This window comes from Medicago truncatula, chromosome 8 (genome assembly GCF_003473485.1).
Source record: "Medicago truncatula cultivar Jemalong A17 chromosome 8, MtrunA17r5.0-ANR, whole genome shotgun sequence".
Classification (NCBI taxonomy): Eukaryota; Viridiplantae; Streptophyta; class Magnoliopsida; order Fabales; family Fabaceae; genus Medicago; species Medicago truncatula.
The window spans coordinates 24,186,183-24,313,327 of NC_053049.1; the positions used below are offsets into that span (position 1 = coordinate 24,186,183).

The following is a 127,145-nucleotide window of genomic DNA, read 5'->3' on the forward strand; positions in this document are numbered from 1 at the left end:
TGGATTTGTGCAAATTTTTTGGCCATGTAGTTTGATACTGTTGAATGAGAGGAAAAGAGAAAGGCATGTGGTGAAACCTTGTATTTCAACTGCACATTGGGCTCTCTTTATATAGGGTCAGAAGTAAAGAGTAATCATAAAATATTCTTCTATTCCTTCTTATGTGATATGGTATTATACGGTATGAGGTCTAAGAGAATCTGTGGTTTGAGAAGTGTCAGTGGAGCAATCCAAGCCTTACTTATTGGATGAGAGGTCAGCCATGAAATTTTAAGGAGTAATCTGTAGTATGCCCTAGAGTGCTCACATTTGGGACGAGGAATAGAGGTGGATGATTCTCGCCGAGAATGGTTCAGATTTGAGACGCAAGGAACACATTGTCACCAAGAGTAAGGGAAACAAAGGTCTCGGTAGGGGGTTTAGCTGGAAGCCGAAGTAGAATAACAGAGGTTGTAGATACATTGAGAACAGTAGCAGACCCCAATATCTGATCACAAGAGGTAGAGTACCCCTAAGGTAAACTATAAAGGGTAAGGAGCATGAAGAAGGAGTTGCATTGTTCAAGCTCTTTTTTCTTTTTAAATATGGCACATACTGTTGTAGTTGGTAGTAGCTCATTAAAATTAGGGGTGGACAACGGTCGGTTTCGGTCGGCGACGAGCTGAAAAATAGGAACCGTAGACCAAGCATGGGTGAGAAAATCCCACCCATTCCCGTCCGTCAGTGTCAATGATTAGAGCGGGTTTCGGTTACGGCGGATCGTAGGTTGTGCGGGTGGTTTGGAACGGTTTGGGGACATGAGTTTCAAACGAAAATCAAGAACAAAAGCCTAAAAAAATTCAATCTTTTTCATATATTTCACTCAGAACAGAAGAACAACATCTTCATAGTTACAAAGAAGAAACCCAGCAAAAATATTTGATACAAAAACAATTAACTATAAACAAACCAGATATAAGTATGAGAGAAAAGAGGAAGAAAGTCATATCTAAGAATGAGAGAAGAAAGGAAGATGACGATGAGAAGAAGAGAATGAGAGTAATAATGATACAAATATACAATTAGATTGGTTGTTTCTTGAACTTGTGCTGTTTAAGTTGAGACCCTCATCCTTTTCTTACAATTCACAAACCACAACTTCAACTTTAGGGTCTCCTTCCATAAACCACATAATAATGATTGGCAATCTGCCAATTTCAACTTGAAAGGATGTAGTACCCATTGACACGTAGAAGGTGGTGTTGTTCCATTGTTCCTCCTAGGACAGCCAAATAAGACCATGTTTTAGGTTGTTCTACAGAAAAACATCTTAAATAAGCTTCTAAGTTCTAAGCATCAGTTAACCACTTATGTTTGGCCATTTGCTCCATATGGTAAGAAAACATTTTTATAATAGTACCTTGCAATTTAAAAATTCATGCCGAAAGTTACTCACGAACAAGGGTTCCGATCTGATAAAATAGTTTGCAGAATACCATCCTTATATGCATTATAAGGATGCTTTTAAAGAACGAAATGACCATATATGGAGTTGATCGACTGCCACTAAGTGTTACTTTAGCATTTTAGATCCTCAAGAGTGTATGATCGAACATTATGGCATAGTAGCCGACCCCAATTAGTGGGGTAAGGCTTTGTCGTTGTTGTTGTTGAGGAATGCATGATTGATTGGTAACTAAGACAAGTTATGTTATATGTGCCGGTTTATTTTTTCTGTATTTTATTGCCTTACTTGCAACATCCATAAAAAATTGACTATTTAGGTTATTTTGGGTTTTCAGAGTTTTGAGGACTTTGTTAAGGGGCACTTCTGCAGCCGAGGTCAGGATATTTTGGTAGCTTGTAAAGCATACATGGATGGTGCTCAGGTTGGTTGTTTGGTCAAAGGTGGGGTTCAGGATGTTGATCAGGGTGACAAGAGCTGCTCAAAGGAGTTTAAGCAGTCTTTACCTGCATATGTGGATATGCTTGTTAAAGAGTTTACACAAGTTGGAGCAAGGGACTGTGAGAAATTCTTGTCTTCATCAACAATAAGCAACAAGCCGTTGGAATAGTTGCATTTTGCTGCTACAATATCTTGAATCTTAATAAACCCAATTTTGAAACTGCATAAAGGTTATATAGTTACTTTAAATGAATAGCAGGTTTATGTTTTTTTTTCTTTTTCTTTTTCTTTTACATTTTTGAACCCTTGTTATATAGACTTTATTGTTTTGATGAACAATGGCCTGCACATAGTTCTCGATACTGTATATACTATATAGTTGCGGATTGAATTCTTAATGCATTGTTAGGATGGAAAAATATCCATTTTCTATTTATCCTGGTTTATCTTTTTCTTTGCTTCATGTTTTGCTTACATCCAATCGGGAAACCTCTTTATTGTGAATCTGTTTTTGGAATGGGCAAGTTGGTAATTACTTGTTCTAAAAATCAGATTTAGATGTATTTGTTAGAAACAATTTGATACATGACTCGTTAATTAATTGTTATTGTTGAGTACAGTGCACTGACTGCCATCATCTTAGCATGAAAACAGAAGTTCGGGCAGTTAAAACATCTTTCCTTGCTTTGACATTTTCTTGGATGGTCAATATCTCTCTCTTGAAAATATAGGTGATATTAATTTGATTTTTGATTTTATGAAAAAACGTGATGTCAATCAAAGAAAAATAGTATTTTGGTTTTAATTATAATAAAAATTTAAAATCAAAATTTTTAAAAAAGTTAATATTTAGTCCTTTATTCTTCAAAAGTAAGTGATATAATAAATTTAACAGTTGAGTTGGATGTTTGTTTTACTCTGAAGCATGGAGACAGGTAAGGTACTCGTACCAGATATGCGTACGGTACTTGTGGTACTTCGGATTCTATACTTTCTTGCAGGGTGACGTTTAGCATACACAAGTGATAGTTTTTGTGTACACAAAAGTTGCTTATTGCCATTGATTTAATATTAAAAAATCCAATGGCTTGGATGCTATATGTATATGGTATAATACCCTTCTGCATTCAAACTTTTTTTCTTTCTTTTCACTTACCCTCTACCTGTCACCTCCTTCCTTTCCCACTTCACATATCACGTTGTTTAGTAAGAACATATGAACATTTTAATTTTTACAAAACCTTCAATCCCCACTCATAATTTAATTCCACTCTTCAAAATTGCTATCTCTCTCTGGCACTATCTCCCTCTTTCCACCTCTCGCTGGACGTTTAACAGCCGGCGCACAGAATTTTAACTTCAGTCGCGAAGAAATTCAGAAACTGAGAGCAAAAGCTAATAACAACATAAAATTGACGTAAAAACACATGAATAATCACCTTAGGGAAGGGAAAACATTGAGTGCAGGAAGGCGACGGCGTCGAACATGGAGGTATTCAAGAGAACGATGTCGTCAGTGTCAATGAGGAAGAAGAAAGGTGCACGGTATAAATATAAGATCTAAGTCATTGATTGTTTTAATATTAAATCAATGGTAATATGCAACTTTGTGTATGATACACAAAAACTATCACTTGTGTGTATGCTAAACGTCACCTTCTTCCAGTGGTAACAAGTAGCATAATTTCTTACCCATATCTACGAGTTATATAATGAGCTATGCAATGATCGTGGCTTTTTCCCTAAAAAAAAAAAATGATCATGGCTTTTTGTATCCTCAACTTTTGCAGCTACTCTTTAGAGTTTGTTGGTAGCATTATTCATAAGTTAGATTGTGTGTCAAAACGTTCTTGTGCATAGTCGGATGAACTAAAAATATCTAAAGGAATATCTGTACTACTAGAAAATCAAAAATTAGTGAGGGAAATTTACGAGGAATACGTGAAATCCCTCTCTAATTCCATCACTAAATTTTGCGACCAAAAAATTTATGAGTAATTTCATTTTTTCCGTCACTAATTTCTCTCGCTGATTTTTCTTTTTCTAGTAGTGCTGGTAGAGTTGATGCAATAATCGATTAACTAATGGAGAAGTTCGTTGACACTTTGAACAGTCCTTCTAGTTGATAAGTATACTATGCATGTACCTGATTTCTTGGCCACTACACTATCATATATTCCTTGCTATCACATTTTGTCCACCGTTTCTTGCGCACCTTTTTTTTTTTTTTTTTTTCCTTCCTCAAAATATCATTTGCATGAATTATATAATTCAAATTCTTTAATATGGATTCATATTATATAATCCAAAAACATGCTTTGCCTTGATTATAAATCAGATAACATATATTATTAAGATGATGTAATTGAAAATGACAAAAATAAAATAAATGTAAAGAGACAAACATGATACATTCTAGTTTTATTAATTGATCAATACTTTTGCAATACATTTACATTAACATAATGTTTGCTACAAGAAATTATTAGACACCTAAAGCTAAATCATTAGTGCAAGAGGATGGAGGGGAAGGAGGCTAGGGTAAGATTTGTTTCCTCTCACATTCTAGGTAGGGAGAAGAGGAGGGGTAAAGATAAATTTGGTGGAAGAAGGCGACTTTAATGAGCAACCTTACCGCTGATTTGCAAAGTGCGACATTGTTGTTTGACCATTCATCATACTATCTTTATAAAATAAAATAAACCTTTATATGAAAGGCTAACGGAGGAACAATGTAGAAGAAATTTATAAAAGAGAAAGAAAGAATGTAAGATGGAATGAGAATTTGCGAAGGATTGTTGAGTATGTATATAGGAATTTGTGAAGAATGTATCCATAGAGTTAATGATGGTAAAAAACGTGGCCAGGTCTTGCTGATCAGTCAATCCATGTTAAGCAAGCCACCGTCCACACTTTGAAATGGATCGGATTATATAATATGAAATCATCCCATAATTATTCGAATTATACAATATGAACTGGTCCAAAACTGTGTTAAAACTTAAAACTCGTATTTAGTAGGGTGAGGGATTTTTCAGATTTTATAATTTAAACATGTGAAGTACATGATTTTTCTGTGGTCCACGTTGCACCCATAATTTTTGCGGTCCACGACGAACATAAACTTCTATATATTGGTGTGTTTGGTTCATTCGCTATAAAAAAAAAAAAAAAAACATGAACATTTATCCAGTAGATCTAAATACCAAGTTAGCCGCAATTTACTACAACGAGGAGGGGGGACCCAACCTACTCATGGTCCAAGTTGACATCACACTTTCTAGGTTGAAGGGTTACCTTGATCCAATCAATTGTCGACCTAACCATAGAGACATAAGGACAATGTTTAATGTTGAGTATCGTCGTCCATGAACCGACTCAGTTGGAAGGGTTCAGCTCACCCAAATGAAGATTAGGAACTATGATGTCTTGGGAACCATGTTCTTGATATTTGGTCAGTATAGTTCTAAATAATCGATCGAGTTGGACGCTTCATTGGTCATATCTTTCAAAGATATTCGAAAAAGTTTGATCCAGCTCAGGAACTATGATGAAATCCGGGCTCTCATGGTTAGACCAGATGAAAATTTAAATTTGACTGATCCATGAACTTTTGCGTGTTTGACTACGTTGTTTTACACTGTCTTATTATGTTGTTGAAATTGTTATTTTCAATATATGTTGTTGAGATTAAATTTCTTGTGTTCTGAAACCCGTCAAACCCTCCAAACCTCAAGTTTTAACATAGTCTAGGTATTGTACAAATTTATATAATTCAAACCATTCCATAATATGGACGGTTTGTGGTGTGTTTGGTACATTTTTGGTCGGTTTAGACATTATAAACGTTTCCTTTGAATGTAGTTACAATCTAGGAACATTTTTATTTTCTTCACTTTTTATTAATTCTAAAATTTTCTTTCTTAGTTTTCAGCTGTGAGTGGTTCATGATATCATGGTCACTGCTGACCATTAATGCAATCCTTAAAATTGATTTGCAGTTTTTGTCGGGATCGTACGGTGGTCTGCAAGAGACCTTCGTATAAATTACAATAGGATGTCTAGGTTTTAGTAGGTTTCAGATTCTATAATCCAAAAATCCATATAAAATAATTCAAACAACGAGTACTTTGAGAAGGAAAAAAAATAGGGTGCACAAAAAATGCATCAAGTGGAAAAAATAATTGGCATTACAGCCCTAAAAAAACAACCTCAACTGCTCGAGGATGCATGACATTGACTATGATGTTATCATTTAGGGTTTATTTGATAAGGCTAAGAAGTTAGCTTATAGGATGAAAGCTCATCTGACAAAAAATTCATGTCAAATGCTAATAATGGTCCATTTCTTATAAACCACCCGAGGCCATCACAACAATCAATATTTCTCCTGTACTACGTGATGAATACTCCATCTGATTTTTTTTGAAGAATTTCCATCTTCTTTTGTTCTGTTGTTATTATTATGTTGATATTTGATAAATTCGGCGACCCTCCTTCATTTCATTCTTTTGTTCATTTGTTTTGTGTTTTAGGAGCACTAAAACAAAAAGAATATTAATATAATATTGTTAATTTTATATATTATAATTGATTTAAAGAGATAATTCGATTGTATTTTCAGATGAATTAATGATAAAAGTGACAAACAAAATGAAGAGTTGATTCCCTCAAAAAAAAATGAAGAGTTGATGATTTAATTATATTTTCATTTGAGTGAGAGAGCAATCAATTAGTACACTTTTTTTTTTTTTTTTTGGGTAATTGTCACTTTCTTTCTGGACGTGTAATGAGTAGTTACAATAATTTCATGTATCAAAATTTTAAAATAATTATAATTGTACATTTTAGTCAAAATAGTCATTATCCCTAAAATAATCTCTCAATACTCACAATATTTTTTTCATATAGGACTAAAATGACAATAAACAAGTACTTATAAGAATGGATGTGACAACAAATACTCCATTTGTCTCACAATTATTGTCTCTTTAGCATTTTTTCTTTTTCTGAAAATAATTGTCACTTTACAATACCAATGCAACATTTATTTATTTTTTTCTACTATTATACCATTTTATTGAATTTCATCCAACTTAACTACTCCACTAACTACAATTAATAAGGATGTTTTAGTAAATGCAACTAATTTTACCATTGAAATCAACACAATTAATCATTTCCTTAATAATCATGCACAAACCTTAAACGACTGACATTGTGAGACGGAGAGAGTAAGTATATTAAAGGACTGATATGACAACATTAATTAAGCATTTTAATATCAGAGACTTGACTAACGAAGTGCACAATCAATGACTATTTTGAAATTTCAATACATTGAAGGACTATTGTGGCTACTCATTCCATATTCAATGACCAAAATGACTATTATTTTCTTATGGAAAAAAAACAACCAGATACATTTTTAGAAAGCAAAATGGTGGTTCCCCGCACCTCCACCAGCTCTTGTCTTTTTTCTTTACCAAAATCACCGGACTAGAGAATTCACTCATATTGGGTCTAATTACTCCTGCTTGCAGTAATTCTGCCACTTGTCTCTCAATCTCTTCTTTTTGATGATGCAGATACCTATAAGGTCTGACATTGACAGCTCCATGGTTGGGAAGAAGTTTGATGTGGTGCACCTGAGATCTTTCTGGAGGTAGTTGAATATGATCCTTAAAAACTGCAGGGTACTGTTCCAAGGTTGCAAGAAGCTCTTTTGGCACTGTAACTTCATTACCCTCAAGCTGATGATGTTGAGACCACCACCAATCCATTCCCACCCTACCTTGTTTGTCCCCCAGAAATGTGTTGAGATAACTGTGTTCCTCCTGCTTGCTACCTTGCCCCAACACCTTCACCATTTTTCCTTCATACATGAATTGCATAGAGAGAGCCTTCCAATCCATTAATACCTCACCCAAGGTATTTAGCCACGACATGCCTAGCACCACGTCCAAACCACTTAATTCAAAGACTATTGCGTCAATACAGATCTTCACAGATCCCATACTCATAACAATTCCTTTACACACACCTAGAGATGGCACCCTGTATCCATCTCCTAATTTGATTCTTCGTGACGGTTCTGGCGTGATTTCTAACCCCAACGCGTTCGTCACCTGTGGAGATATGAAACAATGGCTCGCACCACTATCGAGCAGCATCAATACATCAACATTCCCAATTTTTCCTTCAATCTTCATGGTACGGTGCTCTCCCAAACTTCCTAGTACCCCCATAGAATTACATTCCACCTCGTCCTCATCTTCTCCCTCGGATTGCACTTCCTCCATGGCTATGATTTTACCTTCGTCGTTTAAACTCTCCCCTTCTCCCAGAATCAGAACTCGAAGGGATCTCTCTGGACATTTATGGAGGGTTGGGTGATACTTACCCCCACACTTGAAGCATAAGCCCTTGGCCCTTCTTTCCGCCATCTCGTCGTAGTGGATGTTGCGGATCCCTTTCCACTTCTCAGATCTTGCCTCGTTCTCTCCTTTTTTTTCCAGTAGAAGCTAGTGATGACATAGAGGCTGTGTTAGACCCAGTAGATCCAATTTTTGGACTCGGGTTGGATTTGTTTGTTTCTTTCGGGTTAAACCCGCTCCGGCTCCGAAGCAACGACCAAGCCCAATCATTTCGTCCAAATCGTTCCTGCACCCCCTTTTTGCTACTGTACCGCCCAGATTCATCATCATCTTCTTTCAACTCTTCTTCCACATCCTTCGCAATACGCATCATCTGCATCCGATTCTAGGATTCAAAGTACGAACCCTCCTACGAATCTGTGGCTTCAATCCACTCATAAAGTACCCTAAGTACTGGTCTTCAGGAAGACATCCTACCTGCGAGGACAAAAGTTCAAAGGCCTCCACAAATTCTTCAACATTTCCACTCTGTTTCAATGTTGCCAGTTCTTCGAAAGGATTTTCCAGTCGCCTCCCTCCATAGCGCGCAATCAACCCTTTCTTGAGCTTTTCCCAGGGCAGATCGTCCTCTGTTTCCATCAGGAGATTAAACCAGTGTATGGTTGAACCTTCCATGTGTTGAGGCAAAATCCCTAATTAATTTTAAAGATAATAAACAAATATGATTAAAGAATTAATGGACTTTGATTAATTCCTTGGTATTTAACTTGTGCTCTTGAGTGTTTTCACTAAGACAGGAACAAGGTTTGAATCATACCAAGATGCATAAAATCAAAGGACATTGAATCCATGAACTAATTCTAAAGTTCAGAAAGTTAGTTCAGAATGTTGATCAGAAAGTTGATCAGAACGTTCTGATGAGAGCTCAGAAGCAACCCTGTTCAGAAGCAACCTTGCTCAGAAGCAACCCTGTTCAGAAGCAACCTTGTTCAGAAGCAACCCTGTTCAGAAGCAACCCAGTTCAGAAGGTTGTTCAGAACCCAGTTCAGAAGGTTGTTCAGAAGCAACCAGTTCAGAAGCAACCTAGTTCAGAAGGTTGTTCAGAAGCAACCTAGTTCAGAAGGTTGTTCAGAAGCAACCAGTTCAGAAGCAACCAGTTCAGAAGCAACCTAGTTCAGAAGGTTGTTCAGAAGCAACCTAGTTCAGAAGGTTGTTCTTATACAAGCCAAGAATCTCAAGAACTGTGATCAAGGTCATGCAAGGCACATGTGACATGAATATATGTCCAGGAAAGTACATTTGCATGGATCAATCAAGCAATAAAGGCATATACAAGAGTTATGTCAAAGAAGGCATTCAATGTTCATTTAAGACTATGAACATTGATGTACTAGGAATATTTCACAAAGGAATATCATCCTAGATGTTATCATCACTGCTCTTCATTATTGTTTCACTATTAGGATTTGATTACATCAAATGATAGTCTTACAAATCATCCTAAGTGAAACAGATGGAACATTCTGATGATCAGAATGTTCAAGCTCAGCTCATGCTTACTTTATGAACAGTATAGTAGGTGAAAAGCAAAAAGCAAAAGCAAAGCAAATCTGTCATCTCCAACAAGAGATAGACACGTCTGAGAGTTGGTACTGATCAAGGACAACACAATCTCTCAAAGCATGGGCATGAAGATGCAGAATCCCACTAAATCCTCCTGCACCGGTTCCAAGACAAAATCTGGGAAAGGAACATTCTGATGTATGAAGAAAAGTCCATACATTGGTTATTGTCCAGAAATTCATATGAAAAGCATATGCATAGCCCAGAACTTCATGTGTTCATTCATACATGATGAACCCAGATGAAGATCATCATGAACACAACAACATTCTGATGTTAATCAGAGATCAGAATGTTTGCCCAGAATTTCAAGTTAAAGCTTGTGGGACCCAGGACACATGGCATAACACCATTGGACACCCTACAACGGCTATATGAGCCCAAGGACTCTATAAATAGAGGGCTTGGCCTTAGCAAAACTTGCACCATTGCAAAGCATACAAGAAAACAACTTTGATTTTGTTTGAAGCTTTTGCAAACTGAAATTGATCAATCTCTAAGTCTTTCATCAACTTAGTGCAAATCAATACTCTTGTTATCTGTAGGATAACCTCTTCTTCTTCTTTCATTGTTTGTTTTACAAACACCCAACTTCCATACAAATTGTAACAAAGTCTCATCTAGCTTTTAGAGGTCCTAAAGTGTTAGGTTGAGCAAAGGTTGTAAAAGTCTAAGTGGTTAACTTAGCAAGAAGGTGCAAGCCTGCTGAGGCTTAGAGAATACAGGAGTGTAATTGTTCAGGTGAACAAGATTGTAAGGTGCAGGACTTGAGAGGTTATCTCAAGCATCTTAGTGGAAACTCTCACAGGATTGTGGGGAGTGGACTAGCCCACATTGGGTGAACCACTATAACTCTTTGTGTGTTCTTTCTTTCTTCTCTATACCTTTTTATTTACAGTATACACAACACACACTTACACTTATACTTTATTAAGCAATTTTGTTTATGAACTTCAGAACATTCTGAAGTCAGAAAGTTAACATAATTCCAAGTAAACAACTTGAGAATCACTTTTAAGTTTCAGGATAATTTTTAAAGGGTCACAATTCAAACCCCCCCTTCCTTGTGACTATTTTATCTACTTCAATTGGTATCAGAGCCTGGTTCTAAGGGTTTGAACACTTAAACAAGTGTTAGAGAAAAGATTCAGGAAGTATGTCTAAAGTCAAGTACATAGCTGAAGGAGGATCTTCAAATAGACCACCACTCTTTGATGGATCAAACTACTATTTCTGGAAAGGCAAGATGGAACTCTTTCTCAGATCTCAAGACAATGATATGTGGGCAGTCATCACAAATGGAGACTTTGTTCCAACAAACAAAGAAGGAGCTGTCAAAGCAAAAAGTGCATGGTCAACAGATGAAAAAGCTCAGGTATTACTAAACTCTAAAGCTAGACTCTTTCTATCATGTGCACTAACCATGGAAGAAAGTGAAAGAGTTGATGAATGTACAAATGCTAAAGGAGTATGGGATACTCTGAAAATACATCATGAGGGTACTTCTCATGTCAAAGAAACTAGAATTGACATTGGAGTCAGAAAATTTGAAGTCTTTGAAATGAGTGAAAATGAAACCATTGATGAGATGTATGCAAGATTTACTACAATAGTAAATGAAATGAGATCTCTTGGAAAGGCATATTCCACTCATGATAGAATTAGAAAAATTCTGAGATGTCTTCCAAGTATGTGGAGACCTATGGTCACTGCAATCACTCAGGCCAAAGATTTAAAATCTATGAACCTGGAAGATCTCATTGGTTCACTAAGAGCTCATGAAGTTGTACTTCAAGGAGACAAACCAGTGAAGAAGGTAAGAACACTTGCCTTGAAAGCATCTCAGCAAACCTCATCAGTTGATGATGAAGATGTGCAAGAACCACAAGAATTAGAAGAAGTTCATGAAGAAGAAGCTGAAGATGAACTTGCACTAATCTCTAAAAGAATTCAAAGGATGATGTTGAGAAGAAATCAGATCAGAAAGAAGTTTCCAAAGACCAACATCAGCATCAAAACTGAAGCTGACAAAAGTCAAGTCACTTGCTATGGATGCAACAAAACTGGACATTTCAAAAATGAATGTCCTGACATCAAAAAGGTTCAGAGAAAACCTCCCTTCAAGAAGAAAGCAATGATCACATGGGATGACATGGAAGAATCAGATTCTCAAGAAGATGCAGATACAGACATGGGACTGATGGCTCAGTCAGATGATGAGGAAGAGGTAATTATCTATAAAACTGATTCTTTATATAAAGATCTTGAAAACAAAATTGATAGTCTCTTATATGATTCAAACTTCTTAACTAATAGATGTCACTCTTTAATCAAAGAACTTTCTGAGATAAAAGAAGAAAAAGAAATACTTCAGAACAAGTATGATGAGTCCAGAAAGACCATAAAAATTCTGCAAGATTCTCATTTTGACATGTCAGAAAAACAAAGAGAGATAAACAGAAAACAAAAAGGCATTATGTCTGTACCTTCTGAAGTACAAAAGGAAAACATACTTTTGAAAAAGGAAGTTGAAACATTGAAAAAGGATCTGACAGGGTTTATAAAATCTACAGAAACTTTTCAAAACATAGTAGGATCTCAAAATAAAAGTACTAAGAAATCTGGCTTAGGCTTTAAGGATCCAAGCAAAATTATTGGAAGTTTTGTACCTAAAGCTAAAATAAGAGTTAAATGTTGTTTTTGTGATAAGTATGGACATAATGAATCAGTATGTCATGTTAAGAAAAAATTTATCAAACAAAATAATTTAAATCTTAGTTCAGAACGTTCTCATCTCAATAGATCAGAAAGTTCACAAAAGGCTGAAAAGGCTAAGAAGACATGTTTCTACTGTAACAAATCTGATCATAAAAGACAGAATGTTACTTTCAGAAAAGATCTCTTAGAAGAACTAACCTTCAAGGACCCAACATTACATGGGTACCTAAAATTTTTATCTTGTCAAATGTAGGTCTTGCCTCAGGGTGCAAGAACAAAACCATGGTACCTGGATAGTGGTTGTTCTAGGCACATGACAGGTGACAGGGATTGTTTTCTAACTTTTGAAAAGAAGGATGGAGGACTAGTGACATTTGGAAACAATGACAAAGGTAAAATCAGAGGTAAAGGTACTATAGGTAATCTTAACTCTGCTAGAATAGAAAATGTTCAGTATGTGGAAGGTTTAAAACATAATCTACTTAGCATAAGTCAATTGTGTGATAGTGGATTTGAAGTTATCTTTAAACCTAATATATGTGAAGTCAGACAAACCTCCTCTAACAAATTGTTTTTCTCTGGTTCAAGAAGAAAGAACTTATATGTTTTAGAACTAAATGATATGCCTGCTGAATCTTGTTTTATGTCTCTTGAAAAAGACAAATGGATCTGGCACAAAAGGGCTGGTCATATAAGCATGAAAACCATTGCTAAACTTTCTCAACTTGATCTAGTTAGAGGTTTGCCTAAGATTAGCTTTGAAAAGGACAGAATCTGTGAAGCATGTGTTAAAGGTAAACAAGTAAAAAGTAGTTTTAAAACTATTGAGTTTATCTCAACTCAGAAACCTTTAGAGCTTCTTCACATTGATCTGTTTGGTCCTGTTCAAACTGCAAGTCTAACTGGCAAAAGATATGGATTTGTTATTGTTGATGATTTCTCCAGATTTACATGGGTGCTATTTTTAAAACATAAAGATGAATCTTTTGAAGCATTTCAAAACTTTTGCAAAAGAGTTCAAAATGAAAAAGGTTATAATATCATCACAGTTAGGAGTGATCATGGAGGAGAATTTGAAAATGCATCCTTCAAAACATTCTTTGATGAAAATGGTATTAAACATAATTTTTCTTGTGCAAGAACTCCACAACAAAATGGAGTTGTTGAAAGAAAAAATAGAACCTTGCAAGAAATGGCAAGAACAATGTTAAATGAATCAAATGTTGAAAATTACTTTTGGGCAGAAGCCATTAACACATCTTGTTACATTTTGAATAGAGTTTCTATAAGAAAGGTTCTTAACAAAACCCCATATGAACTCTGGAAAAATATTAAACCTAGCATATCTTACTTTCACATTTTCGGCTGCTATTGTTACATACTGAACAATAAAGAAAAATTGGGTAAGTTTGATCCTAAATCAGATAAAGCTATCTTTTTAGGATACTCTACAACTTCTAAAGGTTATAGAGTGTACAATCTAAAAACCCAGACAGTTGAAATTAGTATGCATATCATATTTGATGAATATGATGAACATTCTAAACCTAAAGAGAATGAAGACACTGAAGTACCAACACTTCAGAATGTTCCAGTTCAAAATACTGAGAACACAGTAGAGAAAGAAGATGATCAGAATGCTCAGGATCAATCTTTTCAAAGTCCACCTAGAAGCTGGAGAATGGTAGGGGATCATCCTACTGATCAAATCATTGGAAGCACAACTGATGGTGTAAGAACCAGATTGTCCTTTCAAGATAACAACATGGCAATGATTTCTCAAATGGAACCCAAGTCAATCAATGAAGCCATTATTGATGACTCTTGGATTAAGGCCATGAAGGAAGAACTTTCTCAGTTTGAAAGAAACAAAGTTTGGAACTTGGTTCCAAATAATCAAGATAAAACCATCATTGGAACAAGATGGGTTTTTAGAAACAAGCTTGATGAAGAAGGTAAAGTTGTCAGAAACAAAGCAAGGTTAGTTGCTCAAGGTTACAACCAACAAGAAGGTATTGACTATGATGAGACCTTTGCACCAGTTGCAAGGTTAGAAGCCATCAGAATTCTTCTTGCTTATGCTGCACATAAAAGCATTAAACTTTTTCAAATGGATGTGAAAAGTGCATTTTTAAATGGTTTTCTAAATGAAGAAGTTTATGTAAGTCAACCACCTGGATTCATAAACAAAGAAAAACCAAATCATGTTTTCAAATTAACAAAAGCTCTTTATGGTCTTAAACAAGCTCCTAGAGCTTGGTATGACAGACTTAGTACATTTTTAATTGAAAATGGTTTTTCAAGAGGAAAAATTGATACCACACTTTTTAGAAAAACACATAATACTGACTTGCTTATTGTTCAAGTATATGTGGATGACATCATTTTTGGTGCTACTAAAATAAAAATGTGTGAAGAATTTTCCAACCTTATGCAAAGTGAATTTGAGATGAGCATGATGGGTGAACTTGGTTTTTTCCTTGGTTTACAAATCAAACAACATTCAAATGGAATTTTCATAAGTCAAGAAAAGTATGTCAAAGATATTCTTAAGAAATATAAAATGAATGAGGCAAAAATCATGAGCACCCCTATGCATCCATCTTCAAGTTTAGATAAGGATGAGAGTGGAAAATCTATTTCTGAAAAAGAATATAGAGGCATGATAGGTTCATTATTATATTTGACTGCTAGCAGACCTGATATAGTGTTTGCAGTAGGATTATGTGCTAGATTTCAAACATGTGCAAAAGAATCTCACTTAACTGCAGTTAAAAGAATCTTTAGATATCTAGTAGGTACTACTGATCTTGGCCTTTGGTATAGAAAAGGTTCTAGTTTTGATCTTGTAGCCTATTGTGATGCTGATTATGCTGGAGACAAAGTTGAGAGGAAGAGCACAAGTGGATCCTGTCAATTCTTAGGACAAGCATTGATTGGATGGTCTTGCAGAAAACAAAACACTATTGCACTCTCCACAACTGAAGCTGAGTATGTATCTGCAGCTAGTTGCTGCTCTCAAATTTTATGGGTAAGAAATCAGCTGGAAGATTACTCTCTAAGGTACACAAGTGTTCCTATTTATTGTGACAATACAAGTGCAATTAATCTTTCTAAGAATCCTATTCAGCATTCTAGGTCTAAACATATTGAAATAAAACATCATTTCATTAGAGACCATGTTCAGAAAAAGAATATTGCATTAAGCTTTGTTGATACTGAAAATCAATTGGCTGACATTTTCACAAAACCCCTTGTTGAGGATAGATTCAATTTTCTTAAAGAAAAATTGTTAATCATGAAAAATCCTAATAAAGATTGATTACTGATCACTAAGGGCCTTAAACTAAACCCCTTGATGTCATCTGATACAAATCAGATAGATCCATCTTTATCTCACTCTCATCAGAATGTTCCTGAGTTCAGAACGTTCATCAGGTCAGAATGTTCAAATGATCAGAATGTTCATTGCAATATTCATACGATCAGAACAATCAAGTATGTTCATCTGAGTTTATCCATTCATGACGTTCTTGAAACTTATTTTTTGTTCTGAACCCAAATTCTGGGTCAAACAATCTCAGGCGTGAGATCTTGTTTTGACTTGTTCAAAAAATCCATCCATAATCTTAAGCATTTAATGCTTGGTTATAAGAAGTCATGTTTAAGGTTTAACCACCATGTAATGGCTTAACCATCAAATCATCCAAAATCCATTCATCTTCCCAAACGGCTACTTTTTCCTTTCTCTCTCCTAGGCGTTGCTTTTTGACAGTTTTTCATCCTTCCCAATGCTAACTGTCATCATATCACTACTATTCTTTTTCTCTTGCACGTTTTGTCTATATAGTCAGTTACCAACTCTGATTATTTCACTTCCATCTCATTTCCCAAAAATTCAAACTGCTCTGTTCTTCATTTTCTGAAAAAATGGCTAGAACCAAAACTACCCCAAGACTTTCCGAAGAACATTTTCAACCACCACCATCCAACACCGCTGCTGATCAAACCTCTGATCAACAACTTTTGAGTGAAACCCCTGTACGCACCATTCTTCAGGACGTAATCATTCCTGCTTCTGAAAATCCCAAATCTTCCAAAACCAGATCCTCTAAGAAACCCATCATCAAACCCAGACCAATACCTACCAGACGATCAACAAGGATGAAGAAACCTTTGAAGAAACCAAAGGTATCTCACGTGAATCTAGATTCTGACGAAGAAAAAGAAGATGATGAAGACTCTGAGGATGAAACAGAGGAAGATCCAGAAGAAGAGGATGAAGACTCTGAACAAACTCTTTCTGACGCAATGAAATCAGTAAAAGCTTCCTCAAAAAGGGATAAGGAACTTACAAAGATAATACTTCAAAGGAGGAAGGAGATTGCTGCTGAAGCTATGCCCTTATCTGAGGAAAAGACCTCTGAAGATGAAGAAGCAAGTGAAGAGAAGAATCTGAAGAAAAGGCTGAAAAAGAAGAAGAGAAAGGCTCTTCTAAGAAGCATGGGAAAGGTAAAGATATTACCAAACTTGCTGCTACCTTAAAAGCTTCAAGGGCAGAAAAGATTGCTCTCAGACCAATGTGTAGAACCAAGTATTTCAACCTTGAAAGTCTGGAAACCAAGGCATGGAATATGAAAGAGTTCACTGAACCTCAAGGATGGACCAACTTCATAACTCTTCAAGAACACACCTATGAAGACTTGGTCAGAGAGTTCTACACCAACCTATCAGTTCAGGAAAAGAAGAATGGAAATGAGAAGTTTCTCATATCATCAGTCAAAGGTGTAAAGATCAAGATGACTCAGGAATTTGTCTCTGAAGCATTCAAAATTCCAAATGAAGGTAATCAGCTATACTCTAGCTTCTGGTTTGATGAGTCTAGAGTTAACCGTAACAAACTCATAGTTAAATACACCAAAGAAAATCACACCTTTAACTCCACAAACCTGGAAGATACTCCCAAAATTCTTCACAACATGATTAGGCATTGTCTTTTACCTAGATGTGGATCTTTTGAACTTGTCTCTGACATAGATCTTTGTTTCATCTACCATCTCATGAAAAAGATTAAGTTAAATCTGTGTTTTATCATTATTCAACACATGATTGATTCATGTCTAGCCATAAAACAAACATCTGCTGGACTACCCTATGGAATGCATCTCACTTCCATTTTTCAAAAGGCAAAAGTGCCCCTTGAAGGAGAGAAACGCAAGCTGGATTTTATGACCTTTTCTTCCAAGACCTTAGGTCAACTCCATATTACTTCATCCAACATGCCAGCCTCCAAAACTTCTGGACCCTCTGGATCTGGTAAAAGAAATTCTGATCAGAATGTTCAGAAAGCTGTGAAGAAAAGAAGGGTTGAAGAGATTACAGATACCAAAACTCCCTCTCCACCAGCAGAAAATTTGTTCTCTGAAGTCTCCAAGCTTGCAAAGGAGATTGTTGATGGAGAAACTCAGGAAGTGGCTGAGCTCTTAGCTTCAAATATGAACATTGAAGAAGAAGCTCAAGATGTGGAGTTCTCAACTGGTTTTGATCTCAATATTGAAGATATCAACATTGACTTCAATAGTGAGTTGTTTCAAGATGGACAAGAAACAACTCAGCAAGCTCCAGAAGGTCAGAATGTTGAAATTCCTGCTGTTCAGAATGTTCAGAAGGTTGAAACTTCTGCCGGTCAGAATGTTGCAGTAACTGAAGCCCAGAATGATGAAGGTATTCATGTCATGGCTGATCAAGACAATCAAGAGCTTGATGATCAGCATGCCTCAAATGAACTTCCTCCAGATGGCCAGCTGTCAGTTGATCCCATGCCTTTGGCATCAGGATCTCTGCCCTCTGAGGAGGTACAGCTCATGGCCCAAAATGGTCAAAATGTTAACCCATCATCCTCCTCCATGGATTCTGTTGCAGGTGCTACCAACTTCTTGGTCTCTGACCTTCCTACTCCACCTTTCATTCCTTCATCCACTCCACCACCACCACAAATGAAGACCACCACAAGAAGCAAACTTCCAAACATGGCTGCTTTATTTGACTCTCTCAACACCTTTGTGTCTGCAAACAGAGTGCAAGCTGTAGCCTCTGGTCCTGCTGAACCTGCTAAGCCTTCAAGAGCAGAGAAGATAGCCTCAAGGGCACTTAGAGTCTCCACCAAGACCCACAAAATTGCTTGTGTGCTGGCTGACTGGACTGTCAAAGTCCATGCTCCTGGTTTGGCCATTCCACCTCCAGTATTTGATGACCCCTCCATCTTTGAAGCAGAACCCTCTTCTGATTCTGGAGACTCCACTCCATGAATCTTTTCAAAAATCCTCCCTATCCTTTTTGCAGATGACAAAAGGGGGAGAAGCTTTAGGATTCAAAGTCTTTAAGTTTTTTTTAGTTATAGGCCCTAAGTAGGTCTAGGTGATCAATTGATATTGGAATTTATAAATTCCATCTTTTGCTTTTCTTGATCACATGCACTTTGATTTTCTTTTTTGTTTTTGAACCATCTTTTCATGTAATGTACTTCATGTTATATCAAATGAATGAATATTGAATTTGGTTCAGTCTTGCATATTTTTACTTTATGCAAAAGATTATGAAATTGAGGGGGAGCTTTTTAAAGTTCTTAAAAACTCTGCATAATGGATTATAAAAATGAGGGGGAGCATTAAAATAAATTTTTTAGCTCTGTTATATAATCAAAATCCTTAATCCTAAATCATAAGTTTATCATCTTCAAAAAGGGGGAGATTGTTGAGGCAAAATCCCTAATTAATTTTAAAGATAATAAACAAATATGATTAAAGAATTAATGGACTTTGATTAATTCCTTGGTATTTAACTTGTGCTCTTGAGTGTTTTCACTAAGACAGGAACAAGGTTTGAATCATACCAAGATGCATAAAATCAAAGGACATTGAATCCATGAACTAATTCTAAAGTTCAGAAAGTTAGTTCAGAATGTTGATCAGAAAGTTGATCAGAACGTTCTGATGAGAGCTCAGAAGCAACCCTGTTCAGAAGCAACCTTGCTCAGAAGCAACCCTGTTCAGAAGCAACCTTGTTCAGAAGCAACCCTGTTCAGAAGCAACCCAGTTCAGAAGGTTGTTCAGAACCCAGTTCAGAAGGTTGTTCAGAAGCAACCAGTTCAGAAGCAACCTAGTTCAGAAGGTTGTTCAGAAGCAACCTAGTTCAGAAGGTTGTTCAGAAGCAACCAGTTCAGAAGCAACCAGTTCAGAAGCAACCTAGTTCAGAAGGTTGTTCAGAAGCAACCTAGTTCAGAAGGTTGTTCTTATACAAGCCAAGAATCTCAAGAACTGTGATCAAGGTCATGCAAGGCACATGTGACATGAATATATGTCCAGGAAAGTACATTTGCATGGATCAATCAAGCAATAAAGGCATATACAAGAGTTATGTCAAAGAAGGCATTCAATGTTCATTTAAGACTATGAACATTGATGTACTAGGAATATTTCACAAAGGAATATCATCCTAGATGTTATCATCACTGCTCTTCATTATTGTTTCACTATTAGGATTTGATTACATCAAATGATAGTCTTACAAATCATCCTAAGTGAAACAGATGGAACATTCTGATGATCAGAATGTTCAAGCTCAGCTCATGCTTACTTTATGAACAGTATAGTAGGTGAAAAGCAAAAAGCAAAAGCAAAGCAAATCTGTCATCTCCAACAAGAGATAGACACGTCTGAGAGTTGGTACTGATCAAGGACAACACAATCTCTCAAAGCATGGGCATGAAGATGCAGAATCCCACTAAATCCTCCTGCACCGGTTCCAAGACAAAATCTGGGAAAGGAACATTCTGATGTATGAAGAAAAGTCCATACATTGGTTATTGTCCAGAAATTCATATGAAAAGCATATGCATAGCCCAGAACTTCATGTGTTCATTCATACATGATGAACCCAGATGAAGATCATCATGAACACAACAACATTCTGATGTTCATCAGAGATCAGAATGTTTGCCCAGAATTTCAAGTTAAAGCTTGTGGGACCCAGGACACATGGCATAACACCATTGGACACCCTACAACGGCTATATGAGCCCAAGGACTCTATAAATAGAGGGCTTGGCCTTAGCAAAACTTGCACCATTGCAAAGCATACAAGAAAACAACTTTGATTTTGTTTGAAGCTTTTGCAAACTGAAATTGATCAATCTCTAAGTCTTTCATCAACTTAGTGCAAATCAATACTCTTGTTATCTGTAGGATAACCTCTTCTTCTTCTTTCATTGTTTGTTTTACAAACACCCAACTTCCATACAAATTGTAACAAAGTCTCATCTAGCTTTTAGAGGTCCTAAAGTGTTAGGTTGAGCAAAGGTTGTAAAAGTCTAAGTGGTTAACTTAGCAAGAAGGTGCAAGCCTGCTGAGGCTTAGAGAATACAGGAGTGTAATTGTTCAGGTGAACAAGATTGTAAGGTGCAGGACTTGAGAGGTTATCTCAAGCATCTTAGTGGAAACTCTCACAGGATTGTGGGGAGTGGACTAGCCCACATTGGGTGAACCACTATAACTCTTTGTGTGTTCTTTCTTTCTTCTCTATACCTTTTTATTTACAGTATACACAACACACACTTACACTTATACTTTATTAAGCAATTTTGTTTATGAACTTCAGAACATTCTGAAGTCAGAAAGTTAACATAATTCCAAGTAAACAACTTGAGAATCACTTTTAAGTTTCAGGATAATTTTTAAAGGGTCACAATTCAAACCCCCCCTTCCTTGTGACTATTTTATCTACTTCACCATGCTCAGACGAGCCAGCTTCACCTTCATGTCATCGGTGGTGTTTTGCACATCGAAGTAGATCTCAGCTCGTGTGATCCATGCAACAGGGTCATCACCTTCGAACATAGCGGTAGCTTCACCTTCTTTCCTGACAAACGAGATTCACCTTGTGAGGATTCTCCCATGGACAAATTACTTTCCTGAGTTCCACCCTTCTGACCAATCTGTTTGCTTAGTTCACTGAGAACCAAAATTTGTTGTTGCATCTGTTGAGCTAGAGCTTCCAGTGTGGTTTTGACATCAACCATCTGTTCTTCTAACGCATCAACACGGTCTGCCATTTTAGGCTTTCTTGGTATCTACAAATTCTGGTACGGTGGTGATTTTGATCCGGTAGGTCGGACCAATTGATACGTGTGTGTGTGATTTGGTGAATGGAACACTGTAATGATAAGAAGAAGATATGAGAGAAACTCTGTAATTGTATTAATGGTGGAACAATTACAATACTGATAATGAAGATAAAACAAAATAACAAACTGATAGTGACAGCTATCAGCCCCAAGCACGCAGTGCTCCCCAAGAAATCACTTAGTAGTGACCCCACCAAAATAACTGAAAACTAAGATGATTATTCCTTCTGACACTGCTCCCTTTAAAAAGGCATACTCAAATCCCTTTGATAGCCACGTCATCATTCCTTTTGTCTTTTCCTTCCTTCTTTCTCATGTAGACCCTCCAAGTCTTGGGCCCACTGTCAATGTTCACTACTTGATTCACATCTCTATCATAAAGTGACATTCATTTTGAAACAATTTTTTTGGCTAAAACGACACTCATCTTAAATGGATGTGTTGCTTACAATAAAAAGATGAAGTTACAAAAATTATCAAAAATTAGTCCCTTAGTGACCGATTGGATCAAAAATAGACCACGTGTCTTCATTGAGTTTATCAGCTACCAGAAAGTTAGCAGGGAAATCACGAGATTGAGCCATTTGTGTTATGGCCTGCCACTGCATGAAATCATTTTCAAAATATTAGTCATTTACAAGTTGAATTGTAGTTATGTACTATGAATAGACCAACAAATACCATATTTTGAATAGTGTCTTGTCTAGGATGGATATCCGGCTTCTCAAAGTAAGGATCAATGTGGTACAACACTTTTTCTTCGATAGATGCAACCATAAGGTACCACAAGCCACAACAATCCTGAATTGGTACATATATCTGCATAATTAATTAGATAATTAAAAAATTTAAAGGTTTATTTTATGAATAAATGGTATGAAATAATTCACTGTTGACTGTACACTAATCATACATGCATTAGATTTTCAAAGGGTGGCATCCAAAAATCAGCAAACTCATTGACAACATAGAAAAAACATAGAAAAACACGCGAATAAAACATTTATTCAAGAAATAGACCCTACGTCATCATACAAAATTCAAATTCATCATGCATGCATAAAAATCTAAACATTCGCAGCGGATATAAAAACCATATACTTCGAAGCATACATTATATGATATCAAAAATACATCAACGTAAATGTTCACCAAGTCCCAACAAGGGTAAATCTCCAACATGAGTAAATAATCCAACAAATAATCTAGACCAACAAACGGACGCCTAGATCAGAGCCTATCCTAGACCCTACTAAACCGATACTGGAGGTAGCTCCCGATATCCAACCAACCATCAATTAACTCACCGGAGCAACTAATCTTGCACATCGTCTACCCATCCATACAGACAGGTAGGCGGTCAAAACCACTAGGATAAGTATTACATCATCATAATCCACATAACAGTTAGACATGGATAAAACAATTCAAGTTCCAAATAATTGACATGAATAATGAATCTCAATAATAATTCATAATGATAAATACAAATATCACAACCAATCACTCACAACCACAAGTATGTCAATTATTCCACATTTAGGACTCATGCAACAAAATGATATGTCCCTAAACATCACACATAAATGCATGTGGTACCGAATCACCTCAAGCTCGTCACCTTCGATGCAACAAAAACATCGTATGTAAGATTTCACACCCGTCTTACATAATCACTGAAGTAAAAGAGCTCAACCCTTTTACAACTACAAGACTCAACATGACTATGATGCATGGACATACAAGTAAGGACTCAACAATGCAATCACCTCAAACTTTCACAACAATATAAAGGACAACTTCCAAATATATTGATCATCTCCACAACATTTGCATTATCAAGAAATTACGTCCACACAACATTCCAGTCATAAAACAATTAAGAGTCGTCATCACATTATCACCATATTCATCAATAATCATCAACATCATTCAACATCACATGATAAATATCATATGCTTCATACAATAATTCATTCACATATCTTCATATAATTATATGAAACTAGTCACAAAAGGTCATAAGATATTTAACTTAAAATAATCATTTCCAATAAACCGTATCAAGTGGCAAACGGCCAACATTGATAACTCTCAAAGTAAGGTAACAATATAAGTTTGAAAACTCACCAAACAATCTTAATCAATCATGTAATCAAGAGTTTAAGCCACTTACAAACTATTAGGCCTTAGTTCAAAGAATAGCTTAAGTTCGTATGATAAAACCCAAGTTAACATTTTTCACATTCCCACCCTAAATTCACGTTTAACATGATTAAGATGTTTGACCAACATTACAAGCCTTGCCTAAGTCTATATGAGTTGTAGGTTTAACTTGTAAATTTCATAAAAGTTTAATTCAACAAAATCCGGAATTTCCCAAAATATGTAAGTTCCAACCCCAAAAGGAAAATCCCAAATTTGAATAAGCTAAACATGTTCCAGTAGGTTTAGGGATTCAAACAGTAGTTAAACAAGTTGAAAGAATCATTTTACAAAGCTCGGATTGGCTCCCAATGACCTGGAACGAAAAATCAAAGTTGTTGGAACAGGGCGTGTTCGCTTAAGCGACCACCTTGTTCGCTTAAGCGAACAAGTTCCAGAAACTACCTGTAATGTACGCTTACTGTCGCTTACTGATCGCTCACTGGTTCTCTTAAGCGACCACCTGGTTCACTTAAGCGGACGAGTTCGAGTAGCTACCAGTAATGTACGCTTATGGGTCGCTTAATCGACCGGGTTCCAGAACTCACTATGCATGTTCGCTTACGCGTTCGCTTAAGCGAACAGTCATAGTTCTGCAGAAATATATTGCGGGTTTCAACCCGTTTTCACCCAAAACCGCCAATTTTGATCTCCCAATGTCCAAATATGTTTTCAGAGGTTGTTTACAGGTCAATATAACTAAAATGATTCACAAAGACACAACAAACATGAAAACAAATGACATTTGCACCAATTTTACCAAACCACCAACAACAACTCATTTCTCATCCACAAATCATGAATTATGAACACCCAAGCCATGAATCATTAACAGCAACATCACTTAGCAACAACAACATCAATTGAACATGATTCTTACCACAATTCAACAACAACATAACATAATTCAACAATTTGAGCATAATTCAACATATATCACTTTCTCATACTTTGAACATGAAATTTCACCAACAACAATTCAATTATCTACAACTTCATGCATTCAAACATATCATCATAATTAGAGCACGAATTTCATCATCTATGAACAATTAATCAATTACTCAATTAAGCACTTAATCATACAATAATTGAAAAATTACACTAAAATGATTATAATGAATTCTAACCCCCTTATCTTAATTATCACCAATTCCTAGCCCAAGCTTCACTTTAGCTCCTAGGTTCTCTCCAACTCTTGAATCTTCAAGCTCCTCTTCTCTCTAACCCTTTTTCCTCTTTTCCTTCACTTTCTCTCTCTACCTCTCTCAAAATATCTTACGTAATGAAAATTGTGTGATATTTTCTCTTCAGACAATTCTTATATAGTCTACTCCCTTAATGGGCTTAACCCTAAACCTTAGTGGACTTAACCCACTCCAACTTAATTCCAAAATGTTTCCACACTTACAACGGTAAAATACTATTAACAGTCACTTAACGGTAAAATACTAGCAACGGTCACTTATCGGTAAAATACTAATTACTACACTAGTAACTTAGTAAGTAATGGTTCCAACTAAACACTAAAAATAATTCTCACCAAAATTACTAATTTTACCCCCTAGCACGAAAACCCATGAAATGCACCCAATGATGAATAATCAAGCACAAGCACAATTAAACACACAATAAAATAATTAAAAAAATAATTCTAACGAAAATCGGGCAGTTACAACTCTTCCCCCTTAAAAGAATTTTTGCCTTCAAATATTATCTGAAGGAAACAACTCCGGATACGAAACCTTCATCCTACTCTCCGATTCCCAAATAGCACTCTCACCAGTTGGTCCAACCCAAACCACTTTGACCAAAACAATCTCCTTGCCACGCAAACGCTTCACTTCATGGTCCTCAATCCTAACCGGCCAAGTCTCAACGATCAAATTATCTCTTACTTCCAATTCGTCCACTTGAATCACATGAGACGCATCGTACACATATTTCCTCAACTGAGACACATGAAACACATCATGAAGATTCGACAAAGACGATGGTAACGCAATCCGATACGCTACAACCCCAACCGTCTCAACAACATCAAACGGCCCAACAAAACGAGGAGTCAACTTCCTACACTTCAAAGTACGACCAACTCCAGTTACAGGATTCACTCTCAAAAACACATGATCACCTACCTGAAACTCAATATCCTTTCTCCTCTTATCATGATAACTCCTCTGCCAACTCTGAGACGCTTTCATTTTCTCTTGAATCATCTTAACTTTTTACATAGTCTCTTGCACAACTTCCGGTCCTAACAAAGCACTTTCTCCGGATTCAAACCAACACAACGGTGTCCTACACCTCCGACCATACAAAGCCTCAAACGGTGCCATTCCAATACTAGAATGAAAACTGTTGTTGTAAGTAAACTCAATCAACGGTAAACATTCGTCCCAACTGATACCTTGCTCCAAAACACAAGCTCTCAACAAATCCTCTAAACTCTAAATAGTCCTCTATGTCTGCCCATCGGTCTGGGGATGATAAGCAGAACTCAATCTCAACTTAGTTTCCAAAGCAGTTTGCAAGCTCTCCCAAAACGTAGAAGTAAACCTCGGATTCCGATCTGACACAATACTAGAAGGAATACCATGCAACCTCACAATCTGCTCAATGTAGATCTCAGCTAGCTTCGCCACAGACATATCAGTCTTGATAGGAACAAAATGTACCGACTTCGTCAACCGATCAACAATCACCCAAATCGAATCAAAACCCTTCCTAGTCTTAGGCAACGCTCCAACAAAATCCATAGAGATACTATCCCACCTCCACTATGGCACAAACAACGGTTGCATCAAACCCGACGGTTTCTGATGTTCAATTTTTGACTTCTGACAAACCAAACAAGCATAAACAAACTATGCAATTTCCTTTTTCATTCCAGGCCACCAAAACAACATCTTCAAATCCTGATACATCTTAGTCGCTCCTGGATGAATACTCAAACTACTTCTATGACCTTCGTCCAAAATCTGCCTCTTAAGCTCAAGAACATCTGGCACACAAACTTGATCACAAAACATCAAAACCTCATTCTCATCCAATCTGAAGTCTCCACCTTTACCTAGATTAACCAACATCACTCGATCCACGAGTTCCAAATCTTCCTTCTGGCCATTTTTAATCTCTTCCAAAATATTACTCGTCATCTTCAACATTCCTAACCTCACACCAGCCGGTGTCAACTCACTAACCAAACTCAAATCTCGAAACTGCTCAATCAATTCCAACTCTTTAACCATAAAAGCAAACATATGCAAAGTCTTTCTACTCAAAGCATCAGCAACAACATTCGCCTTCCCGGGATGATAACTCAACTGAAAATCAAAATCCTTAAGATATTCCACCCATCTTCTTTGCCTCATATTCAACTTTTTCTGATCAAATAAGTACTTCAAACTCTTATGGTCACTGAAAACTTCAAATTTAGAACCATACAGATAATGCCTCCAAATCTTCAATGCATACACAACGGCCGCCAATTCCAAATCATGAGTCGGATAATTCTTCTCATGCACTTTCAACTGCCTTGAAGCATAAGACCCATCTTAGAAGCATCACAATACACAACAAATGATTCCTTCGAATTCGGCAAAATCAACACTGGAGCTGAAGTCAACCTCTTCTTCAACTCTTGGAAACTCTTCTCACACTTAGCATCCCAAACATAAGTTTGTCCTTTCCGATTCAACTGTGTCAATGGCAACGCCAACTTAGAGAATCCTTCAATAAACCTCCGATAATAACCTGCCAATCCAAGACAGCTTCTAATCTCAAAAACAGACTTAGGAGATTCCCACTGCAACACTGCATCAACCTTCGACGGATCCACGAAAATACCACCCTGAGAAATCACATGACCAAGGAAACTTACTTCCTGCAACCAAAACTCACTCTTAGACAACTTAGCACATAACTGGTTCTCCTTCAATACTTGCAACACAATCCTCAAATGCTCAGCATGCTCCTCCTCAGATTTCGAATACACCAAAATAGCATCTATAAATACCACCACAAAACGGTCCAGATAAGGATGAAATATTCTATTCATATATTCCATGAAGTACCTGGCACATTATATACTCCAAATTGCATCACAAAATACTCATAGTGTCCATACCTTGTTCGGAACACGGTTTTGGATATATCTTCCGCCTTCACTCTATTATGATGATATCCTGATCTGAAATCAATCTTACTAAACACCTCTGCACCAACCAGCTGATCCATTAAATCATCAATCCTCAGAAGCGGATACCGATTCTTAATCGTCACCTTGTTCAACTGTCGGTAATCCACACACAACCTCACGCTTCCATCTTTCTTCTTAACCAACAACACTGGAGCACCCCACGGAGAAACACTCGGCCTGATAAACTGCTTCTCAAGCAATTCTTCTAACTGCTTCTTCAATTCACCCAACTCTGATGCAGACATCGGATACGGCGTAATCCAAATAGGACTCATTCCTGGTACCAAATCAATTGCAAACTCAACTTCCCTCTCCAGCGGTAATTCGGTAATGTCTTCTGGAAACTCTTGCACTATCGGCAAATCACCAACTCCTTTCTCACTATTTTCCTTCAACGATGCAAACATCATGAACACACAAGCTTCACCGTCCAAAGACTTCTTCACTTGCTCCGCGGTCAAGAACTTCCTATCTAATTTTTCTACCGGCTTTGAAAAAGTTACACTCTTAGTCAAACAATTAATGCTAACCCCAAAAAATAACAACCAATCCATACCAAAAATCACATCCATATGCTTCAACGGAAGACACACAAGATCCAACTCAAAATCAACATTACCAAAATTAACAGGACACTTAGCACACATAAAAGAAGTAGTCACCGAACCTCTAGCCGGGGTGTCGATAACCATCCCCCGCAACAAAGGAGTTACAACCAATTTCAAACGCTTAACACAACTAACCGAGATAAAAGAATGAGTAGCACCAATATCAATAATTCCAATCAAATGAGTGCTATTGATGAAACACATACCTCGGATAAGATTATCCGGCTGCTCCACCTCCTCCGCATTCAATGCAAACACCTTTCCCGCCGCCTTCTTCGGCTTGGTACACTTGGTACTGATATGGCCCTTCTCTCCACAATTGTAACAAGTAACATCCCTTGCAACATCCTTGCATTCAGCAGCCTTGTGACCCGCTTTCCCACACTTGTGACAACTAATGTCCTTCTTACAATCATTGGCATAATGACCCAAAGTTCCACACCTATAGCACTTGATATCCGCTAAACTCGGCTTAGAGCCCCCACCAACTTCTCTCTTCTTTCTTTTGTCCTTGTTGTACGGTTTCCCAACTCCATGACCCTTTCCTCTCTTCTCACTTTGAGCCTTGTAGTAGTTAGCCTTAACTCTTCCAGCATCATCAAACTTACGACACTTATGCACCAAAGTATCAAAATCTCGGATCTCCTGAACACACATATACTGATAGATATCCGGCCTAAGCCCACTTTCAAACTTCACACACTTCGAAACCATCGCATCTTCAGCAATGATGTACGGACAAAACCTCGAAAGCTTCTCGAACTTCGCCGCATACTCGGCTACAGAGATGCTCCCTTACTTCAAGTTCAGAAACGCTACCTCCTTCCTGGTCCTCAAATCTTCAGGGAAATACTTCCTCAAGAACTCAGCTTTGAACTTCGCCCAAGTCACGACTTCCCCAACAATCTCAAGTCTTCCCTTGGCATTGGTCCACCAATATTCGGCCTCCTCAGCAAGCATATGAGTCGTCAATCTGACCTTCTGGTCATCACTCGTCACCATAGCACAAAATATCCTCTCCATGCCCTGCACCCAAGTTTGAGCTCCCTCCGGGTCGAACCTCCCATTGTACGTCGGCGGATTGTTCCGCAAGAAACGATCGAGCCTCCGGTCCTCAACTTTTCCCTCGCTCCGATGTCCAATCGCCGCATGCTCGTTGGTCTGAGCCATCACCTTAGCCATCGCCGCTAAGGCCTGTGCAATTGAAGCATCATCTCTGCCATCTCAACACTACAAAAACCAACCAACCGATAAGAACAACAGCATAACAAAACAATGCTGAAGGTACCCTATTACCATTCGTGCACAACAGGAAAATTTAACGAGTATTAGTCCAGACAAGACTGACCACGGCTCTGATACCAACTTGTAACACCCTATTTCTATTAAAGCGGTAAAACACGCGAATAAAGTATTTATTCAAGAAATAGACTTTATGTCATCATACAAAATTCAAATTCATCATGCATGCATAAAAATCCCAACATTCGCAGCGGATATAAAAACCATATACTTCGAAGCATACATGACATGATATCAAAAATACATCAACGTAAATGTTCACCAAGTCCCAACAAGGGTAAATCTCCAACATCAGTAAATAATCCAACAAATAATCTAGACCAACAAACAGACGCCTAGATCAGAGCCTATCCTAGACCCTACTAAACTGATACCAGAGGTAGCTCCCGATATCCAACCAAGCATCAATCAACTCACCGGAGCAACTAATCATGCACAACGTCTACCCATCCATACAGACAGGTAGGCAGTCAAAACCACTAGGGGTAAGTATTACATTATCATAATCCACATAACAGTTAGACATGAATAAAACAATTCAAGTTCCAAATAATTGACACGAATAATGAATCTCAATAATAATTCATAATGATAAATACAAATATCGCAACCAATCACTCACAACCACAAGTATGTCAATTATTCCACATTTAGGACTCATGCAACAAAATGATATGTCCCTAAACATGACACATAAATGCATGTGGTACCGAATCACCTTAAGGTCGTCACCTTCGATGCAACAAAAACATCGTATGTAAGATTTCACACCCGTCTTACATAATCACCGAAGTAAAAGAGCTCAACCCTTTTACAACTACAAGACTCAACATGACTATGATGCATTGACATACAAGTAAGGACTCAACAATGCAATCACCTCAAACTTTCACAACAATATAAATGACAACTTCCAAATATATTGATCATCTCCACAACATTTGTATTATCAAGAAATTACGTCCACACAATATTCCAGTCATAAAACAATTAAGAGTCGTCATCATGTTATCACCATATTCATCAATAATCATCAACATCACATGATAAATATCATATCCTTCATACAATAATTCATTCACATATCTTAATGTAATTATATGAAACTAGTCACAAAAGGTCATAAGATATTTAACTTAAAAGAATCATTTCCGATAAACTGTATCAAGTGGCAAACGGCCAACATTGATAACTCTCAAAGTAAGGCAACAATATAAGTTTGAAAACTCACCAAAAAATCTTAACCAATCATGTAATCAAGAGCTTAAGCCACTTAAAAACTATTAGGCATTAGTTCAAAGAATAGCTTAAGTTCGTATGATAAAGCCCAAGTTAACATTTTTCATATTCCCACCCGAAATTCACGTTTAACATGATTAAGATGTTTGACCAACATTACAAGCCTTACATAAGTCTATATGAGGTGTAGGTTTAACTTGTAATCTCATTCATTTCATAAAAGTTTAATTCAACAAAATCCGGAATTTCCCAAAATATGTAAGTTCCAACCCCAAAAGGAAAATCCCAAATTTGAAGAAGCTAAACATGTTCCAGTAGGTTTAGGGGTTCAAACAGTAGTTAAACAAATTGAAAGAATCATTTTACAAAGATCAGATTGGGTTCTCTCCAACTCTTGAATCTTCAAGCTCCTCTTCTCTCTAACCCTTTTTCCTCTTTTCCTTCACTTTCTCTCTCTACCTCTCTCAAAATATCTTATGTAATGAAAACTGTGTGATATTTTCTCTTAAGACAATTCTTATATAGTTTATTCCCTTAATGGGCTTAACCCTAAACCTTAGTGGACTTAACCCACTCCAACTTAATTCCAAAATGTTTCTACACTTACAACGGTAAAATACTATTAACAGTCACTTGACGGTAAAATACTAGCAACGGTCACTTATCGTTAAAATACTAATTACTACACTAGTAACTTAGTAAGTAATGGTTCCCACAAAACACTAAAAATAATTCTCACCAAAATTACTAATTTTACCCCACTAGCACGAAAACCCATGAAATGCACCCAATGATGAATAATCACAGACAAGCACAATTAAACACACGATAAAATAATTAAAAAAATAATTCTAACGAAAATTGGGCTTTTACAGCACCTCCACATTAATTTTATGCCACGTCATAGGGAGGTAAATGACTTTTTTTTTGCTTTCTTCATCTTCTTCCTTCCACTTCTTCAACATCACTTTCATCATTGTTCATAAAAAATGTAGAATTTGTTTTAAGAAACAACAACATCATCATCATCTCATTACTTAAGCTCCAACCACCATCTAGGTCCATGATCCTAAACAATATCAAGGTTGACATATTCTTTAGATATTTTCTCTGCAAAGAAATAATATAAATTTACACAACATATGCAAAATAATTGACAACATGCAAAAAAAATATAGGGTTGTTTACATTACTCAATAATTAACAATATACAACATCACAATCACTTTTCCATTCATTGTAGCTCATAGGTTACCAACATTAAGATTTAAGACTCAAGGGAAATTTCAATTCAGCAATAGAATTCTACTCAATTTTATGATGTTTTTGTTTTTGAAGATATAGTTTAGGCTTTAGATATGTATGTACTAGTGCTTTTGTTGACAGAATTTATGGAGGTAGTGAAGTGGATTTTTTTTTATTAGCTTAGGTGGTGTTATTGTTGTTGATGGTGGTTGGAGGTGAAGTAATGAGATGATGATGTTGTTTCTTAAAACAAATTCTACATTTTTTATGAACATTGATGAAAGTGATGTTGAAGAAGTGGAAGGAATAAGATGAAGATAGCCAAAAAAAAAAGTCATTTACTTCCCTATGACGTGGCATAAAATTCAGCCAATGTGGAGGTGCCACATGCACATTTACTCACCACGTCATATGGTTTAACAGTCAATACAAAAGGAGGGGGTAATTGACTAACGTTTGATAATTTCATGGAGTTTTTTAAAGTTCCTTAAAATTCAAGGGGTCTTTTGACAAAAGTTATAATTTCAGAGGTTTTTTTTTCTTCCTATTTGCTCTTTTCAATTACATCCTCATCTTAAAATTGTCTTACCATCCTTACTCTTCGAATGACTCTAGCGAAACCTTATCCCTCCCTCCCACTAAAAAAATCTCATCTTCCTCACACCACAATCAAACACATCAAACTAACTTCAACCATAAACCTTCAATTCCTCTAAAAGCCATCATCATCAAAGAAACATGTTTACCTCATCTTCCATCCCATTCCACGCCCCAATCATTCACCATCGCCAACCCTCTACTACCATCACAACCCACTCCTTTTCTTTCCACACCCCCACTCTCCACTTTCGCACCCCATCCTTCCTCCGCCCTCCATCCCCCCTAAACCTCACTCCACCATCCATATTCACCGTCGCCGCCAAGTCCTCAACCCCCGACAAAGCCAGCGAGCAGAAATGGGTCCACGAAGGTCTCATCACAGAATCCCTCCCTAACGGCATGTTCCGTGTTCGTCTCGATAATGAAGACCTTATCCTTGGATATATCTCTGGAAGGATCCGAAAGAATTATGTTCGGATCCTTCCTGGAGATAGAGTTAGAGTTGAAGTTAGTCGATATGATTCCTCCAAAGGACGCATCGTTTATAGGCTTCGTAATACTCCTGGTGGTGGCTCTTCTTAGTTTTTAATGCATTTGTAGTGTTTGTGAAAATGGCTCAAAGGAATGTGTGCGAGTTTCGGATAGATAATTGGGTTTGTTTAATTTATGGGGTTAGTGGAAAGGGAAACTTTGTATTTTTTGTTTTTTAATTTCAACATTCCTTGGATATAAAGATTCAACTTCAAGTATATGGTTGTTGTAGAAAGAAGCAAAAACCAAATATGTGCTTTGTTCTCTGATTTTGCACTACTTATTTCGGTTTCATATTTTATATAGCATTCATTTTCATTATTGAAAATTAACATTTGAAATGAACACCAAAGCTTTTGTCTATTTTTTATCTTAATTGTTCTTCCTTGCAACAAAGATTCTTTTGCTGAAATGCTATAGTCAGCATTGAAGGGACTCTGCTGCTACCTTCAGCCTTGGGTAAGAAATTTTCTTTCTTACACTCATTATTGTAGTATTATAAGTAGTTATCTTCTTCTATGAAGCATTGATACATACACGGTCACTAAACATGACTCTGACACAGACCGACGTTAGTGAAAAGTTGTAAATGATTGAATGTAATCACAATGTTTGTGTCATGTCGATACTTGATATTGTCATGTGTTGGACATTTGACACGTCTTCAATCTAAAGTGTCTGTGCTACATAGGTTATTATTTTGTTGATTTCAATTCGTGTACAAGACTACCCTTACAACTTATTTCTTTTCTTACAAGTGAAAACAACCTAATTTTGTGGATGCATAGGCATAAGAATGGAAGGTCTTTTGTAGGAGTTCCTTTCATGGTCCTTAACATTTTAAACCCACACGATTTCCACGTTATTTATCATGTATGGTCTCTTAGAGTATTGCCACTTAGCACTTAGCTTGGAGCTGAGTAGCAACGTGCTTGAAATGGTGATTGCCATAGGAAGGAAACTTCTCCAAATTAATGTAAAATGAATCTCTTAGTTTCTCAAACAGAAGATGTATCTTGGATATATCTAGTAGAATTTGTATGATGTCGTGGGTTAGGTACATAGCAGATGACGATTTCTTCCACCCATGAAAATCATTAGACTGACTGTTCCACATACAACTAATGTATAATCTGCTGCTGTTTGTTCTCTACTAAATACTAGTGTATAGAATGAGTTTCATGTTGGAGACTGTTCTGTTAGAATAAGCATGAGGTTGCATGCTTCCTGGTCGATCAAACTCGCAGTCTGATCTTCCAGGAGTTAAATGCACGAGTGTATTGAATTACTGCGGTAAAATCAGTTCTAGAAAAGATATTTGACGGAAATAGATGGGGGGAGATATCCTATATGTATATGCATATACCCCTTTTTTGTGACAGGGTGTATATATATGATGCTAAGGGAGAATGAGTTTCATTTTCTCTATTTTTGAGCTGTGTGCATCATCTTCTACTGAGTTTTTTTTGCACCAATTGATGTTATTAGATAGCTCTTTTTATTTTAGTGTGATTGATAAATATGAAGAAGGTGGGGCAATCTATGTAAACATTAATCATTGAAGAAATGAAGTGAGTGGTTGGATGAAAAAGCTCTATTGCATGAAGGATCCACTTACCACCAAATTTTTCCCCCTTCTCCCTATGCATCTTCTGCACTAATTTTTCCTTACTTTTAAACTTGTGCAGTCGAACCAGGACACTATCCATATTTATTCTAATTGTGCTAGGGCCAAGAAAAACCAAGTCCAAGCTTCAAGGTACACTTGTTTTTTCTATAAAAAAAAATAAAAAGTTTATTTCAAATTTAAACTAAAGCAATTAACACTAATAAAAATGTCTATAATTTAAAATGGTTGTGTTAGATTTCACATTTCAAATGGTCTTATATCAATATATGTAAAACTTTATTGTAATTAGGTTTCATATATTTGATTTTTTTTAATCGTCAGCCACATACTTGAATACAATTAAAAAAAAAATCATCCCTAATAATTCCATTATCTTGGAAAATTGAAATTCAGAGAATGATAATGATGATAAACATAACACCATTATTTTGAGGGAAAATGCTGCATGGATAACCTTACCAAGGAAAATTCTATGAGATAAAACCGTGATCAAGGGAAAAAGTGTTTAGAGTTTAAAATAGCAAAATCCAACATAAAAAAAATCTATACAAAGGTAAACATAATCTATTATGATGAAAATCATCCTTAATAGAATTTGGCATGTTATCCCACCAAGTGAGACTAGAGACAGAAATATCATCCAAATAGTTCTGCCAACGATGATATAAATTCCAAGGAATAATCTTAGATTGCGTAAAAACCAAGTTGATAAGCTTGGAATCAGATTCAAGTTATCAAAAAAAAAAAAAACTCAATAGAAAGAATAACGGCCATAATTTCAGCATTCAGAGCGTACAAAATATCAATATTAGAAACAAAACAACCAAAATTAGCTTGGTAATCTCTAAAAATACCACCATAGGAAGCTGGACTAAGACTACCATTAACAACACAATCAGTGTTATACTTAATTCAGATGTGAACCGAAGGGAGCCACATCACCTTTTTTTTTTATCTCAGGATCATTATAAGGATCATAAAATCAGACATGTTAGGTAAAGCAACAATATTAGGGTAATTAACTCTCAAATAAACATTTAAATCATAGTATTGATGGAAGTCTTCCAAGAAATAAAGTAACTTATCATGAATAAGTCTCCAAAAACATTTGCTCAAAAAAAAAAAAGTCTCCAAAAACATTAAAGACTTGGTCGCATGGATGTCTTTGTGCCAGATGTTCTTAGCCCAAAGAGCAAGCTAGAACGTTACAACACTTGAACAACGAAGAAATTGATGAGGACAACACTTGAGAACTCTAAAGCGTGTTTTTTTACTCAAACATTCACAATTAAAGACTTGGCCGCATGGATGTCTTCTTTTCTTGATCTTTTTCCTTGTACATTATTAAGTGATCAAGCCTTAGAACCAGAGCTCTGATGCCAGTTGAAGTAAAATATTTTCACAAGACAACGGAGGTTTGAATTGTGAACGGTTAATATTTTGCCAATAAAAATTCTTCAAATATTATTCACAATTAGTTTGTTAGTTAATAAAATAATAACAATAATAATTATGAGGTATGTGAATATGAACAAATAAAATAAAGAGAGAGAAGAAGAAAACAAACGAAAATTTATCTTGGTTCACTTAAACTATACTTCTAGTCCCCACACAAGTGTGAGATTATCTACTAGGTGGTTGAGTTATAACTTAATCTCAACTCCTCTTTTGTCTTAATCTTTATTACAAACGAGTAATTTTACCCTTGAGTTTACACACTTGTTTTCAACAAGCTGGATTTTTCTTTTACAACCCAACAAAAAATAAATTTTTACTTGGCCAAAATAAAATATTTGTGCTTTACTAAAAGAGCTCAAAACAAAAAATAATTTTTAATATTTTAAATGAAGAACAAAAAGAGAGTTTTTTTGGAGTATTTAATATTGGGGAATTAGTCACTTTAGTCGCTGAATGAGAAATGAGTAGTCACTTTAGTCCCTGAATGCTGAAAAATTGAAAAACGTTCCCTAAATATAGACTCTGTTGGTCAATTTCATGGACTAAAGTGACTAACTGAGTGTACATTCAGGTACTAAATGTTGTATTTTTGAGTTGATATTATATTTCAAAAGTTATTAAAAGTTGTTCATTATTTATTGTTGATTTAACCATGTGATATTTACTTAGTCAAAACCTTATTTGTCATATTTATTTATGTAACGGTTGATGTTTATCAGTTTGGTCAAAGGCTTAAATCACATTCCCTATTGTTATGCCTCATTTCCCTTAATACAAGGAACAACTCACCACAACTTTAATGAATATATCCTTCTTTTATTTCTCCAAAGAAGACACGCTTAACTCACTGCAATACATAGCAATTGCCAGTACAAAAAAATAACGATAGATACATACTCTTTCACCTTCATGTTTTTCTGTACTCTCAATTATTTTCTGTTTTGTCACCTCCGGTTATGATTCATAACGGGGAAGAACTATTATATGCTGGGAGGATATGCGCTTATGAGGCGGATAAAATCCTCAAGGACAGTGACTATGTCACGCTTCAGGTTATTGAACGGTTTACCATGTTGCAGGTCATCTCCGTTCATGACTTCTTGTTTGTTTACTTCACCATTAATGGCTTCAAGTCACCACAATTTTAAAGATAGATAAGTCTAATGATCTCTCTATTTTGCTTATTGTTTATTAATGCTTATATGTTTATGCTGATTATTATTTAGAGAGAATTCATATGACTACTTTTACAACAATCTTGAGGATTTTATTATCTATTTAATTGCAAATATGTAAAAAATAATCACCAAGCATAAGCAATCAATATAATATGGTTTTATCTTCAAATTACTATATGACGAGACAGAAAAGAAAGAACTTCAGAAGCATCGATGTATTAATTTGGTGTGGCTAAATGAATTAGGTTTGTTGAATTCAATGATGAGATCGACTTCCTAAAAGGTACAAGTTTGATGCAATCAAAGGTGACATGGATTCAATCAGGACAGAAGTACTTGATTTCCATGGATTCATGATCTACCTGCATATTTAAGTTGTTGGACACTAATAAAGCTAATGAGTTTGTGCTCATGCTTAATGTTTTTACTTTATGTCACAATCTTTTATGAGCTATTTGATTGTTATATATACCCACTACGTCTGTTTCAATTCTGTACTAGTTTTCCTTTTATTTGGAGTGGCATGTTTAATTCCATCTACATGATATGCATTTGTCATCATATGGATTAGTCACAATCATTGATCTGTATGCTCATATTAATTTGCCAACAGTAGAGGACCGTGAATATAAAAATAAAAACCTTTTATGTGGACATTACTTGTATTTTTAAGGTAGTTGTTGTTGTTATTGTAAATTAATGCTTATATGTTTATGCTGATTATTATTTAGAGATAATTCATATGATTACTTTTACAACATTAAATTGATTAACGGAGTCTGTATTCAGGGACTAAATTGACTAATAAGTTTATATTCAGGGACTATTTTGCAATTTATCTGCATTCGGGGACTAGAGTGACGACTCATTTCCTATTCAGGGACTAAAGTGACTAATTTCCCATTTATTATTTGTATGCTTATTGCTTCTCAAAAAATTCGGTGCCTCTCTTATAGGGGTGGGCATGGTTCTGTTAACATCAAAACTGAACCAAATTGCTAAAATGGTTCGGAAAAACTGAACCGAACCGTTTAAAGTTTGGAAGTAACCAAACTGAACCAAAGTTATGGTTCGGTTAACCATTTGCTTACTTATATACCGAACCAAACCGAACCAAAACAAATATTTTTTAACCAATGAATAAAACCACTTTTATTAAAAAAAATAACAAATTAAAATTAAAATATAGAATAGTTTATTTCTTCAAAACAACTTATCTTATGCAAAACAACTTATTACTATCTCTTTTAAAAAAAAAACAGCTTATTTTATGCAAAACTTCTCTAAAAAAACAACTTATTTTAAGCAAAACAACTTATTTTTGCAAAACAACTTATTATAAAAAACATCTTATTCAAAAAAGATTATTTTATGAAAAACAGTTTATTACGATCTCTTTTTAAAATGCAGTTTATTCAAAACTTATTTAAAAATAAAAAATAAAAAATAAAAACTTATTTTGTGAAAACAGCTTATTTTAAAAACTACTTAGTTTGAAACAATATTTAGTTGAATTTAGCACAGTGGTGCAATTTAAACTCATAACAAAAATATTTTGACGTTTTTAACGAGTGATGTTTGCATAGGCTTCTTATCTTAAGAGTGGAAATTATAGATGCAGATCACGACAAAGCTAAGCTTATACTCAAAGTTTAGCTTGTGAAGCAGCAAAATAAATTCAACGGGGATGAGCAATGCTTTAATGCACGGAAATAATTTTATAATTCAATGATCATTACAAAAAATTTGTATTTGTAACTTTACTAAGAATAATTTTTTTTAGTTCAACGATATATTTTTACGGTTAAATGACCTATTTGCAACACTTATGATACATAATCTTTAAATTCTACAATTACTGCAACTGCACATTATAATGCTAATCAAATTGACACATTTCATAATAATCTTTAAGTTTTGAACATTATATAATAAGCTGTTTTTAATATAAGCTGTTTTTTTTTAAATAAGCTGTTTTTTATAATAAGTTGTTTTGCTTAAAATAAGCTGTTTTAAATAAGCTTTTTTTTTAAAATAATCTGTTTTTTAAAATAAGTTGTTTTGCATAAAATAAGTTGTTTTTGAATAAGTTGTTTTTAAAATAGATATGGCTAATGGTTCGGTTTAAAATAAGTTGTTTTGCATAAAATAAGTTGTTTTTGAATAAGTTGTTTTTAAAATAGATATGGCTAATGGTTCGGTTCGGATAATTATAGTTACTAACTGTTCAGTTCGGTTAGTGAATTATTATCAAAATAATAGTTCGGTTCGAGAATTGATTAAATGGTTCAGTTAATTTTGCCCACCCCTACTCTCTTATGTGAATTGGCTTTTGGTTATTTTTGCTCACCCCTACTCTCTTATGTGAATTGGCTTGCTATTTATAGGCAGAGAGCACCTCATCAACGAAAGAAGTATCCTTGCTGCTTTTTTAAGACTTGCTCTCACGTGTGGGGTTGAGGTAAAGAAGCTAGCAATGCACATCTTGTTCTCACGTGTGAGCATGAACAAAAAATAGTTAGTACTGTGTTTTTATTCTCACATGCAAACTTTGCCAAGTTTGGAATTATTGGGTCCCACGTACGAAGGTTTGTCAACTTTCCATAGCAATTGAAATAAGGGTTAAAGTAAACGTATATACCAATTTTTCGGTTTAGTCCCTATAACATTTTCAATTTTTACTTTTGGTTCCCCGTTTAAAGTAAACGTATATGTAGAATTCATATTTTTAAATAAAATTTTGCAGAAAAATGTATAATATTATAAGTATCGTGACCAACGTTCCAAACAACAACTATAATACCTATGCAACGCTCTTGGACTCAGGAAACTTGGTACTATTGAACGCCTCTAACAAACAGATTTTATGGCAGAGTTTTAATCACCCCACGGATACCCTTTTACCTGGAATGAACATCGGACACGATATTAACACAGGGTACACTTTGTCTTTGAGATCATGGACAACTGCAGAAGACCCTGCTCCTGGACCGTATACTCTCCAATATGATGTTGGCATGGCGAGTCTAACCATAAATAAAGGTTCTAATGTGTTATGGGTTGATGGTAATTCCAATTTATCTATTCAGGGTGTTTTAAATCGAGTGGATTTGCAACTCAAAAGAGACCATGACACACTTTCAATCGGTAGCAATTCTAGGTTGGTATTGGAAGTGTCTGGGGATCTTAAATACCAAGGCTGGTCAGAGGAATCTAAGCGTTGGGTTTCTCTACAATCATCCAAGTGCGGAACAAACAATTCTTGTGGAATTTTTTCCATTTGTAATTCGCAAGATCGCGACCCTTGTCACTGTCTCAATGGTTTTGAACCGTTTGATGCTGATTCTTGGAGAAAGGGGAATAGGTCAGCTGGATGTGTCAGGATAAACGAATTATCCTGCAACAGTAAAAATAGCATAGATGGATTCAAACGTTTCAGTTTAGTTGAATTACCTCCATATGAAGTGAACCTACAGTTCGATGCGCTCTCACAGTGTAACAACACTTGTTACACCAATTGTTCTTGTGTTGCTTATGCTTATGATTTTAACGGCAACTGCAAGTTGTGGAATGATCAAGTACAGACTCTGAAGAACATCTCAACTGAAATTCAAGACCGTAATAATAATAAACCAAATTTTTATCTCAGACTTGCTGGCTCGGACTTGCTTCCCCCAAGTAAGTTGAAGGAACCTACTTTACCTTTCCTTTTCTTTTTTATATCATTTGAAGGAATATAGGACTAGAAAACTTAAAATTAGCAGCCGAAATTAGTGACGAATAAAATAAAATCTCTCCAATTTATGTTTTCGCAGTAGCGTTATGGACACCAAACTAAATGCAGTCTTCGGAATAAATGGAAGTATTTTTCTAACTGACAAGTATCCTTTGCAGAACCTAATGAAACGACTGCAGTTGGAAGACATGAAAACAGGAAGAGGAATCTAATTCTAATTGCTACTTTGATCTCATTTCTAATATTGCTTATACTGATTGGTTTATTTGTTTACTGGACTAGAAAGCAAAGGAGGAAAGGTAAGAAGTAAAACTAGTTCAAGTTGCAACTAACTCGAGTCATAACGTAACTCATATGATCCGTTAAGCATTACCAATTTTCTGACTTATCACATCAACTATAACTCTCTTATATTTCTAGGGGATGATTTGCTAAATTTTGAAGTAGGCATGACCATGAAAGTTAAAGACTCGGAAATTACTAAAGCAGACAAGGGTGCAAAAGTTAGGAGGAAAGAAGTCAAGTTGCCATTATTTAGTCTTGTGAGCGTTTCAGCAGCAACTAATAACTTTTCCGATACAAAGAAACTTGGCGAAGGTGGCTTTGGACCTGTTTATAAGGCATGTTCTGAAGTTCTTTTTAGAAATATTGTTAAAACTTGCACTCTTTCAGAATGCTATTGATGTAGCTTTGTCGAATCAACAACCATTTATACATATTTTTATAGGACAAATTTTCCTTTCCAGGGTACATTATTGAATGGGGGTGAGGTCGCGATAAAAAGGCTATCTCGAATATCAGGTCAAGGATGGGAGGAGTTGCGAAATGAAGCATTGTTGATTGCGAAACTCCAACACAATAATCTTGTTAGACTTCTCGGCTGCTGCATTGAGCGGGATGAAAAAATGCTTATTTATGAATTCATGCCCAATAAAAGCTTGGATTTTTTTATTTTTGGTCTGTACTTTTCAGAGACAAAAATCTCCATTCTATTTAACTCAAACTGTAGTTGTGATATCTTTTTGTTCAAAACAGATGCAGTAAAAAGAAGGATGCTAGATTGGGAAACACGGGTTCGAATAATTGACGGGATTGCACAAGGACTCCTTTATCTGCATCAATATTCCAGATTCCGAATCATTCACCGAGATTTAAAAGCTAGCAACATATTGTTAGACGCCAACATGAATCCTAAAATATCAGACTTTGGAATGGCGAGAATATTTGGTGAGAATGTTCTTCAGGCAAATACAAATCGCATAGTTGGAACTTAGTAAGTAATATAAACTAATATTCTTGCCTTCATTTGCAATGAAAATTTGCTTCAAAATTTTATATCAACTAAGAACTCTTTAATGATGGTTTTTCAGTGGCTACATGTCCCCAGAATATGCTATGGAAGGCGTTTATTCGATTAAATCTGACGTGTTTAGCTTTGGAGTCCTTTTGTTAGAGATTATAAGCGGAAAGAAGAATACTGGTTTTTATCAAACAAATTCCTTCAATCTTCTTGGATATGTAAGTTCCTAAATTCAACTCAACTTATCTTAATTGTTCTAATTTCTTAGTTTTTGAGCTATTAAATATGCATTAATCAGACCCATTGTAAAAATATTCTCATTATTCAAGGCTTGGGATCTATGGACCAACAATTCTGGAATGGACTTGATTGATTCAAAACTGGATGATATCTCCAACAAGCATTTAGTACCAAAATACGTGAATATTGGACTTCTATGTGTTCAACAAAGTCCAGAAGATAGACCAACCATGTCTGATGTTGTAACAATGATTGGGAATGACACTACATCCCTTCTTAGTCCAAAGCCACCGGCATTTCAAAATGTGAGAGGTATTGAAAATTCAAGACTCTCTAGAAGCATAGAAGAAAACGTTTCTGTGAATGTTGTCACAAATTCACTAGTTGAAGCAAGATGAGTTTAGAGTGACTTCACTAGTTTTGAGAATTAAAATAACTTACTTGTTTGAGTAATTTGAAAAACTTGTTATGTCCATGCTACTATATTTTTCTTTCTTTTTTTATCTTCCAATGTTGTGTTTTAGTCATCGATTTTTTTGTGTGAATCGGATATGATCTCCACACAACTGCATAGACTAATCACTCAAGTCAGGTAGTGGATGACAAAGCTCTCCTTCAAGAGATTTAAGGCAACTGCTACATTTAAAGGGATGGATTAGAACCCATGACCTCTGGTTAAGTTAGAAGAAATATCTTATCATCCCATCCAAGTGCTCTTGAGTGTTTTAGTCGTCAAATTGAGTTAAGAAAGAATGAGTTTATTCCAATCGCTAATTGAAAGGATTAGTGGTATTGAGATAGAATCAAGTTGTATGAATGTAATAGTATTGTACTACATTGTTTGGATTAGAATGTAGATATGTGATGAGATTAGATGATATCCATTTTGTAATATTCTATTTAAGATATTAGTTTTTATGCATCTATGATGTAAAATTCTTTACACATGCATTTAATTTAATATAAGGGTGCATTTGACCTGCAAAAGAATGAAACACAAGATAAGACAACTCTTGATGTATAATGTTTGAATTGTAAAACTGATTTAAGGACAAGACAAATTGGAGGTAAGGGATAACACAAAAACTGAAATTTGTGTCGTTCGTTAAACCACAACACAACTTTTATTTCTCTATAGCTGCGTGTCTTTACACTAGGTGTTCCATTCAATTTTAATTGTTTGAGAACACTATTGCCGTGGTTTCTTTTCTTCCTAATTCAAAGTATCCATCTTGACACAGGTTTGGCTCCCTTTTATTTATTTCTAACATGAATTCATCAAAACTAGGTTTAGATTATTATTTAATTATGTCTGAGTAGTCTACTTTGAGTCCAAAACGAAAGGATTGTCGTACCGACGGAACTCATGTCAATTGCACACCCCTTTTATTGTAACGAGAATTTAAATGTTTGTTTCGAAAATTCTGTTTTGTAATTTAAAAAGTCTACTTCGAAAGTAGAGACACTGAGATTTCGTTTACGCATCGAAAGAGCGAAAACGATATCCGACTTAGAAAAATTCAGATTTTTAATTGAAAAGGTTAAAGCGAAAGCACTTCTTTTCTTTTAATTAAGAATTTATTGAATTAAGAAAAGGAAATTTTTAAGCCTGTAATTATACACTACGAAAGTAGGGAGTTACATGCCTAAAATTTCTGACAACGTATTGCGAAAGCATAGGCAATCTCTTGTTCAATATATTCTACAAAAGTTTTATCTTTCTCGTTACTATTTAATTAGTGCAAAGTTACGTGAGTGACGAAGGTCGACAGAAACCGTCGTTTTGGTCTCTACCCTGTAATTAATTATCTATAATCAATATTTATTTTTACGTGCGAAACCAAATTTTTTTGAATTTTGCCTTAGGTAAACATATAAACGGCAAGAAAGCGGTACTTGTTAAATTGGTCTCTGAGGATACAATACTTTTTATACTAAAACCGACATAGTCGTGCACTTGCGGCCCTGTCAAAAAGCAGAAGTTTTATAGTTGTTACCCGATTGAATTAACAGAAGATCGTTCTATCTCTCTCTCTCTCTGTTATTTTTTTTTAAAAAAAAAAAAAAAAAAAGACCGTTCTCTATGTGTGTACGAAAACGGTTATTGAAGTGGCAAAAATAATATTAAAAATTAATACTCTACGCCAACAAAAATGTAAATTCGTTATTTAATATACTCTACAAGAATAGTATTTTTACCTTTGGAAAAATAGGCGTTGTGGTAGAACCAAAATGATGTAGTGTCGTAAGATGCGTGTTTTAAAACTGATTAATCATGGGGCTAAAATTTTGAGTCTCCGGCGTCCAAACGATAATGCAAATTGGTTTTGGAGTAAGCTTAGGGAGAGCGGGTTACATGATTTGATTTACCTGGGCTACACCACCGTGTCTCATGTTTTGCTGATGACGCTATGCGAGAGTTGGCATCCCGAGACAAGCACTTTTCACATGCCCTTGGGGGAGATGACTGTGACTTTGGATGATGTCGCATGTCTTATGCAAGAACGAATGTTGAGCCATGGGAAGAAGATGTTGAGACATGAGGGAGCGGCACTACTGGTGAGGCACTTAGGTGTGTCGGAGACGGAGGCAGAGAAAATTTGCAGTACATAGTATGGTGGGTATATTAGTCATCCAAAGCTGAGGGAGTTATATATGAGGTACCTTTATAGGGGTAACAGATTGGCGGATCCAGGGGAGCCAGAGGAGCTGGAAAGGGTTAGGACATTTTGTGTGAAGTGTTATCTTTTATATCTTGTAGGATGCTTGTTGTTTGGTGATAAAAGCAACAAACACATCCCGTTGGTCTATCTGACGACCATGGAGGACAGCTACGCGGGGATGCTTAATTATTCATGGGGAGGGATGACACTGGCATACTTATACGGCGAGTTAGCCGAGGCCTGTTTTCTTGGAGACAGAGCTCTTGGGGAAGCGTGACACTGTTCACTGTAAGAAGAAACTTATAAATATGAACCTTAACTTTTATTTGGTGATAAATTTTTCGTGCGTAAAAATTTATAAATGTGATTTGTTTGGTTTGTGCAGGCATGATTTTTTGCGCTTTTTCCTGGCTTTTTCAGTGTTGATCAAACACCGACTATATTGAAAACTATCCGGTTGCGGCGAGGTGGAAGCTACAGAAGGGTCATGGAGAGGGGGCGACGTATCGCTCATTGCTTGATCGTATTTAGTTTGATAACGTATGATGGAGGTCGTACAAAGAGCACAGGGAGATCCAGGGTTTTGAGGAGGTTTTCTGGTATTCAGGCTGGATTATGTGCGGTGTTCGTAGGATGTACCGTCACTTTCTTGAGAGGGTTTTGCGGCAGTAAGGATACGTCCAGAGCATCCCTAGACATCCGACGGATGTTGTAGAGCTGCGATCGCCTCAGATTGTGGAGGCATTCATCGACTTCCGCACTCACACGCTTAAGGAGCACGATTGGGGTGAGCAGGCAGGAGAGCAGACATGGCGTATGAGGGATGACTATGTGCTATGGTACACTGCGGTGTCACACCCTCAGATTTTGACACCTCTTCCAGAAGATCTTCTGAGGCCAGCAAATGAAGAGCCGATCATTGCACATCAGTGAGAGCGGTACGAGGCGAGAAGCATGGTTATTGGCAATGTTGCCCATGCTAATGAGTATTTAGGTCAGGAGGTGATGAGCATGACCCCTGTATGTGGCCTTGCAAAATGTTAGGGAGCAGATCGCGCCGTTCATGACCAGGAGGCGAGGCTAGAGGCCAAGGTGGAGGCAACAACAACATCAGCAGGATACGTAGTAGTATTTTCTGTTTAGGATAGATTTTTAGGACTTGGTGTATATTTTCATGACCTTTGTTAGTTCCGTTGTATTTTCATGACATTTTTTAGTTTGTTTGTATTTTGATGACATATTATCGTATTTTAAATATAACGGATGTTGGTAATTTCTGTTTATTTGTCGTATCAATCTTGATAATTTATTAATGTTAATGTTGGTTCAAAGGCTGCTTAGTTTTTTATTCGGCATTGAAATAATATGCCCAAAACCTTTAAAATATTGTGTACCAGTAGCAACTTCTGCCAATTCAGGTCTTCAGAACGCATCAGCAGTTAAGTGTCGAGGAAAACTTCAGCAATTAACTACCGACGAATAATATTTTCGTCTTTTACATGTGTTTCTCAGTCTAAGAAGATGTCTATACAACAATTTTCTTTCTTGTTTAAGAAAAGTAGTGCCCACGCATGTTAGATTTCTAACCAAACAAATCTAAAATGAATATGGCCCGAATTCCAACAAGATTCATGTCCAATCATTTTTAACAAAATGAATTTTGTCATAACATAGCCAGATATTATTATACATTCAGATTCAAAAATCAAAATAAAATAAATCCCTCCAAGAAAAAGAGAAGAAAAAAAAAAAAAAAAAAAAAACCTCTTATTTCATCACTCAGGGCAACATGGACAGTGATCACGAAATCAAGGAAGCTCTAAGTATGTACCTTACACTTCATTACTATAATCAGTTCTTCTTCTTTTTTCACAGAAAAAATATAACACGTTTTGTTTTACTAATCCGTTGACTTTCAGTTAAAAACTCCGACGCAACCAGATCCAACGGCGAGAATTCTCCGATCGAACAAGTAGCCTTAACAGTTCCGGTGACCGACGATCCATCGCTTCCGGTGTTTACTTTCAGAACATGGACATTAGGAACACTCGCCTGCGTTCTTCTCTCCTTCCTGAACCAATTCTTCGGGTTCCGTCGCGAGCCGCTCTCCGTAACAGCAATCTCAGCACAGATAGCGGTGGTTCCATTGGGGCATCTAATGGCATCAACTATAACGAAGAGAGTTTTCATGAAAGGGAAGAAATGGGAGTTTACGTTGAATCCAGGGAAGTTTAACGTGAAAGAGCACGTGCTAATTACGATATTTGCGAGTTCTGGTGCTGCTAGTGTTTACGCTATTCATTTTGTGAGTACTGTGAAAGTGTTTTATAGGAAGGAGATAACGGTGTTGGTGGCGTTGTTGGTTGTTTTAACAACGCAGGTTTTGGGGTTTGGTTGGGCTGGTGTTTTTCGGAGGTATCTTGTGGAGCCAGCTGGTATGTGGTGGCCCCAAAATCTTGTCCAAGTTTCGCTTTTCAGGTATGTATGTTTCTGTTCAATCCATGACTTTAGTTCTCAACCAGCAACCCTGGTTGGTTAGTTGATCTCTTCTGTTGTCTATTGTTCTATTAGATAGACGAAATGACAAAGTCATTATAACCTAACACACATAAGTGGAGATATTGGGGTTAGAACCCTGATTATTGAATTTAATATAAAATTAACTTTAGATAAAATGACACGCGTTTTAGCTTAACCAATGTCGCAAGGTTCGAATGTTTGGGTTCTACATGTTTGAGGGATTAATCTCCTTGTACACGAAAATACTCGGTTTACAAACTAAAATTCAATTTTGAAACTATTCATACTTTCGTAACAGTGCTCTCCATTCCAATAACATTTAAATAAAATAATAACAGATAAGCTATAAAGCTCAAAAGTTATTTTAAACAATGTTTAAAAAAAATGTTATAAGATCTTTAACCTTATGTGCCTTGCCAAACAGAGCCGTATATACTGATTTATTTTTTTATTTTATTTTATTTCTTTCGTATCAGTTTCCGATCCACTAAAGCTGGATAACTAATCCGGCTGATGCGTAACTAATCCGGCTGATGCGTAGAGCCATGCGCACTGACCAAGCGTTGTTCAGAGCCGTATATACTGATTTAATTGATGGATACTATGGTTTAGGAATTAATTTTGGTCGTCGGTTATAATAATCTCTGAACGGCGATTTACTGTTCATTAAGGCTTTGTTTGCGAGTTTGGAGTGGAAGGGAGGGGAATGCTTAGGAAAAAAGGAATGAGCAAGTGGAAGAAATAGAAGAAAATGGGAGAGGAGGGCTTTGGGGGTTAACTTTTCTTCATAATACAAAACCCTCCTCATTTGGAGGAACTAAAAAATTATATTGGAGGAGGGTTTTGGGGGGTTTTGGAGGGTTAATAAGAATTCTTCAAATTTAATTTATGTTGTTATAATATTTTTAAAATTAAAAATAAAGTAATCATATGCATTAATTTACCATTCTCTAAAAAACTACTCTTTTAAAAAATTTGTAAGATTTCTCTATTTTTCTTCATATTTTGCACCCCTCAAAGTCTTTCCTTTCCTTTGCCTCCAAACTCGCAAGCCTAGGGTTCTACCTATTCGGGGAATTATTCTATGCAGTTGTATGTAGACGTTATCCAATTCACACCAAGGAAAAAACAGACAAAATTAATCTCCTGAAATGTAAAAAAAAGATGAAAATTAATTCCTGTTATTCAGTCAACTTGAACAGAGATTTTATGTATAGACATGAATGTAATATTAATAATAATAATCATTTAAACTAGAACGAGGGTAGAAGATATACTAATTACCAAGTGGCAGGTAAAAAATGTCCAAAACAATGGCTAATTATCAGAAATTTCTTATGTTCCTGCTTTCTTTTCACTATTTACAAATGGAAAAATGCATACTTTTTTTTTTCAGACAACATTATTACTTGAATTTACCAAACGCAGATGAATAACATTGTACATTTTTATCATATAGAAACATTTAAAAATGTAAACAATTCAATACATTAATGTTGTTCCCCTTCCAAAGTCCAATGCATTATGCGGCAGGGGGTCATAACAATGCTAGTTAGACAACTATTTGAGCTTAAAGTATGCAGAATTATTGATGTGATTCCACCTAACCAAAGTATTTCATCAAAACATAATGAATTTGATTTGATTTCAGGGCGCTGCACGAGAAAGAGGAGAGACAGAAAGGAGGCTTAACACGAAATCAGTTCTTCCTTATAACATTTATTTGCAGTTTTGCATATTATGTATTGCCAGGTTACTTATTTCCAATGTTAACATCACTCTCTTGGATATGTTGGGTGTTTCCCAATTCAATTATAGCACAACAATTAGGTTCAGGATTGCATGGTCTTGGAGTTGGAGCAATTGGATTTGATTGGTCCAGTATATGTTCTTATCTTGGTAGCCCTCTGGCTAGTCCATGGTTTGCTACTGCTAACATTGCTGCTGGTTTTGGCATTTTCATGTATGTCGTTGTTCCTATTGCTTATGGCCTTAATCTTTACCACGGAAGAAGTTTTCCCATATTTTCAGATGGTTTATTCAACACCAATGGTCAAGAATATAACATATCAGCTATTATTGACTCTAACTTTCACCTTGACTTGGATGCTTATCAACGTGAGGGCCCGCTTTATCTTAGCACCATGTTTGCTATGTCATATGGCATTGATTTTGCTTGCCTTTCTGCAATTCTTGTTCATGTATTACTTTTCCACGGAAGGTATGTATATAATTAGAGTTGAGTTTCTATTCATGTCACTGGCCACGGTCCAGTTCTAAATTGCAGTTGAAGTCGCAATTACACTGCAAACCTTGATATTGCAGCATAATGTGGCCGATAGCCTGATACAGATGTCATTGTTGTCATGATGATGTTGTTAAGAATTCTAAAACTTTTATATTGCGCCTGCAATTATAGTTGTCGACCGCAATTTGGAAATATGTACATGATCTTTCAATAGTGTTGTCACTGCCACATTATTTATTTGAGTCCAAAAACACATGATTTGTCTAATTGATAATGTATGTTATCCTTGCAGTGATATATTGCAGCTAAGTAAGTCTGCTTTTCAAGGGAAGGAGATAGATATACACACGAAGATAATGAGAAAACATTATAAACAAGTTCCCGAATGGTGGTTTTTTTGCATTCTTTTGTTCAGCATTACGGCAAGTACATTTGTATGTGAGTATTACAATGATCAACTCCAGTTGCCCTGGTGGGGTGTCATGTTAGCCTGTATTCTTGCATTATCGTTTACTCTTCCTGTCGGAGTAATCAGAGCCACAACAAATCAGGCTCCGGCTTTGAATGTGATAACAGAGTACATAATTGGATACATCTACCCTGGTTATCCTGTTGCAGTCATGTTATTTAAAGTGATTGGGAACGTGAGTATGAAACAGGCCATTTTCTTTTTGCAAGATTTTAAGCTTGGCCATTACATGAAGATTCCTCCCAGAGCAATGTTCTTGGCACAGGTATGCACAACACTCACTCTTTAGAGGAGTTGATTCTTATGTTGTATACTTTATTCTAAATTTCTTGTAATCTATGAACCACTGCCACATACACGACACTTACATGTCCACAATAATAATAATTTGAGAAAATCGAATAGTTAAATGTAACCAACTACATGTGTCGGTGTCGTATGGTATTGGACATCGGACACACTTTCAATCTAAATTTTCTCGTAATTATGAAGCACAAATGCAGACATGTACCCTGAACACACGAGTCTGACACATTGACACCAATATAATTAAATATAATCACATGTATAGGTATCGTGTCAGTGCCAAATATGTTGATACAACATACAAGTAGTAATTATGACTCCCTTGCTTAATTGCAATATTTCCTATGTCAGGTACTTGGCACAATAATAGCTGCAATTGTGCATCTATTAACAGCATGGTGGCTAATAGAAACAGTTCCAAATATATGCCATAGAGAGTTACTTCCTGCAGGAAGTCCATGGACTTGCCCAGGTGATCATGTATTCTATGATTCATCTGTAGTATGGGGTTTAATAGGCCCTCGCAGAATTTTTGGAAATCTAGGACACTACTCAGCCATCAACTGGTTTTTCTTGGTTGGGGCTGTTGCTCCTTTCATTGTTTGGCTAGCACACAAAGCCTTACCTGATAAACAATGGATTAAGCTTATTACTATGCCTGTGATCTTGGGAGCCTTAACCGAAATGCCTCCAGCTACACCAGTTAATTACACTAGTTGGGTTCTTGTTGGATTTGCATCAGGATTTGTTGCTTACCGTTACTATCGTGGTTGGTGGACTCGTCACAACTATGTCTTATCTGGTGCACTTGATGCTGGATTAGCCTTCATGGGAGTTTTGATTTACTTGTGTTTGGGGATGCAACATATTAGCCTTGATTGGTGGGGTAGTGACCCAGATAGATGCCCTTTAGCTTCATGTCCAACTGCTCCAGGTGTAATATCTGCAGGGTGTCCACTTTTTTGAGTTTGCATATATGTATGAAGAAATGTAGCTATATCTGAGATACATATAAATTTCTTCTTACCTATTCATTCTTCATTGTGTACAGGATTTGTATATATTTTTGTAAAATACTTAATTCGATTATGAAAATTGTTGTGAAGTTTGCACTCACCGAATGAAATTTGTATACTCCCCTGTAAAATAACTTTATGATAATGTGTCTCAGTGTCTGTTTATGGAGTTCCCCTCATCCTACAAGTTAACTTAAACGTGGAATGAATCATTTCTGGCAAACCTTCTACTAGACCCTTTTCAAACTATGATGATATCTTCTTTTTTTTTTTTTTTTTTTTTTTTTTTTTCAAACTATGATGATATCTTTGATACATTGCTAAAAACATATTTGACCGAAATGATGTGTCCCAAAAATATAGACTTAGGTTATTTTCTTTACTTAATCTTGTTCTATTTATCAAACATCTGCACTGTTCGGAGGTGATTAAGGATGATCATTCACTTGCAAAATACACTACAAAAGAGAATTCAATGAGATTTGAGTAGAAATAATTAGAATGAGAATGTGTACTTGTTTTTTATGAGTCACACCTTATCTATAGACCCTCGGGCTTGGATATGTCCGTTTTACCTTTGAGTTGCAACGACCGGACAATCGTTGGATGGATTGGAAGGCTCAAATGCGCTTTACGTGTATGATCAAGTGCGACGCGACTCTTTACCGGTGCAAGTAGATTGTATCAACATATGGATGCCTTATTGGACCTTGGTGGATAATGGACTTTGGTCCAAGGGATTGGGCCTTGGCCCAGTCCGGAACAATAGCTCCCCATGTTGTTGGCTCATGACTCGAGACGAGGACTTCATAATGCTCAGATGTTCGGATGATCTTCATGTTCCTACCCGCAGTTGGGCCGTTGGCGTGATTATATGATCTGAGTGTCATTTTTCTTCATGTTTCCTAGACTAGTTTCTGAGCTGGCACGTGATGTGACCTTTTATTTCAACAATGCTTTGAGTCATGTGCGTAATGATTGCGTTTTTTTGGTTCAATGTTCTTCAAGTTGTCTGTTTGTGGATGTGTGCAACCGCGTTTGGTGTAACACCCCGTTTTCCCAACATAAAATTTTCAACATATTATCAGAGTAATCATCAAATAACGGAATGCTACACTTCTAAAAATCATAAAACAGATAATTAACAAATTATCTTTCAACATAATTAGTTCAAGACTTCGCAGCGGATTAAGTTCATCATCATAAATAAGTATTGGCACGCAGGCCTCATCAAAACATCTCATAAAATTCAGTCAAACATCTTAATCGTAAATATCATAATCAATACGTAAAGAAATGGAAAATAGCCACAAAAGATCCCATCCCGTTACGTATCAGAGCAACCTAAGGACTCAGTGAGGAACACGTCACTCACGACAGCAACACAACACTCTAAGCTCGATCACCTGCAAGTTACTCATACGAAGAGCAACATTTTCAAGCAGAAGGGGTGAGATTTCACAAAACAATAATAAACATCATACATCTTCAACATAAGCATCTTAAACATCTTAGCATCATAGATAATAATATATCAAGTAATCACTTCATTAAAGCATCGTAATTCACATAACATCTTTCATTATTTGACTCGACTATGCGACAATGCAACTTAGACCTCTTATATGCATGTGGTACTAATACATGGCATGAGCCCCCATCGTTATTGAGTATTAATATACTTCCAGGGCATAAGCCCCCATCGCTAATTTGAGCTAATGCTCCATCGTGTTGAGTACTAAGCTCCAGGGCATGAGCCCCCAACATATGTATGCTAATGCATGGAAACTCGATCTCTTAAAACATCTTAATCATCATCTCTTATGTATCCAATAATTTGGAGGTTCAACATCATCTTATTCATCTTATATTGACTCATGCAACTTAGTTAAATAATAATAACAGCATAGGCAGATCACAACAACATTATGACATCATATAAAGATATCAAATAAAAGCAAGCATCATCTCAATCATTCATTCATTAACATTTCAAGTAATGCAATTAAACATCATCTTACATCATATTCAACATTAACATTTCATAACAGCTTCACAGATTGCAGTTAACTTCTTGTATAGGTTATATTACTACCCAAAGGTCCATCTCTAATCAAACTATGCGACACAGATCGCAACATCCTCACTTGCACTCAGATCAGGAAGTGCTTGCGAGGCGAGAGCATCTGCTCGCCATGGCGAGTACAAGCCAGATTCCCAACTAAAGTTGTTCAAAGCTAAACCAGGTTCAATCTCATTCTAAGTTATCATCTAATCTTTAATAAACATCTTTAGGCACTCAAAAACTTCTAAGGTTCAACTCAAAAGTCAAAAATACAGAATTCAACCTGCTCTCTGGTCATGCTCGCTATGGCGAGTAAGGTTGTTCGCTGTGGCGAGCTACGACATACAACTCGCGAGGCGAAGGGAAATGGCTTGCGTGGCGAGCGATGAACTTCATCACTCGCGAGGCGAGGATCATCGGTCGCGAGGGCGAGCGATGAATATAGGCTCGGGCAGAATGCAGTTTTTCACGAAAATTCAACAACTCACATGGTTTTAAGCCTAATTTCAATTCCAGAATTCATCCTATTCATAATCTAAGGTCAAAGGACAGTTCCTACATCAATCTAACCAATTTTCACCGTTTAATCATCAATTCTAAGGATTTGATCTAACTCTCGACTTCTCCAATTCAATCCTATTTCTTGCTAATTACAACCGGATGAATTACATGATCAATAAAATTGCAGAGTTAGTCTCACCCTTACCTTAATTTGAAGAAATCGCAGCCCTAGGTCTCTCTTGCTCTTCTCTTGGCTTTTTCTCCCTTTTCTCCAAAAACAGTCGTACGTACAAAGTGTTTCTAAAAACCTAGGTCTTTCCTTTTTATATCTCCTCCAAATATCTTATCTTATCTCTCTTTCTCCCCCAAAACTCTCTAAAATATCAAAATAGCCCCTAACTAAATATTTTATTTTATTTTCAAATCTTATTTTATTAAACAACAAAATAAGTCTCATCTCCTCATAAAAATCATCACATCACATAAATCATCTAAATCATCATAAATCACACATATATTATATAAATATAATATAACTCGTCTAGACTCAATTAAATAATCGATTAATTAAAAGAGGGCGTTACAACTCTCCCCAACTTATAAGATTTTCGTCCTCGAAAATTTACCTCAAGCAAACAACTTTGGATAAGACTCCAGCATCTTACTCTCAAGCTCCCACGTCAAGCTTTCACCAGTCGCTCCGTCCCAAACGACTCTCACAAGGGGTATCTCCTTGCCTCTCAACGTCTTCACCTTCCGATCATCAATCCTCAGCGGTAAAGTCTCTACCGTAAGGTTATCTCTTACTTGCACATCATCACTCTGGATCACATGAGATGGATCCGGAACATATTTTCGAAGTTGCGACACATGAAAGACATCATGCAAATTCGAAAGATGCGGTGGTAACCCAACTCGATACGCCACTGTTCCAACTCTTTCCGATATCTGATACGGACCAATAAATCTCGGAGTCAACTTCTTTGACTTCAAGGCACGTCCAACACCAGTCACAGGAGTGACTCTCAAAAACACGTGGTCTCCTTCTTGAAACTCAAGATCTTTTCTACGCTTATCATGATAACTCTTTTGTCGACTCTGCGACGCTTTCATCTTCTCTTGAATCATCTTAACCTTCTCGGTAGTTTGCTGAACAATCTCTGGTCCTAAGACCACTCTTCCACCTGATTCAAACCAACACAATTGAGTTCTGCATCTTCGACCATATAAAGCCTCAAAAGGTGCCATTCCAATACTAGAATGATAACTGTTATTGTACGTAAACTCTATCAACGGAAGATGACTATCCCAAGTTCCTCCTTGCTCAAGTACACAAACTCTCAACAAATCCTCTAGCGACTGAATCGTCCTCTCCGACTGACCATCTGTCTGCGGATGATACGCCGAACTCAATCTCAACTTAGAACCCAAAGCCTCTTGCAAACTTTTCCAAAATCTAGAAGTAAATCTTGGATCTCTATCTGATAAATGCTCGAAGGAACACCATGCAACTTTACAATCTCCTTAATATAAATCTCTGCTAACTAGGCAACAGGAAAACTGATATTAATCGGTAGAAAATGAGCCGACTTCGTCAATCTATCAACAATCACCCAAATTGCGTCATTCCCTCTAGGAGTATTCGGCAAACTCGTCACAAAATCCATGGATATATTATCCCACTTCCACTCTGGCACATCTAAAGATACCATCATACCAGCGGATTTCTGATGTTCAATCTTCGACTTCTGATAAACCAAACAGGAATACACAAACTGTGCCACATCGCGTTTCAATCTAGACCACCAGAATATCTTCTTTAGATCATGATACATCTTCGTAGCTCCCGGGTGAATACTCAAGCTACTTCTATGACTCTCTTCAAGAATCATTTTCTTCATCTCTTCATCGTTGGGAATACAAATTCGACCTCGGAATCTCAACACACCATGGTCATCGACCTTAAAGTCTCCATCTTCAGTCTGATTACTAGCAACCAACAAGTCTACAAACTTGACATCAACTTTATGTGCTTCTTTGATACTCTTCAGAAATTCACTATCAATCTTCAGCATTCCCAGTTTCACACTCTGAGGTGACCACTCACACACTAAGCTCATATCTCTAAACTGTTCAAGCAACTCGAACTCTCTAACCATCAAAGCGGACATATGCAATGTCTTCCTACTCAAGGCATCTGCAACAACATTAGCTTTACCTGGATGATAATTCAAACCAAAGTCATAATCCTTCAGCAATTCTAGCCATCTACGCTGCCTCATATTCAACTCTTTTTGATCGAACAAGTATTTCAAACTCTTATGATCACTAAACACCTCAAATCTCGAACCATACAAATAATGTCTCCATATCTTCAATACAAAGACCACAGCCGCCAACTCTAAATCATGCGTCGGGTAATTCTTCTCATGAATTCTCAACTGTCTTGAAGCATAAGCTACCACTTTACGATCTTGCATAAGTACACCTCCTAAACCCAACTTGGACGCATCACAGTATACCACAAAAGGTTCCTCGGACTTCGGCAAAATCAAAACCGGAGCTGTCGTCAACCGCTTCTTCAATTCATTGAAACTGTTCTCACATTGAACATCCCACACAAAGGCTTTACCTTTACAAGTCAACTGCGTTAGCGGAAGTGCTAACTTGGAAAATCCTTCTATAAATATTCTGTAGTAACCAGCTAAACCCATAAAGCTTCTAATCTCTGTAACTGGCTTAGGCGTCTCCCATTGCGATATTGCATCAACTTTAGAGGGATCTACAGCAATACCATCACCAGAAATAACATGGCCAAGAAAACTTACCTCTTTCAACCAGAACTCACACTTGGATAATTTAGCATAAAGTTTCTTCTCTTTTAACACTTGCAAGACAATCTTCAGATGCTCAGCATGTTCTTCTTCAGTCTTGGAGTAAATTAAAATATCATAGATAAAAACAACCACGAATCGATCCAAGAATGCATGAAAGATGCGATTCATGTACTCCATAAACACTCCAGGTGCATTCGTAACACCGAAAGGCATAACTTTATATTCATAGTGACCATACCGCGTTCTGAAAGCTGTCTTCTGCATATCTTCATCTTTTACTTTAATCTGGTGATAACCTGATCTCAAATCAATCTTGCTGAAAATGCGTGCACCCACTAACTGATCCATCAAATCATCAATTCTCGGAAGTGGATACCTATTCTTGATAGTTACTTTGTTCAACTGACGATAATCGATACACAACCTCATACTACCATCTTTCTTCTTCACTAACAAAACCGGCGCTCCCCAAGGTGAAACACTTGGTCTAACAAACTTCTTCTCAAGCAAATCTTCTAACTGTTTCTTCAACTCAGCTAACTCGGAAGCTGATATACGATAAGGTGCCATCGACACCGGCTCCGTTCCAGGAATAAGATCAATAGAAAACTCAACTTCTCTCTCTAGAGGCACATCAGGAATTTCATCTGGAAAAACTTCAGGAAAATCGCACACCACTTGTAGCTTATCAATCACTGCTTGATTCTCAATAGATAAGGAAGCCATCAAAGAAAACATCAAAATATCATCGCGTTCCAATTGCTTCAGCTGCTTAGTAGACAAGAACTCTGCACCACTTTCCTCTTCGACTGAGGAGAAATACACTGACTTGCTAAAACAATTAATGTGAACATGGTTGTATTCCAACCAGTTCATACCCAGAATCACATCCATACCACTCAAAGGTAGACAAACTAAGTCCATCTCGAAATCACGACCAAACATAGACAAAGGACATCTCAAACATACGAGAGAAGTAGTCACTGAACCCTTAGCTGGAGTTTCGACAACCATCTCTCCATTCATATCAGACAAAACAAGACCCAAAGAAGAAGCACAATTGAAAGCAATAAAACAATGCGTAGCATCAGTATCAATAATAGCAACTAAAGGAGTATGATCAATATAACATGTACCTCTGATCAAGCGATCCTCATTCTCGGTCTGAGTACCAGTCAAAGCGAAAACTCTACCAGTAGTTGGCGCCTTCTTAGGTTGCTTGCATTGAGAACCAATGTGACCCTCTTCATTGCAATTGAAGCACACAATGTCATTACAGTTGCAATCAGCCAGTGCATGACCCTTCTTACCACATCGGAAACATCTCTTTATCTCTTTATCTCTCCATGACAAGCATTGCTCTTGTGGTCTTTCTCGCCACAATTAAAACAGACAATCTCAGCAGGAGCATCCTTCTTCCTTGGTCGTCTATCCTCGACCATCCTCTGTTTGCCCTTATCAGCAGGGGCACTATAGGGCTTAGGGCGACTTTGTTGGCCCTTAGTCTTCCGCTCATTCACAATCTTGTAATGAGCCTTGGTATCCTCCTCATAAATCCTGCAACTGTTCACCAACTCGGAGAAAACTCGGATCTGTTGGTATCCAATTGCCCTCTTCATCTCAGCCCGCAATCCATTCTCGAACTTGATACACTTCGAAAACTCAACAGTCTCTGCAGCTTAATGCGGATAAAAATTTGCCAACTCCACAAACTTGGCAGCATACTCAGTCACAGACATGTTTTCTTGCTTCAGCTCAAGGAACTCAATCTCCTTCTTCCCGCGAACATCTTCCGGAAAGTATCTGCTTAGGAACTCCCTCCTAAACACAGCCCAAGTCATAGCAGCACCATCTTGCTCTAGGGTAGGTAGAAGACTAACCCACCCATCATCAGCTTCCTCAGCCAGCTGATGTGTACCAAATCGCACCTTCTGAACTTCAGTGCATTGCATAACACGGAAAACTCTGTCGATCTCCTTAAGCCACGCCTGGGCTCCATCGGGGTAATATCTTCCCTTGAAAGTAGGAGAATGATTCCTCATAAAGGTCTCAAGCATCCTCGTCTCAGCATTCGCACCAGCATTTGCATTAGGCTGTTGCCCCATAGCTTGAGCTACGGCTTGCAGTGCAGCAGCTAACGCAGCATCGTTTCTTCAGCCATTTCTGAGATTCTACACAACATGTAACAACAAAATAAGATAGTAATACAAATATTACTAACACTCGACATGACTCTTCTAATTGGCCGGACCGACCGACCTGCTCTGATACCAATTGTAACACCCCGTTTTCCCAACATAAAAATTTCAACATATTATCAGAGTAATCATCAAATAACGGAATGCTACACTTCTAAAAATCATAAAACAGATAATTAACAAATTATCTTTCAACATAATTAGTTCAAGACTTCGCAGCGGATTAAGTTCATCATCATAAATAAGTATTGGCACGCAGGCCTCATCAAAACATCTCATAAAATTCAGTCAAACATCTTAATCGTAAATATCATAATCAATACGTAAAGAAATGGAAAATAGCCACAAAAGATCCCATCCCGTTACGTATCAGAGCAACCTAAGGACTCAGTGAGGAACACGTCACTCACGACAGCAACACGACACGCTAAGCTCGATCACCTGCAAGTTACTCATACGAAGAGCAACATTTCCAAACAGAAGGGGTCAGATTTCACAAAACAATAATATTAATCAAAGTAATTCAACAATCGTAATTAACATCATACATCTTCAACATAAGCATCTTAAACATCTTAGCATCATAGATAATAATATATCAAGTAATCACTTCATTAAAGCATCGTAATTCACATAACATCTTAACATCTTTCATTATTTGACTCGACTATGCGACAATGCAACTTAGACCTCTTATATGCATGTGGTACCAATACAGGGCATGAGCCCCCATCGTTATTGGGTATTAATATACTTCCAAGGCATAAGCCCCCATCGCTAATTTGAGCTAATGCTCCATCGTGTTGAGTACTAAGCTCCAGGGCATGAGCCCCCAACATATGTATGCTAATGCATGGAAACTCGATCTCTTAAAACATCTTAATCATCATCTCTTAAGTATCCAATAATTTGGAGGTTCAACATCATCTTATTCATCTTATATTGACTCATGCAACTTAGTTAAATAATAATAACAGCATAGGCAGATCACAACAACATTATGACATCATATAAAGATATCAAATAAAAGCAAGCATCATCTCAATCATTCATTTATTAACATTTCAAGTAATGCAATTAAACATCATATTCAACATTAACATTTCATAACAGCTTCACAGATTGCAGTTAACTTCTTGTATAGGTTATATTACTACCCAAAGGTCCATCTCTAATCAAACTATACGACACAGATCGCAACATCCTCACTTGCACTCAGTTCTGGAAGTGCTCGCGAGGCGAGAGCATCTGCTCGCCATTCATTCTAAGTTATCATCTAATCTTTAATAAACATCTTTAGGCACTCAAAAACTTCTAAGGTTCAACTCAAAAGTCAAAAATACAGAATTCAACCTGCTCTCTAGTCATGCTCGTTATGGCGAGTAAGGTTGTTCGCTGTGGCGAGCTGCGACATACAACTCGCGAGGCAAAGGGAAATGGCTCGCGTGGCGAGCGATGAACTTCATCCCTCGCGAGGCGAGGATCATCGTTCGCGAGGGCGAGCGATGAATATAGGCTCGGGCAGAATGCAGTTTTTCACGAAAATTCAACAACTCACATGGTTTTAAGCCTAATTTCAATTCCAGAATTCATCCTATTCATAATCTAAGGTCAAAGGACAGTTCCTACATCAATCTAACCAATTTTCACCGTTTAACACATCAATTCTAAGGATTTGACCTAACTCTCGACTTCTCCAATTCAATCCTATTTCTTGCTAATTACAACCGGATGGATTACATGATCAATATAATTGCAGAGTTAGTCTCACCTTACCTTAATTTGAAGAAATCGCAGCCCTAGGTCTCTCTTGCTCGTCTCTTGGCTTTTTCTCCCTTTTCTCCAAAAACAGTCGTACGTACAAAGTGTTTCTAAAAACCTAGGTCTTTCCTTTTTATATCTCCTCCAAATATCTTATCTTATCTCTCTTTCTCCCCCAAAACTTTCTAAAATTTCAAAACAGCCCATAACTAAATATTTTATTTTAGTTTCAAATCTTATTTTATTAAACAACAAAATAAGTCTCATCTCCTCATAAAAATCATCACATCACATAAATCATCTAAATCATTTAAATCATCATAAATCACACATATATTATATAAATATAATATAACTCGTCTAGACTCAATTAAATAATCGATTCATTAAAAGAGGGCGTTACATTTGGTAGAGCATTGAATGAATAATATTTTGACTTTTACCAAGATGATTTCTATCAATAGTTTCCAATGATTGAATAATGGATCAAGATCCTAAAAACAACGTTGCTCTGATCGCTTTTAAGGTGAGTACTCGGAGGTCATTTCAGCAATTGAGATGCCAACCATATCAGCTTGATATAGAGGTGGTGAATGAGGTGAGGGCAAAAAACATGGTAAAAAATTGCAAGGATCTAACTTCGTTAGAATACGTTTATGGGTAAAGGGTGCAATGAAGGACGCCAGAAGAAACGAGAAAGCATCTTTAGAGCAAAGCAGACACAGAGGATGTGAAAGACTCAAACCGAGAGAAATTGACATTGTGAGCGGAAACGATTCAGACTGAGGGGAATGGAGACATATGTAGTAGCCGAAAGAAAATCGCAAACAAAAACCGATGGAGAACACGTTAAAAACGGACGAGGACGATCACTACATGATAGCCACACTGGTGCTAAAAACCTAGCATTATGCGGCACGTTAAAATATATTTTGAATATCAATTGATATAAATTTTATTTCCCTAAAAAAAATTGATATAAATTTTATATGAATTAAGAATGTGTTTTTATGTCATTATATATATATATATATATATATATATATATATATATATATATATATATATATATATATATCAAAGCCACTTATTTGACCAAATACTTCAATTATCAATTATAAGCTATAAATAATAGGGTTAAATATGTTTTTTGTCCCTATAAAATTGGGACATTTTAAGTTTAATCCTTATTTAGTTTTAATAGTTCTTTTAGTCTCTAATTTTTTTTTTCTGCATCCAGTATTAGTCCCTCATCAATTCAAATTTGTTTAATTTATGCTTATACTTTTGAGTTTTTGAACAATTTTTTGCAAACATGTTAAGAACATCACTAAAAGTTCATCCGCAAAAAGTTGTCGCACAATTTGATTTCTACATCTAGATTTTGTTAACTTTATCTTTAACTTTTGCCATTTTAAAAAATTTATATTTAATCCGTTTCATATTAAAAAAATTCTAAATTTTAGTAAATGAACCTTTCATAGTGTAACAGGGACTAAAATTAGAAGTATTTATTTTTTTGTTGGGACTAAAAAACCTATTAAAATTAAGTAAGGACTAAACTTAGAAGTTCTCAATTTTATAGGGACCAAAAATATATTTAATCCTAAATTATAAGCAATCAACTATATGTTATCTCCTTCAAAAAAAAAAAAAACTATATGTTATCAGATATCTTATCAACTATTTGCTATTTTTATCAAAATGAGGTCTAATGTTTGAAAAAATTAGTGGTTGAACTAATTTATGAATAAGAAATGACACACAAAACGATATATTAAATTTAATATTTCTTTCTTTCAATTAAGATTACAAAGATAAAATAGAGTTAAATATGATTTTAGTTCTTATAAATATACTAACTTTTCATTTTAGTCCTTCTAAAATTTTTTTTCGACTTTTAGTCCATCAAAAGTTTTTCATTTCACTTTTGGTCTCTCCTTTCAAGTAAATTAATTGTAGAATTCATATTTTTGAATAAAATTTTGCAAAAAAAAAAATTTATAATATTATAAGAATTTCTTCAAAAAATATGAATCCTAAAATTAGTTTATATTTTTTACGGTTATAAATTCATATTTAATTCATTATTTTCTTAAAAAAAAATCTAATTTTTATTGAAAGAGATTTTTACAATATATTATGCAAAAATTACACGAGTTGACTTAAAATTAGGGACCAAAAATAGTGATTGAAAATTTGAAAATTTTAAAAAGATTAAAATGAAAATTTCATATATATTTATAGGGATAAAAACATATTTAACCCCATAAAATAATAAGTTTTTTATTCCTTGTTCATATATATAAGTTGAATTAGCTTATTAAAAAAAAGCTATAAGCTTCCGTTGGTATCTATCAAATCAAATTAAGCAAAACCAAACGAGCGAGGGTTTCATTCATTCATTGATTCAAACACTCTTTTTCAATCAAACACTCTTTTTCAATCCCTTCTCCAACATCAACAACAACAACACACATCTCTCTGTTGATTGATGGGTCGCCCACCCAGTAACGGAGGCCCTGCCTTCCGTTTCACTCAGCCCGAGGTATTCAATTCCACTCTTCTTCTTCTTCTTCTTTTTAATAATTGCTTCGCTCTGCATCATTTTTATTATTATGAATTCAAATTTGTAATGCCATGAATGAACCGGCGGCATAAATAGATATATTCATTACAAATGGATGTTAAATTACGGGAATATACATGAACAAATTGTTTTGTAACTACGAAAAGAGGAGCGCTAGAAACACTCACTTTCTTATTGGCTGAAACTCCTACATTTTCGAAATGTATGGGTCCCACATAAAGTGGTGGGATCCATATGAATTTTATCCGATAAAAGAGTGAGTGCTGGGAAATAGTGTTCCTAGCACTCATTGAATGAAAATCGTGTGAGCCTCACTGCCTTAGTAAGTTTTGTTACCAGTCTCAGGATTTAAGGTGTTAGCATTGAATGGCTACTCCTCATAATCTCCATTGATCATATGTAGTGATTTTATGTTTTGCCTATTGATCTTGTATGTCTTTAGCTCCGATATGGATAGCATTTATTCTCTTCTCGCGGATCTGAACAGTCTCATCAAAATCAGACTATTCCGCATTCTAAAACTGTGTTTTAGATTCATTTTGCAAAGTTTAAGGACACGTTTGAGTTCATCAACATGCGTGACGGTGGGCCGCTTTAGTTCATTGTAGCTCTTGAACAGATTTTATTCTCTGCCTTAGAATTTGGTAATAGGATGTGAGGCATTAACGGCTACTCCTTGTAGACTTCAATGAACGAACTTGTTGTCATGTCCCCATTGATGTATGGCTTTAGCTCTGTCTTGTCTTGGTTCAACCGCGTTAAATTCCTTGTCTACTTTACTTCTTCCTATTTGCTGTTCATGGACTTGTACTGTAAACTGGCGCTGTTGGTTGACCTTTAAGGTGCATTTGTTTAACTTTATCACTAAGCTTTTTACATTTTAGCCCATATCTTATTTCTTTTCTCTTTGTTTTTCAAAAACAGAGGGAAGCCTTATGCACCCAGGCAACTTAACCAATCTTGAATGTGCCATAGTAGATACAAAATTTAGTCAAAAAAGACAAATGAAATTCGACTGGTGGTTACGTTACATTTCAAGTCGATTTACATTTTTATTTTTTTATAGAAGAGTTTCCTACTCTTGACTCGAATAGGCGTTTTAGATAATAGGAAGAGAGAAATAATACGGACTTGAGGAAGAGCTTGGCTTGGATGGTCTTTACTGTTTCTTAAAACTGTTATCTGCTTCCAGCTTCAATCTAGGTGTAGTTATGTTTCAAACTTTTCTATTTCAGCTGTTTCATCCCCTTGCATACTGAAAATAATGCATCAAGTCTGTTTTCAATTCCTTTGGAAACCAAAATACTCCGCAGCAGCCATCCTTTTTATGGTACTGTAGACTAGTTCACCCTCAAGAGGTTGAACTTCGTATTGTTTCCAATGTTTGTAATATGTCCATTGCAAATGAAATCACCATTGATTTTTTGTGTTACTTGCCGAATGGGTAAATCTCATAGCTTACCTTCTCATCTTTCTACCGTAGTTTACAATTCATCTCTTGAATTCCTTTTCAGTGACTTCAACTTGTGTAGACCAACACCTACATGAATCATTTGGGGGATATTCCTATTGTGTTACCTTTGTTGATGCATTCAGTTGTTTCACTTGGATTTATTTCTGCAATCTAAATCAGAAATGCTCAGTGTGTTCCAGAAGTTTAAATCCTTAGTAGAATTGTGCAACTAAATCATAAAATTAGGACAGTTAAAAAAATAGGGGAGGAGAATTTAGTCCTTTTTCAAATACTTAGCTAACCTAGGAAATGTCCTTAGACTACTTTGTCCTCACACTCATCTCCAAATTTGTGTTATTGAGCGTAAACCAACAGAAACATCACTAATATAGACCTATCCCATTTATCCCATGTGTCAACGACAATTAAATTTTGGGACCATGCCTTTCAAATTGCATCCAATCTCATAAACAGATTGCCTTCCATAACTCACAATAATTCAATACATTTATTACCTTATTTAATAAACCACCAGGTTACTCTTAACGGTAGGATGTTCTTGCTACTCTTTCCTAAGACCTTACACTAGACATAAGATTCAATATAAGTCAGCTAAGTGCACTTATATGGGTTGCTCTTCAAATAATAAAGGATACAAATGTCGTCGTGCTGATGGCAGATTTTATATTTCAAAACATGTCCTTTTTAATGAAACCTTATTTCCTTCTTCCAATCCTCCTAGACCTAGTCCCTCTTATTTCATTACCTAAAACATCTAATCATCTTTTTCTAATCTTTCTGTCAATTGCCTTGCTTTTTTGTTCACGCCCCACCTGGCCCAAAATATACACCCTATGCAAACCTGGTCAAAATATGGTATTGTTAAACCTTGAATTAAGCCCGCCACTACTCCTTACTGCTTTAAAACCAACTTGAACAGAGCAAACCTTATATATACCACACTACACAATCGGAAGTTTTGAAGTTGAGTACCGTAGCCTAGCCCTAACTACTGTTTAACTCATGACCACCTCAACGCTGCTGTTTGGCTTTTATGTTTCTGTTGTCAATTATATTGGTAGTTGCCTTGACCACATTAAAGAATTAAATTGACCGACCTGTTGTCAATTATATTGATAGATGCTATCAATTATATTACACCATTATCAAGTTACTATCATATTCAAAGTCTTTATTTCTTTATTATTCCTCTTTCCTTTTTATCTAAAATCATATAACTTCAACAATCCCATTCCAAAAACTACTTTTTATCTGTATAGGTAACGGAAATGGAAGCTATTCTATCAGAACACAACAATGCAATGCCAGCACGAGATGTTCTTCAAGCACTTGCAGACAAGTTTAGGTGTGTCACTGTACACATTATTATTTTTAGTATTTTATGAGTAGAATTTAATATGCTCCTGAAATGAGGAATTAAATTTGTGCTTCCATTTTTTTGTTTTAGTGAATCACCCGACCGTAAAGGCAAGATTACAGTACAGATGAAACAGGTAAGATTGCTATATTTTATGACTAAGGAGGCATCTTTTTCCCTCCATTTTCTTAGTTTTCCATTTCATTGCAGGTATGGAATTGGTTTCAAAATAAGCGATATGCTATAAGGGCTAAATCTAGTAAGACTCCTGCAAAGTTAAATATCACGCCCATGCCTCGGACTGATTTGACCCCAGGAAGGATAATGACTCAACCAACAGCTTCTCCTATTCCTGCTCCTTCAGCGTCAGGTAGAATGTTGCTATTAGGTGCTTAAAGTCATTTGTTTTACTTGAATTCATATTCACACTTATCTGTTAGTGTGTTAATTTCTTTTGAAAATTTAATCATTCATTCTTATTATACCATATCACTGTGTCATTTCTTGGATTACTTAGCATTGATTATGCTAGTTTTGCCAATCTGTTTAGTTTACCCTGCATAGCCTATAGGGCTAGACTAGACATATATATGCGTAGTTGCATTTTGTTTATAATTTGAACTTGTGGTGCATTATGAGTAAGGTTAAAAATTATTTATCTTATCATTGCGAGCTTTATCCCCACAACTCTATGTTCCACTTTTATTTTTCATTATCATCAACTTCTATGCTTATTACCACAATAATGGAAAATGGGATAATATCATTGAAGGTTGAAGGGTAACTGATACTGTATGATACTAAAGGTAGTGTGTCTTTAATAGAACTGGACCAGAATCAGGTAAATGGCGTAGTCTTTACAGCTGCAACAACTAATCTCTGGATTGGTTTCGGAGTGAATCTAAACATAGATTCATACAGAAGTGCAATTCATACAGAAGTACAATTTTCCATCTCTAGGTATTTCAGAGAGCTAGTCTCATCTTTTATCCCTACAAACAATAGATACCCTCGATTCCTCTGTTTTCACACTTATAACCAAATAAAGCTACAGTGACTTACTAAATGGTTACTGCTAGCTGTCATTTCTATTAGTGACGAGTTAAGAACCTATTTCTATAAACTTCTCTAATTGTAAGGTGAGAGGACTGTCCAAGCCTTATAAGCAATATTTAGGTCATATTTACAGGCGAGGTAGGACTAAAGGTACGGCGTCATGCCTTTGACAACAATGAAGGTGCTGGAGGTTGCATTGTAGTTGGCCCAAAAGTGCTGCAATTAAGGGGACAAGGGGAGGATTGCAATTAAGGCGGATTTTCTGAAACTCAGCTCACACCCAGGCCAAGTTGGCTTGGAGCATGGACAACAAGGGAAATCCAACAACACATATAGGTTAGACTATGATACCATTTTATAGTTTGGGCTCATCTGGCTGATGGTATTGGATTAAAGAAACTCATCTGGCTGCCCTATCCTTTATTTCGGTTGGTACAATACTGCTGGGAATTTTCAATTGTCGCTGAAAAAATCTTGTGTTGTTAATCTCAGATAGTGGCGCGGTGCACCGGACACCAAAACTGCTATAGTGGTATAGCAGATATCCACCATTGCAAAGACATAAAAATAGTTTACAAACTTAACATAAATACCAACAGTATACATAAATACTCAAAAATAGCAAAATACATGAAATTAAAGATGTATAAACTAAGTTCATAACCAACCATTAAAAATAAGATATATAAAGAAAATAATCTATAAATTATATTAAACTATTAAATTAAAAAGTTTCCATAAACAATTATTCACCAAACAAAGAATAACGAAATGATTAGACATTGTGGTCCAGTAAAAGAAAAATATAGTTTAATTATTGCCTTTGCCAAAAATCCCTTCAAATGAAAATTAAAAAAAAGGAGATAAATTGGGCCTGCTTGGTCCAGTTAGAAAACCCACATTATACTAATTGTGATTGTTGAAAGGAGGCAGTAAACAGCCGTCAGCATCACACAAACAATTTTGGGTTTTCCTCCGAACCCGAAGTGGAACCCTTTCACTTAAGAAATTAGGTTTTTTTTTGTTTGTAAAAAAGTATGGAAAGAAGAGGAAAGAGCTGTATTGTGCGGCGATTTGGACCCGATTGCGGCCGCAAAGCCGCTCCTTCTGAATGCGGCTCACAGGAGGAAAAAGATTGTAATTAGGAAAAAATCCCGGTTTTCATTGTAGACTAATACATTATGTTCTTGCGCTTTTATTTTTCATTTAATTACTGACATTACTTACAATTTGTTCCCTACACAGTTCAAACAACAGCAAAGGCAGCTCCTGAAAATTCAGTTATGGAATTTGAAGCTAAATCTGGAAGAGATGGAGCATGGTCAATATTTCCTCTTTAATTATTTTTAGGTTATTCTTATGTCTTAATTAATTTTCATTAGTGGACCTGACTTGTAGTCTTGTTTTTGTTAGGTATGATGTGGCTACCTTTCTATCATACAGACATTTGGAGAGCAGTGATCCGGTAATTTAACATTAGATTGTCTTCATTCTTAAGTTCCGAGAAAGGATTAATATGGGTTTTTGATATGGTTTTCAGTTGTCCTTTGCCCTGATAGTATTTTCAATCAAGGTAGTCAAAATCGAGATCCTGTCTAACATTGAGAAGATGTCCTAGATCATAAATAAATGACAGAACTTTTTTAATTTAATGTTGTCATTTTAATATTTGATATAACTGTTTTCTGCGTACCAATTTGTTTAAAAGAAGTATTATGGAATGGTCATGGAGGAAGTTACTTGTTAATGAAAATAAATAGATTTGCTTCTCACTTCTCAGTTTCCGGTCATTCACTCATGTTGCCATAGTTGTCTTTTGAATTTTGCCTTCAATTATTTTTGTGGGATACTTGAATAGAGTTTGTTGACTGTTGTGCACCCCGTCATCTTATTTTGTTCAGTTTTATGGCTTTGTAGACCATGTAATCGCAATATCTTCCTCCATGTTTCAGGAAGTGCTGGTGCGTTTTGCTGGTTTTGGATCCGAGGAAGATGAGTGGATTAACGTGCGAAAAAATGTCAGGCCGCGCTCTCTGCCATGTGAATCATCAGAATGTGTCGCAGTGCTCCCTGGTGATCTCATACTTTGTTTTCAGGTTGGGATGTTTGATCATGGAGATTTGTCATCTCTAACATATTTTGTTTTTACCTAAAATTATTGTTTCTTACTATGTACTGAATTTTGATCTTTGACATTAAAGGAGGGTAAAGAGCAAGCCCTTTACTTTGATGCCCATGTCCTTGATGCTCAAAGACGGAGGCATGATGTAAGAGGTTGTCGCTGTAGATTTTTGGTTCGCTATGATCACGATCAATCTGAGGTATTAATTTTCAATACGATTGTCCTCTTGTATTTATATCTTTTATGTTTGATTGTTACATTGCTGTTTGGTGTAAATGTATAAGAGTTTAGTCCCTATAGTTTGCATTCATTCCAGTTTTGATCCCCATAGTTTTAATTTTTGGATATCAGTCCTTATTTTATTTTTTTTCATTTATTTGGATTGGTCCCTGATTTCAAGTTTCAGTTCTTACATTTTTCATGACATAATTACACCGGGGTCCTATAACTTAGTTCAAAGTTTCAAACAGGCCCTGTATCTTTTTTTTTTCTTTCTGTATCAGGTTGGTCTTTTTTATGTCAAGTTAGTCTTCTATGTTTAAAAACGTTAACGGTGTTGGACCAATATTTTTTTTCATCCATATATGTTACAATAAGTCTATTTGACCATCCATAAAGGTAAATTATATTTTCAGCTCTTCTACATCTAAATTAACATGATCTTTTTTAGTTTTTATCTTAGGTTGTGACCTTGTTGTCAACAATGGTCTAATTGCGGTGCTGAGTGGTGAAACATTCTCTATAGTATTTCATTCAATTATTATGTACACAAATTTGTAACAGATTTAGTTAGATTAAGAATATGAAAGTTGGTTCAACACTACAGTGCAAACATTTTTAAAGATAAAGGAAATGAAGAATTTCTACTTATTATGGCGTTGAGCCTTACTTTTCATGAAGGATTTCCTATTCAGATACAATTTAATATTTAGTTCTCTCTGAAATTATGATTCCAAACCTAAATCCCAAATTTCCATTGTACATTTCATTCAAATGGTCATCATTCCTTACACAGGAAACAAAGAATAATGATTGCAAAATGGTAACCTAAATGATTTATGACTAGGCTTGTTTAGTCGGTCTATTGCTTCACAATGGTGTCATTTGAAAGAGGCAGTATGACATTCGTTACAAGATTTTGCCAAATGTTTCAAATTTTAATGCAAAGAGGTTGACATGATACTGCTATTTAAGGGCACATATTTGATGTGTTTTGTTGATTCACATATTCTGTGGTTTTGCCAGGAAATCGTGCCGCTTAGGAAGATTTGTCGGAGACCTGAAACTGATTACAGATTACATCAACTTCATGCTGTGAATGATGCAGCACCCACAGATCAGCAGAAGATTGCGTTGGATCATCCAGCAAATGTTCATGGCGCGAGGGTTACTAATCCTTCTGAAATGGTGCAAAAGCAGCAGCAGATTGCAAATATTCATATAGTAACACCTGTTTTGCAAACAAATGTTTCTATACCACCACAAAGTATGAATGTGGATCCAATGAAAGCTGAAACAAAAGCTGATGTTCAAGCTGGAAATTCTGTCACTCCAAGCTCTGCCGCATTCACTGGAATCATTGCCACTAGCAGTGTTCCTGAAGTCTCTACTCAGAACCTGGCTGAAGGGAAGTAACTTGAATATGTTTGTTTAAGGCCTCTGCCTTCTGTGGGGTTCATTTTTCCAAACCCTAGAATTTGGTATATGCCTTTTCAAACTTCTAACTAGTTGGATAGTTATCTTTTGTACAAAATGCTTGTACATGTGTTTTTACAGCTGTTTTGTCTGAACTATGGGAATTGAAAAGGGTAAATTACCCTCTCTTTTTTTCTTTTGACAGCAAATTACCCTCCTTTTTAAGAAGTGCTATAATTACACTTCCATGATTTTGAAAATCATTTTCAGAATTCTCTTTTAAAAAAATCTTCCAATGCTCATCACAATAATTTTGAATACTTGTAGATTTTGTGAATAAGTAGTTCATCTTTAGCTAGCCTTTTTATTTTCTATAGTAATTTACCAAAAAATTTATTTAATTTATTAAAGTGTAATACTTATATAAAGCACATAAATATAGATTTTAGTGGTAAGTAAATTTGCCTTATATTTGATTGAACTAAAAAATCTTCTCAATTAGAACTAGTTTTGTCTATAGAATTGATTTAATTTAAAGTTAGAATTTGTAGCTTTTCTCTACAACATGATTTCTACATCATTTTCTCTTAACTCGTGTATAACTAAAACCAACATTACAAACCCAATTTTTGTCTTTTGTCACTGTTAAATTTTTCAGCAAGTTTTGGTCCTCTAAACGTCTACTGACTTTTGGTCCTCATTGTTAACTGGGTTTAAAGGAAACTGATGTGGGATATCTATTGGAAAATTGTTTTCTTTTTCAAAATTGCTCATTCTCTTAATTTAGTGTGAGTTAACTCACTCGATATTTTTCAACGTGAGTTAACTTACGCTGACACTTTTAAGATCGGTTGAAGAGCAATTTTCTATCCATTGCCATGTACCAGGAACTCGTCAAACCATAATTCACAACAGATGACAGAAACTGTCCATCATTTTGCTATTTGAGCTACACAAAATTTCTTCTAATAGAAGGCTGGTCACAATTTATGCTTAATATCTCTAATTCGTTAATCTTATTGATAATGTCTTCAAATACATTAATCAATTTGATATCACCGGTACCTGGGAGTATCCCAATTTGATCATCCCAAATCATTTTGAAGTATGGAGGAACACAAGGTCATTTCCAATGACTTGGAATAGAAGTCAAATTATAATTTTGGTCTAGTTGCTTTTTAATTCCATGAAATTATTATAATTATAATTCTAACAACACCCTTCATTAGTTGGCTAAATTCTAGAACTGAGCTACAAATCAAGACAAATTCAATGCACCAAACCAGACAATTTCCATTGATAACTCAATATATATTCTGTGGGTGAAGAAGACTATTCTTCCAAGATCAATATGGTTCTGTTTGTCTTATAGAATTGAACTTCCTGCTTGCACTCCAAATATCCGGAGCTTCCCGTTTGCGTACTCATGCCCATTCCGGCCACCATTGTCAATGGCTAGTTAGAAATAACTCTAATGTATTTTTGATTTATACTTGATGCTTTTCTGAATTGACAACTCATGGAAATGTTTAAAAATATTGATATAGGATAACTCGTCAATGGATGCTAAATGATAGGAATAAATTTTGGATTACAATCACATCCACTGTGGGATTGCTAATGCTACCGTATTAGCTAATTGAGCAAGGAACGAAAAGTTAATTAATACGATAAAACTCTAGTCGTTTGTTGAGAACAAAAACCTAAGAAGAGCGACTTGTCGGATTAATTATTTTCAAGATATACATTCAACAGACAAAACCTACAGTACAGTAGGAAAAACATGTCAAAATATTAATCATGCCTGCACTACACACATAATCATGTTGAAATCATTCTTAGGAATTAAACAACATTCACAATCATTTTTCAACAGCAAACCCTGGGTTCACAGCAAAAATTTTAGCTCTTGCTAATGCTAAACTACAGGTCTCCCATTGCAGCCATGTTGATACCGTGGCTGTAAGGCCTAGTGTAAGCTAACCATTGCAGCCATTGCAGCGAGTGGATTATACTTAATGAAAACTGCACCGAGTAGAAATGAAGTACTTGTCAATCGAAGAACAAAGCCTAACGCAAGGAAAGTTGCAGACTCAGAATGCAACATTTGGATCGCTGAGGAAAAACGTAATTCAACGCAACAAATGGGCAGTGTAATATTGCAGTATAGGTTAGATTGGCCAGTGCATCAAGAAATGATGAAAAGCATCGATCAAACAAAACAAGCATCAGTCAGTCCTAAGCCAATAACTATCATGATTTCAATGAACAATACATGAATCCTGATCAAGAAAACAGAGGCTTTAGTGTTTATACAAATCCTAGCAGAGAAGGGTCTTTTCACTCAATCTAAACTTCAAAAAAATTGAGACCCTCAAAATATAGAAAGTTAATGTAGAGTTGTTAGAGTTTAGCTTGTTAGTTTCTAACAAGTTCTATATATAGAGCTTTTCATTTTCATGTACTCATTTGCTATCTTTTTCATTCTAATTCAATATGAATTCAAAGTATTTTTCTTTTATATCCAGAAGCTTTATTTCTCACGTGGGATGAATTTCATCTCTTTGATCATGTGATTGTACCAATTTTTAAAAATGAATGATCCTTTGAACTATATAAATGTATTTTGTTCACACAAAACACATACTTGACTTTCAGTTTAATGATACCCTTTAGTTTAGTACCTTTTCTTTGCAAATGGAGTGGAAATAAATTTGGACATGACCTGAACAAAAGTTATATTTCCTTCCCACATCATAAGAGACCCGAATTTCAATAAGGGTAAATACCTCTTTTCGTCTCTGTAATATTAGTGAATTCCGGTTTTAGTCCCTGTAAAAAAAAAAAATTAGATTTTGTCCTTGTAATTTCATATTCTTCCACTTTTAGTCCCTCCTTTCATCATGTCAGCAGAATCTGCATAAATTACGTCCCTGTAATTTCAGATTCCTCCCACTTTTGGTCCTATAATTTCAAATTCCTCCACTTTTGGTCCCTCATTTTACGTGTCATATATGCAGATTCTGCTGACGTGGTGGAATAAGGGACCAAAAGTGGAAGAATCTGAAATTACAGGGACAAAATCTAAATCTTTTTTTTTTACAGGGACTAAAACCGGAATTCGCTAATATTACAGGGACAAAAAGAGGTATTAACCCTTTCAATAAACTTTCAGTTCTCTGAGTTGTCTTTACCTGCATTTTCATCGATACTACTCAATCCAAAATCTAAAAAATAGATAATGAGCAAGGACAAAAGTTGCCCACTCAAGGATTATAAAGGGGAGTGAGAGAGGTTTAAGTGTTTTGATAAGGAACTAAAACAAGAACAAAAACTATACTGGTAGGGATATACAGTATGTTTAAGCCTGTATTTCTGATAATTTGCAGGAAAAACAAACTGTAAGCACAAGGCCAAGTGTGCTTAAAAGTAATTATGAATAGTAATGTTAGCGTGACCATTGACACAGTTTATTTTTTAAAAAAAATATTCATAATTTCCTTACAATTTTACATAACATTCTACATGACTATTTTTCGTGTTTGACGAAACTAAAATTGAATTGCTACTCGACTTGGATAATTTTAATACCACAACCTACTAGTGAAAATTATGATTACGAGTACACAATCAGATACGGTTCTTGAAAAGAAAGCTGACTTCTCGAAGAGACTTAGGGTTCCTTCTTGCAGTAATCTGAATGAGTGCACCATCGACAAGCATGTGTTGCAGTACTCTTGTTATGTTCTTTGTGTCATCAATGCCAAGATGATGACTTCCCACCAAAGGCATTTGCAGTTCCTTCATCATTGTAACCATTCCCGTGGCCTGTTATCCATTATCAATGAAACGTGTAATATTGTTCAAAAATATTAGGATTAATAAAACAAAGGGGGAAATGCGCAACACAGTCCAGCATAAGATGTGACATAACCTATTCCAAATACATGATAGATGGATTCTCAATGACAATCCCAAACATGTTCACAAAATAGGACAATAAGTAAGAAGAAATCTACTGCAACAACAAAAATTTACTGTTCAAGACCTTAAAACCAAATCTAAGAGACAAGACCATACCATTTAATCTCCAGAATATAGACCTTAAATTTATTTTAGATCAGAAAAAAACACTCAAATTAATCCACGAGATGTGACAGAATTCCGTTCAACCATTTACCCAACGTTTCTATAACCCTATGAATTCTAAATATTGAGAGAACTTACCCTCCTATTATAAAAGTTCAGATAGATATCTTTGAGATTAATCCACTCCATAAAATAGGGGGGAACCTTTATCCTTGACACTTCACACTGTTGAGGGACCTTTGTTTTTAAATCCCAATTTCCACTGTAAAACCGAAAAGGTTTTATTTAAAAGAAAAAATTATGTTATTCTAGATGTACAAGGCAGGAAATGAATGTAATATTGTAAACTACAAAAAGAAAAAGTATGAGAGTTACACCATGAAATAGTGGACATTTACCAAGTTACAAATGCTGCCCGGTCAAGGTTGCCTCCAGTCCATAGCTTTTGTTGCACTAACCAAGCTTCAAATTCTTCAATAACTTCCTTGAATGGTATGGCGGTGTCATGCCAAACTCTGACAAAAAAAACCATTATGATAAATCTTAGTAGTATTGTTATACTGGTTGGGTAGCAGTGGCACTGTTGGGGACAACAGCTGATAATCCCTTGGTAACCCATCATACATAATAAATGAATTTTGATGTACTATTTACTCATTGTTTTTTTAAACCAAAAATTACAAATAACCAATCTTATTTCACAAGTCTAATGCTTTCTTCAATAAAAAAAAAGTCTAATGCATAGATCAAACGCATGCATGGAGTTATACTTTACTAAAAGCAACCTTAAATTACAAATATTACATCAGAACTTTACACGAAGGAAGTAATATGGAAAAGAGTTGTATCCGCACATTAGAATCTTTTTGGGTTTAAATTGAAAATGAAGACTGTGAAGATTGTTTACAGTTCAGCATGTATGAAGAAGTAAGGTTCTAAAGAAAATTAAGCTGCATACCTGTCAACTCCAATTTTCCCGTATTTTCCTTCTATGTATTCATTTATTCTTTGTTCGCTCATATTTGAGGGCCTCACGAACCTGTTAGACAGTTAAAGGAACAATGAAAAAGTAATACAATAAGATATGCAAACATTGATGATTTTCACAAGTAATTTATATTTTTGAAATCATAAGAAAATAACCTAAGAAATCACAACATATTAATCTCAAATATTTGAGGGTTCAAAACTGAAGAGCCTGCTATGCCATTCAATGGATAACATAAACTATTTCCAAAAGAATTTTTAATATAAAAAGGGATAATAGTCATTTTGGTTCCTGAATGTGTAACGAGTAGCCACAATATAGTCTATCAACGTATCGAAATTCCAAAATAGTCTCAGATTATGCGTTTCGTTAGTCAAAATAGTCTCTGATGTTAAAATAGTCCCTCAATGCTGACATTAACTCTTTTTATATAGGGACTGATAGGACAGTGAGTAAGTACTTATAAGGACTGATATGACAGTAAGTAAGTATATTGAGAGACTAATATGATAATATTAACGAAACATTTTAACGTAAGAGACTATTTTGACTAACATAGTGCACAATTATGAACTATTTTGAAATTTCAAAACATTGAAGAACTGTTGTGGCTACTCATTACTCTTGAATCAACATACTCTTACCCCATATAAGAGACTATTTTGTCAGAATTAGATCTATCTGATAATCACCATATTCGAAGAAAATTAATTTCAACATGTTTTCTTTCAAATATTCTTTTTTCCCTTTAAATATTCTTTTTAGAATTATTGAACACAACAAAGAGTAATACAGAGTTACCAAAAGCAAGCATAATCAAAACTCAGGAAATCACGAAACACAGCTTGTGGGAGACATGGCATAAAGTGGAAGATGAAAACCTGTGAAAAATGTCTTCGACTTTCAATGTCTTTGCACTAATCTTAAGAACTGGAAACTCAAGAATCTCAACCTTACCCTCTAAATCAAGTACAAGGAAAAAGTCATGATTCTGAGAGTGTACTTTGCTTAACCCAGCAATATTCACTTGAAGCTCCTTGGAGCAATCATGATTAAACTTGTCAAGGTGAACAAGATCATCCATCTACAATTTTGGAGACAAGAAAAGAACGCGATCAAAGTTCAAAACTACAAATATTATTAGGGTTATGGTCCCTGTAATATTAACGAATTCCGATTTTAGTCCCTATAAAATAAAAAATTTAGATTTTGTCCTTGTAATTTCAGATTCCTCCATTTTTCGTCCCTTATTTAACCACGTCAGCAGAATCTGCATAAATTACGTCCCTGTAATTTGAGATTCCACTCACTTGACGTAGTGAAATGAGAGACCAAAAATGGAAGAATCTATAAAATTACCGGGACAAAATCTATATTTTTTTTGTTACAGGGACTAAAACCGGAATTCTCTAATATTACGGGTACCAAAAGCAGTATTAACCGGTATTATTATTATATTGAGCTTTTCATAGACACATTTGATCAAACAGGTGGCATGCATATCCAGAAAGAGAAATAGGGAGGTTGGTTTGCTTACCATGGTGCATTTTCCCTGAGTGTGGTACAGGCACATTGGTTTGGAGCGGGAAGTGGAAAGGGAAGCGGAGATGGTGAAGGAACGCGGCATTGGAGGTGGAGGAGGAGGAGGTAGTGGTGAGAGTGAGAGGCAAGGAAAGAAAGGGTTGCGGTTGAGATTACGATGAGACACAATTTTGAACAAGGAAGCTCTCACAACCGCCATAATGGAATTCAAGTTGGTACCACGTAAAGGAGAGGAAATGATCGCTTACAAGAATATCCACATCATTCACCTATTTTACATTAGGCATTCCCATTTTGGAGCAAATAAAGTGTTTGTCTAAGCACTTGTAAGATCATCCACTTCATGAGAACACTTCATTCGCTAATAAGCACTTTACATTTTTATTTTAGGCTTAAATATGTAAAAGGTAAGTTCGTGCATTTTTTATTTTTGTCATGTAAGTTTTTTTTTTTTTTTTGAAAATGAACCATGTATCTTCTTAACTTTTTGAAAATAGTCCTTGTCGTCAGCTTCTGTCAACAAAAACGTCATGGTGGCTAACGGAGCACACGTGGCAGTTTATGAGTTGGCACATTTAATGAGATGGCATGAGAGATGATAAGTTGTTAAAATACAGGGACTAAAATCAAAAACGTAAATTGACACAGGGATGAAATTAAAAAAAACGTTCAATCTTCTTCTTCCTCACAACTTTCAGTCTTCTTCTTCCTCTCAAACTTTCCCCAATCTATCCCATACCTTGCACCCTTGAACCAAAACCAATATGCTTCAACAATTTATTCTAATTCCATTACTCAATTGTATGTTTTGATTGTAATGTTAAGTTGAAACATTGTATGCTACTTAAGTTTGATTAATTTAGTGATGTTTGTTGCAATTGATTGCAAATCCCTCTTTTTTTTTCCACAATTCCCTCTTATTCTTCCAGATTGCTACCAATTACCATACATAAATAGTCAGATCCCTTTTCATCTTTTCTCACTCACATTCAAATTCAAACCTTAATTTCTCAAATTTTCATATGAATAAAACGCCAGGTTGTGGAAAGGGGCATTTCAACGTACACATACTTGAAAATCCAAAAGAAGTGGCACATGAGTTTCTTCCATTTTAGCAGCAAGAGACAAACAAGCAACAACAGTAATCTGAGTGATCCATGGCTTATCCTTTTGAAATATCAAACTAGTAACAAATCTATCGCATAATCATTTTATTGGGTGAAATCGTGTATAATCACTCCTTTTAATTGTGAAATCGTAGAATCCACGATCTTTGAATCGATTTCTCAATTCTGGTCACAGTGGAAAAGATGCGGCGTTTTCAATCGCAGAGAAAGGAAGGAGATTGAAGTTGTTGTTATTGGATTTGAGACATCTTCTATGGAGAAGATGAAGAGAAAAGGTTGTTTCATTGTGACAAAGGGAGAGAAAGCAGAGCCATTTTCAACTGTGTAATTTGAACATGTGTTTGAATTGTGTAATTTTGTGTTTTTATGTAATTGATAAAGAGAGTTTGTGTTGTTTTAATGTGTTGATGAATAGTGGCTCTTGTTGTTGTTGATTGATGATTATTAGTTTTGTTCAAAAAAATATGTTTGTTTTTTCTTTCTTTTCTTGGGTTTGGTGTTGATAATTTATGAATATGGTGATGAAGATGAAGAAGACAATGAGGGAAGAAGAAGAATAAGATCTTGATTTTAAATCTGAAATTTTTATTTTACGTTTTTTATTTTAGTCCCTGTGGTAATTTACGTTTTTTATTTAAGTCCATGTCTTTACACAACTAATCATCTCTCATGCCATCTCATCAAATGTGTCAACTCATGACTTGCCACCTGTGCTCCGTTAGCCACAATGACGTTTTTGTTGACAGAAGCAGCAAGGACCATTTTCAAAAGGTTAAGAAGATACAGGGTTTATTTTAGAAGAAAAAAAAATTACAAGGACGAAAACAAAAAATGCGCGAACTTACAGGGACCTTTTACATATTTAAGCTTTTATTTTATTTTTGTCCTTTTGGTTTGAGAATTAGGAAGGGTGAGGAGGGATTTTAACTTTTAATGAAGGGGAGGGGAGATATTTTAATTAAAAATGTGTTTTGTTCGTAAGGGAAAGAGAGGGAAGGGGAAGGGATTTAAAATTTATTTCACCGTTTTACCATTAACCTTACTTAAGGGGTTAAATATATTTTTGGTCCATATAAATATATTAACTTTTCGTTTTAGTTCTTCTAAAATTTTCCTTCAACTTTTAGTCCCTATAAAACTTTCAATCACTACTTTTAATTTAATTTTTGTATTTTTTTTTATTGAAATTGTGCAGAAATGTGTAAAATATTCTAAAAAAAAATTATAATTATTTAACAAAACACAAATTAAATATGAATTTTTAACCATAAAAAATATAAAATTCATGTTTTGTTAAACAATTCTATTTTTTTTTTTGGGAGAGATTCTTATAATATTATGAATTTTTCTGCAAAATTTTATTCAAAAATATGAATTCTACATATGAGTTTACTTTAAAGGAGGGACCAAAAGTGAAGATGGAAAATTTTGAGGGACTAAAAGTTGAAGAAATTTTTTAGAGGGACTAAAATGAAAGGTTAACATATTTATAAGGACTAAAAACATATTTAACCCTTAATTAAATAAAAGAAACTGCTTGTTTTTACGATTTCAGAGACCGACAACCACACATCTAAGCCGCTTATTTTATCTCAAACTGGCTCATATATTTTGCTCCATGCATCATATTGTTTTTTTTATAAGAGCAATTCTTTGTAATTTTTTTTATAAGAGCAATTATTTGTAATCTTTGCATTTTTTACCAATTACTTTCGTAAAAAATAGCACAACTCTTAAATATATGACATAAGAATTTTCAAAATCATGTTTAGTGCTTATCAGTTAACAATTTTAAGATAAATACAACTTGTTGCATATGGACAAATAAGACACATGAAAGTGACTATGACTAACTATTAACTATTTCTCATTAAAAAAAAAATAATGATAATAAAAAACAAAATATTCAGTGTTCCAAATATTCAGAAACATAATAAAGTACAAATATAATACTCAAAAACATTCCCTAAAAAAACTCATAAACATCATAACACCATCATAAGATGATTAATCAGAAGAGCCAAAGACCGTTTGCATTATCACTGCTTTGCGTTCTTCAGGTAGACACTGAAGAATTATTCTAATTATGTCTACATCTTTCATGATAGCACAATAAATCATAGACAATGAATTTGGGTCACATCCACACTCCTTTATTAGATTTCAAGTTTCTTCTTCTGAAATTAGAGATAACCCGTGTTTACGACATTCTCTCATTATTTCATTTTCTTCCCATATTGCAACATTTCCTTCTCTGAGTGCCTCTGCAACCACTTTCATTTGCTCTTTAAGTTCAATAATATAATTGTTTGTCTCTTTATTCTTAACCACTTTCAATTTCTTCCTTTTTCCACCACTTGCCATAGTTGAAGGATCATATGATTGTGTTTCAGGTAAAGGCATGTGTCACCACATTTGCTTGTCGCAAATATTTTTTCGAAACGACTAAACTTTATTAAGCAGAACTAGGTGTAAGACACACCTTAGAACGCAATGAAAGAAAACAATACACCAAAAACCGCGACTAAGCACGAGAAAAGCACAAAATAAGCCAAAAACCCAACCAAACAAAAACAGAAGTGCCTCTAACATCAAACAACGCCTGTCCAACCCCAAAAGGAAACCGCAAAACTACACAACACTACAGACGTCGGCCTGATGTAGAGGTTTTAGCAGCAAAACCGCAGCCAAACACCTTCCAGAACCAGCAAAACAAACAGCAGCAGACAACTAATGTTAATTCCAAGACAACAATCGCACACCCCTTCGTCTATCTTCGGAAGCACTCCCTCGGGTTCCAACACCATTCATAGTAAAGAGACGTCAGAATTTTAAGACGAGTTAGACTCCACCGCCACGACAATACCTTTATCTCCTCCACCAACTCATTGATTGGATAAAACTGCAAGTGCACGGTTCTACCGAAGTAGTAAAAATAGAGTATCGTTCTGACAGGGAGTTGTTCAATTTAACTAAATTTTAGAAGATGATTAGAAGAAAGTTCAGTTGAAAAAGTTTGATTTTTAACGGAAGAAAATAATAATAAAAAGAGCCTTGGGATTATTGGTTTATCATAATAACGAATCCTTCGCAAACAAACCCTAAACCTTAACTTTATATTTGACATACTTTCTAAAGACAAGTTTCTCTTAAGCGTATCAAAGCTTCTCTCGAAGTCAGTGAGTGTGTTCCTCTAGAAACCACGCTTATTCTCATGGTTGATTGTTATTAGAATCCTTGAAGAAAGAAACTTTATATGTCTCAAGGTTTGCTAGACTATTCTCATGTTTCGCAACCCTTGTCTAATTTCACTTGTTCCAATATCAAAGCCCCGCGTTCGCTTTATAAATTGATATTTTAGATGATGAATTAACAATTACTAACCCTCCGCATTCGCTTTATGAGTTTGGTAATTGTTAATTCATTATAAAAACGGTGAAATTAGATTAGAAAGTAGATTTATATAAAATTAGGGTTTATGGTTTAGTTTGATTAGGATTACGTCATTAGACTTATCCAAAAATCTCAAGACAAGAAGAGTCTACTCACTCATGTTCATCGTAGACATAGAAGAGAAGAAGAAGAACATAAAATAAATAACAAAGAAATAAAGAAATAACTTTTATTAAGAAAGACAATTGTCACTATTGAATTCCAAGAACAAAAGATGAATTGTTGTGATAGCTAGCTACTCTATTTATAGTTTACAATGACTTAAAACCTGAGTAATACATCACTAGAATGTTCCACAAGAAACCATGGACTTTTAGGTCAGAAATAAACTAAATAGATAGCTTGTCTTTGAAGCAGAAGCATCAAAAGAGTATCCTAAAGGCTGGCACGGCCGTGTTGCTGGTGGCACAGGCCGTGCCAAGTCTCTAACTTGGGGGTGACATAATTTTGTCCCATATTTTCGTATTTTCATCCCGAATCAGCTCATAATCCTCTTTCTTTTGCTCCAAGACTCAATCTATCAAATATTCGTTCCTGAAATATAATAACTTGCAATTGAAGTAAAATAGTTCTAAAAGGAAATAATATTTAAATAAAACAAAATCAAATCTAAATAAAACGGACTCAAATATTATATTAAAACTACTAATTATTGACTCATCACTCATCCCAAACTGGAGGCTTGCCATTAATAGTATTATTGCTGCAGTTGCTCTTTCAGGTAACAATACGTCAAAAACTTCCAACTCATCTATCAGAGATCTGATCATCATCAAGAAGTTTAATGTTAGAGTTAGACCTCCAAAAGCCCCTATCATTAGGGAAGTCATCTGGTCACCTCCAATTACAGGTTGGTTAAAGTGCAACACTGATGGTTCTGCAACCTCATCCACATCTTCTTGTGGAGGTATCTTTAGAAACTCTGATTCAATGTTTATAGCTTGCTTTGCTGAAAATCTAGGTGATGATAATGCTTTCCATGCTGAGTTATCAGCAGTGATGAGGGCAATAGAGTTAGCCAGTCAAAGAGGATGGAGAAATTTATGGCTTGAAACTGACTCATACCTAGTACTCCTGGCATCTAAGAAGGTTTCCTTGATTCCCCGTGCTCTACGAAATAGATGGAAGAATTGCATTATTGCTCTTAAGCAAATGAATTATATCATTTCTCATACTTATAGAGAGGGTAATAAATGTGCAGATAAGCTTGCTTCTTTTGGTTTAGGCATACAAGGTCTTACTATTTGGTTAGAGATGCCTAGTTTCATTGGTAGTATGTTTGGTTAAGATAGAAATGGTATGCCTAATTTTCGTTTTGTAAATTGCTAGGAGGTTTTGACTCTAGTCCCCCTCCTTTTTGTACTTTTCTCTCTTTCATTATATGATATATTTTGAGGTAGCACTTCTTTGCGGCTACTCTTTTTTGGTTAAAAAAAAACCTTATAATCATATTATTAAAAATATGTATATCGCATATTCAACTCCACCTTAGGGTTAAAAGATGCATTACTTGTTTCTTGATGTCAAATGTGTGTAGAAACCTTCTAGCAATCTTTCTCCAATGATTTGAAACCAAGATTTGGGGAAAAAATTATCTTTGAGAGTTTTTTTAGGTATGGTAATGAAAGGTTGATGGATGAATAGGAGCTATCAGGGGCGGAGCCACCCCCCAGCTAGCATAGGCATTAGTCCAGGCTCAGCTTCTACTTTCTTTGTAGCAAGCCTAACCATTACTAGAACCTCTTGCTTTTCCTGCGGATTTGGGTGTAAATTTCGCATGAAACACGTTTCCTGCGAATTTTGCCAAGGATTTAGGTTCCCAGGTAAATGTAATACCTTCGTGGGTAATTGTTTCCTTATGATTTTAGGATTCGCAGGAAAGGTATATCGTAGGAAATGTGCAATTATCCACATGAAGGAAGTAACATTATATGGGAAGTCTATAAAGTTATCTGCAGAAAATGTGCAATTTTTACCTAGACTCTATAAAATTCATGGCTCCGCCACTGGAAGGTATGAGTGTGGGTCTGCACTGCATCTAGGTAATGATCGCAATGGTAGTTAACTACCGTTGAACCAACAATAATTAACTACCACCAGGTTTTTCAATGGTAGTTAACTACCGCTAAAGATATTTACGTATTTTCCAGGTATTTTTAAGAAAAAACATATGTTAAAAAAGCAATTTCATCGGTAACTTCTTTCAAATTTCATGAAATGAGGTAAACACTACAAGAGTGCAAATTAATTTAGTTCGCTCAAGTAATTTGTGTTTGGTGTATATGGTAGTGTGGGGATATCGAATAAGAAAATTATTTGTGTACACCCATAACTTATTTAAACACTTTTTATTTCCTAAAATAAATAGACACATCCGTTACTATAACTTTTGTGTATAAATGTTACTAACTCCGTCCCGTGTGTTTGTTTTTAGTTTATCAAATTTATTACTAGAATAACATTTTTTGGAATATAAAGATGAGAATTTTATTTTAAGGTATTTAAAAAAAAATATGTTTGGTTAACTTTATAATATTCCTAGGAACCATAAAAATACGGATTATAATAGGTAACTACATATGAATTTATTCTCATCTCCACGAGAACTTTATTTCCACCATTTTCTTTGGAAAAATATTTATATTCCCACAAACATTTTATACCCGGGAATAAAATTTAGTAAACTTGTAACAAACATAGGCATATATATATATATATATATATATATATATATATATATATTTCTATTATTTTATTCTCAGGAATCAACAAATATAACTTCAAACAAACACACATAAGACCCCTTTGGCAAAATCATGGGAATTAAGAAAGTTGATATTTGTATTAAAGTTGTTTGTAATCATTATTATTTTTCCAATTTTATCATTTAAGAGATAGAGTTAATTTATGTTTTCAACATGTTATTTATTATTCATTGAAGAAAAAAATGTATAATAAATAGGAGTATGTAAGTAAAGAAATAGTTGATGTAATTGGAAATAGCAAATGAGTCTTATAAAAAGGGGAAAAAAAAGTGTCAAATGGGTCTTATAATGTCTTTAATTGTGTTTATATTCTTTATTTAATTCAAAACTATAATAATGAAGAAGTAAACCACCAAATTGGTTTCCGTATTTGTAAGTAATTCTTAAATTAGTCTTTGTCTCTATTAATATTTCAAAATAGTCACTATCTTTGTCAAAAAATTCTCAATTAGGTTTTTCGTCAAGTGACAAAAGTATAAAGAAAGGGACCTAATTGAAAAACTTTTGACAAAGATAAGGACTATTTTGAAATATTAATAGAGTCAAAGACTAATTTGAGAATGACTTTAAAAGACAGAGACAAATTTAATGATTTAATCAATAGTGATGATGTTTATTTATTTTAGGATTAATTATGTTTTAGGTCCCTATAAATAGGCGTGTTTCCAACATTAGTCCCTACTTAAATTTTATTAAATTTTTGGTTCCTAACGTTTTTTTCCGTTAGCAAAATAGGTCCTCGCTGTTAATTGTTGCTGATTGAGCAAACGGTGAAGCACACACGGATGCCACATCTCACTTTTTTTTGGTTAAATATGTTTTTAGTCCCTGTAAAATTGAGGCATTTTAAGTTTAGTCCTTACTTAATTTTAATAGTTGTTTTAGTCCTTACAAAAATACTATGCACTCAGTATTAGTCCCTGCTCAATTCAAATTTGTTCAATTTATGCTTAAACTTTTGTATACTGACACTAGTTTTGCATGAAATGGGAGCATGAGTTGTTTCGAATTAATATGGAATTATTTTCCCACACTCATTCAATATTTTTCCCCTGGTTAATGATATTAGGTTCTATTCAAATAATCTATGCCGATTCAACATCTTTTGGTCAACGTAATTTAAAAAAAAAAAAAAGAATAGTTTATTTTTCGGTATCTCATATGGGTTTCATAATTATAGGAATTGGTTCTATAAGTGATATTGGGCTCAACGGGGCCGTTTTACAAATAACATTTCATAGATTTATTGGCTCTACCCTTTTTTTCTTTGCAAGAATTAGTTATGATAAACTACGTCTTCTTTATCTTGACGAAATGGGCGAAATGGCTATCCCAATGCCAAAAATATTCACGATTTTCACTATCTTTATCAATGACTTCTCTTGAATTGTCGGGCATGAGTGATTTTGTTTCCGAATTGATAGTTTTTTTTTTAAATAATTACTAGTCAAAAATATCTTTTCATGATGAAAATACTATCATATTTTAGTAGGTTTTTTAGTCCCTACAAAAAAAAAATTAATTCTAATTTTAGTCCCTGCCAAAACAAAGTTTGTTTAATTATCCTTAAACTCTTAAATTTTTGAACGATTTTTTTGAGACAAATTTAGAACATTATGAAAGGTTCAATTACTAAAATTTAGAATTTTTTAAAATGAAACGAATTAAATATGAATTTTTGAAAACGATAAAAGTTAAAGATAAAAGTAATAAAATCTGGACATATAAATCAAATTTTGCGATAATTTTTTGCGGAGGAACTTTTAGTAATGTTCTTAACACGTCTACAAAAAATTGTTAAAAAACTTAAGAGTTTAAACATAAATTAAACAAATTTGAATTGAGCAGAAACTAATACTGGTGCATAATATTTTTGTAAGGACTAAAACAATTATGAAAATTAAGTAAGGACTAAACTTAAAATGTCTCAATTTTATAGGGACTAAAAACATATTTAACCCAACAAAAAAAAGTCAGATGTGGCATCCACGTATGCTTCACCGTTTGCTCAATCAGCAACAATTAACAGCGAGGACCTATTTTGCTAACGGAAAAAAACGATGGGGATCAAAAATTTAATAAAATTTAAGTTGGGACTAATGTTGAAAACACGCCTATTTATAGGGACCAAAAACATAATTAACCCTTTATTTTAAGAAATAAAGAGTTGTATCACATATTCTCAGTTTAAAAATTGGAATCAAGCTTTGATGAAAATTTGGTCAATAATGAAGATGTTTATTTATTTTAAGAAATAAAGAGTTGTATCAAATATCCTCAGTTCAAAAATTGGACTAATAATGTTTACTTATTTTAGGATTAAATATGTTTTTGGTCCCTATAAATATATAATTTTTTGTTTTATTTCCTTTAAAATTTTCCTTCAACTTTTAGCCCCCAAAAATTTTCTATCTTTAATTTTAGTCAATCTTTTAAAGTAAAATCATATGTAGAATTCATATTTTTAAATAAAATTTTGCACAAAAATGTATAATATTATAAGAATCTCTCCAAAAAAAATTAAAATTCTTTAACAAAACATGAATTTAATATGAATTTTTATATTTTTTATGGTTAAAAATTCATATTAAATTTATGTTTTGTTAAAAAATTCTAATTTTTTTGGGAAATATTTTTACATTATTCTTCACATTTATGCACAATTTAATTAAAAAAAAATACTAAAATTAACTTGAAAAATAGGGACTAAAAGTAGTGATTGAAAATTTTACAGGGCTAAAAGTTGAATGAAAATTTAAGAGGGACTAAAACGAAATGTTGGTATATTTATAGGGACCAAAAACATATTTAACAAGAAATAAAGAGTTGTATCAAATATCCTCAATTCAAAAATTAGAATTAAGTTTTGTTGGAAATTGGGTCGAGAGAAAATGATCTGCTACAGTAACTCTCCCTCTCCATTCTATCGAGTTGGTGTATTGTGTTGGAAAATATAGAATAGAAAATTGATCGCATTTGACTGAGGCGTGCAATACAGTGGGTTTAAGAGTATTTCGCCATCTTGAATGGATCATCCGACGATAGGCCTTATAGCTATGAGTCTGATAGTGAACAACTTATTTGGATTGCTCAAGAGAACTTAATGTTTTATAATTAGAGGTGATAGTGAAAATGAATAAGAGAAGAAAGAAGCTATGAGTCTGTGTATCTTTTTCCACACTATGCTATCACCAACGTATATATGTATACACATCATAATTGAAACCGAAAAAAGTGGGAAGTAAATTGAGAGTTTGAAACGGTTCATAAGCACTAAATTTGGAATAATAAAAACGTGTATAAGACTTAGTCAGAAAATATCAATTAATATAATGACTAATTAATATAATAAATAACTTTAAAATAAATTATCAAATAAAATTCCAACAACCAACATCATTATATCAGTATGAAAATAAAAATAAAATGATGCAGTTTAACTTGTTTGAAGTAAGGGGTAAGGAATTGGAAATCCTAGTTCAAATTTGTATATAGGAAGAAAAAAAATTAATTATTAACATTTGTCATTGATAGAGATTATACGTCCCCGTGAGCATAACTCAGTTGGCAGGAACAATGCATTATTATATGCAGGAGTCGGGGTTCGAACCCCAGACACCTCCAATTATTCAAAAATGAATTTCTAACCACTAAGCTACCTAAAAAAAAAAAATTATACAAAGGATAAACATCTTAACTAAGATGGGGCCATCTCTTGGGAGTTTTTCATTATTTTGCATGACCCCCTACCCATTCCATTTGCCCTCCTCTCTTAGCAGTTCATGTCGGAAATCATTCAATAGGTTTAAATCCTCTCTTGTTGCTTTGCCCTTATTTTACTTATTTTTCTAAATCTAAATAAAACAATCAAACCTCTTATATTTCTTTCCTGAACATCGAAGTGGTTTAACGTTTTTTTACTGATGATGGTTGAAAATTCCTGTATGGCCTAGGATAATATGATAAGTTTTACTTAACGGGTCTGGATTCCCTCCTCTGAGTTAGCTCTGGAGATAATCCTTTTTTTTTTTTTTTTGTCAAGTAGACTAGTGGCTAGAGCTCACACAATTTAATTGTGGAGAAGTGGGGTGTCTGGGGTTCGAACCCCGGCCCCTGATATACAAAGATAAATAATATCATATAAGATGTCGTTAGATTCGTCTCGATGAGTATTTTCTACTAATAACTTACTTTGACCATAACTTACTTTGAAAATGTGCAATTTTGACTTAACTTACTTTGACCATATTTTTCTACTAATATACAAAGAAAAATAATATCATATAAGATGTCGTTAGATTCGTCTCGATGAGTATTTTCAAAATATCAAATTTTCATAATTTTTTCCAATATATTATTCAAGATATTTAAACTCAAAATTATGCATTGGTATGCGTAATTGGGTCAACTGTGTCACTTATTAAGGGACGGAGGGAGTACTATTTTTTATTTATCTTTCTATTATTGGGATTCTATTACAGTCATGGTGTCCTAGTGCAGTGTGCCACTCATCTTGTGTCATAGCCTGCTGTCATCATTTAACAATTGGTCTTTTGATGGTTTCATGTTTTGATTTTATTATCATGATATCTTGGACAAATCTTATATTTTTTAATAATAAAGATTCACTACGAAGAGGATTTACTCTGAATCTGATATTGCAATGTTTAATGAAATTAAACAATTTATTTCTATTGAGACTGTATGCAGTATTGAAATACAAGTAAATCTTCCATTATTGTTGTGTAGTGTAGTAAAATGAATGCAACCTTTAGCATGAGAAAGTGTCCAAGGAAATATAATACATGCTTTGCAGACACCTAATTTGTTTATTCACCATTGTTCGATTTTACTGTTTTCTCGCGTGTCTTTGAGAGAATGACTTTATCCTTTGCATACCATCTCTGAGAGCAGATGGATCGGCTGCAAAAGTAATACGAATCCAATCTTTTAATCCTACCGCAGTTCCTGCAAATATTTTTCACTTCTGTTTGTTATCAATCCAAGACTAATAAGTAATGCACCTAAGGAAGGATGAGAAATATTCAAGGACATGTTCAATTTTTCGTTTCTTTTTTCTGATACATTTTAGTAAATATCTGTACTTGTTATCATTATGAGCTGTGTGCTTTATAGGACAATGCATTAATCCACGAAAAGCAATGAAACAGAAATTGGATGGTGGAAAACAATACACGGCTTTCAAGCTTTCGTCGAATTTCAAGCGTGCTATATTGTTACTATATTATCATTCATCGCATGGCTTTCAAGCATTTGTCGAATTTCGTTGAGTTGGTTTCGCACCAACCAGCATTCTCCTATCATTATTACTATTAAGGAACTAGTGTAATTGTACAAATACAAGGAAAAAACTACGAAAAAACAGAAGTGTGAAATTCTGCCACGTGTAAAGAGAAGGATTTTTCTCCAAATGTGTAAATGAAAACTCTCAACAAAAAGACGCACAAAAATAAGCAAGATTTTCATAATTGTACCTGGAAGAATGATAACAGATTCCTCCTTTGCAAGTTTGAAACAGAAATCAATATCATCGCTAATATCTTCAAGAAGTGAAAGGTTTAGTTCCACCTGTGTGCATTTCATTCAAGAATAATTAAATAAATAAAAGAGTTTTTGCTTTTAATGTTCTCCATAAAATTCTGACTCTGAGTTTCTCACTCACCATCATAGCCATGGACCCTTGTGGTTTGCAAGGGAATGAAATGCATGGAATGTCTTCCATCTCTTGGCAACATATATCTGCGGTATGCCTCAATTTGTCAATGGTTTTTCTGAAGAAAACCTCTTCTGTCTGTGTAATTATGCGAGGAACTGCCGCCTGTCAAACCAAAACTGCTATCAATCAAATAGAATAAAAACAGATGAAAATTCTTTCCGAGAAATTTTGGACGAAGTTCTGATATGTATTTTTTTTAACAAGACAAAGTTCTGAAATATGAATGTTGCATTTAAAGGACTAATGTATTGAGCTCTATACACAGTTGAATATTTTGTCAGTAAAAATGCTTCTGGTTAAGAGATAAATCTAGTCTGATATGGTGTTCTTTAGGGTTTCATTGTTTCATGCTTAGAGGTCTATTTATCATCGTCCGAAAGAAAATGTCTTTTCTTGCTTTCTTTTCTATTTTTGTGTTAGTTGCTTCAGTTAGCTTCGAAATTATAACACATGAATCCATTTGTCTCCTTGAGAATATAGAATTAGATACCTGGATAAAGGTAGCCGGGCCTCCTAATAGATCAAAATACTTTTTGATGCGCTCAACTACCTGCACAAGAAACAATTTGTCAGATTTTTAACTTCGCATGAAGAACAAGATAAAGTTTAGTATAAGCAGCCGCAAGCATATATAAATGGTCAACTATAGTGTTTTCTAAAAGTGCCTCTTTGGGTTGATTGATTTGAGCTTATGTGCTGACATAAATACTTGTGAGACTGTTTGAGAGAGCTTATGGAAATAGCTTTTGACATGTCCATGCTGTTTTGAGCTTATTTCCATAAGCTCTCAATGATAGTTTATGAGAACAACTTATATCTTAAGTGAAAACCGAATAAGCACTTATATGATAAACACTTATTCTATAGCGGTTTAATTAAGTTATTTATCTAAACAGATTAAAGTAGCATGGAGGGATGAAATTAAAAGAGAATTAACCTTTGGTTTTCTAAAAGTACCAGATGGATCATTTGTCACAAACCAACCAAGCCTCCATCCAGGTACTATCCATCTCTTAGACAAGGACCCAAGAGTTATAACAGGAACAGTAGAGCCAAAAACTCCCATAGGCACAAAAGGATTATCCCCAAATGCAAGGTGACCATAAACTTCATCGGCAATCACAATTGTTCCAAGCCTTTTTGCGGTTTCTGCAATCTAAAAAATGCCGAATAACAAACAAATACATTTATTAACTGTTCCTGTTAAATTTTATGCTCTCAAATTTTAGCAACAAACAAACATGTTCTGATCAAACTTATACTAACTAACCTTCTCCAAATGATGGTAAGTGTATACATTTCCACAAGGATTCCCAGGGTTTATAATCACTAACGCGACCGTGTTCTGATCCACGAGGGTTTCGATAGCATCTAAATCAACCTCCCAGCCTTTTTCTGGTAACAGATCATAATGCCTCACTTCAACTTGTCTAAATGCAGCACAAAGTTCATAAATTGGAAAGCCTGGTCTAGGAAGCAAGATATTTGCACCAGGGCGAGAAAGCAACGCCACTGAAACATCAATTGCTTGTGTGCATCCACAGGTTATAAAAACATCATCAGACGATAGTTCATAAGGGAGGTCATCAGACAGATATTTGGCAATTGCACTGTCACCAACATCAAAAGTAACTTCGTTTAGAATCAGAAGTGATATTTTTACAAAAATTTGGCAACAAAACTTCGACAATAATTTGATGGTTAACGCCGTTCTATTAAGTGAATGATTAAAGAATACGATAAATAAGGTGTGACAACTCATTAATCATCCACTAAATGTAATTAACCGCAATTTTAAACGTTTTCAAGTGTTCAAATATACCTGATATCTATTAACCATCGAAATTGTGTGTGGAAAGATATACATGATTTTGAAACATTCAAATAATCAAGATGTCTATTCAAATATACTTGTTGCTAGCAATGAGTAGCAACATACCCTTTTAACGACACTCTTCTATTAGTTGAAATTCATACACGTCTCACCAAACTACGTGGGACACGTGTAATTTAGTGAGACTTTTTTTCTAAAATAGCAAAATCCATTTAATTACAACAAATAAAACAGAAAGTATCGTAAAGAGATTGATGCTAGCATTCCTCAGACAGTTCGAAAAGAAAGAAAGAGGCAAGGGAAAAGGGAAACATTACTTTCTAGCCTGGAGAAGACCAGCAGTAGGAGCATAACCATGAAAGTTTCCAGAGCAAAGTGCATCAGCAACAGCTTCTTCAGCAACCTTAGCATTAGGGAAGCATGTGGAAAGAGTAGGGTCACCCATTCCAAGAGAAATAACTCTCTTGCTGTTATCATCATTATTCTCACCAACACTTTCCATTAAAAGACTCAAAATACCCTTAATTGTGATAGTTGAAGTTGCTTTGCATTCATGGTTCATTGTTCCAACACCACTTTCCATGTTTGTTTTTTGAGCTTGTTTGGTTTCTTTCTCGTATATAACTACGTAAAAAATAATGATGGGTCGTTCTGAATTTCTTAAAGACCACACACGTTACGTTTTTGTCCTGAACAAAAACTTTGGCAGTTTGTTATAGTTTTTCTGAATTTCTAATTTCTTATGTAAAATGCTACTTGTAATTTTATTCATTCTTAATAATAGCAAAATATATGTGGAAGGAAGATAAACATCATGGCTACCAATTCAGCCTGACATTATTTGGAGGGCACAATAGGACAACCCGCCCTGTTATCAACCCGTCTAAAATGAAATGGAGCGAGTTAAGTTTTGTAAACTCCCGCCCTATTTTTCATTATGCGGGTGGGTACGCGTAAAAATATATTGCATTAATATGTAGGTGAGTTGAACTATTAAATTTAGGATAATTTCTCATTCTTGATATGGTCATGGGTATTTTAATTTTTTTTATTTTACCCTTTATCGCGTTGATGTCTGGATTGACGCATCCGAATAAAATTTGTCCAAATTAACTGATATGATCGATATAAATATAACTGTCAATTCATTCCTTCTTGATCGTTGAAATTTCAATAATTGAGAAGTTGTATACTGTCAAATTAATCAAATTACACTACCGAATTGACAAACTTGGACATGTTATTTCATCATATTTTACAATGATATCATATACTCCTTTGATCCCATATTAATTATTATATTTGACCATTTTACATATATTAAAAAAATGATAAATAAAATTATTAAAAAAATGATAATAACAGAAAGATAATAATAACTTTAGTAAGTTATGTTTATTAACCTTTGGAAGAAGATGGAAAAAAAAAAAACAAGGGTTTTTAATTTGAATTTTGTTGATTTGTGTTTTTTAATTTCGTCCCTCTATAAATTTTTCGTTTTTGAATTTGGTCCCTATAGTCTTGTCACTAGTGATCTAGAATGACACATAAGTCTGCCACATCACACGTTGTCACGTCAGCCTAAGTTAATTGTAACTTTTGATCTCGAATCCCAAACATTTTTCAAACAACATACAAATGGACCAATGATACCAATGATAGTGCATTTTTTGTTATTATTTGTATAATTGCTTGTCAGTTGTCCCATACTTTCCCTAAGAAAAACAGTTGTCCCATACTTCCTCACCGGTATAATACAGTAAAATATATTTTTGACCCAAAAATATTTTAAAATGTTGTCGTCATCAACATAGTTTAGTAAAAGACATTGCAATATGTTAGAGTTAGGTTTAAACTTCAAATTTTACACCGATTCACCTGAGTTTTTAATCATTAAACTATTTGACCATAAAAATTTAAATAATATTTTTAGTTTTTATACAAAATTTCTTTCATTGTTAATCTTTATAACATTTTTCATTGGGTTAATAGTGTTTTTCACCTATGTAATATATGTCATTTCTAGTTTTCGCCCCTATAAAATTTTCAGTTTGATTTACACCCTCGTAAAAAAATTATTTTTCAGAAAACACCCTTAATAGGCCATTCAAAAACCAAAGTTTCTTGAAAAAAAATATGAAAATGGCCTATTAGGGGTGTTTTCCGAAAAAAAAAAATAATAATAATTTACGAGGGTACAAATCAAACCAAAAATTTTATAGAGACGAAAATCGAAAATGACATATATTACAGAGGTGAAAAACACTATTAACCCTTTTTATTTTACTCTATAAAAATGAAAACTTTGTACCTAAAAAATCGACAGATCACAAATCTATTGAAAGCATATAAAGATTTGGCAGAAATCACAAGTTGAACAAGAAAAGGGTCGACAAAAACAAAAGTAGTGTATATGTCAAGAAACAAGATAATCCAGCATGTGGTGTGTTAAATTGAACCACCAATTTGACAAATATGAGCCGACGAATACAAATTTCAGAAAGTATCAATTATAGAAGAAAAAAAAATGAGAGATTTTCAATTCCTATATAATTGTACTACAAAACAATTTACTTTCTCATCGACTTTTCAATTCAAAACATTGTGTTTACATTATTTTATTTTCTTGCAAATTTATTTTTGAAGTCGTTTCCAATTTAACTTTGAAGTCATTTATGTTTGTATCTTTTAAATTAAAATCTTTTTGCATTCAAGTTCTTTCAATTCAATCCTCATTTCAATTTAAGTCATTTAATTTTTAAAACAAATTAAATCTAAACCTTTTTATACCCCATTTTCACCATAAAAACATGATATTTTGAATCAATCTTATGAAATCACGAGTCTATCTATTAACTTGTTCAGACTCCTTCTATTTTGAATTTGGTTGACTTTTTTTAGATAAAAAATATGGTATCCTCGTAAGTTTAGCTCAGTTGGTAAAGATAATGTATGATATATACAAGAGATCCGAGATTCAAACTCTGACCACAAAAAAAAAAAATATATGGTAAATGAATGATTAAGATATACTCAACCCTCGTAATATTCTTTGTGTGATTTTGTCTAACCTTAAGAGATAACATTGCTGATTCATTATGTTGAAAAGATACAAACAAAATATGTCCATCTTACCATTATCATATATGAATCAAACTATAGTCATATCCGACACTTCATCTCTATTAAAAAATGTAGGACTTATAATTTTTTTTATTTTAAACTAAAAATGAAGCCAATTGAGAAATGACTTGTGATTTCTTTTTTGAAAGAAAATGACTTGTGATTTCTAAAGAGAGATGCATGCATGTATGTATCAATCACTTAAAACTGTCGTCTGGAAAACGTAACCTATCTGTTCAGGGCATGTTTGATGATTAAAAAAAAAGACTTGATCAAATAAAATTCAGCTCAAGTTTGTTTCACTAAGTTTGTCATGTTCATGTTCCTATTAAAAGATGCAAAAAATATATATGGTAGTTTACCACACATTTAGAGTTTAGCATGACAAACTTTATCAGGAAAAGAAAAAAAAAGTTGAGCATGACAAACTTTGACCTGTATATTTTCCATTAGGCTAAAATATAGTTTTAGTCCATGTAAATATGACTCGTTTTGGTTTTAGTCCCTGTAAAAAAAAAAATTGTTTTTGATTCCTGCAAAATTTTTTGTTTTTTAAAATAGTCTCTGACCCCACTTTTGTGATGATTTGCATACGTGACACATTATAACTGAACCAATTTTGTAGTTTTTGGTCCCTGCAAAATATTTTATTTTCAAAAACAAAAAATTTTACAGGGACCAAAAACAATTTTTTTTATACAGGGATTAAAACCAAAACGAGGCATATTTGCAGGGACTAAAACTATATTTTAGCCTTCCCATTATTATACCCTCTTTTATGTGTGTTTTCTTTTTAACCATTCGGTTCTTAGAGGAAAATGATCTGGTAATTCGAAGTTCAATTAGTAGGTGAGTAAATTCTAACCAAAAATTTGTTCTTTCAGGAATCGAACTCAGGTTTCTCCAAACAATTCATCCTTAGTGAAGTTCGCTCAAATTGTTTCGTTAAGAGATGAGATATGTGCAACTAAGATTTCTCATTAGGTCACCTATTTTCTTATGTGTGTTTGGTGTGAAGGAAAAGCAGAAAGAAAAAAAATAAATAAACAACTGCGAGAAAGAAAAAAAAAAAGGGAGAGGACGATTTCTCCTCCTTGAGATAGAATGGAAATCAAATTTGATGAAGACAACTATACCATTGAAATTTGATTGGGTATGTACTCATCATATTTGTCATGACATATTTCTGTCTTAAAAGACAATTAACACACTCCATCCAAAAAATCAACACTATTTTTTTTTATACATATCTATTATATTAAACTAGCATAAAGAGTAACAAAAAAAAGCTAGCATAAAGACAAAGACTAATGTATCCATCAGCCCGCTTTTCAATTGCTGTTAATTGTGTTTATATATTTAAGAACGCTAACGACATACCTTTAACACATACTTTTTAACACATTCTATTTGATTGATTAAAATTTACATGGGTCTCATCAAATCATGTGGATCCCATATAAATTTGATGGATTCCATATGAATTTTAACCAATCAAAAGAGTGTGTCGAAAAGTATATGTTTTTTTTTTTTTTACAAATGTTAAAAAGTATATGTTAAAATATATTGCTGGTATTTCTCTTATAAACAAGCACATCATCTAATTTCTTTGATTTTTTGTTTTTGGACTTGGAAGCAATCAACTTCAGTAAAACTTTGGTTATCCTCATTGTTCCAAAAATTATCCAAGATGTGTATATCATGAACAACAGATCAATTTAATATTTAATTAGAAGGGGTTTGTTTCCTCTCTAAAAAGTCATCACTTCATGGATCTACAATGCGCATAAGCAGAGTCATGTGAATATGCATTTTTAGTATTCTTTTGTGAGGGAATTAGTCACTTTAGTTCTTGAATGAGAAAGGAGTAGTCACTTTAATTCCTGAATGTAGAGAAATTGCAAAACAGTCCTTGAATGTAGACTCTGTTGGTCAATTTTATGGACTAAAGTGGCTAACGGAGTCTACACTAGGGGACTAAATTGACTAACGGAGTCTACACTAGGGGACTAAATTGACTAACGAAGTCTGCATTCAGGGACTAAATTGACTAATAGAGTCTACATTTAGAGACTATTTTGCAATTTATCTGTATTCAGAGACTAAAGTGACGTCTCCTTTCCTATTCAGGGACTAAAGCGGCTAATCTCCCTTCTTTTATGTGTCAACTTACTTGATTCTTCAACTTTTTATTCCCTGTCCACATGTTTCTTTCTTTTCACTTGCTCTTTAATTACAAGCAAACAAAGCCTCAAACTAATATTTAGTTAAGAGAATGTAATCCCACTTCCTATCATATATTGTTCATCTAGTTAAAATTTCTAAGGAAAATCTTAGAAATCAATAAGATGGTATGAAAAGATAATTGTTTCTGCATTCACTTATCAAAAAGTAATCTCAAGTCTAATAAGAGATAGAAATAAATAATATAAAAAATATAAATTGTTTGAATTCTTTAAATTATTAAAGCTAATTTAAAATAATATAAATCTAAAGTAGAAAATTAATGTAAAATGATTCATTATTATTCAATATTTTCAAGTAATTTAAGCAGGATCTATGAGTGTGAAACTACCAAGTCTGGATAGAAGCCTATATATTCAGGCTTCTTTGCAAACTTTATGCTAGAGTAACCTCATAAATCTGGGTGACATCATACTACTTTTAAATTTAATAAGAAATTCATAAAGTTCCTCTCAAAAAAAGAAATAGATAAAGTTAAATGAAATCAAAATCTTGCAAAATGACCATTTAAATCAGAACAACTAAAGATTATTTTGAAAATCAAGATCTCTTAGAAAGGACCAGTTTAGAATAGTAACATGGCCAGCAAGCATTCCCTTCAGTCATCTTGTCAAACTCTGAGTTGTTAAAGAACAGAAGTAGTCATGGGCATGGGTCAGTTCTTATCACTATAGATAAAGGAGTTTCTTTTCCCACTCCTCAAAGTCACTTCAGAAATACACTTTTGAAAAAATACAATTTTTTTGTCCTGTTCCCAACAATTGGGAATGAAAGTAAATCCAAATAATTTGTTCTCCTAAGTACTCAACCCATGCCAAACCTCTCTGAAATGGCTAAAATTTCTAACTACATATATTTATACTTTTCAACCAGTTCTTCTCACACAAAAAATGTCTTTGTACTGAAATAAAAGATCAATTGAGCTCCACACCTTAGCTCACTGGCACCAAGATCTTTGTGTGCTAAATGGTGTTATTAATTATTTTTTTTAAGCAAAATAGAAATAAGATTAAAATAAAGAGGAAGTCTGCCAACACAGAAACGATTCAAGTTCCAACAACTCCCTAAACAGCAAGTCACAAACGCCCTTTCGGGTCGAACCAATCCGAACGTTGTTCAGATCGAGTGATGAACAAACGACGGAACACAGTCCACCGACGGTGCATGAAGCCACCGCGGCAGATACCAATGGTGTTATTAATTTGCTACTTAATGAAATTGATATAATCCTCCTCAAAGATCCTACTGTGTTAAAATATAATAAACCTGGAACAGGGAAGATAACTTAAAATGAAGTCTGGGTAATTATTTGTTGGCCTTGAATTTATGGCACATGTAAGATCCTTCATGCGCCAGTTACAAGGCCGGCCACAAGGGCGGATAACTAAGGCAGTAGTCACACCTTCGGCTGCAATTTTTTTTATCTAATACTAGGTATTAATATCTGGTAAAAGAAACTCCTATTTGTGTGACTTTTGAAAAACATCATTTTAGCTGGAGCAATTCAGTTTGATTTTTCTAACTTTTTCTCATTTAGTAGTTTTATGCCTCAAAAAAGACTCATGTGATCAACTTTATTATCGATTAAATATAAGTTAAACAAAATCAAGTGAGATTGCTGAAAGGCAGATCAGAAATTATATTTATAAATAGATATAGGATGTTGGCCATGTCAATATACCTTATCAATTTTGGTTTGCTTATTTGTAAATGTGGCTCAAGAGGGAGTGTTTATGGCATGATTGATGTGGGAAGCTACAATCATGAGCAAGACTACAATAACAACCAAGTTGTAACCAAAAGTAGTGCCATTAAGATTAAGGAGGCATGTAATGCAATGTAACGAAGAATACAACAATGACTAATTACGGAGATGCTGTTAACATCAAAGGGCGATTCTCTACATATGATAATACACTAAACCAATTTGAATTTAAGACAGAGAACACTAAAATACAATATTTGAACAGTGAGAAAAATGTGCGTTAAGTTCTCACTTTGGTACATATAAAAGGATTCAGACACTGGCTTGAGGCACAGGGGCATACCAGCCATGATGGATCTCTACTGCCTTCTTTCTTCTGGCAAGCCGAGACTTGCGATTTGCTCCTGTGTTTCTATGCAAAGTTCCCACTTTCACTGCTTTGTCAATTATAGAGTATGCCTCTCCAATCATCTTCTCAATTGAGGTGATTTCTTCTGCCTGTGCATCAGATTTCTTTTTAAGCAACTCCAGTGCTTCCAAAACCTACAGACAATTGAAAGTAAGATAACTAAAAAATCATTCCTGCAAATAAAACTACAAGTTGGTGTTGATTGTATCGATAATAACAATGCATGTTAACTTGAGTTTTGACAAGAATAATCAGTATAAGCACCTGCAATTATAACATCAGCTACCATGTCAGGGATTCTTATTGTTTGTGGAGTTTTATTATCTTACAGGTGAACTCATTTTTAAATTCAGTATTAATTGTATAACAATTAGACTTAGAAAAGCAAGCAGTATGTACAAGGAGCACTATCATAGTATATTACATCAACAGTCACACTAAAATATTATTATCGTATATAATCGTCAGAAACTAGAACTAAAGCATGGAGACTTCTCCTTCTAAACTGTTGAATTGTCAAACATGTTTGATGTTTCCAGTACCAGGGCTCAGCAACTTGAAACAATCAGAAAATGTTGCTTCTGCGTAACATTTTCCATTTTCTCTCCCACTATCCCATACTCTATCATATCATAATCTATTTCTCTTTTTCTCTTTCATTCCCTTCTCTTGCATATTATCAACAACAACAACAACAACCAAGCCTTTTCCCACTAAGTGGGGTCGGCTACATGATCAAATTACGCCATAGTGTTCTATCATAAACCATATTAGGATCCAACTCATTGACTTCTAAATCCTTTCTAATGGTTTCTCTAATAGATTTCTTAGGTCTCCCTCTACCTCTTTTAACCTAACTCTCGTCCATTTGATCTACTCTTCTTACGACGGCATCTACGGGTCTTCTCTCTACATGTCCAAACCATCTAAACCTATTTTGTACTATAGGTGCTACCCCCACTCTCTCTCTAATGGTGCCATTTCTAATCCTATCCCGTCTAGTCTTACCACCATCCTCATCTCCGCTACACTTTTCTTGCATATTATCAATGGTCCAAATTTCTCAAGGAAAGTTATATGAATTACACATTATACTGACACCAACCAACACTAACATGCCGACACCGATAATAATTCGAGAAAATGTCATAGCTATAATACAGCAATCTAAAATAAAATAGTTAAAGTTACAGTTATGGTACCTTCTTAGTACGGGTTCTAATCTCGGATTTACGAGCTTTGTTGTAAACGCGACGCCTCTCAGCCTGAAGAGCTTTCTTAATGGCGGAATCAACCTTCTTTGGAGCAGCCTCGCAAACAACAACAACACCACGCCTCTGGACCGTATTCAAAGAGAACGTACCTTGTGAAAGGACTCTAGATTGGGAAATGTTTCGGGAGAAACTTAGTGAACCGGAATTTGATGATGAAGTTAGGGTAAGGTTCTTCATTTTCGAAGGAAGGTTCAACAATGAACATGAAACTGAAGCCATATCTCTCTCTCTTTCTCTTCTCCGGTTCCTCTCTCTTTCTTATCCTTCAATTTCAATTGGATGAGGAGATTATGAAATGTTATATGATAATCTCCATACTACCCTTAACTGTATTTTTTTTTTTTTCCAACAAATAAAAAAGAAGTAAAATAGACACAAAAAAAAACTGATATTATATCAGGTTTATGAGAGAAGATGAAAAGTAAAAATCTGATATAATAGTTAAATAAATGATATCAATGTAAAGATGGGGCGCGGCTATGGTGCGTAAGAAAATTCTTATGCACCCTGTATAAATCCAGAAATGGTTTGTGTGAGGTACTTCAAAACCATTAGATATACTTAATGGTTTCCAGCATGATTTTTGTGAGTTGTAAAACCATTTCTGGATTTATGCATGGTGCATAAGGATTTCATTATGCACCATAATCGCACCCGTAAAGATGAAGTTATCAGGTAAAATGAATTAAAAAAGTGGATGACATGGTTAATTATGATTGGGTGTGTTGAAAAAGAGTGTTAGTGGGTGTGACCCTACCATTTTTCTTTATAGATTGTCTAGTCTGGTAAAGAAGTTCAATTTAAAAACATCGGAATGCCTAAACAAATATCAAACTTATATGAGGTGTTCACCACGATATAAAGGATGTCGCAACACAAAAATCTACCCCTAGTTCCATCCTAAGAAACTAAGGGCCTGTTTGAAACACTTTTTAAAAACACTTTTTTAATTTTTAAAAATTAAAAAAATAAAAACACACTTGATTACCTATTTTTAAAATATAAGTTTTGAAAAGTGTTTTGGGTTTTTTAGTTTTGGGAACTAAAAAAGTGAAATAGCTAAAATGTGTTTTGCTTTTCTACTTTTAGTTTTGAGTTTTTAAAATATAGAAAAAAAGAAGAAAATGTACCAAAAAAAAAAGAAAAAAAGAAAAAAAGAAGAAAAGAGAAAACACGGAGAAGTGGTTGTTTTCTCCAATGGCATAGTTGTAAATAGGTTTGAAGTCTAGGGGCATTTTTATTTTTTTATCAAAAATATTTGGATCAAAATTTCTCTCTCATTTTGCAGAAACACTCACGTAGAGAACACAGAGAACGAAAATGGCGATTCTCCGATCTCCGCCGCCGTGACTTTTCTCCGATCTACACCGCGCTTCTTCTTCTCCACCGCGCTTCTTCTTCTCTCCGGTTTTTTTCAGGTTACATCTCACACTTGATTTTTTCAGTTTTGAATTGCTTTCTGTTCTTTGATTCGGAATTTTGCACCTAATATAGCGATATTTTACTTGATTTTGTGTTTATTGGCGTTTAGATCTATGATTTTCAATATTAGGTTAATTTGTAATTTTTAGATTGTGGTAGAATTCGAAATTTGTAATGCTTTTTATATGTTGTTGTGTTTGATAAACTCTGATTCATTTTGATAAAAAACTTATTTGCAGCTTATATGATTGATATTTTCAGCTTATTTGCAGCTTATAGATCTGGATTAAGTTCCTGTCTAGATAAAAAACTTATTTGCAGCTTATAGCATAAGTGCTTATCATAATAAAACACTTATTTATAAGTATAAGCTATTTTTATAGCAAAATAGAAAGTAATAGAAAATAACGTTAAATTATTTTTCTAATTGCTATAAGCTGTTTTTATAAGCTATATTAAAGAACTAACAAATTATGAATATAAGTTGAAATCAACTCATGAAAATTGTTAAACATTATTTAATTATGGCTTCTATCAACTTGTATCTTTCAATGTCATTAATAAGTTACAATAATCACACGGATACCGGATACAAAACTCGCCAACGAAAATAATTTGAAAATCTGAAGTAATTGAACGTAACATGAGTCAATGTTGTGTTAGTGCTAGACAGTGGACATGACTTCATGAATCACGATTAATTATTTGAAGTGGTGCAGGTAGAAGGATTTGAAGTAGTATGAAAAACACTAGCCACCGTCCACGTTTCACTGCTCCTGCCTCCTCATTTGTTGCGCCTGCAGCCTCTTCATCAGTCGTGCATGCCTCCTCCTCGGTCGCTCCTGCTTCTTCTGGTGCGCCTGCCACTGCTGCTGATGCTACACAGGTAACCTACCTTCATCTCAGCCCCATGTATGCAAAATATTCTCATTCATCTACTGCAGTTGCACTACACCGACTCTATTTTGTTTTAGTGAGGCGTCACAGTTTAGTCATTAATTAAAATGTGCCTTAGTTGGTTGAGTAGAGCAGATAAATGTTTATGAACTAGTCCCTTGAGTCTCGATTTCCAAGCAATTTGATTATGAGACTTTTGTCTGTTTATGAACTAGTTATAAAATGTACGTTAAACTTTGGTTCCATGAGTCTAATAAAACTGTGCACACAAGGAATAAAACACAAATGAACTCTCTATTGCTACCTTGATTTTATTTGTTCCCTCTGCTGCTACTTTTATAGGACATAAGTTGTTATGAGAACTAATATTACTCAATGCTTATTCTAAATTGTAATGCGTATTTTTATGATAGATGACAACTAATGTTGACATTAATGAGACAAAGCTTTGGCCTGATTTTGTAATGAAAGTTTTCATTGACATAATGGTTGATGAAGTTACAAAAGGAAATATGCCAAATGGTGTGTTTCATACTAGAATATGGTCCTCAATGACGTATAAGTTGAATACCATAACTGAACGACTGTATCAAGCTGATAAACTAAAGGCAAAGATGCATAGGTTGCGAGCCATGTATCGTGAGTTCTATTCACTGAAGCAGAACACAGGATTTGGCTGGAATGCTGAAACAAACACTGTTACTGCAACTGAAGAAGTCTGGAAAAATTATCTGAAGGTACGACTTAATTGAATTTTACCACTTTTAATGGGTGATATGATGTTTGCTGCTTAGTTACATTGTTTTTCATGCTTCTGTTAGTGACATGATGTGTGTATCACATTTCAATACCCTTGTTGGAATTATGATAAATCCAATACGGTATATATAATCATTTGTTACATATTGGATTCTTGCTCATTCTTGATAAATTCAATATTGATGATATGCATATATCATTTCAGGTACATCCCAAAGCTGCACAGTTTCAAAAGAAAGGGTGTGATCATTACAAGTTGCTGGATATCATATTCAACAAAAATAATGCAGCTGGAGTACTTCATCATTCATCTACCCAAGACCCACCAAACACAGATGACGAAAATGAGCTTGATGATCAATACATTAACAATGGGAATGGGAGTGCTAATCATGTGCATGTTGATAAGGATAGTTCATATGATGATCTACATGAAGTTGAGCGCATCACACGCAGTGAAAAGCAACAGATTCATGTGAGATCCAAGAAGGAGTCTACATCACATCATATGAATGAGGCACTTGCAGCATGGGCTCAAGTTTCTTTGGTAAGAGCTGATAGGTTAAGAAGGGATAGGAGTGCAGAGGCTACTTCGCGTGTAACTTTGGATTGTTCTCTTACCAAGTGTGTGGCTGCTCTCGATGGACTAGAAGACATTTCAGATGATACCTATGAAAAAGCTTTGGAAAAGTTTAAGGATTCTGATTGGAGGGAAATGTTTATCGCCATGCCTAATGAGAGGAAGCGTGGATGGATGCTTAGGCTCTAAGGATATAACCTGTATTTGTTTAGGTTCTAGTGATGAGACATACTTATCATCTTTAGTGATCAGACATACTTATCTTAGTATTTGTTGAACAATTGCTTGTGTGTTTATTTACATGATGTTGCTGAGAATTGATATTGTAAAACCTTTTATTTTCCTCTTATCGAGTATCGTGTTTTTAAGTTTTATTGTTACTTTGTATGACAGGTTATAACTATAACTGATATTGAAAAAAGTGATGATTCTACTTCTGATACAAGTGATGATGAATTTTTGGACTTTGTCTTATGTGGTATCATTTATGACTATCATCAGAAACACTTTGACAAATCAAAGGTTTTGACATCTTCATTGTCTGGTCGTGAGTTTGTTGCTGAAGTGTTAAATGGTTCTGGAACTAGCTGTTTTGATCTATTTCGAATGAAGAAAGAGTGTTTTCTTAATTTCTGTAATGAACTGAGAGACAAGAACTACTTAAGTGACTCGAGGGATGTGCTTGTTGAAGAGAAAGTTGCTACATTCTTATTCATAATTGGTCATAATGTTCGTCATAGAGTTGCTTCAAACCGTTTTCAACATTCCACAGAAACAATCTCACGCAATTTCAAGGAAGTATTAAGGGCAGTGTGTCGATTAGGAAAAGAACTGATAAAGCAAGAGTCTATGGAGTTGCCTAATAGAATTAAGAATAATCCAAAATATTATCCTTGGTTCAAGGTATGTGTGTAATTCATATTATTGTTATTGTAGTTGTATCTTTATTTCACATAATTTAATCATTTATGCGTTCATATTATCAAAGATATTTGGTTGTTGTTTAATCATCCGTATAATTTGAATTATGCCTTGTAGAATTGCATAGGTGCAATTGATGGTACACAAATAAGTGCATGGGCTCCTGCTGAGAAACAAATTTCATGCAGAGGTAGAAAGGCAACAATCACTCAGAATGTCATGTGTGCTTGTGATTTCAACATGATATTTACATATGTATATTCGGGATGGGAAGGAAGTGCACATGATTCTAAAGTTTTACTTGATGCAATTACAAATCCAAATGCAGGATTTCCTTGGCCACCTAAAGGTAAGTATTAATATCTAACATAAAGTTATACAATTATATTGAGTATGGAGTTTTGTTAGTTATTTTGCGGATGATTGTTTTTGTTTGCTTATTTGATGTTTATGTTATCGACATTAATATGCTATAATATTTTTATGTGTTTCACATTTTACAATTTTGTATCGCTTGAACAAATTATGACTTCATATCTAAAAAAATTATTTATTTTGTGACTAAATTCTACATTTAACTATAGTACTTGAAATTTAATTTGATTGGTAACTAAGGATAAAATTGTAAGAAAAATACAATTATATAAAAGGTAATATAATTTATATAGGTTAAAAAAAAAATTAAAAATTTGATTACCAAACAAGTTTTCTAATTTTTTATTTTTTAAAACTGTTTTTGAAAATTATATCACCAAATGGATTTTCTAATTTTTTCATTTCTAAAACAGTTTTGAAAAGTCACATTACCAAACAAGTTTTTTCTTTTACTCTTCTTGAAATCCCTTTTCTAAAATTAGTTTTTAAAACATATTTTGAAAACTAAAAACAAAAAGTGTTCCAAACAAACCCTAACTCTTTTTCACATCCGGATTCTATAAACACTTACATGTTTTACAATTCTTAGTATTATGAAACGCATTAAATATAATCAGTATAAATGTTTTGCTAAGCGTGGAAAATATATGTGAACATGATTTTATAACTAAAGTTGTGAGAATATGTAAATTCTACGTGAAAATAAATTCAAGTAATTATTGGTAACTAGTATAATGACCCGTGTCAGCACGGGGAAATAAAAAACTTTTTTTATCATATGTATAGATTTTATATTTTGTTATCTTAAAGTTATAATTGTGGTTATAATTTAAATTCGATATGAAAAATATATAATCTTAATTTTTGTATATATTTTGAAATATCTAAACATTGCATATAACGATAAAAATATTTGGATTATTATACCTATACTAATTATTTGTAGTATAAGATGCACTCATTGTTAAACTTAGCATATGTAATTTTCTTGCAAAAATACGCCGACGTATTGTGTAATAATATTTGTTGACAAAACGTATTTTATTAATCATAAAAACTAATTTTTTTTTTTATATATAATAGTCATTGTCACATGCATACACGTAGTCGGTAAATGCAAACGTTTAATTTTTTTACGGGTGTGTATAAATATAGTTTGGGTTACAGAAACGCCGATTGTTATTTGTTATTAATTTTTACAAAACAAATGGTCTAATGTAAATATTGTATTTTAGGGGTAACAACGATGTAAAAAAAAAAACGGTTCCGCGGATTGTTAAACCTGAAAAGTGCATGAATTAATAGTCAATGGCAGGAAGATCTGCTTATATAAAAATTGCATGTCTATAATGACCAGTACGCCTTACAAAGAAATTAAAAGAAAAAAAAAACAACTTTCAATCAATGCGCAACTTTAGTTTTCTAAATTATAGCAACGACAATTCTAAAACATAACCAATGATCATACTTTTTAAAAAAACTTTTCTAGAAGTAACTCGAGAGACAGCGACATAGAGTTGCTCATGCGTGAACACAGACTTAGGAAGATAAACTCCCACTCGAGATAAAGATTGACCCTGACTTTTATTTATTGTCATTGCAAAACAAAGCGTCAATGGAAATTATCTGCGCATGAATTTGAAGGGTAGTCCTGGATCACTCGGAATAAGATTCATCCTAGGAATGAATACCTTGGTACCTGCCCTTTTTCCTGTAATTACGGTAGCAGCTATCGTGCTCTTCCCTAGATGTGTAACTGTCAGCCTCGTACCATTACACAGTCCATTGGCTTGATCGATGTTTCTCATCAGCATAACTGGACATCCCACCTTTAGTTTCAACCGGTGATTTGGAATTCCAGAGCTCTTAATACCATTAAGGAATTTCGTTGTGAACCACTCACTTTGGACATCAGAATTTTCACCCGAGCGACAAACAGAATCAGAGTTTAAATACTCTTTCTCTTCACCTGGAATCAGTGACATCATATATTCGTTAACATGTTCAACTGAATCAAGCGTTGGTGCAAGTATTCCCCTTTTTTGGAAAAATAGCGGGTCACCAAGGTTATCATTCAAATCAAGATACACAAAGTCTATAAGTGACATCAACAGATTTGTTGTGTCCGATATAAGCAAATCTTCAGGAATTTCTACCTTCATTTCACCATTCTCATCCGAAGCGTTGTTGCCGTCTCCAATTCAGAGTATCCACTTGCCAAAATTAGCAATTTCTTTCTGCTCTGCAGGTACCAAAGATGCACCCAATCGCATATTAACAGTAAGCGTCAACACATTAAAATAAGCACATATCTGTGATGAATTGATTGATGCATCAACAATATCCTGCCTCGTTCCTTTTCGGACAACAGGCAATATCTGCCTGATATCACCACCTAAAACTATTGTCATTCCACCAAATGGTTTAAACTTGTTTAGGGGATCATTCTTGGACATGATATCACGCATTGATCGGTCAACTGCCGCAAAACACCATCAGTGCATCAATGGAGCCTCATCCCAAATTATCAACTTTGCAGCACGCACCAGGTCTGTCCTAGGACTATCCTTTTCCATCGTAAGCGATGATGCCTCATAATCTCAATAGGGACTGTCAACGTCGAGTGTGCGGTTCTTCCTCCTGGTAATAGAAGAGTCATTATACCGCTAGATGCAGCATTCAATACAATTAACGCATTCGATCTAACAGCAGCCGACAATGTTTTCATATAAAGGTTTTTCCAATACCACTGTAACCATATAAGAAAAAGAAACCATCGTCGTCAGAACCAACGAACTCCATGATCTTTTCATGCAAATATCTTTGTTCATCAATCAACATCAGTAACATATCAGCATGTGTCTTTTACAGTTCATCTTTGTTGTAATTTAGCTCATCAACGATAAGCTTGTTTGTGAAAGTTGGCATGTCTGCTGTGTTTGGCCTGGGTATAGATTTGAAGTCAGTAAGCGACTCTTCGTTTTCCTGAAGCAGCATTTCAATTTCAATCAAACAAAGGTTCTTCAAGTCATCGTCACTGATACGAAGATCTGTATATTAAATGCAAAGTAACGAAATTAATATTAACACCTTTGCATGCATTTGTGTGCACGTTGAAGAGAAAGAAAAAATATTAGCTTTATATGAAAATCCTTTATATTTAAACTTATCAGCCTAAAAAATGTAGAAAATGTTGAATGGTATCATAGAGTTAGTAACTCTTAGTTTTTTCTTTACTATATCCTAAAAAAGGTACCTTTTAACTACTTAAACTACTCTAATCAGCCTTTACTATATCCTAAAAAACACACCCCTCGAAAACAACCCTGTCATCAAGGTTGGAATGTGCTAAATTTCTTAATGTGTAATAGTCATCATATGTATCACCCTTATCCCTATTTTTTATTAGTGAAGTACTGTTTTGATTCTCACTTTAATTTGAACTCTTTGGTTCCACCAAGATTTTTTACTCCTAGCTAGGTCCAAAACCTATTAATTCTTCCGGTGTCTCTTTTGCTACTTTTCTAATCTCATATGTCATCTTGTTCCACGTATCATTTTCACTTCTATGTAGCTTCACACAGCCTTCCTTCAAAATCTTTTGCAGGAAAAACTTTGGTTTTGATCCTTTAAATGTCACCACTTGATCCTTGTTTCCCAATCATAGCCTCTCATCTCCGCTCTTATCTTAACCCTTACATCCATAACCAATACTATATGTTGGATGGTCAAACTATCTCCATGTAAAACTTTAAATTCAAACAAATATTTCTGTCATAATTCCTAATAAGAAATAAATCTATTTGAGAACATGAAATCCCACTCTTGTATGTAATAAATTTCCTTTTTATTTTCCTAAAGTAAGATTAAAAGACAAAAAAAAAAATCTAGGATGAATTTACCCAAGATGGGTAAACACTCATAACATTAAAATGTCTTATTTCCTTTAAAAAAATAAAAAATAAAAAATAAAGATGTCTTATTAAACTAAAAATTTGTGGGATACAATCAAATCTCACATCCTCTTTACATCCACAATATCCTTTTTCAATTCCTTATCCACAATAATGCATACATCATTTCTCGATCTAACTTTTCAAGTTTATCAATGCTTATATCTTGAACTATCTAATTCTTTCGCCTTTTCACCTACCCACATAGTTTTTTGCTGGCACATAAAATTAATCTTCATTTTAGTCATAGCGTCAACTATTTCCATATATGTGATCTCAAAAAAAAAACTATTTCCATATATATTCAAATAAGAGTACCTTTATTCCATGTTCTAAAACAGATCATACTCTCATTAACTAACTTGTTTACCCACACTCGTTCACAAAGATGTGGAGACCCTTGCTTATTTTTTACTGCATTCAGGCAGCGATGTATCCATCCTTGCTCATTTAACATTGTATTTGAGCTATACAACGCGTTTCTTCTACGCATTGACCCAGTTTCACACTATTATTTACTTGGTCCATGTCATAGAGATTTAAAGTGTTTCAATTAAATTCAAGTGTTCAAATTTTAATTAGTAGAATCTAGTCCAAGTCTTGAAATTTTTATAATATAGAATGCAATTTAATTATATATATTTTTAAGATTTGTTTTAAAAAAAGTTACGTGTAATTATTTATTGATCCAACCTAATGAAACTTGATTGTATCGGGTAATAGATTATAATGAAAACCGACTCATTCCGTGAACACCTGTAGGCGTGGATGCTGAAGCATGTTTGCTTAATTTCTTTTTAAATAGTTATCATCATCCATAATTAACTTTTTTTTATACCCATGACGATCACAAACTTATGTTTGCTTAAATTTAATTTTTTTTATTGAATGATTTTTCTTACAAACGACGAAGGAATTAAATGATTGTATTTTCTACGTTAGTGGTCATAATTGATTGATTTTAATTCCCTCATCAATGAAACTCTCTTCATTTCATTAAAAAACAATGACATATTGAAAGTGCTCATCCCACTTTTACTTAAAAAAAAGTTATTTTTTAGGACAAAAAACAGGTATATTTTTATTTTATTTTTCAGGAGAAGGAGATGATTTGCATGATATAGTATGAGTTAGACTACCCTTTGTATTCTCTTTTATTATGTATTAATTTCCTTATTAAAACTCAAACATTTAAATATTCAATTGTTATTCTTTATCTTTTGATAAAATATCTTTTTTAATTATGATTAATGCACATTAGGATTATAGAAATCAATACTTTTTTAATGATTTCAATAAAAAAAACTATAATAAAAACAATAAAAATCGAAATTACCGTAAATAAAAAACTATAATAATCATTTATAAGTATAGTAGAAATTTCCACAACTAATTAGTTACCTTATTTTTAACTTTCATTTAAAATTTAAGGTTGACCATAATTTTTTTCCTTTGAATTTTAAATTAGCAACCACATAATATCAAATAAGTTATTTGTCCCAAATTTTTTATTTCATACTTTGATTGATTCTCTTAATTCCGAGAACTTGCTTGGTTTGATTTTTTTAAATGATGGTTCAATGATCTATTGTTTACCAAGAATAGTAGAAACATGAATTGAAGAACGGGATGAGGGTCAAGATTAAATAGAAATAAGAAAATGAGACATACATATTCATTTTTTTTAAGAAGACATACATATTCATTATTGAGTGATTTAAAATATTCTTTGAATTTGTTTTTTGTGACTGCCTTGATTGAAGCATTTCAAATTTTCTACTTTGTTTACTTTTAATGCAATTAATTCTTAATTCATGAGTTTTATTTTTTTAAATAAAAGAGGATTTTTTTATGATGGTTTGAAAGTTATTCAATGGTGATTGACTATGGAAAACAAAAAATTTGTTATATATTTATAAATGATTTAAAGAATACCGTGAATTTTTAAGATATCCTTGATTGCAGCATGTCAAAGTTTCAACAATTCATCAATACTTCATCCGTTTCATAGTACATTTCATAATTTTACAATATGCATTATTCACATTACTTACTTTGACCACATTTTTTTAACTAATATACAAATGTTAGCATGTAAGATGTTGTTTGATTTGTCTCAATGAATATTTTCAAATAGGATTATTAAAGTAGGTGTTTATTTTTGAAAAAAGAAAATAAGATTTTTTTTTATGCTTATTTAAAGATTATTGACCATAAAAAAGGATAAATATTAGAATTAATGCATATATATCTTGCACATTAATACATATACAATTCTACAAATGTACTTGTTGGATCCAATTAAGCACCCAAACTTAGGAGCTTCGTTGTTAACCGTCTTAGTCTCTATTTTGACATCACAATGTTAGGTTTGTTTGAAGTCTAATTCGAAATGTTTTTGAGGCAAAATATCATATGATCCAAATATAAAATCAAACACGGTTAACTTTGACTTGGATGAATCTTTTGAAGAAAAAAAAAATCCAATCAAATATAATGCACTATAATTTGGATCAATATTTACATATCCAAAATAAAGTAAAAAAAAACTCTTTTAATGTTAATAATATAAAGGAACAATAGATTAATAGGTTTGATAAAAAAATAGATTAAACTAATAAGTATTATTAAAAAAAATTGGAAACCCTTTTCATTTCATTTTATCACAAGTTGATAAAATTTGACACACACACACCCATAAGAGTAAAATGAAGTATCAAAAAAAAAAAATAGCAAATAATAGATTAATGTAATAAATTTGTAAAAGTTTAGTCTAGTGGTAAAAAGACATATCTTAGATATTAAAGACATATCACCAAATTAAATCAACTTTTGATAAAATGAAATTAACCGCTTTTCCAAAAAAGATTAATATAATTATTTTAAAAATGTCTTTAGGTTTAAATTTTTTAAAAAAGATCAAAGTATTTTTATTCATAAATATTTCATTTTTTTTATAAAAAAGTTAGTAAACAAATTAATCAATTTATTCATAAAAAATTAAATACATTATACATAACAATTATTATTAAAATTTGTCATAATCTTCTCATTAAAGCTAATTATTATTTGAAATCTTATAATAAAATGACTTATTTGAAGACATCATTATTCATTAAGGAAAATATTCTCATAAAAATTATTGTTTATTCAAAATATTACAATTTGATGACTTGTTTAGGAAGTTTGTATCACGTTAATATTTTTTTTGGTTACAGAGGGAAATATCACATTAATATATTTTATTAAATAATTATATTTTTATTATTACTTTGTTACTTGTATTTATTTGATTGGTTGTATATAACTTTTTTTTAAAGAAATATTGGTTGTATATAACTATTAATTATTATGTGAGAGTTCACCTTAGAATTTCTTACGTGAAAAGTGTTACCGAGGGTGTCGATAAAAACTCGTGAAAAAATAATCTAAATTCATGCACATGTAATAATATACTTGTATTATTCATGTACATGTGATATACAATTAATAATTACAAATCATGAAGAAAAAGGGGCATAATTTCCAATATATAAATACAATCTTCAGTTTCTTTGTCATTCTCGTATTTGAAAAAAAATAAAATAAAGAAATAGTGCACTATTTCTTAATACACTAAATTCAAACGCCTCATTATCAATGTCTTTTGCAATGCTCCATCATATGACTCTTCTTCCTCATAAACGACTTTTTGTGCGTCACAATTTCTAATCACTTTGTCTCCCTGTCTAAACTAAAAAACAATAAAAGATATAAAAATAAAAGCTTTATGTAATCTAAATTAAAAATGAACACGGCAATATATGTTAATGAGAATAAGAGATTAACATTTTTCAATCACATATAAACCAAAGTCTAAAAACAAAAACAACGAAAATTGAAATTATTATTCAAATAGAAGTCATAGAAAATAATATGAAAATAAGAAAATAAAGAACAATTCAACAAAAAATTTGAGTTTATAGAGACTTTCAGAAAATTTGTGTTGCATTTTCCATGTGATGTAAAACTTGTGAGTATCATAAACAATATTTATAGGAAAAATCATCAAGTGGAAATAAAACTTGTGAGTATAATAAAACATTTTATAATATAAATAAATGATATGATTAATTTAGAGAAAAAAAAATTGATGCAAAAGAGTGCGATTTGGTTTCCTAAAAAAAAAAAAAAAGGTTATCTCATTTAGGAAATAAAAAATTGAAAAATTGCTCCTTTCGTTTGCATCCAAAAAAAATTATTGGTTGTTCATTATGATTGCATTCAAAATATATATATATATATATATATATATATATATATATATATCGACAATGTTTATTTGATTTTCAATGGCCTAATACAATTTTGGTGTCATCATATAGTTACACACAACATAAACAAAAAAAATTTGGTAAAAAAAAGATAAAAAAAAAAAAAAAAATGGAATCAAACAACCTTATTGTCCATTAAAACCATTTCCAAGGAGTAATGAAGTTGATCCTTTTTCATATCCCTCACAAACCAAAGGCGAACGACTCAAACCCTAATATTCCAATTTTCTTTGGAAGGGGATATATCAGAAATCAAGTCAATCTTTGGTGCCATTTCAGCTTAACCGAGAGATACGAAAATTACGCAAAGAAAAAGAAAGGAATATGAAAGACAACTGCAAAACAGAGTTGTGGTGTGAAGAAAGTGTTGGCCAATAGGTCTACTTTATAATAGATTTTAGAGGACAATTAAGTAAAAATTTATTATCAATATGTTCGTAGCCTTTTTAAAAAAAAAAAGTTTGTAGCCGAAAATAGAAAATCAATAGGTCATAAGGTTTTTTTTTTTTTTTGTTCGGATTGCAAAGAAAGTTGCTCAATAGGTTGTTGTTTAGTTTAGAAAATTTTAATCTGATTTTAATACCAATAAATTCCAATAACCCGTATTTATTTGGGTCAAATAAAAAAGCTACAAATCAAGAGCAAATAATATCTCTTGCAATGTTTATTCGAGAAAGTTTCAATTTGATTTATAACTAACAATAAATTCCAAAACCTATTTATTATATGTTCAAACAAAAAGAGGAACACATCTATGATAAACTAAAAAATCAACCTATTTATTTGGGTCAAATAAAAAAGCTGCACATCTATGAGAAAAATATACAATTTGATAGGGTATCATTTGATCAATGTTACAATAAAATTTTGTATTAGATAAACTATTATTAAATTTATAAAATATAGATTTTACTACTTAATAAAAAAAAAATTCACGGATTGGCAAAAAAAAATCAATTTGGTAGGGTTTCAATAGGTCAATGTTGCAATAATATTTTGTATTAAAAAAACTATTATTAAATTTATAGATTTCATTGGTTCACAAAAAAAATCATCGATTGGCCAAAAAAATAACCCGTATAACATTATTTTTGTTTTGTTTTGAATAAACACTATTATACGGTATTGTTTTGAATAATAAGTGTTTTTTTTCTAACATTATTAATAAAAAACAAATATTAAATTTTATATTAAAAGTGTAACTTTTGAAACTTTTAAGAGATTAAATGCACATTTTTTTTTAAATTAAATTTTATATTAAAAGTATAACTTTTCCATATTTGTTTTGCAATCATTAAAATTAAAAATATTATAATAGCTCACATTATTATTGTGAATATAAAAATGAAACAATTTTACATTTCATTAAATTCTTTCGATATCAATACTTTTAATCAAATCGTATTTTTATTATTTGACATATATCAATGATTTGATCTCTTTGACATTAAAATATTTAAATTTTATTATTATATCTATTTTATCCATAATATTTAGTATTGTTTTATTTAGATTTTAGTTATATTTATATTTATAATATTTCCTTTTTGAATTATATTACTACAATTGCATATTTTATATTTCAGGAATGAATATTGGATGGATTGAGTCTTGGAGCAAAAGAAAGAGGATTGAAGCTGATTCGGTGCAGAAATATGAAGATTCGATGACAAAATATGTCTCCCCCAAAGTTAGAACCTCGCCACGGCCCGTGCTAGGCTTGGCACGGCCGTGCCACCTTCCAGTGCCTCTTTTGCTGCTTTTGCTTAGATTTTAAGCTACTCTATTTTTAGCCCGAATGTAATAGCTTAGATTTTAAGTCGAACAAATGCTATAAATAGAGTAGCCATCCATCACAAATAATCATCTTTTCTTGGAATGCAATATGTGACAATTGTCTTTCTAATAAAAGTTCATTTTACTTTCTTGTTATTTACTTTTATGTTTTCTCTCTTCTTCTCCTTGTCTACAATGAACGTCAGTGAGTAGACTTCTCTTGTCTTGAGATTGTTGGATAAGTCTAATGACATAATCCTAATCAAACCAAGCTTTAAACCTTAATCTTATGTAACCCTAATTCCTTATCTAAATTCACCGCTTTAACATGGATCAACCATTATCAAACTGTGGAAACGAAAGTGGAGGGTTTGATAATTGTTTATCCATCATCTCAAATATCAATTCATAAAACGAAAGTGGAGCTTTGATATTCGAACAAGTGAATTTAGACAAGGATTGCAAAGGCAGCGAAATAGTCTTTGCAATCTTTGAGACATATAGTTTCGATCTTCAAGGGAACTAATAATGATCAAGTCAGCGAAATAGGCTTGGTTGTTAGAGGAACCAAAATCTAATAGTAATCAAGTCAGTGAAATAGGCTTGGTTGCTAGAGGAACAAAAGAGAAACTGTCTTGAGAAATTAGGTCTAACATAAAGTTATAAGTTTAATAGTTTGGTTTGAGAAGGATTTGTCGTTAGGATGAACCAATAACCCCAAGGCTTTTATCTTTTATTATTATTTTCTTTTAAATATATAAAAATACAACTTTCTACTTTCTATACTTTAATTCTAATCATTGTTAAAAGATAATTGAATTCATAACTCCCTGTCGGAACGATACTCTTATTTTACTACTTCGATAGGACCGTGCACTTGCGGTTTTATCCCATCAAGTTTTTGGCGCCGCTGTCGGGGAGTTATTGTAATTTGATTAACTTTTTAATAGTGGTTAGTCTAAAAAATAAATAAATAATAATAATAATAATAATAATAATATATATATTTATAAAATATTTTTTTTCCTTTTCTTATCTTTTTATTTTTTATTTCTTATATATTTATAAAATATTTTATTTCCTTTCCTTTTTTTTTATTTATTTTATCTCTCTCTCTCTCTCTCTCTCCATCTTATTCTCTTTTATTTCATTTTGAACTGTTCTGATTTCAGGCATGGCTCAAAACTATTATCCTTGGACTCCTTCCCCTGTTTTTCCTCCTTGTTATGGAATATTTGGTCATACTGGTCAACTGGGTCGTGTTGTTAGAAGTCCTGAGCAGGTAACCTATGCTCATTATAATCAAGGGTTTAGGAACGATCAATTTTTTCAAACCCCTCAAAATCCTTTTGGACAACAAACAACACCACCTGATTTTGAAAATAACCAAGGAGTCCCTCAAAGATCCAACTTGGAACTTTTGCTAGAAAATCTTGTATTAGATAACTCTAGGCATAACAAAGAATTTGAATTCCAAGCTAGAAATTTGAAGGACTCTCTCGATAGGCTTTCCTCAAAAGTAGATTCTCTTTGTACTCACAACAAAATGCTAGAAATTCAAATCCCTCATGTAGGCCATCAAGTAGCCTCTCACTCCCAAACCTCCGGAATCCTTCCGAGCCAACCTAAGGCTAACCCAAAGGTTCAACCGAATGATGTTACACTTAGGGATGGTAAACAATTAGAGGTAGAGAGTGAAAAGCCACAAAGTGAGAAAGTTGTGATAGAAAGTGAAAAGCCTAACATATCACCACCTTATGAGCCAAAAATTCCTTTCCCACAAGGGTTTGATGAGTCCAAACTAGATGAGCAGTTTAGGAAACTTATTGAAATCATTCAAGACAAATTGCCATCTAGACTTAAGGATCCAGTGAGTTTTTCCAAACCATCTGTCATAGGATCCGAGATTATAGAAAGAGCCATGTGTGATTTGGGGGAGAATGTCAGTTTGATGCCATTATCCCTTTGTGAAAGATTGGGTATAGGATAGAGAAACCCTTTGACCGTCAAGCTAATGACTTTAAACGAGCGCTTCGTGGGAGGCAACCCACGCATTTAATTGCTTTTGTTTTATTTGTTTCTTTTATTTTAAGTTATTTTGTAGGTAATTGTCCAAGAATGATTCAAGAAAAAGAAAAATTTTGAATTCCCGGTCTCCAGAACCTTGGCACGGCCGTGCCAAGACCTTGCCCTTCCAAAACCAAGCCAAACTCCAGGAACTTGGCACGGCCCGTGCCACCCTCAGCACGGTCTTGCTCGACCTCAGGTAAGGTTAAACCTCATTCTTCATCTTCTTCTTCCCTCATTCACCAAACCAAACATCTCTCATCCTTCCATCTTCTCTCTAAAACCTCCATAAACCACAACCCTTCATTCAAAAACAACTTTCATCCACCCAATCCAGAAATCATCCAAATTCGTAGCCCCCATCAACCCCACCCCTAAAACTCACTTAAACCTTCTCCCCATCACTAAACCAACCTCTTCCACCAAAAACATTCACTAAACCCAACCTTCACCAAAACCACACCAAGTCCAACCAAGGTCAAGGCTATGGCTTCCAAAAGAAGTGGAAAAGAAGTTGCAACATCTTCAAGAAGACCTCCCCAAAGAAGCAAGTACCGGCAAAGAATCATGGCATAATATCCAAGGATAACACGCAAATGGATAGGTATAAAAATCTCATCTCTAAACCTTTACATCCTTGCAGGTACCCTGATAATTATGACTTGGTTACACTAGGCCTTAGAGACAATGTGTTTAAATTGCTAGGACGATTAGGGTGGGTTGCTATGTTACGACCTATGCGGGGTTATGAAAATTTCACCTATGAGTTTTTAAGTTCAATTGTTTTTACAAAGGATATGATGAATTTTGATAGCCCTAATCATAGAATCTCTTTCCAGCTTATGAACATTGATTACGAGATGTCTCTTCAACACTTTTGTGATGAGCTGGGCTTCGCTAACGCGGGGTTCATCCACGACTCTTGGGATCAAAGTCTTAAGCTGGTTGACTATCAACCTACCACCGTTTGGGAACATATCACCGGCCTTAGGCAATTTAATACATGTTCCAACAAAACTAGCAACATGCTTAGGTACCTTCAACGAGTGATGGCTTGCACTATTTGGGGAAGAACTGAATTGGGAAACACTAGGACGGATGAACTTTTTATGCTGTGGGCTATGCCTAACAACCGTCCCGTAAAACTTGCTTTTATTTGCTTGATTACCTTTCCCATGTAGGTACTAGGTCCACTAGTAAGGGGGAGATAGTGGTAGGAGGCATCATCACTTACATAGCTAGGCAATTTGGGGTTGGTGAGGACCAAGGAATTAAAAGGATTGAGGGAAACAATAGGCTTAACATAGATACCCTTGTCTCTATGAACTTCATCAAACCTCGTCCACCCATGTCCTATACACTCAAGCTCAATGTGCCTATTCTAATTGCACTTCCTAACCCATCTCGGACTAACACCGAGGTGGAAGAAAATTTGTTGTATGTTGATGATGACCCACAGGTACATGAAGAGCATAATCAAGGTGAAGCGGATGATGCACACTTGCACCATGAGGAAGGTGCACAAATGCACCAAAATGAGGAGCACCATGACCCTGATGTCGGAGGAATCAATAACAATGAAAGATGGGCATGGATACACAATGAGGTAGAGAGGATAAACACCGAGCAACAAAGGCAAGGTGTCGGATTATCCGGACTAAGAAATGATGTCCTACGGGGCAACCGCATCACCGAAGAAAATAATCAAATGCTTCGGAATATGATGCAACACCTACACCTCCAAGGCCCTCCCTGCAGACCTCAATGACAAATGTGAGCTTTCCTCTTCCTCTCTTCCCTAATCTCTTCTCTACCTTCTCCTCCTACTTCTTCTTCTACTTCTTCTAATCCTTCTTCTTCTTCTTCTTCTTTAGTTTTCTTATTTTGAATCATTGAGGACAATGCTTCTCCTAAGTGTGGGGGGAGCCTAATAAAGTGTCTTTAGTCGTAGTGTTTCCAAACTCCCTTGAACTTTATTCTTTTGTTTTGTTTTATTCTAAAAGGCATGGTTAAGTAGCTAATTTTTATGGAAAATATCACGACACAAAATTTTCATTGTCTCCTCTTATTTGGTTGATTCTTGTACATGAAAGCAAACTCTTGTGTTTTAAGTCTTCTTGATATACCCACATCTTGTTTTAAAGTGAATAAAATTCTCCAATGAGAAAAACACAAAGTTGCTTCCCTTGAGTAAATGTATGAATAGGTATTTTAAGGAAACGCGTTTTAATCTTAGTGGTGCATTAACCTTTAAAGATTCTCAAAGTGCCAGTAGTATAAGTTAGTATAAGGGAGTTCATAAAAAGCCAAAAAGCAAATAAATTCCAAGATCTCATCATTGAATCTAGATTGGGGAAGGAGGTAGGCCCTCCGACTTCCTACGTGAAGATGATCGTTATCTTGAGAAAAACTTTGAAAAGCATCATTGAATCTAGATTGGGGAAGGGGGTAGGCCCTCCGACTTCCTACGTGAAGATGATGTTTTAAGGGGAACCATTGAATCTAGATTGGGGAAGGGGGTAGGCCCTCCGACTTCCTATGTGAAGATGTTGTTCCTTAAATAAAGAACTTAAATGTGCAAATGGCAAAGAACAAAAATTCTCAAATACTCCCATCTTTCTTATATAAATTATAGAAGGAATCTTTCTTGGTTGGTTTAGTGCTAGGATTAGACCATGTTTCCTCATAATGCCTATCTTATACAGGAGCAAGAAAAGGGTTGGACTTCACACACACACTCACTTAAAACTTGATCATTGGGTTGAATAAAAATGACAAGAAATGCTTGAATTTGTGATTAGTGTACATTTGGGATTTAAGCCCTTGAGGAGACATGTGCTTTAATCGAATTGTCATTTGATAAAATTGTTTGTGCTACCATGTTTATGCCTTTTGCTTGAGGACAAGCAAAGATTCAAGTGTGGGGGAGTTTGATGAGTCATTATTATATCTATTTTATCCATAATATTTAGTATTGTTTTATTTAGATTTTAGTTATATTTATATTTATAATATTTCCTTTTTGAATTATATTACTACAATTGCATATTTTATATTTCAGGAATGAATATTGGATGGATTGAGTCTTGGAGCAAAAGAAAGAGGATTGGAGCTGATTCGGTGCAGAAATATGAAGATTCGATGACAAAATATGTCTCCCCCAAAGTCAGAACCTCGGCACGGCCCGTGCTAGGCTTGGCACGGCCGTGCCACCTTCCAATGCCTCTTTTGCTACTTTTGTTTAGATTTTAAGCTACTCTATTTTTAGCCCGAATGTAATAGCTTAGATTTTAAGTCGAACAAATGCTATAAATAGAGTAGCCATCCATCACAAATAATCATCTTTTCTTGGAATGCAATATGTGACAATTGTCTTTCTAATAAAAGTTCATTTTACTTTCTTGTTATTTACTTTTATGTTTTCTCTCTTCTTCTCCTTGTCTACAATGAACGTCAGTGAGTAGACTTCTCTTGTCTTGGGATTGTTGGATAAGTCTAATGACATAATCCTAATCAAACCAAACTTTAAACCTTAATCTTATGTAACCCTAATTCCTTATCTAAATTCACCGCTTTAACATGGATCAACCATTATCAAACTGTGGAAACGAAAGTGGAGGGTTTGATAATTGTTTATCCATCATCTCAAATATCAATTCATAAAACGAAAGTGGAGCTTTGATATTCGAACAAGTGAATTTAGACAAGGATTGCAAAGGCAGCGAAATAGTCTTTGCAATCTTTGAGACATATAGTTTCAATCTTCAAGGGAACTAATAATGATCAAGTCAGCGAAATAGGCTTGGTTGTTAGAGGAACCAAAATCTAATAGTAATCAAGTCAGCGAAATAGGCTTGGTTGCTAGAGGAACAAAAGAGAAACTGTCTTGAGAAATTAGGTCTAACATAAAGTTATAAGTTTAATAGTTTGGTTTGAGAAGAATTTGTCGTTAGGATGAACCAATAACCCCAAGGTTTTTATCTTTTATTATTATTTTCTTTTAAATATATAAAAATACAACTTTCTACTTTCTATACTTTAATTCTAATCATTGTTAAAAGATAATTGAATTCATAACACCCTGTCGGAACGATACTCTTATTTTACTACTTCGATAGGACCGTGCACTTGCGGTTTTATCCCATCACTTGTGTGTTTGGGCATTTGTAATCTTTAATGATTATAGTGAAAATTCATTGAAAGTGCAAGGGGACTATACTACTCTCGATTTGTAAGGGGAACTAGTATAAATTGTTATGTGTCTTCTATCTATCCATCTCTCTCTCTCTCTCTCTCTCTCTCTCTCTCTCTCTCTCTCTCTCTCGCGCACACACACACACACATACACACACACACACTTTCTTTGTGTGTGTATGATTTTATCGGCTGCATACATACCTTGTTTCAGACTCTGAACTGAACTATGTTTTCAACTTCAGACTCTAACCAGTTTTGCAAACGCTTAGAATTAGTTTTGAAAAAGAAAACACAATTCACCTCATTCTTGTATTTTTCTCACCTTCGGTTGGTATTAGAGCACAATCTGTATTTTGCCACTTAACCGTGTAAGAAAAAAGATCCTGAGAACACTACAATATGAACACTTTAAAAGATCCTGACAAATCCACTGCTGAATCTGGCTTTGGTGGTACTGGTACAGGTGCAACCATACAATATGATTACAACAACACTTTTACCTGTGAAAAGAACAATTATTCAGCCAGACCTCCATCATTTAATGGAGATTTTGCTCAGTTCTCATGGTGGAAGAGTAAGATGTATAATCTCATCATAAAAGACTAACAGAGGCTTAAAGAAAGATTTATAGAGAGCACCACATGATTATGAGATTTTGGTTGAAGCTCTTCCTCATTTAGAGTACACCAAAATTGTTGACAAATCCACTACTAAAGCTATCTTCGAATCACGTGTTCTACTTATGAAGGAAACCTGCTAGCGAAATAGGCTAAGGCTAACCCGTTGGTTCAACAATAAGGAGTTATTATTGTCATTCCCAAGTTGCATTGATTATTTAAAGTTAAGAAATGCTAACATGTGCCTTTAGAGCACATGTTAAAGTACCAAAGATAGAATTTATGCATTAAAAATTATGCAAATTAATTTTACAAAAGATTAAAGTTTAATTTTTCTCAATAACCAATTGCTTTTTGCGAAAACCTTAACATGTGCCCTATGGCAGGACCCTTTAAAGTTTAATGATTTATGAAGCAATTTATTTGATTATTGTCAATTTAAACGAGAATTTTGCATGTAAGTATAAAATTGGCTTAATTAATCTGCTCGTCCCTTAACTTATTTCTTTTATTCATTTTGGTCTCATAAGTCTTAAGTTTCTCAAACACGTCCCTTAACTTATTTCTTTTATTCGATTTGGTTCAATTTTGATAATTTTAATCCCTTAGAAAAAAAAGACCGTTGGATTATGAAGGTCTGTCAGATTTTATAGTGTATCACCTACACCTAACTTATTTACTTTCTTTTTCTTTTTCTTTTTCTCTTTTTCTTCTTCTTCTTCTTCTTCATTCATCTTCCTATCATCTTCTTCAACCTTCACAAAAAAAAAAATCCAGTAAAATCCAGAAAAACAAAAACCAATAATTAAACTCACTCTTTAATCACTACACCATAACCATGATTATTGTTCACAATAGGTGAAATCCAAAAAACATGTTCCTTCTCAATTTTTCCCCCTTCTTTCAATTCCAGATCTGAGTGCTAAGGAAGGAAGAAAAAAAAACTTCAATGAAGAAAAAGATAAAGGATGTTTAAAAGAAACGGAAAATCCAAATCTTCTCCATCTTATTCCAATTCTAAATTCGTCTATGTGAACAAGAACACAAGTCAATAACATATCTATAAAACAAACTTATAACTATGCTTCCCAAAAAAAGGTATGACTATGTTTCCAATTCCTATTACATTCCCAAAACCCCAATACTGATATTACAATACAATTCCAATTCCTATTACATTTCCTCAAATTCAACCACTTAATTGTTTGATGGTTATGTTTTCTAGAGGATGTTAGAGAGAATTCAATGAAATTTGGGTTAGAATATGTTCAAGACATTGTTCTTTCTAAGATATGTGGAGATGGGATATTAACTAGTGACTATGTTTCCTCATTCTATGCCATAATTTTGTGTTTTTGGGTTTTATTTTGACTTTCAATTTTGATTATGATTTTGAGTTTTGAATTTGGGTTTTTAGGTGTTGGAATTGAATCTGGATTTTTTTATATTTTATTTTATGAAGATGATTGAAGGATGAATGGAGATGAAGATGATGGAAGAAGAAGAAGAAAGTAAATAAATTAGGTATTGGTGATACACTATAAAATCTGATAGACCTCAGTGATCCAACGGTCTCTTTTTCTAGGGGATCAAAATTATCAAAATTGGACCAAATTGAATAAAAACAATAAATTAAGGGACGTGTTTGAGAAAGTTAAAACTTATGGGACTCAATTGAATAAAAGAAATAAGTTAAGGGACCGGCAGATCAATTAAGCCTATAAAATTTGATGAGGTATTTGCTCATAAGGTTATAAGGCGTGAGGGTTTGTGTGAATGTTACTGCTAAAAAGATTCATTTATGATCCAACGGTCTCCATTTAAAAAAAAGATCAAACCATTAAAAATAAAAGATTTAATAAGGTCTATGGCGGACTATCTATAAAGTTGGTTCACCTTAGACATTTAAGGTTAAAAATTAATGGAAATGACCAAAATAGTAAACGACAGAAGAGTTATGAGACCAAATTGAGACACTTAATAGTTAAGATACTAAACTGAGAAAATAAAATAAGTTAAGAGATCAAGGGATGTATTAAGCCAATTATTTATTAAGAAAATAACATAATTACTTTTCCATCTTCCATCTTGTCTTCAACGGGATAACTTCAAAACTTTTATACGAGATCAACAGGCCACCACCACCGTCATCAACTTACCACCATTGCTGTGTACGAAATTTTTTCCTTCCGACCGTTTTTTAATGTCAAAAAACTTCATACTAGAGTATCCTAAGCATTCAATTTTCACTGGACTTTTATTTTGATTTGATTTGGGTATTTACTTCTTCAGATGAAAAGACTCATTGATTTGGCCTCCGCTTTTTTTCTTGCCTTTTTACTTTGAATAATTTAAGTATTCATAGCTTTGGTTCCCTCAAACACAACAAATTGGAGAGAAGTTTGTGGTAGTCGATTGAAGAGGAGATCCAACAATCAATCTTCACTTACACATCTCAAATTAGAATATATAATATTGATCTTGAATACTAAATCAAATGTGTGGTTGCGGTACGTTTTCTTAGACGGTGCGACGGAGCGGTGGTTTTGGCCCCATTGAAGAAGAGGATGATACTGGAAAAGACAAAAAACTTGATGGTGTTAATAGTTAATGAGTGACCTGTTAAAAACTGTACACATGTCATAATTTAATTGGGAACAGGACCAACAGTAGGTATGGTACTGTTACTGAGTTTTCTCCAACATAAAAAAAACTATACTTTAAGGCTCTGGTTGAATTGATGGAACATAACGGAGCGGAGCAGAACGGAACAGAATGGAGCGGAACGGATGGAATGGAACATAGAGTCCATTCCACTGTTTGGGTATTTTATGATGGAGCGAAATAAATCTTCCATTCCAATGTTTGGAAAGTTGACGGAATGGAATAAATTATAACATTTT

General features: G+C 34.3%; 10 protein-coding genes across 15 annotated transcripts in view; 6 read left to right on the plus strand and 4 right to left on the minus strand.

The window, feature by feature from the left end:
* The window catches only part of LOC11411910 (probable ubiquitin-conjugating enzyme E2 25), a 7,008-nt gene extending 4,689 nt beyond the window's left edge, over positions 1–2,319 (plus strand). Inside the window, exon 8 of one of the 2 annotated variants that reach the window (XM_039828766.1) lies at positions 1–1,764. This exon is cut by the window's left edge and continues 6 nt beyond it. In XM_039828766.1, coding sequence (XP_039684700.1) covers positions 1–30 — 30 coding nt within the window. In that variant the 3' untranslated portion in view covers positions 31–1,764. The other variant, XM_003628462.4, reaches the window with a different exon arrangement.
* A 30,839-nt stretch (positions 2,320–33,158) lies between these two features.
* On the plus strand, positions 33,159–34,060 carry LOC11405552 (translation initiation factor IF-1, chloroplastic). Of its 2 annotated transcripts, XM_039829584.1 has the most exons (2): positions 33,159–33,619; positions 33,665–34,060. In XM_039829584.1, the coding sequence occupies exons 1-2, from the start codon at positions 33,323–33,325 to the stop codon at positions 33,764–33,766; spliced, it is 399 nt and encodes a 132-aa protein (XP_039685518.1). In that variant the 5' UTR covers positions 33,159–33,322; the 3' UTR covers positions 33,767–34,060. The 2 variants fall into 2 exon arrangements, with proteins under 2 accessions (XP_039685518.1, XP_003628540.1); XM_003628492.4 differs by having other exon boundaries at positions 33,161–33,998.
* Positions 34,061–37,540: 3,480 nt separating this feature from the next.
* LOC11407439 (receptor-like serine/threonine-protein kinase SD1-7) lies at positions 37,541–44,179 on the plus strand. Of its 3 annotated transcripts, none has more exons than XM_039829278.1 (8): positions 37,541–38,894; positions 40,369–41,659; positions 41,876–42,016; positions 42,138–42,337; positions 42,464–42,674; positions 42,753–42,990; positions 43,088–43,235; positions 43,347–44,179. In XM_039829278.1, the coding sequence occupies exons 2-8, from the start codon at positions 40,732–40,734 to the stop codon at positions 43,653–43,655; spliced, it is 2,175 nt and encodes a 724-aa protein (XP_039685212.1). In that variant the 5' UTR covers positions 37,541–38,894; positions 40,369–40,731; the 3' UTR covers positions 43,656–44,179. The 3 variants fall into 3 exon arrangements, with proteins under 3 accessions (XP_039685212.1, XP_024629215.1, XP_003628538.2); XM_003628490.4 differs by lacking the exon at positions 37,541–38,894 and having other exon boundaries at positions 40,153–40,569; positions 40,728–41,659; XM_024773447.2 differs by lacking the exon at positions 37,541–38,894 and having other exon boundaries at positions 40,151–41,659.
* A 3,413-nt stretch (positions 44,180–47,592) lies between these two features.
* Positions 47,593–52,589, plus strand: LOC11407928 (oligopeptide transporter 7). The gene is made up of 5 exons (XM_003628489.4): positions 47,593–47,743; positions 47,840–48,398; positions 50,092–50,661; positions 50,981–51,422; positions 51,815–52,589. Exons 1-5 carry the CDS (start codon positions 47,710–47,712, stop codon positions 52,427–52,429), a joined length of 2,220 nt encoding a protein of 739 aa, XP_003628537.1. The 5' UTR covers positions 47,593–47,709; the 3' UTR covers positions 52,430–52,589.
* Positions 52,590–64,183: 11,594 nt separating this feature from the next.
* Positions 64,184–72,347, plus strand: LOC11413543 (protein SAWADEE HOMEODOMAIN HOMOLOG 2). Its single transcript, XM_003628486.4, has 9 exons — positions 64,184–64,389; positions 67,165–67,250; positions 67,353–67,398; positions 67,473–67,632; positions 69,564–69,639; positions 69,732–69,783; positions 70,271–70,414; positions 70,520–70,639; positions 71,686–72,347. The coding sequence occupies exons 1-9, from the start codon at positions 64,336–64,338 to the stop codon at positions 72,073–72,075; spliced, it is 1,128 nt and encodes a 375-aa protein (XP_003628534.1). The 5' UTR covers positions 64,184–64,335; the 3' UTR covers positions 72,076–72,347.
* Positions 72,348–75,535: 3,188 nt separating this feature from the next.
* Positions 75,536–79,058, minus strand: LOC11426353 (uncharacterized exonuclease domain-containing protein At3g15140). The gene is made up of 6 exons (XM_003628485.4): positions 78,690–79,058; positions 78,034–78,236; positions 77,123–77,203; positions 76,563–76,679; positions 76,303–76,426; positions 75,536–75,903 (listed from the first exon to the last, which is right to left on the minus strand). Exons 1-6 carry the CDS (start codon positions 78,891–78,893, stop codon positions 75,706–75,708), a joined length of 927 nt encoding a protein of 308 aa, XP_003628533.1. The 5' UTR covers positions 78,894–79,058; the 3' UTR covers positions 75,536–75,705.
* Positions 79,059–83,779: 4,721 nt separating this feature from the next.
* LOC11406369 (probable aminotransferase TAT2) lies at positions 83,780–94,515 on the minus strand. 2 transcript variants are annotated; one of them, XM_024773327.2, is made up of 7 exons: positions 93,928–94,515; positions 93,047–93,386; positions 92,714–92,932; positions 92,267–92,326; positions 91,723–91,878; positions 91,535–91,628; positions 83,780–83,808 (listed from the first exon to the last, which is right to left on the minus strand). In XM_024773327.2, exons 1-7 carry the CDS (start codon positions 94,191–94,193, stop codon positions 83,795–83,797), a joined length of 1,149 nt encoding a protein of 382 aa, XP_024629095.1. In that variant the 5' UTR covers positions 94,194–94,515; the 3' UTR covers positions 83,780–83,794. The 2 variants fall into 2 exon arrangements, with proteins under 2 accessions (XP_024629095.1, XP_003628555.1); XM_003628507.4 differs by lacking the exon at positions 83,780–83,808 and adding an exon at positions 90,706–91,007.
* A 6,252-nt stretch (positions 94,516–100,767) lies between these two features.
* Positions 100,768–102,651, minus strand: LOC11413544 (30S ribosomal protein S20, chloroplastic). The gene is made up of 2 exons (XM_003628506.4): positions 102,294–102,651; positions 100,768–101,225 (listed from the first exon to the last, which is right to left on the minus strand). The coding sequence occupies exons 1-2, from the start codon at positions 102,582–102,584 to the stop codon at positions 100,995–100,997; spliced, it is 522 nt and encodes a 173-aa protein (XP_003628554.1). The 5' UTR covers positions 102,585–102,651; the 3' UTR covers positions 100,768–100,994.
* A 971-nt stretch (positions 102,652–103,622) lies between these two features.
* LOC112417485 (L10-interacting MYB domain-containing protein) lies at positions 103,623–106,403 on the plus strand. The gene is made up of 4 exons (XM_024773326.2): positions 103,623–103,783; positions 104,507–104,673; positions 105,098–105,421; positions 105,649–106,403. Exons 2-4 carry the CDS (start codon positions 104,527–104,529, stop codon positions 106,210–106,212), a joined length of 1,035 nt encoding a protein of 344 aa, XP_024629094.1. The 5' UTR covers positions 103,623–103,783; positions 104,507–104,526; the 3' UTR covers positions 106,213–106,403.
* Positions 106,404–108,941: 2,538 nt separating this feature from the next.
* On the minus strand, positions 108,942–109,481 carry LOC120577506 (uncharacterized). Its single transcript, XM_039829066.1, has one exon. The coding sequence runs from the start codon at positions 109,479–109,481 to the stop codon at positions 108,942–108,944; it is 540 nt and encodes a 179-aa protein (XP_039685000.1).
* Positions 109,482–127,145: the final 17,664 nt, after the last annotated feature.

What these genes read in the sequence shown, in the direction of transcription:
- LOC11405552 (XM_003628492.4), top strand. Translation starts at nt 33,323, where the DNA reads ATGTTTACCTCATCTTCCATCCCATTCCACGCCCCAATCATTCACCAT.
- LOC11407439 (XM_039829278.1), top strand. Translation starts at nt 40,732, where the DNA reads ATGTATAATATTATAAGTATCGTGACCAACGTTCCAAACAACAACTAT. An exon ending in TAGAAAGCAAAGGAGGAAAG is followed by an intron (nt 42,017 to 42,137) that starts GTAAGAAGTAAA and finishes TTATATTTCTAG; the next exon opens with GGGATGATTTGCTAAATTTT. An exon ending in GCTTTGGACCTGTTTATAAG is followed by an intron (nt 42,338 to 42,463) that starts GCATGTTCTGAA and finishes TTTCCTTTCCAG; the next exon opens with GGTACATTATTGAATGGGGG.
- LOC11407928 (XM_003628489.4), top strand. Translation starts at nt 47,710, where the DNA reads ATGGACAGTGATCACGAAATCAAGGAAGCTCTAA. An exon ending in GTATTACTTTTCCACGGAAG is followed by an intron (nt 50,662 to 50,980) that starts GTATGTATATAA and finishes TTATCCTTGCAG; the next exon opens with TGATATATTGCAGCTAAGTA. An exon ending in GAGCAATGTTCTTGGCACAG is followed by an intron (nt 51,423 to 51,814) that starts GTATGCACAACA and finishes TTCCTATGTCAG; the next exon opens with GTACTTGGCACAATAATAGC.
- LOC11413543 (XM_003628486.4), top strand. Translation starts at nt 64,336, where the DNA reads ATGGGTCGCCCACCCAGTAACGGAGGCCCTGCCTTCCGTTTCACTCAG. An exon ending in GCACTTGCAGACAAGTTTAG is followed by an intron (nt 67,251 to 67,352) that starts GTGTGTCACTGT and finishes TTTTTGTTTTAG; the next exon opens with TGAATCACCCGACCGTAAAG. An exon ending in TCCTGCTCCTTCAGCGTCAG is followed by an intron (nt 67,633 to 69,563) that starts GTAGAATGTTGC and finishes TTCCCTACACAG; the next exon opens with TTCAAACAACAGCAAAGGCA.
- LOC11426353 (XM_003628485.4), bottom strand. Translation starts at nt 78,893, where the DNA reads ATGGCGGTTGTGAGAGCTTCCTTGTTCAAAATTGTGTCTCATCGTAAT. An exon ending in CTCAGGGAAAATGCACCATG is followed by an intron (nt 78,237 to 78,689) that starts GTAAGCAAACCA and finishes CCAAAATTGTAG; the next exon opens with ATGGATGATCTTGTTCACCT. An exon ending in TGAACTTTTATAATAGGAGG is followed by an intron (nt 75,904 to 76,302) that starts GTAAGTTCTCTC and finishes AATGGATAACAG; the next exon opens with GCCACGGGAATGGTTACAAT.
- LOC11406369 (XM_003628507.4), bottom strand. Translation starts at nt 94,193, where the DNA reads ATGGAAAGTGGTGTTGGAACAATGAACCATGAATGCAAAGCAACTTCA. An exon ending in GCCCGGCTACCTTTATCCAG is followed by an intron (nt 91,879 to 92,266) that starts GTATCTAATTCT and finishes TTGGTTTGACAG; the next exon opens with GCGGCAGTTCCTCGCATAAT. An exon ending in ATCTGTTATCATTCTTCCAG is followed by an intron (nt 91,008 to 91,534) that starts GTACAATTATGA and finishes AAATATTTGCAG; the next exon opens with GAACTGCGGTAGGATTAAAA.
- LOC11413544 (XM_003628506.4), bottom strand. Translation starts at nt 102,584, where the DNA reads ATGGCTTCAGTTTCATGTTCATTGTTGAACCTTCCTTCGAAAATGAAG. An exon ending in TTAGAACCCGTACTAAGAAG is followed by an intron (nt 101,226 to 102,293) that starts GTACCATAACTG and finishes AATTGTCTGTAG; the next exon opens with GTTTTGGAAGCACTGGAGTT.
- LOC112417485 (XM_024773326.2), top strand. Translation starts at nt 104,527, where the DNA reads ATGAAAAACACTAGCCACCGTCCACGTTTCACTGCTCCTGCCTCCTCA. An exon ending in CTGCTGCTGATGCTACACAG is followed by an intron (nt 104,674 to 105,097) that starts GTAACCTACCTT and finishes TTTTTATGATAG; the next exon opens with ATGACAACTAATGTTGACAT. An exon ending in TCTGGAAAAATTATCTGAAG is followed by an intron (nt 105,422 to 105,648) that starts GTACGACTTAAT and finishes ATATCATTTCAG; the next exon opens with GTACATCCCAAAGCTGCACA.
- LOC120577506 (XM_039829066.1), bottom strand. Translation starts at nt 109,481, where the DNA reads ATGAAGGTAGAAATTCCTGAAGATTTGCTTATATCGGACACAACAAAT.